This window comes from Lonchura striata, chromosome 14 (genome assembly GCF_050655825.1).
Source record: "Lonchura striata isolate lonStrDom1 chromosome 14, ASM5065582v1, whole genome shotgun sequence".
Lineage (NCBI taxonomy): Eukaryota > Metazoa > Chordata > Aves > Passeriformes > Estrildidae > Lonchura > Lonchura striata.
In genome coordinates, this window is record NC_140716.1 from 16,605,469 (window position 1) to 16,746,739 (window position 141,271).

A 141,271-nucleotide genomic window follows, 5' to 3' on the forward strand; every position below is an offset into this window, starting at 1 on the left:
CATATTTGGCCCTCTGGCTTTTTCTTCATCCCTGACTGAACAGATCCTTGTCTGCTTTCTCTGTAGTAACTACGGCTGCTTCATCTCGGAAATACGACTACCGCGGCTGTGACGGGTCTCTAACGCGGCTCCCGGAGCCAGCGCGTGTCCGGGATGCGGCGCGACCCGGGCCCGCGCTGGCCCCCGCTCGGTGTCTGCGCGTGACGCCGCAGCGCGGGGCCTCGTGCGCCCCCATCGCGCCTCGCGGGGCCCCGGTGCGCAGCGCTTTGTCTGCGCGGGGCTCGCGACGGGCCGCGAGCTGCGCCGCCCGCGGCTCCGGCGCAAGAAGCACTGCGGCGCCCCGCCTCCTCCCAGCACGGGCAGCTTGCGTCCCCGATCTAGCGGCTCTGGGCGGTGCCGCCGCGCTCCGCCCCGGCCGGTGCCCGCGGACCTTGACGCGGCGTGCGGGGCGGGGCAGCGCCCGGTGGCGGTGTCAGCAGGGCCCGAAGCGGAGGCGAGCGGAGCGGGGTTGAGGGCTGTCGGCCGGCAGGATGCTGGAGATCCAGCTAGACGATGGCGGCGTGGGGGGGTATCCGGGCGATGATTACTGCTCGGGGTCGGTGATGTCGGAGCGGGTCTCGGGCCTCGCCAACAGCATCTACCGCGAGTTCGAGCGACTGATCCACTGCTACGACGAGGAGGTGGTGAAGGAGCTGATGCCGCTGGTGGTGACGGTGCTGGAGAACCTAGACTCGGTGCTCACCGACAACCAGGAGCACGAGGTGGAGCTGGAGCTGCTGCGGGAGGACAACGAGCAGCTGCTCACGCAGTACGAGCGGGAGAAGGCGCTGCGCAAGCAGGCCGAGGAGGTGAGCGCCGCCGCCTCGCGACTGTTTTGGCCACGGGCGGGGGCCCCAGTGCAGGGCAGTGGGAGGGCCGAGGCGGTGGCGGGGGCGGCTCAGGGCTGCGGCCTCGGCCGCCTCTCGCAGACCTTCGACCGACTGCCCGCTCCCCCGCGGTGGACCTGGTTCAAAAGGAGGCGGGGGGGGCGGCGGGCGCCCCGGGGCATCGGTCGCCGGTTCCTTCTAGAAGCGGAGGGCGGGGGCGGGACCGGGCGAGGCGCATCCCCTCCCGCGGGACGCGGTGCTCCTGTCCCCGGGACGGCCCCGGCAGGCCCGGCCCAGCCCGGCTCCTCCGCCGCCCCGCGGGGCCGGGGCCACTGCGGCTGAGCTGCCCCTGACAGCGGGAGGGAAAAAAGCCGAACCACAAACCGCAATAGCTGCAATCCTGTGGAATTCTTGAAGAATTAGGATTTTAGTTTGAAATGCCAACAGCATCCGGAGGGGTCAGCATAATTTGTGGTGTAAAATATAGTTTTTAAAATGGGTAATTTGTGTAGTCATCCAGCATTCTCAATGTCGGCTGTAAGCTGTTTCGTTGCAGCAAGGAATTGCCTTTAGAGTATAATATCTTACTTTTGAAGCTTATTTGTATCAAAACTGTGCCTTGAGTTTTAATAAAATCGTTCCCAACTCGGTATCTGCCGTTTCCTGGAGCGTGGATGCGCTCTCGGGAGAGCGGGGGCAACGTTGCTCAGCTGGTGGCGTTGTTTGGAAGTGGCTCATGAGAAATCCAATCCCTCTGATGGAGAGGAAGAAGAATCCTCCGGTTACAAGGACTCGGATGTAGACAAGACAGAGGGGAGGTGATCTGCACGCTGTCATCTTGCTGCGTCTGCGCCTGTCCCTGGTGAAATAGAACATCCTTTCAGCCTTGAAGGATGGGGGCCATAGGGATTGCTGTTCAGCTTCTTGGAGTGACAGTCTGTGAGCTAGGATAGAGCTTTGTTGCTGAAAACAGTCCATCCTAACCACATCATCCCCACCACATCATCTCCTTTAAACTTCTTTAGAAGTGGGGTTTTTCTGTCTTTAAGACTAAGGAAGAGCAGAAGATTTAAGATTCACTTGATTTCCTAGGAGTCAAGTTCTGGTTTGATATGGGGTAATTAATAAAATAAAATAAGTGGTAATAATGAAATAGTTGTTGAACTGGAGAATGGTGTAAAGCAGATGTGAGATTTTCATAGACATGTTTGTGTTGCTTAATAATCATGGGCAAGAAAGTTGGTAACTCAGTGGGGAGGACACTTGTCGTCCATTACTAATACTGAAAGCAAGAGCCAGTCAGTTAAAAGTTTCAGTCCCAAGTTTTAATTATGTATTAATAGATTAGTAAATGATCCTAAAATTCTTTTGAATGCTTGTAGGGGTCAAAAATTATTCTAAGTACATGATGCTTATTTGTGTTGTGTAGAGACAGCATTTTGCAGCTTCTGAGAAATAATTTTTAAAATTTACTCTTTATGGGAAAAGAATGGGACTGCCAATGGGGGTTGGAACAGTCCAGTTGGAATCATCTTGCGTCTTTTGACTGGGGTGCATTTCTGTTCTGGTCTTAATAGATACAGGATGTGTTTTCTGGAAGCAAATGTACTGATGGCAGTTAAATTCCCCGCAAGGAAACTTTGGAACCATGGCAGAATACCATTTACCAATGGTGTTTTTAGAGAGTGAGATTTAAAAAATGCCAGTGATGATGATGATGATGAAGATACTCTGTCATTGTTACACATAGCTCAGTGTAAGTGGGAGAAGTGTCTGCAAGGAGGCTTGTTATCAAAAGGAATAGATAATGTGTTTCTTATGAGAATAAATGAGAATTCTGCCTCTACAAGCCCTTATTACAAGGTCGTACATGGAATACATGGCTGCTGTTTTCCTCCATATATAACAAAGTACATTATTTCTCTGTACCTGTTTATCCCATGCACTGTTTACTCTGCAGTAAATTGTGTGTTATGGGGGTGAAAGTCTATGTATGACAGGGAATTCTGCTGGCTACCAGGTTATTGTACACAATCAAAACCCAGAAAACTTTTCTTCTCAGAACTTGCATTGCTGCTCTGAAACACTGCCACAGTGACCAGGGACTGTCCATGCCACCTCTCCACCAGCATCAGTTTCCTAGGCTGTGACTCAAGTCTTGGGTGGGATCTTCACTTCTAACTGGGAAGATCCTCCCCTGGAAACAGGATTTGACCTTAGTTTTGATTCCTCTCTGTGTATGCGTGCCAATTACTACAATTAAATTGACACTGAGAGGCTGGAGATGAAAAATGGATCTGTTCTCTTGCAATATCCTGTCAAAGGACCCTGAGTTATAGTTACTTTATATTAATTTATTAAATTCAAAGTAACTGGAACCACAGGTGGGCATTGTTCTGGCATTAAAATGTGCATTGTATTGGCTGATTACCACTGTGAAGAGCCATCACACCTTGCTGTTCATCTTTATGCAGCAGTTGTGCACAAACAGACTGTACAGGTATGGTTTGTTAAATTAGGGCTAATACTACAATCATAGAAACACAGAATAGTTTGAGATGGAAGGGTCCTAAAGATCATGTAGTTCCCACACCCCTGCCACAGGCAGAGGAACAACCTCCTTTTCATTAAGGCCATAAAGGAATGTTTCCTTTTGAAAATTACTGTCTTAAGACAATTCTGTATGTTGTCTTTTAAATCAATCTTTGCCAAAAACAAATGAATGCATTACTTTCTAAATGCTTAGGTTGTAGGGATTCCATGTTTTTCACTTGTCCTAAAATAGGGCAACAGAAACATCTGGGCAAGTGGATTTAGAATCGAAGTTCCTTAGCATGAGGCAGTGCTGTCAGTTGCTGTCGTTACGGAGCTCAGTACAGATTATTGCAATTTTCCATGACCTCCCAGCTACTGAAGATCTGGGATTGCACCAGATTTTTTGTGATTTTGTTTTCTTCCATCTGTTTCATACGAACATAGAATACATATGTGTGAATGTAGGGCCATTATTGCTTTTGCGGTGTGGTGGTGTGTGGAATCACAGACTCCTCTTGTGTGTCTTTGATCTCCTGAGATTGAATCCCCCACCCTTGCTCAGTCAGGGGCAGCTGGAGCAGGTTGTCCAGGACCTGCTTAGACTCTGTGCCTTTGTTTAGAGAGTTCCTACAATTGACAGTGGCTCACTGCATTGGCCTACTATCAGCACAATGCCCCATGTGAAAGGTTGGCAGTGTTAGGATGCTGAGCACTCCTTGCCTTACAAAACCTGTAGCAATAAAACTGAATGGGATTGTAAGCTAAAAATCAATTTAGGCAAACATCTGGGGAGAGCAATTTGAAAGGATACTCCAAGTTTGGGATGGAAGATTTCTTGCATCATTTCACTACTGTTTCAGCGAAACAAATTTACAGAAGACATTTGAAGACTGTTGAAGAGGACCAGAAGAAAGAATCTCAATCACTTGCTCCTTTGTTGTGTGACAAAAAAAGAGGGGGAGATGTGGGAATCCAGGGCATCCCTCTGGCTGCCCTGGAAGGCCTGGGACCCTGGCAGGGGGTCAGGAACCCCCCTGGACAGTGCCCCGAGAGACACTGTCTGTGATCTCTGTCCATGGAAAAGAGTTTTCAATCTTACAGGATGAATTACAAGCTCTGAGTGTTTTATATAAGTAATAATTAGTGTGACGGGGTGCAAAAGTAGAATTTTAGGATTCTAGATAAGGGGTTAAAAGGAGGCAAGATGGAGGAAATTTGGCGTGCCTTGTCCTTTTTCTTCTTCTTCATGTCTTGCCATGTTTCACTGTAGTGCTGGCATTTTTCTATTGGTTTAGACTGGGGACACACTCTTCAACGTAAGTGATAGATATTGGCACGTTATTGTAAATATAGCACACATAGTTTCTGGTACATAATGTTTGTAACATCCCACTGAGGGACAGAGCCCTGCATGCTGTCCTGCTGCAGGGCAGACTGAATATGTTATAGATAAGCAAGAATAAACTACCTTGAAAACCAGCACAGATGAATTATGACTTCTCTGGCAGCGGGGCTGAAAGATAGACACTTTCTACAATCTCGGAATAATTTAAATACCACAGAGTCTGTCACCATCCCATCACGTATCTTCTAATGCAGGACTAGGGTTGATGTTAATACAAATAACTGTAAGGAGATGATAATTCCTTCCTTCCCCTGAAGGTGGACTGGGAGCCATTTGTTGGGGGATAACTCAGTGATGCCTTTTCTCTGTCCAAAGTGAGGGTGGTGATCTACCTCTGCCAGCAGCAGGAGTGTTGCCTGCCATTCTGGATCAGGTGCTGCCTCCCTCGCTCCTGCCCACAGGATACCAGGGCAGGGACTGCTCTCTTCCCTTTCCTGGTATCTTGACAGTGTTGTGGCAGTCTGCTCTTTTCTCTTTGTCTCATCCTTTGTGCATGGCTCTACAGGTGAAGGGCAATGCAGGCTTGGTTGGCTGTGGAGTGGGGTGACAGCACGGGTGGAACTCAGGCTGGCAGCCAGGAGGCATCCTGAAGGATTTAGAATGTCCTGCACTGTTCTGGGGACCTTAGCTTATCAGCCAGTGCTGACTTTGAGCTGTGGAGGTGTGTCCTGCTGCTGGTTTCTCCCCAGCTGGTCTGATGAAGGTTACCCAATGCACACTGAGAGCTGAAGTACAAATGCTTCGGGGTTGTGCTCCGAGAGATGCAGAAGGAGCTTGTCCCTCCCTTGCCTTTTTTTATCTTTTCCCCATCAGAAGATTGTGTGCAGAATAAAATTTTTTGGTGAAAACTATACATGTGTCTAGCTTACTAGAGGTGATGTTATAGGACATTGGCTGTTGGAAAGCCACTTGCTATAAACATATGATCAGTTATTACAATTTTTCTTAACAAATTGTATGAATTCCTCACTGATGGGATGAAATGCATTTAGAGACTCTTCTGTTTACAAGTTCTGTTAATTTAAAGGAATGTAACAGACAGTTTGTGATTCTGTTTTGCAATAGAGACTGGCCATATGATGCATATTGCTAAATCACTTCTCTGTGAGGAATCAGGCTTTCCACATATAATGTCAATTAGTCCTTGCTATTTGGTAACCTTTACTCTCACTAATCTTGGAGGGGAAAAAATCTGTGTCCAAACACAGATCCTTCATACAAATCCTCACTCAAGCTCATGGCAATTACTAATATTCATAAATACCAGCATGTTATTAAAAATTGCCTTGAAAGTAGAACAGTAAAAAGCACTGTGAGTTGCAATTTATTTAAAAAGCAGTTCAGGGTAATCTGAATATCAGTTGATAATGATGATTAGAGGTGGTGGCTAGGTTTCTCCTCAACAGGGTTAACTGCATAAGTCAAATTGTGATCCATGGGTAAGCTTTGATGAGAAACTTTTTTCTCTGGTGCAGTGGAGCAGCTACTGCCTGGTCCCTTTCTGTTCACAGCTCTGCAGGTTGATTTGTCAATGATACTTTCGGGATTTCCTCAGGTATATGTAGGCAGAAGTTACTACTGGAGTTTCAGGAAGCAGTTGTAAGAGAAAAGCCAAGAAGACTGTGAGGATTTGGCTTTACTACCATTGCAGATGGATGGACCTTCAAGCTCATCTTGTTCCAGCCCCTGCCATGGGCAGGGACACCTCCCCCTGGACCAGGTTGATCCAAGCCCCATCCAAACCCTGGCTTTGGACACTTTCAGGGATGGGGCAGCCACAGCTTCTCTGGGCAACCTGTGCCAGGGCTTCCTCACCCTCACAGGGAATTATTTCTTTGTTATATCTAACCTCCTTCAGTTTAAAGCCATTCCCCCTTATCCCAGCAAGACTGGAGAGGGATTGCAATAACTGAAGTTTCAAGAAAAACCCCCAGTCAGTCTTCATTTATCTGAAAATGATACAATCTTCCATCTAGCGCAGGCACCTTGGCCGCTTTCATTCTTTTTCTTGTCCACTGGGAAGGATGCAGATGACCCACATCCCCATCATCATTGGTTGTCTTGGTGCCTCTGATGAGCTGTAGCAGGCTGGATCCTTTCATGCCATTGAGGAGGAAGCAAGGGCTGTCCCAAGTGAGAGAAGCTCTATCTTGCCTTGCAGGACAGGATTCAGTGGGAAGCACTGAACCTTTTGCTTCTGAGTTGGATTGTGACATGGCCTCCTTTGTTCATGAACACCTGCTGGTTTCTACCTTCTGTCCCAGTGCCCTGCTTGGAAGGGACTTGCTCAAAGCAGGACATGATGTTCAACTGAGTCTGATAAAAACAGTTTCAGGCTCTTATTTATCTTTCTTCTTCTGCCTGGGTCTTGGCCATCCCACTTGGTGGTACGAATGTGAGTTGCTATTCCATTCCAGAGCAGACCTGCTTGTCCCCCTCAAGACAGGAAGCACCAACAGAGGGCGCAAGGCTTTGTGGAAAGGTATTCCCATTGAAACTACGTGCCAAGTTTCTCCCAAAACATAATTGTACATAATAATTGTAAATACTAATTGAAAACAGGAAAATTTACTGATCTGTTAATGACTGGGTATTTTCAAGGCATATGGCCCAAAAGCTTGTTAGCGTTTTGCCCTCTTTGGGTTTGGGATTCTGTGCTTGTAAAAGGACTGAAAGACCTCACTGGCGATACATTCACAAACAGCATGTATGGGAGAAGTGTACAGTGTGACGTACCATACATTTTGAAGAACTTGAGCATGGAGAAGTACCTTCCCTTCCCCACAATAAAGAGAGGTGTCATTTCAGTGTATTTTACTATTTTCTTTCACCAGTCAATGGTAGCTTTGGAAGAGAGCTCAAATACATGTTTTGGTTGATCTAAATCAGTTATCTCTTTATTAGCAAAACTGGAGAATTGTACTTTGCAGGGGAGAACAATGTCTTGGCAAGGACATAATAAAACCATTCAAGAACATCAAGTCCAGTCCAGCCTTTGAACTCATTGCCACCTTGTCAACCAGACCAAAGCACTGAATGCCACGTCCAGTCATTTCTTGGACACCTCCAGGGACAGTGACTCCACCATCTGCATGGGCTGCCCTGCTGCTCCCGGAATGGAATTGGGTTGTGTGTCAGGTGATGTCAGCTTCCTTCCTTCTTTCCTAGGTGATTATGGTTGCAGTGGTAGGTTGTTCCCCCATTCTGGGGCCCTGCCCTCCCACCATCGTGCTCTCCTTGAGCTCAAGTACCCATGGCTGCTTTGCTTCTCACTTGCACGTGGTCTTTGATCTTCTGTCCCTTTGTTGCAGACTTTTAAACTTGTAAACTAAAGATGTAACACCTCTGGGGATAGTTTTGTGGTTTAACACAGGTTTTCATCACAGCCACTTTTGTATCAGTGCTAAATGCAACTGCAGCATCTTTGTAAGTTCCACTTATTTGAACCACTGCCCACGCTTCAGTAGCCCCACCTTTGCCTCGCTGGTTGTGTACCTTGCCATCCCTTCAGCTGAGTGGTTTTTGTGGTGGTCTTGAGTTCAATAAAAAGCACCACATAATTTGCACCATAATTCCAGGTAACAAAAATACCTACAAATGTATTTTTGCCCTCACAAAGGAAGATAAGTTAACACTACCAGCTTGTGTAATTTTAATTTTCCTTTTCATATTGTTAATTCCATTAATATTCTTCTCACTGTCTATTGTTATCCATGCTCCCTCTCTGCTCAGCATTTAAAACCAGTGCATCAGTGTCTTTTATCTCCCTGAGTGGAGGCATATGCTAAGCTATGCAGGAGGCAACTGTGACTTCAATAATGCAATGTCATACATGAAAAAAAAAACCCTATAAAATATTTCAGAAGAAATTAAAAACAGGCAGGCCAAAATCTGGACAGTGATTGTTGGATGCTTTACGCTTGCTGCACTTGGGGTATGATGAGCTCTGTGATTTGCAAGAAGATTCACATCTATGCTTGAAATAAGAAGCTTATCTTAAATTAGTACTTACCAGGGAATTTTACTGGGAATGCCTCTGTCCAAGTGACCTTTCATAGAGCAATCCTCTGTATGAAGAAGCAGTGTGTGTGTGAATCAGGAGGTCTTGCATATTACAAGGTGGTGGATGTCTGAGAGCCACTCAGCCTGTTAATAACTGAATAGTATAAACAATGTGTTTATACACACACATTAAGGTGATATTAGCGTTAAAAATGTGTGTAGCTGTACTAGGTATAGCCACATCACTGGACACTGTCTTGGTTTAAGTTGAATTACTTCAGACTTGAGCCCTAGGGACTTCTTACTGCATAGTAGTTTTTGCCCCAGTTCTGTAGCTGTTTTGCCACCAGCATTCTCAGAAACACCCGTTCTTCCTTAAAAACCCAGGGCAGCAGCACTGGAAGGGACTTCCTGAGTCAGCATGTCCAGTTACTGAGTATGGCAGGAGCTCGAGTCACATAATCAGTTTCATCAATATATCAAGCTTGGTTAAAACTCCTGCCTCTATTCCTCCCTTCCTCAAAATTGCAGTGGAATTATTTTTTGGGTTTTAATTCATGGCCTGGTTTCCTGGTTTGTTATTGTGCTACCATTGTCTTTTACTATTAGTAAGTTTTTGCTCTGTCAAGTATTTCTTACTTTATTTTTTTAGGGGAAACTGGTCCTGTCCTGTCTGGTCTCTGCAGGGTCCTGAAACCAAACTCTGTTCCCTTGCCAAAGAAGGCAGGTTTGCAGGCCTGTGCCATGTGTCACCTGGCCAGCCTAGTCTTTTTTTATAGATTCCCTCATATGTTCATTGAGTGACACATAGCCACATCTGGTGCTTGTGCTGATCCTCTCTGAGAGGCAGAAGGAATAACATGTGATTTTCCAGGGAAAACTTACCTGTGCCTTATAGCATGTGAATGCTCTCTGTGAGTGTCCCATGGCATTTTTCAAAGTGTTAGTAATAAGGTTTATGTGAGGGCTTTGACCTTCATTACTAAGTCTGGTGTGGCCTATATGACATGGAGTGGCTGAGACGGCAGCATGTCCATCTCCTCTCTGTCCCCCTTGGCTGCAGTTGCACCTGGCCCACTGCGAGGGCATGTCACTGTGTGGCCAATTAGCTGATGGTTCCATCATCAGCTCCTTCCTCTCCACCCTTCTCACAGCACAACTGGTGGTTCTCATGTGCATGCCCACGCACTCAAGTGCTGTTCAGCCTTGCATAGCTCTGGTCTCCAGCATAATTCAGTTTTTCTCTCTGATAGCTGGTTCTCTTTAGTGCTGGTGATACCTCCTGGTCTACTGTCATCTTCAGGACTTCACAGTCACACCTTCTTTCTTTTTGGCCATCTTGGTGGAAATAAGGTCAAGGCTGTTCTCAAGGCCAGCTGTTCTGCCAGAAGCCCATCTCTTCTGTGTGCACCCCTTTCTTCTCCTGCATCTTCTGTCCCAATTAACCTTGTCATTAGTCCCACCAGGAGATGAGAGCACCTGGGTGGGTGAACATTGAGGCAGAGCCTGGAGCCAGGGTCCAAGATGTGGGAGGGTCCCTCTGTATCTTCTGTTTGTGCTGGAAGACCAGGCCTACTTCATGGAGAGCATCATAAGGGAAAAGTAATTCTCTGTTGGAAAAGGGCTCAGGTCCCTTAGAGCAGGAATATGGGAGATGGTAATCTTTGCATACATCAACAAAAAAGATACTTATTTCATGGGAGACACTCAAAGTCCCATATATAGTTAGTAAATACCTAGTAGATAAAAGATGTCATTTTGACTTTTTGAAGTTAGCAACAGGAACAGAAATCTTTTATCTCTAAGCTCTGCAGATATAAAGGAAATGTTATTTCACTATGCTTCCATGGAGATTGGAGTGTTCTTTCAGGAGTGCATTTGTCTTTGAGGATAGCAAAGATTCTAACACAAGACACAGCTCAGAGAATCTTTCCATTGATGCCAAATTGATTTTTGCCTTTTTTGCTTTCATATATTCTCATTGTTCTTTACACATATATTTGTAGCTCTGTAGCCTATTATTGAAGCTATGTACTTACTGTGTGTGTCCTTCTGGGCTAGTAAATTCTAAAAACTAGGTTAGAAATGCGGTTAAAATGGCATTATATTCTGTTCTCTTTTATGATATTTTGGCCATTTTGCTAATAATTGGCCATGTTTACAGTCAGCTTTATTTGCTGGCAGGGACCTTACCTGAGGAAGGCTGGTAATTATTTTTCCATATGAAATTCTTGTGTGTATGTCTTCATGTGATTCAGGGTTATATACATCTTAACTACTTAATATAAAAAGGTGATTGTAATAATGCACTTCAAATATAAAATTCCTCCAGGGCTGATATGTAATGTATGCTATACTGGGAATATGGTTTGAAATTCAGGCCAAGCTCTGCAATGAAAACGTAAGAGTTTTCACACTTGCCACAGCTGTGATGGCACAAATACACTTAAAATGAGGAAACCACACTAAGCAGAACAGGGGACAGAACAGTGTTCTTTGCTGGAGAACACACAGAGCAGAGCAAGGAACTTTAGAGAACACAGCTGGAATTTGCTGAGTTTTTTGACAAGTACAGGGTAAGATGTTGAACAAGTATGAAATTTGAGTTGGTCAATCAGTTGTGAATTTTAGCAAGTGTTCTCTAGTTGCAGGTTTAAATTGTTGGTTCTTCATGCCGGAGCTGCAGCTCTGTTCAGCTTGTGGCCTCTTTGCAGTGCAGTGTGAGAGTGTGAGAGTTTGGCCTTTTGGGCTGTGTCCTGTAACACTTACAGTGGAGACAGTTTCTTCTGTTTGCTGTAACTGAGATCCTTTGGAGATGCAAAAGATACCATCTGTTTACCGATGCTGTGTTTTCTCATGGAATTGGCATCAGGTGTTCACTCTACAGGTACCATGACTGCGATCACTTGGAACAGAGTCTGCTGAAGGCAAACGCTTCCCAGGAGAAAGGGTGGCATTGCTTGGAGCACCCCCAGACCCATGGTTCTGTCACGTCGAGGCACTAAGGAGCAAGATGAATGATAATCAGGTGAAATGCAAGGACCTCTTTTTTACCTGTAAATGACACTGCTCTCAAGGAGCCAAAACATTTCTAAAATTCATGTTAGGTACAGCATGATGGAAATGCAGGTATGTTTTTATCACAGGGGGGACGACTAATGACAATTTTTCTATTTTCTGAGGATCCATTTCAGCTCTTGAGACCAGCAAAGGAGAGCAGCTTTAAATATTTTTAAACTCTTTATTTTCCCAAGAGAAACACTAAATATTTCTGTACTGCCTTTCTTCTGGGAATGTTTTCATGCAATAAAGTCAAGGTAATGTTGGTGTAAAGTAGACAACTCAATTTCTTAATCTTCTACTTCCATCTTTGCTAAATAAATGCCTATAGGGATAAAAGCTGAACATAGAATCACAGAGTGGTTTGGATTGGCACCTTCTGCTGTTCCAGGTTGCTTTGAGTCCCACCCAGCCTGGCCTTGGACACTTCCAGGGATGGGTCAACTGCAGCTTCTCTGGGCAACCTCTGCCTGGACCTGCCCACCCTCACAGGGAAGAATTTCTTCCTAATATTACATTTAACCCTGCCCTCTGACAATGGGAAGCCAACTGAGCGTGTCTGTGGCCTCCTCAAGACTCACTCCAGCAGCTCTACATCCTTGTGGTGAGGACCCCTGAACTGGAGGCAGCACTACAGGTGGGGTCTCACCTGAGCGAAGTCAGAGGAAGAATAACCTCTCTCACCCTGCTTCCCACGCTGAAAGGAAACCACAGCTGTCTCAAGTGAGGGGTTTTCTCCCAACACAGCTTTCACCCACAGCCCTGCTCCCTCACTCAGGTCTGGACTGAACCACAGCACTCCCTTTGCTCCCACTGCGCTCCCACTGCGCACGCAGCCACCACAAATTAAGGCCACATAATGAGATTCCTGGATCTCTGTGCATCTCTGTCTCTGTTTGGTTTCTCACTGATGTGATGTGATGATTTCTGATATATTACTATTTTTAGTCATTTTCTTCCTTTGCAAGAGACAGGAAAGCAGGAAGCCAAGCAATCTGCAATATACCACTGCTCTTCAGAGGCACAGTCATTCTTTGGCCTTGGGATGATTTTGTGCTAGTTATTTTCCCTCTAAAAAGTAGTGTGTGAGCCATTGTTGTTTGCCATAATCCTGGATTATTACAGATCAGTGATCCTACTTGAAATCTAGGGATAGAGCCTAGCAGAAAAAAAATCCATGTGACATTTATATATATATATATATGTGTATGTGTGTGTGTGTGTGTGTATCAGTTTCATATTTGAGTTCTCTTAGATGACTGAGGCGATAAACTGTTTAATTTTTCATATTCAGAAATTATTCTTTGCCATTAGGGGTAGAGACACTGAAAAAAAAAAAAAAAGGAGAAAAAGTAATAAAATAGTAATGCTTTGGTCAGCCTTGCTGTTGAGAGCTCCTGGGGTTGGGGGCTGTTTCTGCTTCCAGTGCACCCACTTCTTTGTCATGGTGGGAGACCAAAAAAAAAAGGTACTTTTTCTTTACCATCAGTGGAATTCTCGTATCCTTTTTTATTTCTTTTTTCTGAAGGTCTTTATTGCATCTCCATAAAGCTGGAGTTGGAAGCTGTGAATTCTTGAGGTGAGGGTGTCAGCTGAATTCTGTTCAGTGAAGCCATCAGGGAAACCAATGATAGCACTTGGCCCTGGGAACTAGAAACCTTTGAAATCAAGGGCAGCTGCAGAAGCAGGCTCAACCTGGTATGCTTCACCACGACCAGATATTTCTCTTGCCTCTTGGCAGCACTAAACTAGAAGAATACAGTCAACAAATTTGCGATGCAGTGTTAAAACTCAGCTTGGGCATTGGGATTGTGGCAGAATGTTTTGAAAAGAGTGTATTGGCTTATTTTAAAATGTGTTTAAAAAGTCTTTGAGACTATGCTTTTTGGTTGTTTCTTTGGAGTTTTTTTGGTCCCCTACTTGAATTCAAACTGACAGAGAGCAGGGTTAGATTGGCTGTTGGGAAGAAATTGTTCCCTATGAGGGTGGAGAGGCCCTGGCACAGGTTGCCCAGAGAAGCTGTGGCTGCCTCATCCCCAAAAGTGTTCAAGGGTGGTTTAGATGGGGCTTGAAGCAGCCTGGTCTAGTGGGAGGTGTCCCTGCCCATGGCAGGGTGCTGGGACACAATGGTCTTTTAGGTCCCTTCCAACCCAAACCAGCTGTGTGATTGTGTGCTCCTATTAAACATTTATAACAAAAGAGAAGTATTTGTAGTGTCTGCTTTCAGAAGTCATTGGGATTGTACTGTTCTGAGGTCAGAATTGCGGAGTTGATTTCTCTGAATATTCCCTGTCCTTAGGAAGGTTTGCTATTAGCATCCACAGAACTTCGGAATTTCATATTTGGACATCAAACATCTGTGCAGCATTTAGGGAGGATTGGCTGGGCATACACTGAGATAAAAAACAGAAAAAGCAGGAGAGTATATCATAAGGATTCTTTTTCTGCTATAACTGGATTTGATGCTTTTTGTAAATATTATAGACAGAAAATATTCTGATGGGAAGAGACTTATAAGTTAGCATTCCCTCTGCCTGGTTATTTTTAGAAGGTTTGAAGAGTTGGGGTGATATACTGGATCCTCTTCAAGTTACTGAGAAATTCCCACAGCTTCAACAGGGCCAGGATTATATAGCCCCTCTGAAAGAAATAGGAAAAGTGAAATGCCAATGGATATTTGTTTACTCAATAACACGTACTTGCAGAATGACTGCCTCTGGGAGCCTGGTTAAACAAAAAAACATAAAAAAAATAAAAAACACATTATGCAGTTTGTGTTCTCTGTTTTTCCTGCCCTGTTGCAAGTTTCCAGAGCCATGGGAAGGCAGAGTTTGGTGTAGAGAGCACTATGTGACTGGGGATTTCTTGTGAGCTGGGGATACACTTGGTAGATTGAGTTAGGGCAGGAGAGATCCTGAAGCCAGTCTAGCTGCTCATCTGGGCCACCTGCAGCCACATGCCTTGGGTGGTGAGCCACAACTTGGGGCCTGTGGTCTGGCATCATGCTAGAGATGAAGTGCTGTCTCTGCTGGCTGTCTCTGGAGACTCTCATTCACAAGAGTAACTTATGTGAACATTATGAACCTGTTTTCTCCAAACTTCTGGTGCAGCTTAGTTGTATTTGTGGGTGTGTTCACATCTCTGACTAAAGTTAGTTACATCTCTGCTGTTTCTAGTGGCTAGAGAGGTGTTTCCCTGGATGATGTATAGAATGTCTGTTGTGGCTTACTGGGAAAAAATAAAGCCTGCCTGGATACCCTGGTAAGAACTCATTGGTGCCATAAAGGATGAGCAGTAGTGACTGCTTATCTGGACATTAGGAGCATCTTCCTTGGGCAAAGCCTGGCAGGAATTATTGTGGATAAACCAGGACTCCTGAACAACTGATCAATGTGATCAAGCAGAAGCTGTTTATTGTTTACATTACACAGACTTTTATAGATTCTACAAACTACTCAGATCACACTTCTTGAGTGATGCCTTTGTCTTGTTCCCTCATTCTCTGCCTCCATTTCTCAGTGTCTCTGATTGGTTACTGTGCAGGTGTTCTACAGTCCTCTGTTATCTAGTTCTTGTGATCCTGGTATGTTGTTTCTCAGCTTCTTCATTCTTATTTTAGCACAGTTTATGTCTTAGTAACCTTGATGAATTCCAGGGTGCCCTGAGAAAATTCTGATAAGAACAGTTAAAGACAGTATGGCTGGTGCACACTGAGCCTACGTTGTTCAGATACATTGCTACAAGGAATTGAATCCTCGTTCTGTTGTGTTGGCTGCTCATTTTACTCTGGATTTGGGGCTTTTCTTGCTGTCAGAGCTTGTGATGAGCATGGAGAAGCTTAGGTGAAATGAATTCTGATGTCAGAGCAGGTATAAGGTGCTGCACAGCCAGAAACTGGGTCAAGCCATTGGGCCCCTGCATATAAATGCCATTGTTTGTTCTCCTCAGCACCAGGATGGGCCATCTTGCAGTGCTTTATTCCAAAATGCTGTTCTGCCCTACAAAAAGTTAGGGAAATATTAATTTTTAATATTGTTGTCTCCATGTCTCTTTTCCAGGTGCTTAATTGATTTCTAGTTTTATGTTTATTTCATTACTTTTGGGTTGCAAAATAGACAGGTATGAGGGAAAAGACTGAGCCATAATTGTAGAAGAAATAAAGTTAAGAGCGGGGAGGAGGGGGTGTTTCAAAGTTAACGGGGGGAGGAGGGGGTATTTCATGTTCCTCAGTGGAGAAATGGGAGCAGGACAGTGGTAAAAGCTGAGCCACTGCAATGTGATGGGGATTTAGCTCTTGGCTGTAATTAAAAGGGTTTATGAGTAAAGCTTTAGCACAGAGTGCTTCCAGCAAAATGCTATGAGATAGAGTTTATACCAGGAAAACACTCTCTTGCAATAACTTCCATCAACCTCCAGATGGAGCAAGTGAAACTGCTGCTTCTCAGCTCTGTTGCTCATTGTCAGTGTCTGTTAGGACTTCTTTTCTTTTTTTACTCATTTTGAAATCAGATTGTTGTTCTGAAAAAGTATTCAAAAACAAATCCCAAATTTGCAAAGCAGGTTGTTTTATAAAGTTCTCAGAATCTATAAAACAGGTTGCTGGGTGAATGACTAAGGGATGTCAATGTTTAATTGACATCTCAGGAGGAAACACATACTTAAAAATTTAAACCCTTGAACAAGCTTAAAGTATAATTAATAAGTAGATGTTTAGCCTCTGAGATGACTTCTTTATAATGGAAGAAAGGTGTTGGCATTGCTGCTGTTTCTAGAAAATTCTGTGCAAAACAGCCATAAGTGGAAAAAAACCCCCAAACCCTTATTAAGGTAAATTAGGACAGGAAGAGCAATAAAGTTAAAAGCCCAGTTAGAGGTTGAAGGCACTGCAGAACACTATGTGCAGGGAAGCAAGAAGTGGCTAAAATGTTTTTGATTGTTTCTGTAAGTACAGATATGTGGGAATGTAAATTGAGTCACTGCTCCCAGGAATTTACTGAGCAGTTTTAAAAGTTTGCAAGAATCATAAATAATGTGGCTTTCAGTCATCTGCAGAGAGGATCCAGTTTACAATGATGGCTCCAGTGTCCCTGCTAATAATTCCAGTAAAAGCAGTAGGGAACATGCACGTGGTTTACCCTGAGAGTGCAGCAGTGTAGACTGGTTCATGTGCAGAATTTAACAAAATAATCTTACTGAGCATTTAAATGTGTTAGTTTCCCTGAGAGTCTTTGCCAAAAAAGGATTCTTACCAGTGTCTGTCTCTTTTGTAAGTAAAACAAAGCTTTAATTTGTTAAATCTAAATTCTCATGCCCCTGAGCAGTGATGTTTGTGGAGAGAACACTTCCCCATGAAGAGGGCAGAAGGGGAGGGATTTTTCTCCCCATTATCCATGCTTTTAGACAGAGGAGGTTTCTCCAGCCAGTCTCCATGTGCTGGTGAATCGGTAAATCTAATGGGCCTGGACCTAAGGAGGATTTGGCAAACAGACGGAGAGAGAGAGAGAGGCAGAGTCAGGAGCATAGCCTTGTGAGCTCCTCACATATCTTTGTTACTTCCTGTGGGCTCCTCTTGGCCTATAAACATTTTTAAGGGTGGATTAAAGCCTGCTTAGCTTAATTTCCTTCTCAATGTCATCCTCAGCTGCTCCAGATCCAGGGCTTCTCCCAACCCTAGCCATGCTCATGCAGCTCAGCTGTTGGGTTAGTGTTCTAGTTACTGGACTGGTTGGTGCAAATAATGCTGTACTTTTGGCTTTATTGGGAGGAACTATTCAGGAGTAATGTAATCAGACTTTAATTTTTGGGTTTATAAGCCAGGCCAGGATGTGTACTGCAGCTGGTGGGATAACTTTACAGTGCTGTGTCCTTGTGAGCCTAGTGGCTTGGTTTGCTGGAGAGAGGTGTGTATTATCTGAGTCTTAGAGACTTTCCCACCAGTTTGTGTCTGGAATGATTCTAGAAGCAGCTGTTTCTATATCTAGATGTGTGGGCTATGGGTCATTATTGCATTAGTGTATTCTGCAGAAAACCTCTGATAGCCATGTATCACACAAGAACCAGTCTCATCCTGAAGAGAGGTGGAGCTGCATTCACTTCCCAGGGATCCTGCTTAGTTTGAATATTTCATGACACTTTATGATATGATATGATATTTTAATGGTATTATGTGATACTAGATGATATTTCATAATATGGAGTCCCTCTGGCTCCAGTTCATACCATGAGTTGTGTAATATACCACAGTGGAGCTGAACAGAATGTTCCACATGGTTTACTCTGCTCTTGTGTGCTGGTGTCCACTTCAGGGAGTGACAAAAGTTCACAGGCAAAAAGTGACAGTTTACTGAAAGAGCACCCTGAAATCAGGTCTTTTCCTGTTGTGTTTTCATAGTGAAATGAGTGTATCTCTAAAACCTTTCTTTTGGTCCAGTGTCCTGTGCAGGAGTCACACTGCTGTGTGCAGCTGCCTCTATGTTGGTGATAATGAGAGTGAGCAGCACCAGAGTTGGAGCTTAGTTTTCCAAAAGACTTGCACATTTCTGCAAGACTTGTTCCCACTCAGGAATTTTGGGTGGAGCTATCTATATCTGCATCATTAGCAGAGTTAGTCTGAAGGTTTCTGACATAGGTATTTTTAAATACATGATTGTAAGTAAATTTTTCTTCTGTGACATCAAATTAACAGGAATCAAAATTCAGCCTGGTATAAAGAAGACCAGCATTGCTGTCCTGGCTTGTAAAATAAGCATGTATTCTATTTGCCATCTGTTGGAGGTTGGGCAGTTTTCTTATCTCTTCCAAGAACAATGTCTCCCTCCGGGGAGATATCTTCTGTTAATAGAATATTGAATGACTTCACTGCATGACGGTAAGTTACATCATCCCATTGTGAGATGCTCCACCCAGAGGGAGGAGCCAAGCATTCTTACCTGCATATAATCAGCACTTTTTGGGACACTGGCAGCCACTTCGCTGGATTCCAAGAGGAGCAGCTTCTTCTCTGCTGAATTCCTAGAGGAAGAGCAGGCCCAACTACCATCAGACCTTCAGAGAAAGCTACACCCTTCTAGGGATCACCACTTCAGCAGCATTTCATCTGCCACTGCAGGTGGAGCAGCCACCATTTTAACTGGACTACTGCCAACACCCTGACTCTTCAGGGTGTCAGGTTTCTGACTCCATCACTAGTTTAGTTTGTACTAATTACATTTTTTAGTTATTATTTTTATTTAGTTTTTCTCCTAGTAAAGAACTGTTATTCCTATTCCCATATCTTTGCCTGAGAGTCTTTTTTTAAAAATTGTGGTAATTCGGAGGGAGGGGGTTTACCTTTTCCATTTCACAGGAGGCTTTTGCCTTCCTTCACAGACTCCTGTCTTTTCAAAGCAAGACACATTTTGGCACCCAATGTGGGGCTTGAGGGCACTGAAAGGGGACAAAAAAGGATTAACAGTTCTTAAGTAATTTAAGGGTTTTTTTTGTTGTGTGTGCTGATATAGAAACATCTCTAAGTATCACCATGTGGTCTAGTTTACCCTGGTTTGGGTGGCATGTGGTTGCAGCTGTATTTCTCCCATTTGCAGGCCCTTATCTAAAAATGGGTCCTATAACTAAGGCTACTGTGTCTGTTATATAGTTTGGCTTATGGGTTAATAAGGTGAGGAATATATGGATCTTTAAATTCCTCTGGAAGGCAGGTACATGGATTCAGAGCTATCACACACTAACTATGTTTTTGGGGTTACTTTAATAATGGTACCTACTGTGAGGAAATGACACCGGGAGAAACTTTCTCCCAACCTTTTAAACATCTTTTTGGTTCCGCTCCACCAGTTCTCAAAGGGTTAAGATCCTCTCTAAGTGCTAATGATATCATACAGTGGGTAGTGTTGCTAATATGCCTGTTATATTTAGCACTCGGAGATAATGGAAGATTAACCTGGATAACTACCCTCACACCTACACCAGAGACTGGAGATGCTGCTGCTCCAGAGCCTGACCCTGCTCCACAACCCACCTCAGAAATGAACCACCCAGATTGGGTGAGGGTTCTGGTTAAGGAGATACGAGAGATGCTGAAGGAGTGCATTTCCCCAGCTGGTGAGAAACCGGCCCTTTGCCTTGAGGAGGGACAGTCTAATAGTACAGCTGTGGAACCCACAGATGTTACAACTGTCCAGGTTCCAGCTGAACCACAAAGGCAGTCACAGCCAGCAGCAGTCACCCCTGTAGAAACAAGGAGGTCTAAAATGAAAGCAGAGCACCCAGATAGGGATAGGAATGGAGGAACCTCACAACCCACAGGGGAGCCAGAGGTTGCGATCATCACCGAGTCCCTGACGTATCAAAGTCTGCGTAATATGCACAAAGACATTGTGCAACGACGATGTGAGGCTTGTACTACCTGGTTACTCCGGGTCTGGGACCTTATGGGTACAGGCGTGCAGCTGGACGGTGGTGAGGCAAGGAACTTGGGACCCTTGACCCAGGACTCAGGTATGAATCAGATTTTTGTAAGGGAGCCAGGATCCCTTTCTCTCTGGGAGAGGCTTTTAATGAGTGTCAGAGAGAGGTTTGTCCACAGGGAGAGAATGCAGGAGCACCAGCACAGAACGTGCTGGAAAACCCTTGAGGAAGGGATCCAACAGCTGAGGGAAGTGGCAGCATTGAAGGTACTCTTTTGGAGGGATGGACAGCATGATAATGACCACGGCAAGATCAGGTGCACAGGGCAAATGCTGTGGAGTCTGGCAAATCTTGGGCCATCTCAGTACACCGCTTTAATTGCAACAATTGATGCTGGCACTAACCGAGAGACAGTGGGCTCTGTTGCCAGTAAACTTAGGAATTATGAGAGTATGATTAATGGCCGAATGCAGGCTCATATCTCAGCTGTGATTAAGGAGTTCAAAGAGGAGATGAGGGAGAAGATGAGGAAGGTTAATGCAGCACCCGTGAGAGTCACAGGCCCCAGAATCAGCGCCCAACAATCCCCAGCTAGAGAGAGAGGGTACACCCCAAGGGCTAATCTGTGGTTCTTCCTGCGTGACCATGGGGAAGACATGGGGAGGTGGGATGGGAAACCCACTTCTGTCCTGGCAGCACGGGTTCGTCAACTCAAGGAGGGAAACTCTAACCGGGGGAGTTCCACCAAAGTGAAGGTAGCCTCAACCTTCCATGACCAAGCTTTTGGGTACGATCTGTCAGACCCCCTTGAAGGGACCTCTAGTATGTATGCCCAGGAAAGGAATAATAACCAGTGTTAGAGGGGCCCTGTCTCTAGCCAGGGAGAGGCATGGGAAAACCAGATCTTTTGGACAGTGTGGATCCAATGGCCTGGCACATCAGAGCCACAAAAATATGATGCTTTAGTTGATACTGGTGCACAGTGTACTCTGGTACCATCGGGACATGTGGGGGCAGAGCCTGTTTCCATTGCTGGTGTGACAGGGGGATCACAACAATTGACTCTGGTGGAAGCCGAGGTGAGCCTGACTGGGAAGGAGTGGCAGAAATATCCTGTAGTGACTGGCTCAGATGCTCTGTGTATCCTAGGCATAGACTTCCTCTGGAACGGATGTTACAAAGACCCAAAGGGACTCAGGTGGGCTTTTGGAATAGCCGCTGTAGAGGCAGAAGACATTAAGCAATTGAACACCTTGCCTGGACTGTCAGAAAACCCCTCTGCAGTAGGACTCCTAAGGGTGGAAGAACAACACGTGCCAATTGCGACCTCGACAGTGCACCGCCAGCAGTATCGGACGGATCGAGATGCCGTGATCCCCATCCACAAAATGATTCGGGAGCTGGAGAGCCAAGGGGTGGTCAGCAAAACCCACTCACCCTTCAACAGCCCCATCTGGCCTGTGCGCAAATCTGACAAAGAATGGAGATTGACTGTGGACTATCGTGGCTTAAATGAAGTGACTCCGCCACTGAGCGCTGCTGTACCGGATATGCTGGGACTCCAGTATGAGCTGGAGTCCAAGGCAGGAAAGTGGTATGCCACTATTGATTTTGCTAATGCGTTTTTCTCCATTCCTCTGGCAGCAGAATGCAGGCCTCAGTTTGCTTTCACCTGGAGGGGCGTGCAGTACACCTGGAACTGACTGCCCCAGGGGTGGAAACACAGCCCCACCATCTGCCGTGGACTGATCCAGGCTGCACTAGAAAAGGGTGAGGCTCCAGAACACCTGCAATACATTGATGACATCATTGTGTGGGGGAGCACAGAGGCAGAAGTGTTTGAGAAAGGTGAGAGGATCATCCAGATACTGCTAGAAGCTGGCTTCGCCATAAAGAAGAGCAAAGTCAAGGGACCTGCCTGAGAGATCCAGTTCCTGGGAGTGAAATGGCAAGACGGACGGCATCAGATTCCCACTGAGGTCACCAACAAGATCACAGCGATGTCTCTACCCACCACCAAGAAGGAAACACAAGCTTTCCTAGGTGCCATCAGTTTTTGGAGAATGCACATTCCTGCGTACAGTCAGACTGTGAGCCCTCTCTACCTGGTCACCCAAAAAAAGACTGATTTCCACTGGGGCCCTGAGCAGCAACAAGCCTTCACCCAGATCAAGCAGGAAATTGCTCATGCAGTAGCCCTTGGCCCAGTCAGGACGGAACCAGATGTGAAGAATGTGCTCTACTCTGCAGCTGGGAACCATAATTTGTCCTGGAGTCTTTGGCAGAAGGCGCCTGGTGAGACTCGAGGCCGACCACTGGGATTCTGGAGCCGAAGTTACAGAGGGTCCGAAGCCAACTACACTCCAACAGAGAAGGAAATCTTGGCTGCCTTTGAAGGAGTTCAAGCTGCCTCGGAGGTAATTGGCACAGAAGCACAACTCCTCCTGGCACCTCGACTACCGGTGCTGGGGTGGATGTTTAAAGAAAGGTTCCTACTACCCACCATGCCACTGACGCCACATGGAGCAAATGGATTGCCCTCATCACTCAGCATGCCTGTATTTGAAACCTGAATCGCTCTGGGATTTTGGAGATAATTATGAACTGGCCAGAAGGTGAAAACTTTGGCGTCACTGACAACGAGGAGCAGGTACAAGCGACAAGGGCTGAAGAAGCTCCACCATAAAACCAACTACCAGCAGAGGAAACCCGCTACGCTTTTTTCACTGACGGTTCCTGTTGCATTGTAGGGATGAACTGGAAGTGGAAAGCAGCCGTATGGAGCCCCACACGCCAAGTTGCACAAGCTACCAAAGGAGAAGGTGGATCGAGCCAACTCACTGAACTCAAGGCCGTTCAGCTGGCTCTGGACATTGCTGAAAGGGAGAAGTGGCCAAAGCTCTACCTTTATACTGATTCGTGGATGGTAGCCAATGATCTGTGGGGCTGGCTGGGAAGGTGGAGGAAGGCCAACTGGCAACGTAGAGGAAAGCCAATCTGGGCTGCTGATATATGGAAAGACATTGCCTCTCGGGTGGAAAAGCTGACGGTGAAAGTCCGTCATGTAGATGCCCATGTCCCCAAAAGTTGGGCTAATGAGGAGCACCGAAACAACAAGCAGGTAGATCAGGCAGCAAGAATAGAGATGTCAAAGATAGACTTAGATTGGCACCATAAGGGGGAGTTGTTCCTGGCTCGATGGGCTCATGATGCCTCAGGTCATCAGGGCAGAGATGCCACCTACAAGTGGGCACAAGACTGAGGGGTAGATCTAACCATGGACAGTATTTCTCAGGTTATCCATGACTGTGAGACCTGTGTGGCCATCAAACAGTCCACGCGGGTGAATCCTCTGTGCTATTGTGGGTGGGGGTCCAAGTACAAGTATGGGGAGGCCTGGCAGATTGACTATATCACACTGCCCCAGACACGCCAAGGCAAGCGCTACGTGCTGACCATGGTGGAAGCCACCACTGGATGGCTGGAGACTTTCCCTGTACCTCATGCCACTGCCCAGAACACCATCTTAGGCTTGGAAAAGCAAGTCCTGTGGAGACATGGCACCCCTGAGAGAATTGAGTCTGACAACGGCACCCATTTCAAGAACAGCCTTATCAACATCTGGGCCAGAGAACATGGTATCGAATGGATATATCATATTCCCTATCATGCTCCAGCTGCCGGCAAAGTTGAACGGTGCAACGGACTCCTTAAGACTACCCTAAAGGCACTTGGTGGGGGAACTGGGAAATTAACCTGGCAAAAGCAACCTGGATGGTCAACACCCGGGGGGTCTGTCAATCGAGCTGGCCCTGCCCAGTCAGAACCCTTACACGCAGTAGATGGAGATAAGGTCCCTGTAGTACATATGAAAGGTATTTTAGGGAAAACTGTTTGGATTAATCCCATCTCAGGCAAAGACAAACCCATCTGTGGTATTGTTTTTGCTCAAGGACCTGGTTACACTTGGTGGGTAATACAGAAAGATGGGGAAACCCGTTGTGTACCACAGGGAAACCTGGTCTTAAGTGAGAACTGTGTGTAAGATTTCATTGCGATGCAGATGGAAATAGAATAAGGGGTGGATAATGTCCTGGCTTGTAAGATAAGCATGTATTCTATTTGCCATCTGTTGGAGGTTGGGCAGTTTCCTTATCTCTTCCAAGAACAATGTCTCCCTCCGGGGAGATATCTTCTGTTAATAGAATATTGAATGACTTCACTGCATGATGGTAAAGTTACATCATCCCATTGTGAGATGCTCCACCCAGAGGGAGGAGCCAAGCATTCTTACCTGCATATAATCAGCACTTTTTGGGACACTGGCAGCCACTTCGCTGGATTCCAAGAGGAGCAGCTTCTTCTCTGCTGAATTCCTAGAGGAAGAGCAGGCCCAACTACTACCAGACCTTCAGAGAAAACTACACCCTTCTAGAGATCACCACTTCAGCAGCATTTCATCTGCCACTGCAGGTGGAGCAGCCACCATTTTAACTGGACTACTGCCAACACCCTGACTCTTCAGGGTGTCAGGTTTCTGACTCCATCACTAGTTTAGTTTGTACTAATTACATTTTTTAGTTATTATTTTTATTTAGTTTTTCTCCTAGTAAAGAACTGTTATTCCTATTCCCATATCTTTGCCTGAGAATCTTTTTTTAAAAATTGTGGTAATTCGGAGGGAGGGGGTTTACCTTTTCCATTTCACAGGAGGCTTTTGCCTTCCTTCACAGACTCCTGTCTTTTCAAAGCAAGACAATTGCTGAAGATGATAAAGTTGTGCTGGTTTATAGAATTCATGTTGGACCGTAGTTTATATATTTATTATGCATTAAAGATAACAATAAGTTTCTAATTTAAAATAGATCTTTCAGCTTGATAAAATACTGTTGTGCTACTTACAGTACTTAAAAATTATTATTTCTGATTTCCTAATTTATATTCCCTCACTTTATATTCTCTCAAATTTCTATTTTTGTGAGGAGAGGAAGGGTCATGGTAGGGCAAACTGATTTTGCATGTAATCCTCATCTGTGTCTCCTTCTCCACTTCTTCCCTATGCAGAAGTTCATAGAGTTTGAAGATGCACTGGAACAGGAAAAGAAAGAACTACAAATTCAAGTGGAACACCTTGAATTTCAGACTAGACAGCTGGAGCTGAAGACCAAAAACTATGCAGACCAGAGTAAGCAAAGCTGTTAACCAGACATGATTATACACATGCTTTCTACACACATACAGTGCTACTTTAAAAAGAATCTGCATAGGTTTTTTTGTTTTAATGTAATTTGTGCAAAGCCCAAAATATCTGGTTGTCCCTTACTTTGATGTAAAATTCTGAGCTTTCCCAAGGCTGGGATGTACCCACACTAATTCAGTAGAGGCTTCATTTCTTCTCTTTTGTGGTCAGTCTCTCCAGATGCAAGGTATAAGATTTGGGCCTTTGGAACCTGGTTTCCAGTTTCTCCTTGCAGAATATTCCGTTCTTTTAAAAATCATCACATTAGTTAGTTACTCAGTTACTTAGTTTGTGTATTTGTTTTTACAAATACTTCCTTAATATGTGCAGTCATTGAAGCTCCCCTCAGAATTTTTTGGTGTTTCAACCAGTACACTTGCTCCTTAAGTAGCCAGAAGAGCCAGTCCCAGAAGACAATAAATTGTTGCCAAACTAAGATGCTTACAGGGCACCAGGCTACTGCTGAAAAACTAATGTGGTTTTATTGCATTTGTGGTGCAAAATTGCTGGTATTGCGAACATGCAGGTACCCATGAAACTAATGAGTGTAAAAAAGACCAAATCCCACAGTTTTCTTTGTTTTATTCAGTAGGTATAAATTAATTTCTAAAAAAAAAGGCTTTGTTTCTCAAATAGTTTATTTTGAGAGCCAGGTTTCAGTTAGCTGATAGTTGGGATCTTCTCTTGGCAGTTTCTCGACTGGAAGAACGTGAATCAGAAATGAAGAAGGAGTATAATGCTCTGCATCAGCGTCACACAGAGGTAGGAGATCATCTTTCTAAATAAATAAACTCTTTGTCTATATCTACATGACTATATCATGTCAAAGAACTCAGCTTTACAATCCTAGTGATGACTAGAGCTTCTAAACTTCGGCACCATCAGAAATACCTAACTGGAGGTTGTAAAGAGGATGGAGACAGGCTGTGTTCACTGGTACCCAGTTGTTGCTGAGCAGGGCACGTTGGGCGGCTGCGGCGGGGCCGCGACCGTTCCCTGCGAGCTGCAGTCCCAGTTATCGGCAGGGACAGAGCAGGGACACACAGCCATGGCACGGGGCTTGGGCTGCAACAACACGGATTTATTCCTGGGCTCCCAGACAGGACTGAGGGGGTGAACAGAAGTTTTTATACAGCAGCTCAGGAGTAGGGGTGTAGGAAAGTGAACCGAGGAGGATATGGTAGGAGAGGAGTATAAGGTGGGGTAAACAACTTATGAGCCTATCAGGGAAAACGGGGGGAATAATACGAAGTAACAAATGGGGTGTCGAGGGCAACAAGACAGACACAGAACTCTCTGGAGAAAGGGGTAGGGATAGGGAGGATTGACAGCTTGGAAGGGAGGAGGTTAGGGAAGGGCTTGGGAAAATTGGCAACTGGTAAAGGGAGGGGATTAGGGAGGAGGACAGGGAACAAACATGGATTCAGAGCAAAACACACCACAACACCCAGTGGAGACAGCTGGCACAAATGAGGACACAGAAAGCTCATTCTGAACAAAGTAGTAAAAACTACTTTACTGCAGGGCCAATTAGCCCTGGCACAGGTTGCTCAGAGGCGTGTTGGAGTCTCCTTCCTTGGAGATATTCATCATCTACCTGGATGCGGTCCTGTGGCAGCTTGCTCTGTGTGGCCCTATTTCAGCAGGGGGTGGACTAATGCACCGTAGGACCATTAATCCTTCCAATCTCACCTCTTCTGTGATGCTATGCACAGTGCTCCCTCATCTCCCATTGCCAATGGGCATTCGGGCTTATGTTGTTTTTTTTTCAAGGATATTTGGTTATGAGATTCAGCTGAAGTAATTTCTGACACAATTTGCTGATAAATTTTCTATTAGATTAGACCATTCACGTACATCATCAGCTTAGAAGGCAGCAGTAAAGACAAGGAAGTCTGCAAAAAAACCCAGGGGATTCGAAATGGATGCCACAGAAAATTAAACAAAAGCAGAAAATGAGCCTTTCCTTCTACTGTGTTTGCCTCATGGATTTTTCTCTCCTCACAGATGATCCAGACATACGTGGAACACATTGAGCGATCTAAGATGCAGCAAGTTGGGGGAAATAACCAAACTGAGGGCAGTGTACCCGGGAGAAGGTAGGGCCATGACCTTTCCATATAACACGTGTCACCTGGGAACTTAAACACTGATTGTGTATGTTTGAGAGAGAAAACAGAGCAGGACCTTTCCCTGGGGACAAGGATTGTAGCTGAAGCTCTGTTTTAATCGGTTCTGGGTGAGTTGTGAGTACTTGATGGTGAGGAGCTTTCTAAGTTGTTCTACAGAGGTGAGGCTTTATCATGCTGCTATTGATGGGGTCTCTAGAAAACACGTTCCTATTCTTAGGTAGTATGTAAAAGTTTAGAATAGATGAAGGTGTCAGATAAAGTGTTTGTGTGTTTATATGTCTTTGTATGTGGGATAGGCAGCAAAACTTAGCAGTTAAATCCATTAGCTATTACAGGATTTTTTCACCTGTTGTTCTTTCAGAGCAAGCTTTCTGTCAGTCACCACAAATCCTACTTATGTCCAAGAAAGGGATTTTCCTCCCTTCCTGCAGTGTGTGGGTTCTGACTAGAAATAAATTGTCTAAAATATAGAAATCAATTGAGAAGAACAAAAAAAAGCTAGATGTCAGCTTTCCTGGTCAGATGAGCTGTAGAAAGCTTGAGAAGACATGGTCTAAAAGGAACCAATAGTTGTAAGTGCTCATCTGTTCATAAAATCTCCCTTATCAGACTATTTTTCTTCCTTCTTCTCTATCCCTCACAGTCTGGAAATCCAGAGTGAGCTCCCAGAACATGATCTGAGCCTATTGTTAGAGATGGAATGGGATAGGTGTGTTAGGCTTGTTTCTCTCCCAACTTAGACTTCTGGAAGTAAGACTATATCTGTGGAAGTGCTTACACAGTAAAATCCGAAAGTACTGTAGGCAAAAGCAAACTTAGAATGTCTCTCTTTTAAAGGGTGAGGCCTGTGTGCACCTGCCAATTTTGAATCATAGAATCATAGAATACCCTGAGTTGAAAGCAAGCCACAAGCATCATTGAAGTCCAACTCCTGAGTTGGACTGCATAATAGAAATAATTTTTCATTTCTTCCTTTCTTAAAAGCTTAAAAGCTTTTCCTTCCCTGACTCTTAAATAAGTTAATATTAATGATGGCTTTATGTTAACATTCCTTGAAAGGGTTGCCCAGTGAAAAGTGTTGCTGGTTGTATCTACAAGACTGCCACTCTCATTTGGTGAAGGGCAAAATTTCCATCAAGAATTACCTTTTCATGTCAGAGAATTTTAGTCTTTTACCCTTTAAGTGTGGCATATTGCTAGTATCCTTGGAGAGAAACACTGTATATCTGTGAAAAGCCCATGATGGGACTGTGGTCCAAGTCTGTAGGAGCTACCAGTGGGAAATGGGAGTTTTTTCTTGATCTCCAGCTTTGCGTGTGTTTGTGTGTGTGCATGTGTAGCACAGATTCTCCAGAAGGCTAGTTTGTGTAAAGCATATGCCTTTACTTCAGATCCTCTTTTTGTACATTGTTCCGATAGAGATAGACCTGGTTAGGTCAATTAATCAATACATATCACCTGATTGGCTAATTAACAAGATGCCTTTCTTATAAACAATGCTTGAGAAAAACAAGAAAACAGAGACTAGGAAAACGCCACCTGCAGGTTGTTTATAATAATAAGCTATCATTATCTTCAACTCCCTAAAGTCTCTCAGACTGATTCTGGGAAAACTTATCTAGTTTTCTTGCTCTCTGACAAGGCTGTCACATCTACAGTACCACTTCCACATGGCCTGGGGTTTGCAGTGCATGTCTACCTTGTGTCTGTGGTAGGTTGCATGTTTGCATGACATTTGCTCTCTAATGGTTGTTCTTTTTGTCTTGCTTTTTGTGGGATTGCTGCTGTTTGGCTGTTATGTTTGTTACTGCAGTCATCGCCAGTCCTGGAGGAAAAGGTAAATCCTATTGCTGCATCTGAACTTCATTAAATCAAGTGTTGGAGGTTGCTGTGAAATGGTGACAGTGTGATGCTGGGACTGTATTGTACTGGCATATTTACTCTCTGTGTCTACTGGCACCCATGCTGGACTTGCTGGTTCAGGAGTGCAAAGGGAGCCATGGAGCTGGGATAACACAGTAGGGAGAAGCTTGTGTATGCAAATGCAGAAGACACACAAGTTTGGTCCCAAAACAGGATCAGATGTCTGGGATGGGATGTTTACACGTCACATCCCCTAATGTTATAAAAAGTCATAGAATCATAGACCCATAGACTCATTGAATATCCTGAGTTGGAAGAGGCCCATAAGGATTATCAAATCCAGCTCCTGTCCTTCCACAGACAGACACCCCAACAATCACATTCTGTGCCTCAGAGCATTGTCCAAACGCTCCTGGAGCTCTGGCAGCCTTGGTGCCATGACAGTTCCCTGGGGAGCCAGTTCAGTGCCCACCACCATCTGGAGGAAATTCTTGAAATTCAGCCTAAAACTCCCCTGACACAGCTTCATGCAGTTCCCTCAGATTCTAAGAAATTTCTTCTCTCTTATTTTACTCTAGAGTTCAAGCCATGCTGGGTTTCTGAGTGGAAGCAGAACAAGTGTCAGTGTCAGTGGGTTTCCAAAGGCACTTTTGGCTGATGGTTAAGCAGGAAGTGCTGTGCCCAGAGCCTTCAAAGAGACTAGTTCTCCTCTTTAAATGCTGGCAAACAAACTGTAGTTTTGTTATGCTTTGTAAATTTTAGGATGTTGCTTGTAGAACATCCTAATCCCAGGTTTCGGCTACTGCAAGTCTTTATTGGAGAGTGTGTTGTTCACCTTGTAACTCAAGGTAGAACTATCAAGTGTTAAGACTCACCCTGGCTGATCCTGGAAAGATTTGCGTATATGAGAGCAGCTGCAGCACTCAAAATTTAGACCAGGATGAGTCTAAATAAGGATACTTTAAATTTATTTGCATTTAAATTTGGTAGCCAACTCCAGGACTGCAAAAGTAGAGTTAGCTCTGCCTTCCTCTTTCCTGGGAGGTTTTGAAGAGGCTTGAAAGTGTTTCCAAAGAAACTCAGCAAGGAAATTTCCTAACAGTCTGTGCTAAAATTCTTTCCTGAAGATTCTACAGCTTCTGATGCTACAGAGACCCTGTACCTCTTTAACAGGGACTGTGAAATTCACACATTTCCGCTCCATTTCGTGGATCCTGTATTTCCTTGTGTGTTAAGTATATATGTGTTTGCATATCAACAAAAAAGTATAATTGAATGTCTCTCAGCATACTTTTGGGACAGCTTTTATGTTTCAGTGCTGTCAGTGAGTTATGTCAAGTCATTCCAGCATAGTCCCTAGGCTATTCTGGCTGTACCACTGGTTTGACAAGGACTGTTCTGCAGTTATAGGAAACTTTCTCCTGCTCCATACACCTGTGAAAGCAACACTCTCTTAAAACTGTAATTCGGTCCTGAAAAAATGAAAGATATGAAACTAATGGTTAAACCATCTCAAAAAATGGCCCAATTTTATTTTATCCATAAAAAGAGATATTTTTTTTTTTTAAGTAGACTCTTAGGGACCCTTGGATTATTTCTTAAACTGTATAACTAAAAATTTTCTGATACTGTAGTATAAAGTGGCTCTGATTTCTAGTTTTGAATCCCTTCATAATCTCTTACACGTAATTAACTCTACTTTCTGTGGTGCTTGTATCAGTGCCAGGGTGAAGATTTCCTAGGAGAGGAAACATTTGCCTAGTATGTTATTTAGAAGCTTTTGTAGAAACTTTCAACCTAGCTGTTAGAAACTTTTAGGGCCTTGGAATGATAGCAGTGGGATAAAGAGAGGTACCTACTGCAGACAGGCAGAGGTAATTGTCCTTTGGCCTAGTAGGAGCAGGTGTAAGTGGCAGGTTACATTCATAAACTGGGATTTAGACAAACAGCAGTAGAAAGTTTTCACTGAACCTTCAGTGATTATTTAAGTCACAAAACAGCAAGATGCCTCAGATAGTGGAAAAGAAAAGTTACAAGGAAACTGACAGTTCTGATCACATAGAAGTCTGGGTTTGAATCTGTGGAGAATGATAGGATCGTTACAGTTGGAAATTACCTCCAAGGTCATCAAGTCTGACCTTCAACTGGGTACCCTCATGCTCACTAAATTATATTGCAGAGTGCCACATCCACACACCTTTTGAGTACTTCCAGAGATTGTGACTCCACTACTGCCCTGGTCAACATGTTTCCGTGCATAACCACTCTTGGAGTGAAAAAATTTTCTGCAATATCCAACCTGAACCTACCCCTGGTGCAACTTGAGGACATTTCCTCTTGTCCTATTGCTTGTTACCTGTGAGAAGGTTAATGATGTGTTATCAGTGATCTGTGTTCCTCTAAAATCCAGTTACATGCCTCCTTTCTAGGAGTGTGTATGAAACTTCCATGTACGAGTCTAGTATCTTCAGGAGAGGATTTTTAATACAGATTCCTAGGAAAAGTGTGTCCCAAGCAGGCCATGCTGGAAATACCTTTCTGTCCCATCTTGCCTATCCAGGACAGGCCACAGGAGGCCTTTTTGCCTATTTGAGGTAGGCACTGATGCAGCAATGCAGCCTACTGTGGTGGCTGGGCAGTGCTTGGAGTGAGAAGGTTGGGCATTGTGGTTTTTCTCAGCACCCATTGTCTCCTCTGCTGGACACTCCATGTCTGTCCTTCCTAAAAGAGCTGGCTTGGTGTACCACCTCCTGTGTTAGTGTGTTTGCTCTGTTCCAGGGGCCCTGTAGCAGTTGTTTGCCATGGTCACAGGTGAAGTGGCTGCACTTGTTTCCCAGCCTGGGCATGACATCCAGTGCTAATGATCATTACAGAAAGGAACATGGAGGTCTGCCGTTACTAACAGCGTGCTGCAGGAAGGGCAGGTTTTATCACACTCCCAATATGAAGAAGAAACTTTGTGCAGGAGTAAGTGAAGAAGGATTGAGTCCAAGTATGGGTGCACATGAGACAGAGAATCAATTTAGTTCAGCTCTGCAGTAACTGGAGTAAATTATAGATACCCTGAACCATTTGCTGGGTTCAGCAAGTTACTGCCACATCTTTTCCATCTCCACTGCTCGCTCTAGATTTTCTCTTGCTGAAGCTTGGTCTCAAAATCTGTGCCAGCTTTTATGTTCAGAATCAAACCTGCAGCTAGCGAGTCACCCGCAGTTGCCAGAAAGGAGGGGATGAACAGAACACACTTAGAGACACCTAGCAATATGCATGATGTATTCATTTATTTCTTTATTTAGTTTCTGAATTGTGAGTGCATTGTAATACGGGTATCGAGGGAGATCAAAGAATACAACTACACTCTTCCTTGCTTAAAATTGGAAATGATCCAACACCTCTGGTTCCTGTTGTTGAAGCTCACCAGATTTGTAGTGGAATGTCATAAATTTCATGTAGATGACATTTAAAGCTTTATTCCTCACCCTGTGGTGTCATCTCTACTAGCTACGGAGCTTTTAATTTTTTGTTGTGAGGGTTGTTTACCGTGGCTTATTTTCCTCCAGTACCTTTGTTTCTAAGAAGCACTGACTTAAATTGTCTTGTGGTTCCCTGCACTTTCATGTTCCTCCAAATTTCTCATACTGATTGAGCAGTCAGTTGTACTTGTTATGGCCACTGACCCCCTCCATCATAGAGCTTCCTCAGGAGAAGGTATTACTCTAGCAGTAACACCATGGGACTGAGCAGCCAGAACCGAAAAAGTGTGGGAGTTCAGAGTTCAGACAGCTACCATGTGAAGATAACAGTTGCAGTTCGATTTCTAGTAACTAGTATTTCATATACACTAGTGTGCTGTTTGTTTTCTATCAGAACCTTGTACACAGCTAACACACTTTCCTCTCTCTCCCTGTTTGTCTCTTTAGCAGGAAGGAACGACCCAACTCCCTGAATGTCTTCCCCCTCGCTGATGGCATGGTACGTGGGCAGATAGGGGCCAAGATCGTCCCAACACTGGACCACTGGCACCTGAGTGACCTCGGCCAGCTGCAGTCCAACTCCAGCTACAAGGTTTTCTAGACCATCACAGAGCAAGGGTTTCCCACTCTTTCACTCTTGGTAACATCTCACATTTTCATTAAGCTAGAGACAATCTGTGTCCGTAACCCTTTGCAGCCTCTCCCTGTGTGTTTGCTCCCATAGTAGCTATGCTGGAGGTGGGAGGATATTCTTCTGCACATCTGGCATATGGTGCAGGAAGGTTTTGACACAGCTTCTCATGCTGCTTTGTCTCAGAGATAATCTCCTTTACTTGGCTGGCCCCAAGTTGAGAGGGATGTGTGAGGAGGCAGTTAGGGAATGAGTGAAGAGAAATCCTTCACTTCTTTATAGCTTATCTGGGGGAGGACATGGTAGAACCGGTCCCTTCTCTCCACTTTGATAAGAGCAATGGTTCTGCAACTCAGGTGGGGCCAGGCCTTGGGTTGCACTTGCCCTTAACTGTTTGTCATTTTTGACTGATCTTCTAGCGTTCCTGTATTCACTGAAAAGGGCTCCTTCTTATCCTGTCTGAATGCCCATGTCTTGCACTGCGCTTAAAGGTCTTACATTCCTCCTATGCCTGGTCACTTCTCTAGACTTGTACTGTCTACGTGCAGTACATGTGTAACAGTTAACTGCTCTGCCTTCTGTGAGGTCTTCCTCACAGCACTGCAGCTGCACTGGAGCAGCTTAGAGGCTGCCTAACGCATTCTGTGCTCTGCTTGGCCATTCAGAGGTCCCCTATCTGCTATTCAGAGATTGGTATGACAGATTAGGCTATGCATAGTGACCTGCATTTCCCATGAGCTGTATGTGTGAACTTTGCAAAGTCTTTGTGCTCGGGATCCCACCAAATCCTTCTCTTTAAATGATTTTTCACAAATGCCTGGTGACAGGTCTGAGAGCCACTGGTTTCTCTGCTGAGCTCAGCTCAGTGTGTCCACTGGTATCTCACAGAGTTTCTGCTCTACTTCAAAAGTGTCTGATTAAATTTGCCTTCACTTTGCTTGGAATTTGTAGCACATTGGCTGTTTTATGTGTCAACAAGTAAGGACTGGCCTCCTTTTGAGAAGTTTTGAATCACTGATTCTGTAAACTATGTTTGCAGTAAAGGCAAAGAGGATATAAAAAAGAAATCCCCAGCTTGTTGTACCCATTCTACATGTTTCCAGATTCCATGAACAGGCTTTCATATGAGGGACTCTACAGCAGTGGCCTTCCTGATGCATAGACAAATTATCAATTTAGTTGGAAAACAAAGTGGCAAGTTAATTTTTTTAACACTATGTCTGTAAAGCAGCCAGGCCTAGCACAGCACAAATGTCAGCACTTTGGAAATCCAAAATAACTTTGCCTAGGATGGATGGTTGGAATTAAGTCCTTATTGTAATGTAATGTTAGAGGCACAGAATTTTGGGAAATATAGCAACTTCCAGCATGCCATTCAGATCCTACAGTCATTTCTGGAAAGCTCTGCATGGAATTCGGGAATAGCAGTACCACAGTACAATAACATAATAATGGATGGTGGAAATGAGGACAGAGCATGAATGTGTTTCTTCATAATAGTGCTGTACCAGCACAACCAAAATGCATGGAGCCCAGCCCACCTCTGGAATCAGTTATTCCTCAGGCTCTCCAGGCAGTGCTGCACACCTTAGAGTGAACAGACCTTCCAGTGACCAGGCTGGGCAGTGGGGGTTAGTTTTTAGAGAAGAGTTGGGTGGACACTGTGGTTAGATCCATCTTCCACAGCCTTGCTATGGTCCAGTTCTTTCAGTGGTCCCACTGAGAACTTGCAAAAGAAGTAACCCAGCATCTGCATTGCAGGAGAATGCAGCAGCAACCCAGATAAGTGGGAAGCTTTGGTGTCCAAGTTCAGGTAATAGAGGTTGTTCTGCTTTGGTCACAGAAGACACCCTGCACAGGGGTTGCTACTAGGTGATGCTTAAGATCCTTTCCAACCCAAACCATTCAGTGATTACTGACTGGATCTCTTAGTTATGTGGTGGTGATGGTGGTACCAGGCCAAGAAAATCTGGTTCCAAGAAAGCTTTGTGCAGAACTAGCAGTGTGCTGTGCCAAAATGTATCATACTGGTATTCATGTTAGTGCTCGTTAGGGAGACTCAGAGTGGAATGCTGGGATGAAGGAGGCTAGATGGTACAGTGGACCTAAGAAGACTTGGATGAGTAGTCTGTTAGGGAGAATTTCCTGAGTATGGAGCAAATTAATGAATAATTAAAAGATGTGATGAACTGACTTGCTAGTTTGGAATGGAGATTTTTCCTCCCACAAGCTTCTTGCACACTCTGTGACTGAAATTCTATTTCCTAAATTCTCTGCATGACTGACTTCTCAGAGGGCGTGGCTCATGCCTCTCTTGCCTCTTCTTCAAAGCTCTGATATTTTGCTGATATCACTCACACATGACTCACCTCCCAGTATGTACCTGAATATTCTCACTAGTTTTACTTCTTCATAGGGCCATGCTGTACTTATATTTTAAGTGTCCTTGTTTACTATTTGTTACTATTTCCTGTTTCAGTTGCTGGTTTTATTTTATTTTTGTGTTATTTTATTTTTGCATTCAGTTTTACATTTATTTTATACAGTGTTTTGGAGATGAAAGTCCTTAACATTTTTGTTTTTATGTACTATACTTTCAGTGTTATAACCATACAATTGTGGCTTCTCATGGTGACATATGACTGCTATGAATGTTGGGCCTTTACAATTCATTTTGGAGGTCACTACTACACAGTTGATGTTTAGGAGGTTTACAGGTATGGCCATAGGTAAGTGGTGGCTGTGGAGATTATTCTTTGGGTGAGCTATGGGTTTTGGAGAATGTCTCCTGTGCTGGAGAGAGCTGTACTCTTAGCACAATATTTAGCATTAACAGAGCACTCAGACAATAGAAGGAAGATACCAGCTGCTGGGCTGTGAAGAGGAACACATTGGTAGTATATACATTTGGGAGGAATTTCTCCAATGCAGGCTGGAAGGCTGATAAAATATGTTTTCTAAGTAAATACAAAACACACATCTGTAACTGAAGAGTACTGAAAGACTGGGGTAATTACTTACTCATGTGTTCAGGGTAAGGGGCAGGTTATGTCAGTGAACAAGAAGATACAGGATATTGCCCTATATTCACTGATGATACAGGGCTTTTGAATGACATCTGGTTCATAAGAACAAGGAGTGACAAATGGAATGGACCCACCTGGGTGTTTAAGATGCTCCTGAACTTTGCTTATTCTCATAGATTTAGAGTGGGTACAACAACATCCCTGAATTCTTTCATCCAACAGCAGTTTTGTTCGAGGAAAGAGGTTTTATGGTTGCACTTTGCACCTGATAATAGTTTTCCCTTTGTACATATGAAAGCACAGAAGACAAACTGCAGTTGAGGTAGTCTAAAGATTACTGGAGCCTATTTATTATCAAAAATCCTATTTGACTGTTTTTTTTTTCTTTACATACTGGGAAAGTATCTCCTAAACCAGGAATATAAAGTAGAGGTGGGAAGTGTGGTTTTCACATGTAGCAGCCTAAGTGCCAAGTTCTCATCGCAGTCTTGGTGTTAAAACCAGTGTATTTGAATGAAGATGGTTTGGATATTCATGTGGGAATGCGGATACTGTTTGGACTGACAATGCGGAAAATACACAAAATATAGATTGCATTTAATGGTAGTGTCATTGTAAAAAAACGGAGTTTCCAATATAAGTGCACAGATGCGGTATAAACCCTTTGATTTCCCTAGTGTGCAGCAAAGCATTCTAAGATAAGCATACAGAGGCCAGTCTAATTAAAGGAAGATCTTAATAAAATTCCAGATTTAACAAAAATAAGGCTGCAAAGGGTTAAGTCACCATTTTTTCCAGTTTTCTCACTCATCCCATATTGGATTTTTTTGTCAAGTTATGAAGCTGTTATTAGAACAAGAGAATGAGACTTCCAGATGAGCAAAATGAAACCCTGTTGCAGCTCCAAGATTCAGGGGCTCAGAGCAGCCTCTGAGCAGAACCAGGATCTCTGTAGTACTTGCACTGGAGGTGAGAGGCCAGTGGTGAAGATGAAAGCTGGGTCTGGATGTGCAGATGAATGCCACTGTACCCAATTGCAATTTACTGTCACATATAACTCTCAGCATTAATTTTGTCACCTCCCTGCAGGCAGTAATTAGAGCAGGCTGCCCTTAAGACTGGGGAAATCTCATTTGAGTCTGAGGGGGGTCATGGCAGTAGTCAGGGCATTCCTTGTCTTACTGAAGCAGTGCTTCTTTAATTGACAAGCACAGTTTACAGTGTAAAACCTTGACAAAGCCTTGAAGCCTTCCTGTTCCTCAAGAGGTGATGGTAATGTCTGTTAGAACCAAGGGCCATTTTGCACATTCCATACTGAGAATCCATCTCCTGTGTTCATGTCTCACCTTTCTGAATTCTTGGGTATTGTCATCCTCCCATTTGGAAGTGGGAGACCACACCTGTTTACGCTGTGTTCCCAAGCTGGACCCATGCCTGCCTAGCTCTGCATAAGGTGGTTTGGAGACATAGGTCTCTTCCGTCAGACAAGCCAGAGCATCCCAGATCAGTGTCCACTCTGCTTCTGCAGTTTAGTGGCAAAACCAGTCTGCTGTTTTCTCATCCAGATGTGTTGGTGGCTTACAGTAATGACATCAGCAAAGACTTCGAAGAGGCCACTTCAGATCCTTCTCAAGTGATATCCATGTTGCCTTCCAGCCTTGGAAAAACTGGCCTAGTTTGCTGCAAGTGCCAAAGCCCTTCAGCTTTCACTGTAGTCACTGTGAGCTACAGGTGCTTTTCACCTGTGATAAGGCCACCTTTCCTGAGATCACATACCAATGTCATTTGTGAAGACCAGTATTCAGTAGTGAAGAGGTAGGTTAGCAGCCCTTTCTACAGGTGGGATTTGCTTGTTGCGTTCAGCACAAGAACTCTGCTTCACTGTGGTGGTCGTGCCTGGTGTCACCAGCAAACAATGGGACGTGTAACATGTAACTGGTACAATGAGCAAGAACTATGCTCATAATGCTTTAAGGCAGCCATACACCAGCAAATGGGACTTACTGAAATGTATAATTGTGCTTTTCCCTTTCTGTTCTGCTGCCCTGGAATTGCCACAGTGCCCCCAAGACGAAATGTCTGAATCTGGGCAGTCCTCAGCAGCTGCCACGCCAAGCACCACGGGAACCAAGTCCAACACTCCCACGTCATCTGTTCCCTCTGCTGCTGTCACCCCTCTGAACGAGAGCATCCAGCCCATCAGCGAGTACACCAATGGCACCACCAAGAGTAATAAGAGGGCACGAGAAAAGCGTAACAGCCGGAACATGGAAGTCCAGGTCACACAGGAGATGCGGAATGTCGGCATAGGTATGGCAGCTGGAGCTCAGGTATTTGGTCACTGACATAATTGACTTCCTAGTGTTTGTGTCTCTCCATTAAGGCTGGGATACTGCACTGTAAGTACAGAATTTGAGGAAGCCTGACTTGGAAAGGTACATGAATGAGACAGAGTTAATTGGATGTTAGCAGTTTTCTGTATAGTAAATTTTTGAAAACGTTAGTTATATGAGTAATTTCACAAATTAACAGAATGGGAACAGGTTACTGAGTTCAGTTCCCTGCAGTGACATGCATGCATGTCTTGGAACCTCTTTCATGAGCACTCAAGTCACATCTTAGGCTGAGCTTTTGGAAAGCTGTTCCTGGATCTTATCAATATGAAAATTAAAGCTTATATTTAGTTCTTTCTGTATTTTATATCCAGTTGTTCAAATGCCAAATTTGTCAGTGAGATTAAATAATTATTTTCCCTCTGTGCTCTTATCCCACACTCTGATTTGCTTAAAATATTTGTATCCAGCTGTTTTTCTCAGCTAAATGAGCTGTTTTCTTTTAGCCTCTTTCTCATATAAGAACACAGCCAAATCTGTGGAAGTTACAGTTGTTTTCTCTACATTTTCCAAAGTCCTTTAGTAATTTGAATGATTTCTTGTCAGGAAAGCCATTCTCTAAGCTGTACCACCAGGCTGTGAAATAAATAAATGATGTAATAACATGATAAAAGCCCTTCAGCTGTGCCCATGTAGTGTCTGAGCAGTCTCACCCTCGATTGTGAGACTTGAAGTGGCCATCAGAAATGACAATTGTATCTGTTTTACAGGTCATGAACTTAAAATACAAAAGGACCATAAGATTTATCAAAGGTCATTAGGATAATCTGCAGGAGTACAGGGGTAAACATAGGTCTCTGAGGTTGGTATCTGAACCAACTAATTATCTTTTTACCCAAGTTGTTCGTTGGGAGGCAGAAGTTATAACTAAGTTATTACTGAAGCAGAAATTCCTCTGCTAACATTCACAAGCTGGTTCCTAACGAAGTAAGACCATAAACCAACATATAACATCTTTTGCTGTAGCACTGAAGGAGAACTGCCATGACTGAGTCCCAGTCTGTATTTTCCTGAGGAGGCCCTCAGGGTCACAGATGTCCATCGGCCAGATACTAGGATACTTGTTCATGGAAGCATATGGGTTCTGAATAGCCTGCTGATAGATTGTGGTCTGGCTGTGATCCTGGCCAAGGCAAGACCATGAAACACTTGTATCAGGAAAGCTAAGCATGGATGTCAGTAGTTTGAATGCCTTATAAATACCCTGATTTTTATAGTTGCTGCTTTACAAGGTCACTTACTATCAACAGTTTTCTTGGGTCAAAGTAATTGCCTTTTTATGTGTGTGCAAGTGTGAAGTAGAAGCTGCTTTTTTTTTTCACTTTCTTGGTAGAAGTGTGATATTGTGGAATTTGCTCAAAGCAGCTAGGTATGGCTTCCTTATGTGTTCTGCGTATTCAACATTTCAGCTATTTCTCACCCTTAATGCAAAATCAATTCTCCATGCTTAGATGTAATGCACATACTTGAATTTTAATAATGTATTTTATGTATCTGTAATTAAAATGTCTGTCAGTGATGTCTGTGCCGTAGAGCTGTACTACCAAAAATGGTACTTGGAGGTATTTGCAGAAAAGCTTCCCAGCTTGGTAAAATAAAGCTGAGGAGGGCTGTGTTTGTGTTAGACCTGCTTGGTGTGGATGCCTGCTTTGGCAACAGATCCACATGACACTTTGTTTTCCAGTCTGGGTTTGCTGCCAGCTGGCGCAATGGCAGCCTGAAAGAAATTAACACTTCAGTCGTCATGGACTTTGTATATTTGGCTACTGAGATATCTGGAAAGGTCAAAAATGTCACATCTAAGTTCATTGAGGGATTAATGTAATTCACACATTAGGTTCTTAATCTTTCAGAATTCCTTGTGTGAACAGACACTATGTCCATGTTGCTTGTTCAGGATAAGTGCAGGTCTGAGCTTTTGAAGAGTTTGATATCCAATAAACAAGACTTGACAAGAGGAAGAAATTCCTTATTCTTTAAATATTGGCTTCAGGTTGTGGATTACACACAAACCAGATTTCATTTATCAGTTTTGAAGTCAAGTTTCACTGTAATGCGTATCTAAACCAGTGTAGACTTGAGAATTTGTATTGAAAACCTATTTCTGTTAAAACTAAATAGTGCCAGTTCCTAACAATAGTAATTTCTGTGAAGTTGTACAGAAAATCACTGTGTTGCCTTCAATCTCAGCTAATGCTATATGGGGATGGAGGAGTTTTTTATTGGCGGATAAAAAAAGGAGTTTTGAAATTTATTTCAGTGGGTAAAATACTTCTGCTTATCCAATTTTAGTGAGTATTCAGGGCAATGACTTAAGTGGTGCTTTGGAATGGGAGTGGGAAGGGGAATGCTTATGGTGTTCCTGCTCTGGAATTGAGAGACCACCTTCAACCACTTTCTGTTCTGATTTTAAGACTTTGAACATGGCATAATGAAATTTTCAAATCTCAATATTCAAAGCTGCAAAAGTCCCTTCAAGAAATAATATTCTCTGAAAGTCCTGATCCTTTATGTGATATGTCTGTCTTACCTAGGGATGGGCAGCAGCGACGAGTGGTCCGATGTCCAGGACATCATTGATTCTACCCCAGAGCTGGATATGTGTCAGGACCCCCGCCTGGAACGCACGGGTAGCAGGTACTGATTGTGACCTTTCCCTGTGTGCTCTGTAACTTGGCTTCATGAGGAGTGACAAATGGGTATTGTGGCTCATAGTGAGCTCACAATGCAGCTATTTGAGACAGTCCATATATTCTGCCTAATATAAGAAGTCCTGACCTGCTTAGAGTTCTCCAAAATGCAGATGCCTGCTGGTGATCTGCAGGAGGATGTGTACAGCTGACCCAGGACTGGACTCATTTGCCTTACTGGTCAGGGATTTTGGAGAAATGATGGAGCAGCAGAAGGTTTAAGACAAGCAAAAGGAACATGGGCTTAAGCTGTCAGGAAGAGGGAAAAGGTGCATTTGTCCAGTAAGAGCTCAGTTCTGAATTCCATTTTAAAACTTCAAGTTTCTTTCAGTTCTGATTTTTTTCAAGTATTTGAGGAGTAGAGGTAGGGCTGCCCCACACGGGAGGACAAACAGAGGTAACCTCAGCAATCCCAATCCCACAGGCTCTGAGTAGGGAGGCTCAGATCACTGGAAGTGAGCCCTGTCACCAGCCTCAGACAAGGCAAGGGTGTGAATTCAGTCCCAGTGCTACCCATGAGCAGCAGGAGACAGGACTGAAGACAGGTGCATCTTAGGAAAGAAACTGAAGGCATAGGCCTGAGGTCAAAGGGAGCCCTGGGACCAGTGGGGGGGTGTGGTTGCCAGGTGAGGCTGGTAAGGGCAATTTTGACCCACCAGTGCACTGAAGAGTGGTTACAAATCCTCAATGCACTTTTCAGAAGAATCATCAGACTTCTACTAAACTATTCTGCTGCTCTGGTCTCTACCCATCACCCATTTTGTTCTAAATAGGAGGCTTCCTAAAGGCTATTAATTTTGGCACCACATTACTGTGAGGCATAGGTACCTTGGTTTGTTTTTACTGAAGTTTACCTTTTACCCTTCTCTAGTGGGTAATTTGGCACTGTATCAAAAAACCTCTCCAGAATATTACAGATATGCAGAAAATACAGTACCCTGGCAGAGTGAAGGCAAGATTTTCTAATGGTTCCAGTCTGGACTGGATTTGCCCACCCTGTTGAGCACCCCCACTGAGAAGGATATGAGCAGCAATAACATCTGCATTTCTCAGCCGGGAAGGCACACACAGTTAAGCTTCCATTGGGACATATAGGATGCCTGGATTATTTTTAGGCTCAGGAGGAATCTAGGGAGTTGAAATTGCTCTGTGTGGGGAAGACAAAAGTGACTGATAAGATCAGATAAAAAATGGACAAATCCAGGAGAAAGAAAGAAACAGAGCACTGGAAGTCTTCAGGCAGGAATCTCTGCTCCAGGTGGTGAGACTGAGAGCTACCGGGGACACAGCCTGACTTGGACTGCTGACAGTATGTGTGCTGCTCTGAAAGCAGAGTGCTTTCGTGATACATATAGCTCTGAAAGCTGAATGTTGAACAGGAAAGTTCAGTCTGAATTAGGTCTCCAGGTCAGACTGAGTGCTGGTTTCTCTTGTCATTTGTGCTGACCACTGGATTGTGTGAACTGATTAATTGTAGTGCCATCATGGCACTATTTGTACTTCTTCAGTGCTCTCAAATGTCTGGGTAGCTGGAATTTTTCTGTAAGTGAAAAACCCACTTTTTTTTTCTTCTTCTTTGCAGTGTGCTGTGGCTGCAATATCTGAGGCAGCTACTACACTCCATTTATAATCACTAGGATTATTTATGTGATAATGAAGCCATAGAACTTGAGATCATCTCAGCTGGTGCTGACCTTTTTGATAGATTGCTGGAGAAATTGCACAGCTGCTGTTCATGCTGGTTGATGTTACTCATACAAAGCAGGGCATTGAAAAGTGTTTTTAACCCACATTAAGACCATTTTTTAGAATAGACAGGCCCAATCCCAGAGGTTGCTTCCCCTGCACATCTTGTAACAACTCTTTGCTGCTTTGAGCTATGAGGCTGTCAAGAAATACAAGAAGATTCTTGATGGTATCAAGGACACTGAGAGGTTGAAATGTGCCATCATCTGATATGACTAAGAACTATTATCTTTGATTTACCTTTAATTAAAAACATTTGGGGACATGTGAAGAAGTGCTTTTCAATACAGTCTTACCCAAAGGGAAAATGGACCCTTCAGACTGATTGCAGTTATTGGTTGGCTAAGTAAAAAGGCTGTTGCTGTTTTCAGCACTAAATTTCTTTCTTGGTCTTACTGCTGCCTGAGGTTTCTAGCTAGACTGATCAGAACATGGAAATCGTTTTAGAACCTGACAGGTCAAAGCTGAGCTCTTCAGCGAGTTGAAATTTTTCTATGAAATACTGAATAGTCCTTAACTGGTGTGACTTCAGAGTAAATAATCTGGGTGAGCTTTGAGGTTGTGGATGATAGATGGGTCCTCAGTTACAAGAAGGACATGAAGCTGATGGAGCAAGTCCAGAGGAGCCCATGGACATGCTCCAAGGACTGGAGCCTCTCTGCTCTGAAGCCAGGCTGGGAGAGCTGGCAGTTTTCACTTGGAGAAGAGAAGGCTCCAGAGAGACCTCAGAGTCCTTTCCAGGGCCTAAGGGGGCTCCAGGAGGGCTGGACTTTGGACAAAGGCCTGGAGGGACAGGACAAGGGGGGATGGTTTCCCACTGTGAGAGGGTAGGGTTAAATGAGATATTGGGAAAAAGTTCTTGTCCATGAGGGTGGGGAGGCCTTGGCACCGGTTGCCGAGAGCAGCTTTGGCTGGAAGTATCCAAGGCCAGGTTGGATGGGGCTTAGAGGAACTTGGGATAGTGGAAGGTGTCCCTACCCACAGCAGGGGGTTGAAACAACATGGTCTTTAAGGTCCCTTCCAACCCGAATAATTGAATAATTCCATAATTCTATGATATGGGGAATAACACATGCTGTTTTCTCTACTCAGTGTGTTCCCTGATTTCAGCCAATGGTGAACAGATGGGTTTTGATTGCAATAGTCTGAGATGCTCAATATTTCAAAGATAAATGTTTGAGTTTAAATGTTGCCAAGTAACAAGATTCCTTCTGGTTTTTTGCTTCCAACAACAGCCCAACACAGGGGATTGTGAACAAAGCATTTGGCATCAACACAGACTCCCTATACCATGAACTTTCCACAGCAGGGTCTGAGGTCATTGGAGATGTTGATGAAGGAGCAGATCTGCTAGGTAAAACCTTGTTAGAACCATTCTATTTTCTCTGGTACAATGACTCTATATTAAACTTCTAGAAACATTTAAATTATCTTTTTCTTTCAGAACTTGGATGTTTAGCTTTTTTAAGAATGCATGGAAATTGAGATACATGTGATAGAAGCATGTACCTGCAGTACAGTAATTATTATTTAGAAAATAATCTCAGCTGTTGGATAACTTTTATTTGGATTGTCTTTAGTGCATAAGTTATTTTGCTACAGGATTCTCCCACAAAAATAATTTGGAGACAAAATTTTCTTCTTCATCTTCTGGCTGAAAATTCTGCCCCCTCCCCCCCCCCCCCAATAATTTTATACCGAGAGAAAAAAATAGTTTGAAATTTGTAAGAAAGTGACTTATTTGGTTAAGTTTTTGATGTTTAAATTATGTGGAAATATTATAGTCTGTACTGCAGTATTTACTGTTTTGCAGTCAGCCTAAGAGATGTAATAATTCACTTTTTAAGCTGATTTTGAAGGTGTTAGTAATACCTGTAGCCAGGCTATGTTCTGTGTTCCTGACTGGGACCCTGCAGCAGTCAGAGAAGCAGCTTTGCCTCAGGGAGCACTCTGAGCCCTCTTGATACTTTTTCTATTGGATTCCGAAGTATCTAGATCTTGTTTTTTGACAGAAGTTAGAAATGTTCTTAATACCTGCTGCTTTCCTGCATGAGGGCAGTACAAGTGGTCTTTGAATACTCAGGTGACATGGGCAGCTGATAGAGTTTGTAACAGTGTAGCTCATTATCTATGTTACTGCTTGCTTTAAGGAGCCTTAGGACACATGAGGACTCCAGAAACAAGGTGTTATGTGTACTTAGTGGTGAGATCTGATCTTAAAGCGAACATTCTGTTGATTACTGATATAGATCTGCTTATGGATAATCTTGTAAGTTTGGTTCTGTGTATGTGTCTAGAAAAGAATGAGCTAAAATGTGTCGTACGGACTTTCAACAGCTCACCTTTGCCCAAATTATGAAGGTACTTGTATTAGCCTGGATATTTATTGTATCAGGAGCCTTAAAAAGTATATGTTTCTGCAGGGGGGATAGATTTTCCCCTATTAAACAAAAACTTAACCTTGAGGATGTGGACTGAAAACTGGAGAAGAGTTAATAAATTCTTGTTTGATGAAAGACAGGTATCTGTGAAATTGTACTACTATTGCTAATATGTGAGGGGAATTAAGAATATGAACCAGACCATCATGAAAATGCTCGCAATAGCTTTTTGATATGAGTAGGTTTGGGTTGTTTTTTTTTTAAATCGCGCAGCATATATGAGAGCCCTCGTGCCATTGCCTAAAGCATAAAATCATATATTGTTTCACTTTCAACTCAAGATTGCCAGAATAAAAAAAAAACTGCAGAAGACTCTGTATGATCACACAGCCTTTCTCTGCCTGCACTGGGAGCCAGTCTGTGCAGATATTTACAAAATCAAGAATTTTGAAGGAAAAGCAAGATTTCCAGGTTTGAGAATCCCCTGGATACTAGTAGCCATTTGCAGAAGGGCTGGGGCTCATGCTTAAAGGGAAGCTTGACAGTAAGAACTACATGTGATGGTTAAAGCTGTGGAATGAATTTTACTTAGCCAGCTTCATACATTATCAGGAGCTCTCTTCCTGGCAGAATCAAAACACTAAAACCATGGATAATCTTGCCATTGACTATCTGTTTTGTCTTGGTCCTCATGTCCACTCCTTCTTCATCAAGGAGTATTCAGTTGATTGTGTGGCTCTATCTACTAATCACTGTGCCAACTGCTGCTTTTCCTCTCCCCCCAAAATGGTGGGATATCAGATATTATTGGCTTGGAAGAATTACTATTCTTGAAAATTAATTATTTGGTGTATAAACAGCTTCAGACAACATGCTTCCCACTTTGGAAGCCTGCCTTCTGAAAATCCACTTTGGCTTGGGATTACCCTGTATCCTGACCCAGTGATCAGCAAGAAATACAGACCGTTGTTTTCAAAGGGCCAAAGCTTTTTGTTGCCCAAGTCTTGCATGGTTGTTCACTACAGTCTTGGATGAAGTCAAAGATGCTTCACCTCCTCCTGCCATAAGGCTGCCCAAAGATTTCAGTGCTTCAGTGTGGTGAGATGTCTGTTGTCTGGGAGGTACCACTTGCAATGAAATGTACAAAGGCTTTGTTGAACAGTGCCCATGTAAGCGTGGGCCCTGAAGATCACAGTGTAGTTTCTGAAGACAGCAGCATGGCTTATGAGGAGGACATTTCTGTGCTCGGACCATTTTCTGGCCTGAGCAGAGCTACAGAGCCCTTTCAGGTGATCCCGTGGTGAGCCGGCAAAATAGGAAGACTGGTTCCTTTTCAAATCTGGGAGATGGAATGTGATGAAATCAGGTATTTCTGTGCCTTTTTTGTGATCAACATTGATCTAATTAATCCTTTTGCTGAGTTCTAGCCACTGCCTTTGGCACATAAGAGTGTTTTTAAAATGAACACAACCATTGCTGGTTGTACAAAGGGAGGAAGCACAGAGAGATCTCAGGGGTCATGTCTCAACAATAAATAAAAGTGGTACTTTTTTGTATTTGCTCTATAGAAAGCACAAAAGAAAGTCTGGTAAAGATAGACACAAAGGGCTAGATCTTAGGGCTGACAAAATCTGTCAACATAATCCAAAATTTTGCCTTTTTTTGTTAGTTAGAATGTTCTCTCTTTGTGCTGTACCTTTAAATCTGAAGAGACACAGAGGAAATAGTGCTTTATGACCATGATGTAAGGAACAAGATCCACAAGCTGAAAGAGTTCTCTCGAGGTCATATTTGGAGCTTGCTTCTTTCTGTAAATCAAATTCATGAATGACTTTAAGCTCACTTAAGTGAAGAGTTATTACTTCCTCCAGTCTCTCAAAACTTGGCAGTCAATCTGTAAATAATCTCCTTTTTTTTGGTCTCAATTCCTTAAAGAAAGGGAAATTTCATTAAAGAGTACCTTAAGAACAGGGCTTGTAGAAATTACCCTTGAGCACTGGCTGGCAGGCAAGTCTGATTCTGGAATGAAAAATCACATTTATTCCTGGTACATAATTGGCACTCTTCATGTTTTATTATTTTGAATAAAATCCATAAGACACATGGCTTTCCTCCCACCTCTAATACTGCTTTACATCCATGGAATTATATAGGAACTATTCTGGAGAAAAATGGGGAGTGAGAACAATTATTTACTAATGAGCATTGAGGACCAAATTCCCTTACTTCTCCTACAAACTTGGGAGCACTAGTTGGCAGTTTTCCTGCATATTCACTTGTTAATCACAAGTGATCCTGGGTAGGTTCCTGTTCTCCCATCTCCCCTTTTCTCAGTTCCCCCTTCTATCAGATCCCTCTTCTTGCTCTTCCCCATCCCAGGTGTTTCCAGACACAAACAGTCACAGCAGCTCAGGTGTGCTCAGTGGATAGGTCCTTTTACTGAGGGTGGTGATGGTGGTGAGCTGATTGCTAAGAGAAGCTGTGGCTGCTTCATCCCTAGAGGTGTCCATGGTCAAGTTAGAGGGGACTTGGAGCACCCTGGGATAGTGGAAAGTGTCCCTGCCCATGGCAGGGGGTGGAACTGGATGATCATTCTGACCCAAACCGTTCTGTGATTCAGGTTTAGGAAAACCAACTATATTTGTTTTGGAAATTAAAGAGCAAGGGGGCCTGTGGTAAAGACAGAAATGCAGTGTTATTAGAGGTAAGTTTATATACAGTGTTGTGTACAGAAGTGGAAATGAGATTATCAAACTAAGTCCCAGTGCTACACTGTACAAAAAAAAAAAGGTTGAAATGCAAATCCTTGTCTTTTGCAAGCTGAAATGTCACTGGAGAGCACAGTTACGGTCAGAGGATACAGCTATTAAAATTGCAAGGTGAGGGGAAGTGAGAGGTAGTGGGAATGAGCTGTTACGCATTTCGTGGTAGATGACTAAATAAAGATGTTGCATAAAAAGGTTTTCCCAGTACAGGAAAATCCGATTGCTTCAGCTCCAGATCTGGAGATAGCTGAGGTGTGTGGTTGCAATTTTGCCATGGGTAACCTTTCCTTGGGTTTTTTTTCTGTCCTATATGTAGAGTCATGCCATCAACAGCTATGGCAGGTCCTGTCCTTACTATTTCATGCATTTTGACATTGAAATGGCTGAATCATTGTTAATTTTTTTAAACAAAATTTTGATTTTGTTGGTTTTAGTCACTGATGGATCCTTTTTCACTTCCTTTTTCCCTTGTCTCTCCGTGCTTCGCTGGACATGGCGCATAGGGGAGTTCTCAGGTGTGTATCTCCTGCTCAGTTCTCCTTGTTTCTTTTTTTCTGGTTGAGGTCGGATGATGTGGCATACACATGGGATACTCCCCTGCTCTTGTCCAAACACAGTTGGCTTTGCAGACTTCTCCCACCTTGCCTTGCTTGGTTGCCTCACACTGATGGGTCCCTGCAGCAGGAGGTCCCTTCTCTGCTCACATTCCTGCTACCCTTCAACCCACTTTCTCTTCTTTGGCTTTGGGCAGGTTTGCTCCACAGTGTTGCACTAACCTGTCACTCAAAGGTCTTGGAGCACAAAGGGCTTTTTATCTGCCAGGAAGGGTACTTGTAGCAGAGGTCGGGTGGGCACCGACTGAGTGAGGGTCCCACTGTCCTCTCCATGGCCTGTTCTGTGGGGAGTTCCTCCATGTGCCGATGGCTGTGGGGGGTTACCTGGTGCAAAGCAACCCTCTTCGGTTATTGTGGTAGTGACATTAAAGACACTTCTGTGATGGGTTAGAGTGGCAAAGCCTCTGTCTTGGGTGGAAACTTTGCCTTTCTGTCTCAGGAGCTGAGTGATGGCTCTATCCATTGCTGGGGGAGGTTGCTCGCTGCCCTAGGGCCATGCTCTGCCATCAGGTTTGCACCTGCTTGTAAAACACACTTGGGCCCTGATGCAATGTCAGTTGAAGTCAAGGGAATCTCTCTTGATTACAGTGAAAACTGGGTAAAATTTGCCTTGTAGTTAAGGTGATGACCTGGCAGCTGCATTAGCGTCATGTACCAACCAGCTCTGCCATTTCTCTGTGCCTGGTACTGCTCAGTGACAATAGGGACATCCAAGAAGGGACAGCATCATCACTTCTTTTCGTTCAAACTGGTTTTACTGTAAGCCACATTTTGTGTGAACATTTCTCAGAAAACCTCCCACTGAAGTTGGGTTGGAGTTTGTTGCAGTGTGGAGGTGGATTTGGGCCTTTTTAGGCCAGATGAAAGCTTTGATACTCAGCCCCACTTTTGTGTTTTTCCCCCTGCTACTGTCCTTTCTTCACCCTCTTCATAATATCTGTTGACCTGCCTTTGTTGTGGTGATGGGAAACTCAAGGATGTATCATACAGGGAAAATGATGAGGATGAGGGAAGCAGATGAGGTCATCTCAAGCTTATCCTGACATCTGTTGTGATAGGACAAGGGGTGATGGTTTAAACAAAAGAGGGGAGATTTAGATTAGATATAAGAAAATTTTTTTTTGCAGTTGGACTCATAAGGCCCTGGCACAGGCTGCCCAGAGAAACTGGGACTGCTTCATCCCTTGGTGTGTTCAAGGCCAGGTTGAATGGGGCTGAGAGAAGTGTGATCTAGTGGGAGGTGTCCTTGCCCATGGCAGGAGACTGGAAATGGATGAATTTTAAAGGTCTCTTTCAACCCAAACTGTTCTGTGACACTCCAAAGTAAAGTACCTGTTAGGTCAGGCTGCAACAGAATGAGATAACTTTGAACCAAGAATCGTGTACTGGCACCACACACTATACATGTGCTGACAGGCTGCTCTGTTTGCTGTTTACAGGCTGGTACTTAATGGCTGCTGTTTTTCTCTTCCTTTCTTCCCCTTTGTCCCCATTTCTTTCTGTTCCCTTTCTCGTATGGGATGGCTCTCATAGTACGGGATGATTTCTTTGGTAAGGCAAAGGCCTTTTTACTTTTCATTTCTTTTCTCTTTTCTCTTTTCTCTCTTTTTTCTCTTTTTTCTCTTTTTTCTCTTTTTTCTCTTTTTTCTCTTTTTTCTCCTTTTCCTCCTTTTCCTTTTCCTTTTCCTTTTCCTTTTCCTTTCCCTTTTCCCTTTTCCCTTTTCCCTTTTCCCTTTTCCCTTTTCCCTTTTCCCTTTTCCCTTTTCTCTCTTCTCTCTTCTCTTTTCTTTTTTTCTGCATCACTTTTTATCCACTCATCATCCATCCATATGTCTTGCATCACCTTGGTTTGGTTTTTTATGGTGATGGCAGCACCTCTCCAAGAAGCAGGATGCAGCTGCTCTGTAGAGGTGGTTTGGGGATTCTGGTCTGTTTCATTGTAGTTGATTATCCGCTTTGATGCTTCACTCTTTGCCTGGCTGTGGGAGGAATATGGTGTAGGTGCTCTGCTGGACAGGGCTTTGCCCAGACCTCACCTCCCTTTGTTCCACACCCCAAAGGATTGAAAACGGAAAGTTTTCTTCCCATGAGCAGAGCTGTCCCATTACAATCTGTGCAAGATGATCTTGTGGTGCCATTCCATGGCTCTGGGAGGCTTCCTCTTGTTCTTTTTTCCCAGAGGAGCCTTTCTGACCTCTAGATAGTTAAAGCATTGGGCTGTCACTGCATCACACACAAGTAGAAGCTGTGGTGAAGGATACTGATGCTGTGTGGCCTTTAGTTCTGGCATGATGGCTCACCCTTTTCTCCAGAATTTTCTCTCACAAAAACAGCTACAGAGAAGGATGTATGACTCAAGAATATGAAGGAAAAAGATTTAATCCAAAAAAGATGATAATGAGCTCTTCCCTCGATGTTCTTCAGCTCCTTTAATGGTCTTGTGTCAATGTACTGCCTTATAGGCTAAATATTTAATTGATTATTTGTAGAATCACTAAAAATAAATAAGAAAAAAATTCAGTAAAGAGAAGACTTCTGGGTCTTCTGAGCAATATGTGGCATGTCACAAAAAAAGAAAAAAAAATAAAACCAAACCAAAAAACAAGGGCTGTAGATCCTGCACCTTACCAACCCAAAATACACTGTAGTTTGCATTGAAATTAGTGTTTCCCACTTTTATGCTGTTGGAATATTCTTGGACACACATTGGCCTGAAACATCAAAGTGATTAATTATCTGCCACTAATTTTTCAAAAGTTCCATGAAAATGCTGCTTCTTACTCATTCTTGCTGGCAATTTCCTTTTGTCATCATAAATTCATCCCATTTAACTGTGGGAAGAGGATCTGTGTGTTGGAGTGTTTTGCTGTATTCTCACTTCTCATGCGCTGCCATGTTCCTCTAACTTCCATTTAATTCAAGTTTGTGTTGTTTTTGTTTTCTGCAAATACAAATTATTCAGCAAATGATGTATCATGAAGACTGTTGATGTCTTTGCTGTGAAGGAAGAGAGAGTTCAGAGGGCAGAACAAATACTGATTGTGGGGAGACTTCTTCATGCTCTGGGACCTGTGGTGAGATATGAGCTGCACCCCTCAGCACTGTCCTCCAACAGGGAGAGGCCTCTCTGCCTTCAGCTCTCAGTTGTCCTCTGTTCCTCACTGTAAGACAAAGACCCTGGGACTCAGCAAGTCCCTGGCAACAGGAAACAATCCAGATGTGCTTTTGGTCCCTAAATTTCATTGGTTTATGAAAATACTGAATTCTACCTTCACTCTTAGCACCAGATGTGTCAGTGTTCTTGTAAACCAGTCTGCAGACTGCAGCTCTACATGAATGCTCAAGTGCAGAGTGTCTGCTGTAATGTTGAATGTGGGTAGAACCGAGACTTCACATTTTAAACATCTGTGAGAAAGCTGTTAGAGCTAGATATTGCAAGGGACAATCTGCAGTCCTATTAAAATTGCTCAAGCAGAAGGTCAGTAATGGGGAAGTCTTTCATGTGTATAAAATTCTTGACAACCATGATCCCAAATCATGCAAACATAAAATTTGGCTTATACTAAGAAAGGAAGGAAATCACTAGTCTGCAGGACAGCAACTTGGACAGTGTTCTGCTATCCTCTGTGAAAAACCCATAAACTCTACCTTCATTCTGTATGAAGAATGATAAAAATTGTTTGTAATAGCTCATGGCTGAACCAGGAGTTACTGCCTTGACTTCCCCGACTGATATTAGTGAAGCTCTGTTGGGATGAGAAACTAGATCTGAGTCTGGACTCCCTAGAGGACACATTGGTGTCTTTGCTGCTTGGTCATTCAGGTCACTCCACTTTCCACACAGGACACAGAAATCTAGGGAAGCTTAACAAACGTGATTTCTTTTCCTCAAACGTAAGTTAGGCAGTGCCACAAAAGCTGCATGTTTCTAGGAGAGCAGGTGAAAACTGCCTGGCCTTTCTTTTCAGGAATGGGCAAAGAAGTGGGCAATCTACTGTTGGAGAACTCTCAGCTGCTGGAGACCAAGTAAGGAACTGTTGCATGCTCTGACCTACCTGCCTGGTTATTTACAAGATGTCACCTTGGAGTAGGTCTTGGCCAAAACTCCTGCCTCACTTTTTTAATCTAACTGGTTGTCCTGAATACTTGTTCCTTCACTTGTAGAAGAATTGCTCTCCTGAGCTGTTTCCTAGCTGTTTCCTTTCTGCAGACACTTGGATAAAGTCTCTAGGCATGTGCTGGTAGGGCCTGATGCCATCTGAGATCAGTTGCAAGTTTTAAATTAATGGGAATTGATGTGTTGGTCTGAACCTCTGTGAGGATGTTGCTGATAATAAGGTTTTATTTGCAAGGTTTATTATTAGGGAAAAAAGAATTGTCACTGTTGAATTCTTAAATATTTTGTAGTTGTTGGAGGAGAAGCAGACAGTGTAATGGAGCTGGTTTTTGAGAAGAGCTGACAAACCAGCTATTAAAGTTGAGGAGCTGGGAAGAGGAAGGCCAAGTACTCGCAGGGGAGAGCTGGAGAACCTACTGTGGTGCGAAGTTGCCGATTTTATAAATTTAAGATGTTTCGGAGCTGATTGGAAATGCATATTTCTATTGCCATCATCTGCAGTTATCCTCAATTGCAGATGACAGCAATTCTGAAAGGTGTATTTCAGACTTCCATTCTGTCAAAAATAGATAGGTTGCTCTACACATGCCTTTTTCAGTGTTCTGCCATCTTCTGAAGGAGAGGTTGGTTTCTTAGTCAGGATACAGGAATGGACAAACCTCATCCTGAACAATTATGGCAACTTCTCTGTTCTTCTGCAGCTCCATCTTCCCAAAGTTTAATTTCCCTTGCATCATAGCTGGACTGAATTGTTAAACACACTTGTTTCAACTCTGCTACAAGTGTCTGTGACTTTAGTTAAAGGTCTCTTTTATAGACAACTGCTAGTTCTGGGCATTTTTGCTTATTGTCCCTTTCACACCTTTAAGAAATGCTTTGAACATTGTGAAGAATGATTTGATTGCCAAGGTGGACCAGCTGTCTGGGGAGCAGGAGGTGCTGAAGGGAGAACTAGAAGCAACAAAGCAGGCCAAAGCCAAAATAGAAACCAGAGTCAAGGAGCTGGAGGAGGAGCTAAAGAGGTGAGTGATTACACCCCTGGCCCAAGGAACTGGGAGTGAAGAGTGGTAAACCCACCTCTTATGTTTTACTCTGTTTCACTTGTACGATTAGCATTAGCATTCAAAGGCACTTTAGAGAGCACAAGAAGGCAGGATTAGGATTCTGAAGAAGCAACTTCAAACCCAGGCTCCCTGGAGTGGAAAATTAAGGGTGTAAATTTGCAATTAAAAGCCAACCAACCAACAATAACAACCAAAACCACCCAAAGAAGGGGAGTTTCAAGACCAGTAGTTTTGAACGAAACTTCCAAGAACTTGATCCTTCTAGTAGCCAGGATAGCTCTGAGGGAAGTGAATGCCCATTCATTTACTGAAAGAGTTCAGACAGAGTTGCACAAGAAATATTTAAATGCTTAAATCAGTAATTGTTTCATTGCTCATGTGAAGAGTAAGAAGAGGCAGAAGAGATTCTGAAGTCTGATACAGGAACATGCCGCTTTTTATCTTCCTTTCAAACCAGAGAAACAAGCCCAATTGCTCAGCAAAGCCTGGGATGGTTTCACATCCATACACACAAAGCTGCCTCCTGAAGCTCAGAGTAGAACAGTTCCATTGTGGGTGGCTGTGCATGACTGCAGGTGCTCAGGGCAGAGGACAGGATTTGTTCTCCATCTGGAATCTAGAAGGTTCTGTAATCTGAGCTCAGAATCACCAAGAATAACACAGACTGGTCTCTTTATTGTTCAGAATGTCTGAAATGAAAGTAGTTTTGCAATCAGGGAGATTTTTTAAAGTGCCTTTTGTAATGCCTCACTTAAATATTTCCAGTATTTTTTTTTTTCAGAGTTTGTTCTTTACCATTTTGGCAAACTGTTCACGTTAGGGGCTTTTTTCACTGTATTGAATCACAAAGAATCAGAGAATCTACTGAAACCAGAAGCAGTCCAGCAGAAGCATTTAAGCCAGCATTTTACCTGTTGAAAATGCCTCAGTTCTCATCAAATATTTGAATGCAGATGCTGGTTCAGAAACAGAAACTGGCTGGATTCTTCCAGTGGTCAGTATTTTGGTGCTCACAACAAATGTTTGAAAAAAAAGGGGGGAGGTCAGTGAAGCTGTTCAGAGTAATGTGCTGGAAGAGGGAGGGAAAATGCCAGAGAAGTATCTCAGCATTTGTACACTTTGTACACATGGTGATGGATGCAGCTAGACTTCCCATAGCTGGTTCTCTTCCCAAAGCCAGCCATGGTGTCACTTGCTGTTTTGATCCCTTTCTTCCTGTTTCCTAGAGTGAAATCTGAAGCAATTGTTGCCCGACGAGAGCCCAAAGAGGAGGTGGAGGATGTAAGCAGCTATCTCTGTACAGAATTGGTATATGACATTACTAAAATGCCTGTGGGGAAAGGGGGTTGATTTACTTACCTGTATTGCTTCATGTATATGAATCCTAAGATGCAGATTGATGTGCCTTTGTTAGCAATGAGGGCAAGGGTGGTGAGTGGGTTGTGGGTGATGAGCATGAAAACCCTTTATACAACTTTCAAACCAGAATCTGGCACAGAAGAGCAGCTAACCCAGTGGCAGTACCACTGTACAGGATGAAGTTTCTGCAGCCGGATGCTAGAGCACTGCCCTGCTCAATACCATCCTAATTTAGAATTAAAATCTAGTGTGCAGTGGGGATTCTCTCATGGTGTTACGACTGTCAGGCTTCTCCAGAAGAGCCTGTCCCCCTGTAGGCAGTGAAGATGTAGCTGTGAGGACATCATGCAGTGAAATCCATTTTACACAGCCAGCTTTGCAACAGTGATTACCACCATGTCTTAGTTCTGGGTTTTTCTTGTTAATACTTTTCTATAAGCCAGTATTGCCTGTTACACCATACGGGCATAAAAGGCTCTTGGGCTGTTCTTATAGGACTGCTCTTGAAACTGTTTTGGCTGGGATAGAGGCTGTTCAACAAAGACCAACTGTAGCTGAAAAAAAAAAAAAGGCATATCAAGCAGTAACAAGATTTTCCATGTAAATGTACCTGCTAGGACAGGGAATTCAATACATTTGTTTATGTCATGTTACTGTTTTCTTTGTTACACAAGGTAACAGAGCAGGTTTGGTTTTAGCCTAGATCTCTTGACTTACTTGGAGTGATCTTGATCTGCTGAGAATTTAGATAGATGGGAACATTTTCAAGTTGTGCTCATGAGCTGCTGAAGAGAGTTGATTTGTTTTCAGCTGGATGGACAGGAGAGGTCTGGTTTCTTTTATAATTTAAAAAATACGTGATAAATTTCTTTTTGTTTATATAGTTCTTATTTTGACTAGTCATACAGATTTGATTCAAAGTCCAGGGAGGCTCTAGAAGGACTTGGTTAATTTGTGTTATTCCAGCTCTCAGCAGCACTTAGCAGCCAGGCTGAGCTTGGGAATTGCCACAGTCTAGCACAACCCTGTGCCACCTCCTAGTAATGAGTTCCCAATACCCTTGCAGTCTTTATTTTGGGCAGATATTTTTTTAGTCATGTTGTTCTCATTTTCCACTCTTCAAAGAGACAAAACAGACTTTCACTCATTTTGTTTCCAACCCAAAGCTGCTTATGCCCTCAATTGGAAGGTCAGTTTATGTCACCAAAGAGGAAAAGGCATTTCCTTAGTTCTCTGTATCCTACCTTTGCTATCTGTACTAACAGAACACCTCCTTGCAGTCCTTGTGAGGGGGCAGGTGGCATTATGTGGTGCTACCTGCTGCTTGTGACTGGCTTTGCTACTGAATTCAATCTTTGGTTTCCAAATTTCTGGACCGACAGACCACTGTCAATTCTTACCATTCCTTGCAGACTATCAAAGCACCTTGCTGACAACAGTCCCACACTGGGGTCTGTGTATGTGAGGGCTACATGTGCAAGTTGGTGGTGATTCTCATTCTTGTTTCTGTGGGTTTGCTGAACACCCAGAGGTCTATGGCCATAGTTTGGAGCTCACTATCTGAATTAGTTCCTCATATGGGGAAATAGGGGTGAAATCAAACAGGGTAGGAGAAGAACTAACAAATATGTGTCTGTCCCCTGACTTGCCCGGTACTAACCTCAATCCCATTCCATCTTTTGTTGGCTGAAGCAGTGCTCCTCCCCTCTGCAGGACAACATTCCCATTGCCCAGCGCCGACGTTTCACCCGTGTGGAGATGGCCCGGGTCCTGATGGAGCGCAACCAGTACAAGGAGAGGCTGATGGAGCTCCAAGAGGCTGTCAGGTGGACAGAGATGATCAGGTGAGGCTTTTCATGTTTTACCTTGTGGTCAATGCAACCCTTACCAACACAGGTTTGAGAAGTACTGGGAGTTTTCCAGACTCTAGATGCGTCGCTCCTAATACCAATTCTTTTTCTCTTGTTCCTGAACCTCCGCTGCAAATATCATGTTGCTGCCATTATTTGGAGACACTGGACAGTTGTTTGTCTTGCTTGTTTCTTGTGTGCTTATTAATCTGGGAGAAGTTCTAGGGAGGAGTATTCCGTCTGATTGATAAGCTCTAAAGGCTACAGCTTGAAGTGACTCTAATGCTAGGTTCTGTAGTTCCCACACTGTCTGTGGCAGACAGTGTTACAGAGAGTTGGTAATCACATTAAACACACTTACTTGCCTTTTACATCAGCCTTGATACTTAAAGTGATTGAGTATGCTTGCATTGTCCCTTTCTCTGGTGTCTTTTGAAACATGTTAGAATGAATTCTGACTTTCAGCATGGCCTCCTTGATGGAAATGACCTGATGCTTGGCAGAGAAGCAGAAATTAACTTGGTTCTGCTGTGTTTGTCCATAGAGCTTCCCGTGAGCACCCATCCGTGCAGGAGAAGAAGAAATCCACCATTTGGCAGTTGTAAGTTGTTTGGTGGTTCATGCAAGATTAAGAAAATGAGGAACGTTGCCATTTCTACTTCAGATAACAACTTAGTAGACTGACATTAATGTCATATAGAAGTGTTGTTGGCTTAACCCTTTTGCCTTCAAGGGCTTCCTTTGTCCTTAGTGAAGTTAAAATCAGATCTGACCATGCACATTGATTTTGTTTCACAAGCTGAAAAAATTAATGAGTATCCTGGAATGGAAACTTGCATACTCTCTGTCCTGTTTTAGAAGGGCATACTCACAGTCAGTTGTAATAAAGGGCTGTTTTCAGGAGGTGCCTATTTCTGGAAGCTAAAAGCATCTTAAGCCAATCAGACCAAGGATGTAGGTCTGGGTTTGAAGTAGAGCAGTTTTTGTTAAAGGCTTACAGCCTTTGATCCCAACCTCTTGCTTCCCCTTTCGTGTATCTATGGGGCCTGTCTCTCCAGGCACCTTTTCTCTTACTTGTTACCCTTTTTCTGTCCCTAGCTTCAGTCGTCTGTTCAGCTCTTCCTCCAGTCCTCCCCCAGCAAAGAGGACCTACCCCTCTGTGAATATCCACTACAAGTCTCCCACCACGGCGGGGTTCAGCCAGCGGCGCAGCCACACCATGTGTCAGATCTCCTCCGGCAGCCGCACCCTCGAGTTCTTCCCTGACGAGTGAGTTGCAGGGTTGTGTGCCAAGCCAGCCTCCCTGGCAGCTCTCCTGAATAACATCAGTGCTTGAAATAAGCTGTTTTCCACTTTGGAAATGTTAGTATGTCTCTGTTCTCTGTGGTTTATCCTCCTGAGCTTTTCACTCATCAGTTATTATATGGATGGGTTCAGCAAACCTTGTCCTTCCAAATATACAGTATCCATGGCTTTTCAGGCCATGATGGATCATCTCAGCAGGGACCACAGGAGCTCAAGGTGGCCTCACTCTAGTTCTGCACTTACATTTGCAGACCGGGATGGAATGAAGGAGAGTTTTTGTGGTGGAGTGTGATGGCAGCATCAGGACAAAGGGATGAAATGTCTGCACAACCCTTTTAACAAGAGGTTTAAGTGAAGATAAAAGTTCTCTCCACAGCACATTTAAGTTCCAGTACTTTGTTTTAATCTTAACCATGCTAAAAATGAGCCTCTGGGTATTGCTACTACAGTCTTACCCAAATTCATTGTGTTGCTGACATGAAGGGAGAAAACTCTTCAGTGATTTACATGACTTCATAATGTGTTCTGCCATTACGAAGGTCGTTTGGTTTCACATGGGGTGGGTTTTTGTGGAAGGACTTTGGAGGTTGTGGTGGTAAAGTAGAATAACTTCTACAATAGAAAGGATTTGTTGAAAAGACACTGGATCTTGTAGAAGGGTAAATTTAAACTTTTTAGATACCCATTGCCCTTATTCCAACTTTTTCTCTGATGACATCTCACAGTCATGCTATGGTGTCTGAGTTGTTCTCAGCAGTGTTTTACATAATGGGGGTGCCCACAGGATTAAATTTTTCTGCTGATGTTGCTTGTACCCCAGAATGATACCTTAAAAACCTTTGGAGAGCTAGAGCTGACAAACAACATTTGTTTATATTAAAACATGTCTAAAAGCTCATGCATCAATTTTTGGTTTAACCATTCCCAGTGCAGAGCTGGAGTTGTTATGTTGGACCCAGAAGTTACTGCACATTTTCCTTGTCAGCAGACAAAGCTTAAAAACGGACAGAAAAATCCATAGTTGACTATAATGAGGAGAGAAAGAACTGAAAGTGCCTTCCTGATGGAGACATTAGATTAGTAAATTGTAACAGTTTAGCCAAAATTGGTGCGATCTCCTAGTTAGGTTTTAGAGAAGGATTATTCCCTGTTTCTGAAGGGCTCTTGGAACATTACTAGAGGTGATGACAATGACTTGCTCAGGTGACAGGTCAGAACTGCCTGTGTCTGCTTCTCAATGGAGTTTTTCTGTCTCTGGCTCCCTACATCTCTTTTCACAGCTGGATTTGGTTTGCTGTGTGTGCCCTCCCCGATACTGGCCACACTCCCTTCACCCTCAGCTCCTCTCTTTAACCATCAGGTGGGTGACACTGTGCTTCTCTCCTCAGTGACTGCACGTCCTCGGCACGCCGTGAGCAGAAGCGAGAGCAGTACCGGCAGGTCCGGGAGCACGTGCGGAACGATGATGGGCGGTTGCAGGCCTGTGGCTGGAGCCTCCCAGCCAAGTACAAGCAGGTAAGGACCATACTATGGACAGTCTGAGTGGAAGGTGACTTTAGTCATTAAGTACCTTAGTCATTAACTATTTCATTTAGAGGTACCATGTGCATGTTTTGTTTGTATGATAATTGTATGCACAGACCAAATTAATGTTCTGTATATCTTCACCAAAGTCAATGGAGGGACATTGCTCTGCATGAAAGTACTGAAATTGAAAAGTACCCTAAACCAGAGTCCAGTTATTGTTAAAAATAAAAATTCCCTTGTTATAATTGGGCTGGAACGTTAGTTATTTCATTTATACTTTGAGAACTTTAACAGTCATTTAGTATGAAAAAGAAATGCAGTTTATGCCCACTTCTTCCCATAAGTAACACAAAATCAAAAAACATCAGCCTCATTTGTTGGCTTGTGACAGACACATTTAACTGGTCGGAGACCTCCTGAAAGGGAGGAGCCTGGCAGCATGGCATGGAGGTTTGGAGTCATTAAGTTTGGAAAAGACCTTTAAGATCATCAAATCCAACTGTCATGATGGAAGGGAATGCTAGTGTCCTGACTCTTTGCAGGGAGCATCCTTTCTCTGCCAGCAGGGCAATGTATAGCCTTTGTTGGCCATCACTGGGGCACTAACGATTGTGAGATGGTCTGTCAGGTGCGCTGCTCCTCTCCCCTTAAGGACTCTGTTTCACACAAGATGTGATAGGAAGCCTCAGCAGCAGCCACCTCTGGTTGGTTCTGTCATACTAATTCCGTCTCTCTTGCTATATCCCGGTGTTTGCAGCTTTATACTGTCTTTTTGTCTTCTCTCCCCCTAGCTGAGTCCCAATGGTGGTCAGGAAGACACTCGTATGAAAAATGTCCCTGTGCCTGTATATTGTCGCCCACTAGTAGAGAAGGACCCAACTATGAAGGTACGTTGTTTCTGCTTACTATGCAGTCCAGAAAAGGGACATGAAATAAGCAAAGGATTTGGGTCAATAAGCCTGCCGTTTTTACAACAATCTCTATTCTTTTGACATTATATATTCCAAATTCTATCTTCCACTTCATTTTTTTGTATGGTGGTTTGTAGTGAATGTAGGAAAAAGTATTTTAGGACAAAATTCTCAGCTGCTTCTGGTTGCTAGGTCCCCTGCTGCTCCCTGACATCTGCTTTTTTGAGACAATTCATCAACAAGAGCAACAACTTATGCTTCTAATGCTTTTGATAAGACCTCTCAGGGTGTAATGAAAATTGATATAAAATTAATGAAAATGATCAAGTGAAAGTAAAAACGCATTTCATCACTCCTTAGATTCTACTGTTGACCAGAATTCACTGGTTACAGGCCAGTATTATCTGGAGTAGATTTTTGTGAAGCCATAAATACTAGAATGTTTTGAGTGGAATTGCAGTTGGGCATAAGTGGTTATCTGTGTAGGTGGCAGACTTACCTGCTGGAATTGCTTGTTTTGAAATAGGCTGTTTGTCATTACTTCATTCAGAAATTATTTTCAGAAGTCATCCTGATGGTTAAATTGTAAGAAAATGTTTATGCTGCTGTTTCTACAAGGTTCTGGGTGTGATCTTTAGATAATGTTCTGTGCAGCATCTCTCCTTTAAGGTTTTGAATAAATCTAGTATTTCTGTAGTCCCCTTCCAGGCATTCTCTTAAAAAACTCCCTGGAAATAATTCATAGGAGGTTAGCTGGGTTTGATTTCAGAAAACTACTTACTTGGGAGCTAAACCAGCAGACTGTTTTTCCACACTTCCAGAGATGGGGCAGCCACAGGCTTCTCTGGACAACCTCACCCTCACACCCTCACAGGGAAGAATCTCCTTCTAATATCTCATTTAATCTGTCTTCTGTCAGTTTGAACACATTAAACATCTGCCATATCCTGGCTGGCTTTGCTGCAGTGACTAAAAAGCAGTGATGTTGCTGTGTAGAGCCTTACCTCCATCAATCCAGATATCTTCTAGTAGAAATCATCAAGATCTGGTGTTTCCAGCTAAATGTTTTAGATGTTTGACATTTGACAGTTCTCCACAAAGGCGCTTAAATTCAAAGCGATCATGGAGCCTGCAGAATTCTTGGTTCAGATTCCTGCTTCTGTTTCTTAGCTGTGGTGTGCAGCTGGAGTAAATCTCTCAGGATGGAGACCTTTGGAACAGGAGCCTGGGAATGGGCAGAAACTAGATCCTGGGCACGATCCCCTCACCTGTGACAGGGAAGTGGAAGGCGAGAACAACAAAAGTAACCATACATCTCCTGAGAAAAAAAAGGTCAGAAAATAAAGTGGATTTCTTTCCTTCCAGTGTTTTTTGTCATTTTATCCCTACTACACGCCTTCTTTCAATATCTTTGTACTGTGCCATAAAATGCTCTTGTACTTGTGGGACAGTGCTGTGGTGTGCTAGCTCTTCTGTAACTTTGGTGTGATTTGGGATAAATCATCCAGTAGAAAGTTTTCCAACATTTGCTTTTGAAATGTTTGGAATTTTGAATAAAATCCTAATAATAAGGACAATTAAATGCCTGATTGAGGTTGCTAGGAAGATTATATAGCCCTCATCATTGTAAATTAATAAATACATTCAGGCAAAGCTTTGTTAAAAGAACACAGTCTGTGAGTCCATTTGGGCCTCTTGAGATTTAATGCATTTCTGGTTTTTAGTAGTCTTAAGTGATTTTTTGTTTTTTTCTTGTTCAAAGAAGCAAACTGTAATTTGCAGATAATCATAGATATTGTATGCGTCTTGTATGTAGAGTTTTTTTCCACACCTTATACTGCTGCCTTATACTTTCCCGAGACCAGCTTGCTTAAGCTGATTAGTTGGGTGTGTCCCAGACTCACAGCATTCTGGATAATTGAATATTCAGTGATACATTTGTCAGATACCTCAACAGAAAAATTAATGGCCAGATTGCTCTTGCCCTAAGGAGTCAGACAGGCTCTTTGGCCAGTGCTCTGGAAACTAGTGCAGCAACATGAATGGAATCAAATTAATAAAAATAAAAATATAACTGATTAGACAGCAATATAAAAAAGAAAAGTTTCTTCTATAGTTCTACTGTAGGATAGAATATGTAATTTAAAATAAATTACACCATGTGTAAATGTTGCCAAGCACTCTTAAGCTCAGGTTGATCCAAGAGAAGTGCTGATCATGCCCATGCGTGTCTGCTGTCCCAAAGGCAAAGGAGCTCCATGAGGTGGATGCCACATCTAGCCGTGTTTGGATCCTCACTAGCACGCTGTCAACCAGTAAAGTCGTGATAATTGATGCCAACCAGCCTGGCACAGTGGTGGACCAGTTCACTGTCTGCAACGCTCACGTGCTCTGCATCTCCAGCATCCCTGGTGAGTGCAGCCCAGGCTGGGGTCTGCACAGGGTCACCTGCCCCACTGAGGAGTAATAGACATCCTCACTTGGGAGCTAACCCCTGGGCTTTGTTGTGTTCTGTGATTGTTCCCCAAAATCATAATCCAGATCTTGCCTTTCTGTGGAGATCTCTCCCTGTTCAGTGTTCAGTAAGTCATTCCTTTGGTACACAAAGGGTTTTTTTTGGAAGCAGGAGTGAGCCTTGTTGGGCATGGAAGTGCTCTGTACCTGCCTTAGATACTGGTACTAGGGATGAGGGGATCTGCTGTGGATCAGGCTGCTGATGGATGGTGTGGTGCTTCCCCAGGGTGGTGAGCCCTGAAGGATCAGAATCTCCCATCATTAGGGTGACTTCAGGAGTACATTAAATTAGCAGTGATTGTTTGATTTACATGAGAACCTGTTCTTTGCCTTCAGCGGCCAGTGAGAGTGACTATCCCCCAGGTGAGATCTTCCTGGAGGGGGATGTGAATCCCGAAGAGTCAGCCGGGGCAGATGGTGTCTTGGCAGGGATCACACTGGTGGGCTGTGCAACCCGCTGCAATGTGCCACGAAGCAACTGTTCCTCACGTGGGGATACACCTGTTCTGGACAAGGGACAGAGTAAGTTTTGGGATGTAAAACTTAGTGACGTGTATCAATTACAGCTAACCCTGTACAAGCTCATGGTGTTACAGCCACATCTTCATGTCCCCAACTTAAGCACTTCAGAGGCCTCCAGAATTGTGTTACTACAATATAGGAGTACCAAAGGCCCTTTTGGTACATTTCTTCTTAGAGCTCTCCTTTCTTCTCTGAGTCACATGCTGCAGCCTGGTTGCAGGAGTCATACAGCTGAGTATTTTGGGCATGTTTGCCCTGCTACAGGTGCTGCTTTTCTGATTGTTTTGTTCCCTGAGTGTTGGGAAGCCAGTTAACCTCACATGCAAATCATAGTGCTGCCCTTGCTGGCTCCATACTGTAGCGACAGCCTTGAAGCCCTTCCAGTGCTGTGCTGTGCTAGTCACAGATTATGCTTCACTTTAAACTAGTGTCTGTTTTCCTTCCAGGCAGAAGATACCTGATGAGCTGCTGTCTCTGTGGCGCAAGCTCAGGGCTTGATTGAATTTGGCAAGGAAAGATAAATTAAAGAACTGACAGCCTGATACCTATATAGTTAACTCACCAACTGATTCTTCAGCATGTCTCACATTGTTCATTGTCCTCCAGGTGAGGTGGCTCCTGTCTGCAATGGGAAAATCAACCAGCCTCAGTCTACTGAGGAGGCAACAGAGGCTACAGAAGTACCGGAAAGCAGTGCCAGCGAGGCAGAGCTGACACAGGCCCGGCCTGGGCCCCTCACCGAGCACGTGTTCACAGACCCTGTCCCAGCCCAGGCACCCAGGCACAATGGGTAGGTGAGCTGGGATCAGAGTAATGGTTCTGTTCTATTACTGATCAGTTCTGTTTTCATAAGCTTTGTGATAAGAGAAGCAGCCTGGTCTTCTGATAAAGTGTCAGACTTCTATCAGTTTTGTGCCCAAGCAATTTTACAGATGGGATAACAGGGAATGAAAAAAATGTAATGAAAACAGACACGGCTCAGCCTGCAACTGACTGGATCAGCTGTTAAAATGCAAATATTTGACCTCTCATTATGAACTTAGACCTGTGGTTAAGGCAGATCTTGCAAAGTACATGTACACTTCATGTTCTTATGGAAGGAGCTTACCGATATGTGTGTAGAAATTATGATTGATTTATTCTACTAGTACCTCTGATGTGTTAAAAGTAACCAAGAAAGCGTATTCACCACTCAAAAAGTTCTTAAGACAAACAAAGCTGATGTGATGGCCTGAAGAATAGGGTGGAAGGAGAAGATATTGTTTGTGTAATAGTCTTGCTAAACTCAGGCTCTGTAGATTTGAAATACTTGTTGTTGATAAGGGGAGGAGAAAGGAAATACTGTAAATTGCAGATTTGCAGTTGAAAACTACCAAAGAGGAGGAAGCGATTGGTGTCTTCAAGGGCCCGTACTGTCTGTGAGTGCCAGGCTGTGGGCCTAGGTGGGCATTCTGTGCACTGCTGCTGCTAAATCTCTAACACTGCTCTTTTGCCTCTTCAGGGAGAATGGGCAGCTGAAGATGGAACCCAGCACAGCACTGCCAGATCAGGAGTCAACCAGGGATGCTGGAACCTGCACCAGTGCTGCCCCCACCATGTGGCTGGGAGCTCAGAATGGCTGGTGTGTTCCCCTTGGGCTGGCAAATCTCTGTGTCACCTCCCTCCTCCCTGCTCTGGGCTCTGTTTTTCAAGTCCAAACACCTTTTGTTCACTGCTTGTTTCTGGAAATGGTTTCCATTCCTGATTTCATTGCTCAGCTCACCATAGTCTCAGGGATTTAGTATCAGTTTCTTACCCCACCTCCACCTTTCCTGCCAGAAGGAAAGACTCAAACCTGGGCAAGCTGAAAGTGTGGGGCCTTGCTGCTAACCATCCCCAATTTGTCCTCTCTCACAGGCTCTATGTGCACTCGGCTGTGTCCAGCTGGAAGAAATGTCTGCACTCAATAAAGCTGAAGGACTCTGTGCTGAGCCTGGTGTAAGTGTGTGTTCCAAGAGACCTGAAGGAGAAGGTTCAGGGCCTGAGTGATGCTTTAGAGGGGGCTAGCAGCTCTTGGTCGTAGACTTACAGAATGGTTTGGGTTGGAACAGACCTTAAAGATCCTCTTGTTTCAACTCCCTGCCATGAGCAAGGATACCTTCCACTAGACCAGGTTGCTCCAAGCCTGATCCACATTCCCAGCCTTGAACACTTCCAAGGATATGACAGCCTCAACTTTTTCTTTGCTTTCCTAAGTGTTTGTGAGAGAAGTTTCCCACAGTTTTTGTAATGGGAACACCTTATACCAACCCATTTTCCTGCTCAGTTGTGGTCCTGACCTGATTCAGTGAATACATGTTTAGCAATATCAGGAGGAAGTAAATGGGGAGGAGAAAGGCAAAATTTCATTGAGGGATAAATTAGGGGAATTTGTTGAAATGGATGGTGTTTATATTGTGAAGAAGAATTCCCTCAACAGAAAACTTACAGATGTGATCTTACTGCAGTGAAGGTAAGAGGTGTGACCTCTTGCAGGATGTTCCTGCAATTCTAAACTGACTAAGAATTCTGGAGATATGTAAAGATGATGCGTGTGGATGGCAGAAAGAGTTTTTGAGTCCCTCATTTCTATTGCATTTTTGATGTATTTACTATCCTTATTTCAGGCATGTGAAAGGGAGGGTCCTGGTTGCTCTGGCAGATGGAACACTAGCCATATTCCATCGAGGAGAAGGTAAGAATCAGTGTAATAGAGAAAACAAAATTTGGCTGGAAATGTAGCAGTGGATTAAATGCTCTTCCAAGGTGAGAAAGTTGCTGGCTGCTATAGTACAAACTCCAAGTTTAAACACATGGCTGTTAAAATTGCTATCCGAAACCAGCTCAGGTGTACTCTAACACCACTTCCTGAACTTTCCTGAACAAAAATGTGTGTATGTACTGTGTAGTACATGTGGAGTAAACATGACACTTTTAGGAATACATATGCTGTGCAGTTGTTTGCGGTACACTTAGTAAATTCAATTTCTGGTCCTCTTCACTGCTGTGGGTTTTGTTTCCCTATGGCTTGAGTAGTCTTAGCTGTGTTCACATCTGACAGAACATGGGGATTTGCTAACTATAACTAATGTTGGCATCTAAAGAACTTAGTTATTCACTGAGTAGCAGTTGATTCAGCAAGCAGAAAAATAGACATGTCTGAGTTTCTGCAATTCAAATTTTGATTCAGCCTTTGTCATGAGCTCAGGCCTGACCATTGACACATCAAAATTGTTCCTATCAGAAATATGATAAAGCTTCATCACATAGAGGCTTCCTGTCTGTGAAGAACACAATATCTGCCTGGCTAGTTAAAAATAAGAGTGAGAGAAGGGAGATCTCATTCCTTTTCCTGGATTTAACACTTTGGGCAAATTATGTTGTAGGTCTGTCATGTGAGGAAGCCTTCTCACAAGGACTGTATGGCCCATTTCATTTTAAGTTTCTGCCTAATCTTGATCGGATGTCTTCTCTCTTCTCTCACTGCTTTTGTTGTACTTGTTAGAGAAGCCTGTTCACTTCATTGCAATAAAGGATGTTTAAATTGGCCTGATTTGAGAGCTGTCAGACATCAAACTAAACTTTATCGTTACATGTTTCATAAGTGTAAGGCTGTGCCCAAAGCAGGAGTTATAGGAAGGTCACAGACATAAGCAAACTAAGCATTTGGTCATCAGCTAAGCCTGTACACCAAGATATATATATATATATAAAGATAGAGGATTCTGTTGTATGCTCTCATGTCATGGAGGAGATGCATCTTTCCACACTTGTTTTTCTCCTCAGATGGTCAGTGGGATCTCAGCAATTACCACCTGATGGATCTTGGCCACACTCACCACTCCATCCGTTGCATGGCTGTGGTCTATGATAGAGTCTGGTGTGGCTACAAGAACAAAATCCATGTTATCCAGCCGAAGACAATGCAGATTGAGGTAAGAGAGCACATACATGTCTATGTGTGCACACACTTGTGTTGTATTTATTCTTAATCTGCCAGGGGTTATTTGTTCCTTCCTCCCTTTGCAGAGCATAATTCTATCAGTAAATCTAAACTGACAATTTTCTTTGTCTTTACTAGGGAGTCTATGGGGCTGTGTACTGTCCAAACATAGGTATTTGTTTTGCAGTGACTCTTCACATATAATCTGAGGCTTCTCCATCTTTAGGCATTATGGCACAAAGTAACAGTACAGTTAGCAAGCCCCCAGGATCCCATTAAAGGGAAAACAATGTTTTGGGTGAAACTCAGTACAGTGGTGTTGGTACAAATCTGAGAATGCTTGAAATAATTCTTATTGAGGAGAGAAGTGCTGGATCTGAAGTTCACATTAGTGAGCCAGAGCAGTTTGATCCTTGAAATTTATCCTGGAGTTGAGTTTTTTTCCTTTTCTGTCAAGTACATTGAAAGCTCTTGCTGTCTAAAGGCCCTTGCTCCTGAAGTGGTCGGAAAAGACCATCAATTCTGCAAAGCTGCCAGACAGCTGCTCAAGCAAAGGATTTTTTGTGTACAGTAATGAACTGCTGGGATCAGCTGGTATTAACACAGCTTCTCCAAGATCTTTGGAATCCAAAGAAGTTATCTCAGTTGAAAATTGAGTATATGTATATGTGGAGTAAAGATAATGGCAAAATTTCTGTGAACTCACATTGGTATTTTAGAAGTCCTTTGATGCCCATCCTCGTCGGGAGAGCCAGGTGCGACAACTGGCATGGATTGGAGATGGTGTGTGGGTTTCCATCCGCCTGGACTCCACACTGAGGCTCTACCATGCCCACAGCCATCAACATCTGCAGGATGTCGACATTGAACCTTACGTCAGCAAGATGCTAGGTGAGGGTCTGTTGCTTACTGAGCTCAAGGCAGAATTTGCCCAAAGCGGACCTTACCCAAAGTCATCCCTGACTGCTCAACTCTCATTCATGCTTCCTAGGCACTGGAAAGCTGGGTTTCTCCTTTGTGCGGATCACAGCCTTACTCATTGCTGGCAACCGCCTTTGGGTGGGAACTGGGAATGGTGTTGTCATCTCCATTCCCCTGACTGAGAGTAAGTGACATTTATTGAAAGTACTCTTGCATACCCCCTAAAAAAATAAGCTTTTAGGTATTATTTGTGCAGCATGGCAGGTGGTTCAGGCAGGTGATGCTTTCCTGACATTTGACACCCTTTAATCATAGCCATTTCAGGGAGAAGAGCCCAGAGTATGAGCAGTCCTGCACCTTGACAGAGCAGAGTGATGTGAACTGATTCTGTAGCTACTGTGAAACAAGAGAAACAAAGCTTTGGGAATTGTAGTAAGTCTCCAAAAGGAGGTCATGGGATGAGAAGTCACCAGGAAGATCTGCTTAGAAATTCCACTTTGGCCTAGTCATTTAAATGTCTCCGTAGCAGTATTTTCCAAAAACTGAGCTTAGAAAAGCTCCATTTACTCAGTTTAGGGCTCAGTTTTATCAGTCAAGTAAAAATAGGTCTCCTACACCAAATCCAGCCTGGTGAGGGGACCCAGCAGTAAGAGTAAATAGGTGACTCTGTGGAGCTGGAAGTTTAGTTGAAGCTCCTACTAGTCCTGTTCTGAGCCTGTCAGTATCTTATTTTGAAGGTCTTATCCAGATCACCATGGGGAAGTAGGATTTGAGACTGATTGCAATTGCTTTCAACAGAAAGCAGCCAAATGTATGTTTCCTCACCAATGCTCACAGGAAAGCTGAGAAACAAATACCTGTTGTTCAAAAAGAACAAACATCTTGTAATCCTCCTGGAAGTCAGGCTTGGGATGGTCTCCTCTGAGGGCAATGAAGTTGAGTATGTCTGGGGTTAACACCAGGAGGGCAGTGACATGGTCCTGTTCATGCATTGCAATTTTGTTTGTTTGTGAGTTCCTTTTCTGAAGCCCATTCTGTCTTAAGGCTGCTATGCTTGTTCTGAGTTAAACTTTTTCCCTGCTGTAAAACCAATTGCTTTATCTTTGTGTGTTCCTGTAAAAAATGTGGTAAACAAGAAAATATCACTAAATATGTAGCAGTGGATCCTTGTGACACGGTCCCTCTCCCACCTCAAATGCCACCTCTGTCCCTGTATGGTAAGAGCAAAGTGAGCAAGAACAGTGTTAGGATGAACTAATAGGAGCTTCTGTGGTGGTTTCTTTAGGCTTTATACTATTTTTGTTGCCCTCAAATGATCTCCCAGTAATCACCTTTTTCTTCTCTCCCATCCTACCTGTCACTTCCCGTGCCCCTCTGTGTTCTCACTCCCTGCTTGTACCTAGCTGTAGTCCTCCACCGTGGCCAACTCCTTGGGCTCCGGGGTAAGTCCATTGCCTCCCCTCCACAGCTGTCATTCCTTTTGCACCCATCTCCTTAAGCAGTCATTCTCCTACCTTCCATTCTGCCATTCAACTTCTCCCCATCCATTTTTCCTCATTACTCTTGTTTTAAGTTGTGTTAGAGAACAGCAGTCAGAGACAGTCATGTAAATAGCCTCCTTTTCCACAGCTATAAACAATGTTTTTCGTCTCATTGTTGATCTTTCTGGTTTTTTGTGTTAAGGATAATTATTCTTCAGCAGTGGTTCCCTTTCTGTGGTAGACCAGTTTGAGATGGGGACAGGAAAGGTTCATTCAGTCAGAAGCAGGAAGCAGGAGTAGAGTGTTTTTCCAAGGTCTCCCTTGGTCATCCTTTGTTTTCCACGGATGCTTCTTTCGTCAGTTTCAGGCCAATGGCAGGTGATGCTATGGCACCTGTCAGCTGTAAGTTATCAAAGAAGATGTTGAACCCAGGGGGACTTGATAAGCATGAAGAATTGTTTAGGTTTGTGCCAGTTAAGGCAGGATCTCAGTTCAAATTCATGCCTTTCCACAGTTAGAAATTAGAGGGGCTTTTTCTCACTTAAAGACATTCATGTGGCTGTCCAGATGCATTATCAACGTCTCCTCCTTTTAAAGCATCTGATATTAGCTGCAGTAAAAAGTCAGATATTGTACACACATTGACTCTCATTCTTCCATCGAAGTATTTGTGCTTGTCCCACTGTCCTGGCTTGAGCCTGATAGGGAAAAGTCTCTTTTGTCCAAGTCACGTAACTGAAATTCACCCACAGATAAAAAACAGAACTAGAGATAATTAATGAAGCAATCAACCTCTCTCACAGAAAAGTGAAAGCTGCCTGGTTTAATATTGTTCCTGTTGTACTGATGTGGGTGCATGCAGAAGGAAAGCATCTCCCACCCTGAGCTCAGAGCACTCTTGCTTGGTGAGTGGAAACTGTCACATTCTTGGAGCCTGGTCATGAAGGATACTGGGCCCTGAGCCTTCCTTGGAAGCTGTGGATGGTGAGAATCTGAAAGATACTCATTGCTGGAGTAGCTGACAATGTGGTGTTGTGGTTAAATCAAGAAATTAGGAAGGACAGCCACTTCTATGATGGCTCTGAGTGGGCTTCACTAGGTCCAGAGACTGCTTTCAGCAGCATGTGTGCTCATTGCTGGGCATGAGCAAAGGACTTGACTTGAAAGTTGAGCAACACCACTAATCCAGAGTAGGAATTCTCCTCCAGGTGCCTTCTGGGGACAGTAGACACTTTGTGTACCCTGCCAGCTACAAAAGACCAAGGTTGATCCTAGGAGAGCAGGTTATTTCTGGAGGCTGGACAGGATCACTGCTGGTGACACCAGTCTACCTTGCCCCAGGCAAAAGAGAGGGACTGTGTAATCTGCTGTGGTCTCCTCCATCACATCATTCATAAAAGACCTTTAAAGAGACCCGCACTTTTAAAGGTTTACCTTCACGGCTCATGAGTTTTCTCTCTGACTGAGTCCCTTCTGTAAAGGGGACTCAAAGCTATCACTGATGGTGTTCTTGCTCTGTCTCCAGCCAACAAGACTTCACCAACCTCTGCAGAGGGCAGTCGCTCTGGTGGAGTCATCCACGTGTATGGTGATGACAACAGTGACAAATCTGCCAGCAGCTTCATTCCCTACTGCTCTATGGCTCAGGCACAACTCTGCTTCCATGGCCACCGTGATGCTGTCAAGTTCTTTGTCTCTGTGCCAGGTAAGCACAGTTCTCCTTCAGCAGGAACTTGTCCCTCCATCCTTTTTGTAGCAGTGGCTTGAGCTGGTCTGCAGCAGACTAGGGTCCAGGCCATGGCTGGCACTTCCTGTGGTTCACACATCTGTATTTATACTGGAGTGATAGAAAGAATTGGTCTGCACAATGTGTTTGTATGCATGTGAACTGTGTGGGGGCTGAGCAGAGGCACCAACAGCACCTCTGGCCTCTTCTAGGCAATGTCCTTGCAACTTTAAATGGGAGCGTGTTGGACAGCCCTTCGGAGAACCCCAGCACAGCAGCCACTGAGACTGAGGGTCAGAAGCTAAAGAACGTCCTGGTGCTGAGTGGAGGAGAAGGGTATATTGATTTCCGGATTGGTAAGTCCCCTTGGTGGGAGGCATCTGGGAAGTGGGTGCATAGCTGTCGTCATGTAGAGAGGCATCACTGTTGTGGAGAACCAAAGCAAAAAAGCCGCACACTGTTTCTCCTGCATCTGGCTGTGAGAGTAAATAAGGATGTTCCTTGCACAGCACAAGGCTGTCAACCTGTACCTTGTGGCTGCTGCCTACAAAATTGAGAACAGCACAGTTTTGAGACAATATTAATATAGGAAGTAATATAAAAGCAGGTCTTTAACTGGAGGCCTCCAGGTACAATATACACACATGATACAGGACTTCTACACTTCTGTAAGTTAAACAAATTAGTATAGTTAACAAATATCATCCAATTAGAAGAACAGTTGGTTAGGCAATTTTCCCCAGGTTCTGCCCCGCTGGAGTTGGTCCAAGAGCTTTGCCCCACATTTATCACATCTGTGATGCATAGTAAAAAGCAAGATGTTGTTGGTTGACTAAAGAGGCTAGACTAAATAGTATTTCAGGAATATATTAGAAGGTTAGCTTACTGTTCTAAAATGTAGGGGGAAAGGGTAGGAAAAGTACTGGGAGCTACAGCCATGCATGAGCAATCTGAAAAGCAGAAAATATATTAAAACTATCATAAAATAACATCAGTATGAATTGCTTTGGAAAGAAAAAATGCATCTCTGCCACTGGCTTCAAACATTGCTGGATGGAGCAATGTAGTCCCACTACGATTACACATGCTGCTGAGGGTGCTCTGTGTGTAAAAACTGGCTTCCCTGAAAGGAAGAGTGTTTTTTTCTGCTGCTGCAGCTAGTTTTTCCCATCTATGCAGTCCGGCTTCAGACAAGAACGGGGTTGCTGTAAATGTTCTCCAAGCATGAGAAAGATCTCAGTTCATAGTTTCTGTTATTGGACTGCTGGGACTCTAAAAGGGGTATTGGCCTCCTTAGAATATTCCAGAGCATTTCTTTTCCTGCCGTTTTTATACTCTCTGTGTTCTGTCTTCAGGGGATGGGGAAGATGATGAGACAGAAGAGAATATGGGAGATGCCACCCAAGTGAAGCCAGTACTTTCCAAGGCTGAACGGAGCCACATTATTGTGTGGCAGGTATCATACATCCCTGAGTGAGAATTCCTCTTTTCCCACAATGTAAGTGTCCCTTCTCCTACCTGAATGCCACGATGTACATACAGAATGCCTGCATTATAACTCCTGCTGGAAACTGACCCTGGACAACTGCAACGGTTCCTGTCTTGAACTGTGACCCCTTGAACCTCTGAACTCGTAGCTTTCAACTCGGGCCCGTATGCTTTTGGCGTGGTTAGGTTCTTGTTCTGCTCTGGAGCTGGCATCTAAAAGGAGAGAAATGGCAGTACAACATGGAGGGAGCTTGGAGCCAGTCCTGTGGGAAACTTTTGCCCAGTTTTAGAAGGGGCAGTTGGAGGGGGGTGCCTCAGGTTTTTGGGCAGGTTGCCTCACTCCCACCTGCATGAGAAAGAAGTGCGTCCCTAGGCATTCCCTGCCAAAGCAGTGATGGTGAATCACTTCTGCAGCACCCCAGCAGAAATCCTTCTAGTTCACCAGTAGACTCTTCATCTTATCCTTATTCACCCTTAAGCACGGAATAACATCCTCTGGACTTAGAGCAGCAGAGAGTCCAAGGAAGCTTCCAAAGAGCATCATGGTTTCAGCAGCACTTCAGCTGTGGTGCTGAAGAAGGCAGCAGCACCCATACTGTGGGGATCACATCTTCCATCTTTGCAGGGGGAAAGTCCCTTCCTCTGCTGCTGCTGTTGCCTCAGCAGTCATGTGCTGGGTGCCTGCCTGTGTGTGTCCCAAGATAATTGTTTTGTGGGCTCAGATGGTAGATAGGTGTTTGACTGTCAAGGCCAAACAGCAGTAGTAGCAAAAGGGTACCAGAATGTTGCTTTTTTAAGATAAGTCAAGTCTTTTAACTTTCCTTTCCAAAAAAGTCATACAGAAAAGAATTCCTGAGTGCATTCTGAAAGGTTCATGTGGTTATCTCTGCATTGCATTTGGTGGCTTTTAAAAGGCAGGTGAGGTCAGATGGTGTTGATCTGCTGTGAGTTCTGCATTAACACATTGAGATTGCCTCATCTCAAGGCTGTGTCTACTTTTTAGTATGTGCTGGAAGGAGATATCTTTTCAGAGAGTCTTGGAAAATGGAGACTTGGCAGTTGGTTAGGACAAGTGGAGTCAAGGCTATATCTCACCTGATGTCACACAGCAAAAGAATTGAGGCTAGATTCCTGACATCTTTTACCTAATCTGACATCTTTTACCTAAGCACTGACTATGCTAGTAAGAAGTTGGAAAAGCTGGAAATTTCTGACTCCTGAATTGACAGCCCCCAAGAAAAGTGGTGATAGCCCTTTCTGTTTAAGCAATGCTGATTGCACATGTACATCCTGCTTACAAAAGTGGCAAAAATTGGGGCCAGGGAGGGTGGTTTTGAGCTTACAATGCAGAATATGAAAGTTACAGGTGTAGAGACAATGGTGTGTTCTCCCTTTTCTGACATTGTCTCACAAGGACAAATTCTGTGCTCCTTGAACGTTCTTTCTTGGGTGTGCAGGAGTAGGACAAGTTGCATTTGTTAGTGATAAATTTGGAAGCTCCTGGTGGTCCTCTTGTTTTTTGCCTGACCTGTTACAGCACTCCAGGGTTCACAGAGATGTCCTTGTGACAATATGGGGACAACTGGGCAAGCCTCCATCTCCTGGTAAGCTCCCTGCTGTGTCCTGTGCTTGCTGCCATGGACCAGGCTTGCAGATCCTGGTGTGCTGCAGGGATGCCATATTCCCAGGGGATGCTCTAACATGTGGCATCTCTCCTGATACAGCAGCACCTAAACAATTTTTGTACCCACAGTTCAGGAAAGGTTGTGGCATACATCTTTCCTGCCAGAAGGCAAGAGACATCTCTGGTGACCTTTCACCAGGGATATTTTGTTGAGGCACTGCTGACCCTGCCAGGCTTCTCATTCACTTTTGCCGTATGCTTTCTGCTAGGAAGACCTCTTTGGATCCCAATAGAGAGTGCATTGAAGTAAACAATATAACATTTAGAGCACAGATTCCACTGTCATGTAATAGTTCATCAGTTAGGGCCAGGCAAATTTCAGAATTTGGGCTAGTTAAAAAGAAGGCCTGGTAGGGTTCTGTTTCTTAACTCCGTAAGTTCTTTCATAAAAAAGTCAGATTTGCAACATTTCTACCACTGACTGTTCTGTATCTGGTATGAGCAGTTGAAGGGACAACACTTGATCTCCTGTCACCCACTGGGCCCTAACAACACACGGGAATCTCCCATCAGATTCCTTTCCAGCTCAATGCCATGGTTTCCTCCAAGAGAAGCACATGGCCCAGAGGGGCAGCTGCAGGGGGGAGACCCAGCCTCTGCTGATAGCTCCTGTAGCCTTGGGTTGCTGCTGGGTATTAAGGTGAGGACTAACTGGCTTCAGTACGCTTCTCTGTCATATCTCCACTGTGATGTATGTAAAGTATCTTGTATGTTACAAAAGGATTTTTAAAAGTGTCTTAAGGCCTGTAAACTCCGCTGTTTGATCTGAAGATGGCATTCTGTAAAGAGCCTGCTGTACGAATATATTCCCGTGCTTTGTCCCCTATGCTGTCAGCAACAAACCATACCTGTTCTGTATGTAATAAACATGTTAACATCAGCTTGGGCAGCATGTTGTGTTCCTATGAAGGCACTATGAAGGCTGCTTAGTCTTTAATAGGTCACTTTCAAAGGTGGGAACGCAGCTCAAGTGTTCCCTGTTGAGCATTTCAGTGGCAAGAAATGAAATGTTGATGGCTCACAAGGTCAGAGCAGAAGGGGCTGGTCCAGCAAGCAACAGTGCAAATTGTAACTTGTACCAGCAGCAGAAATAAAAGGTGGAAATATAAGGTGGCACAGCTTCAGAAATAGAAACTGGAGCAGAGAAGCATTCACCTGCTGGTTTGCTGGAACTTTAGTCAGGGTGGCCCTTCAGGAACTGCCAGGGATAACATATCAGGTCAGTATTCAACACTGTACAGGGTGGCACTGCACAGTCCGATAGGCATTGGTGATATCAGCATCATTCAACTGCAGAGAGCTCCTCAGTCCCAGCAGCATTTGGACACCTTCATAGTTATTTTGTAGAACTGCATCAATTCAAGGGCTAGACATGGCAATGAACCATGTGCTTAATACTGGAGAGGAGCGTCTTCTGCCCTGAGCAGGGAGCCCTAAAGTGAGTTACCTCTGTGACCAACACATGCACTGTGGTGTGGCACAGGCCAGGGTATAGTACAACTGGCAATGCCTCTGCAGTTAATGGACGCACCTCAACAGTGAGGTTTGGAAATGTGTGCTGCAATCAATCCTAAATCACTGGGGCTGCACCCTTCAAAACAGCCAGGAGCAGTTTCAGCAGGACCCTGGGTGAAGTACAGCTATGTCTGGTGGCTAAGGAAGCAGGTCACTGCCAACACCCTTTGAACAATCGCACCATGTTGGCAAACAATCTGTGAGGAAATGTACAAGTTTGGGAAGCTCATCAGAACTCACAGCTTGTTCTGGGCATGGAATCCAACACGTGGCAAACAGGCTGTGCAGCATCCCATAAGGGACCTTCACTATCAGGGAAAGGCTCACAGGCTGCCCAGGGCTCTGTGAGAAGACGGCTATTTCTCCATTTCATGACCCTGAGTTTACCAGCAGGTCCTAACTGTCACGGTTAGTGCCACCTAGACCCCTACCTGTACAGGGGCCCTTCCTCCTATGGCCCAGGAGCCTCACTGAAGCACAACCTGAGGTCTTCAACATGTAACTGTGTCAGTCTCTGGCCACTCCTGGATGAACTCCTTCAACCCATGGGGCTGGATTTTGATTACATCATTTTCAGAGATCCCACCTCACCCAAACTGCTGCTGGGTGACTGTGCCTTATTAGCTCCATCTGCTTTTGTTGTTGGCTTGGCTCCCTTTACATATATTGATAATGGGTCATTTCTTGCCTTTCTGGGGCTGCTGTGACCAGCACTTAGGTCTGCTCACTGTGGTCAGATTCGGAGACACTTCCTCTCCTAGTGCTATTTTTAGATCCCAGTTGTGCAGAACAGAGGACTAGACTGTTCTGCTCATCCCATCTGACTCACACCTCCCTCCCATCTCCCTTGTTCTTGCCTTGTGTTCAATAGTACCTCAATCATGGTACGGACAGGAACGCAACAGCTCAGCTCAGTGCCCAGCAGTGGAGACTAGGAATCAGACAAACTACCTTCCAGCCACTGCCATGGGAAGGCTCACAGCCTCAAACTGTGTCTTTACTACTGATTCTCCCTCTCCTGGATTCTTCCATTCCTTCTGAAGCCAGAGAACTAGATCTGACACATGGTCTGCAGTGCTCCTGCCACAACAAGGCAGGCTCAGGTCCTTGTCACAGGGCCAGCTTGTAACTCACAAGAAAAGCCTTCCTTCATATCCCATAGCATCTTAACCCTTCAGGAGCCTCTGGTGAGGAACCCTATCGAAACACAGTTAGCCAATGTCAATCTGTGTGGTCCTGCTTGATGACAGCCATTTCCTGATGGCTGGGGCCGCATGTTCCCAGCTTCATCCAGGCCACACACTCTGGGTGGAGCAGAGTCCAGTTTGTGCTCTCCCTCAGAAATCCCTTCAGGCTATTTGTGATTTCAGGATGGTGCAGTAAATAGAACACCACCTCCTGACTACCTGCAGACACAGGAACTAAACAGTTATTTCTGCAGAAAATTGATGCATAGAGCTGAACAGCTCTTGTGCTCCTTCCCTCCATGCCCAGACCAGACCCTACAACAGCCTTTGACACAGCGGCAGCATCCGCAGCTACTGCAAGAGAAGATGAGCTACCATGAACTGTGCTCAGGAGCTGCATGTTTTAATGTTCACAACATGCTGCCCTGGAACAGGGGTAATTTACAATTGGCTTCAAATGGTGAGAGCCAATCCCACCTCCTTTGCATCAACAGAACTAAAATAATTTCCCCATCTTTGGGAGTAAGAGACAGATAATTTTGGATTATCTTAGTATTGAAGTCATGTTCCTCGCTTCTTCTTCACTGCCTTCTGCAGTGTTCAGAGAACCAGATGCTGTGACTGAGCTAATGGCTCTCCATTTGGCTGTCATGATGTCCAGACATTGAAAAAAAAAAAAAGGGTTTTCTTAGAACTGTGCTGCAGAATTAAGAAAACATTTATTTCCATTTGCAGATACATTTTTTTCAGAGCTCCGTGAAATACTGTGATATTCAATCATTTTTCTGTGATTCATTCAGGACCCAAGTTATATTAAAAATGTTATGCTCCAAAGAACTGCAGCTGGCTGACTGAAGCTGTGTATTTAAAGACTATCCAAGAACCAAGAAGACCCCTCTGCTTACTGAAACCAAAGTTATGGAAGAAGAGTGTGACTACATCTGCATCTTCCCTTTCAGATGAGGTGACTATACACGGTTGAGGAGAAATCTGGAGACATCCTAGCACAATGAGCACAGAGGGGCTCTGTAAGACCCTTTGTGCACTGAGCTGTTAAGAGGCAGTGAGAGTACATGGGCTGCTTAGGACACTAAGAAGTCTCTATACCAGTGTCAGTAGCTTTTTTCTTTTTCCACTCTTGGGGAGAGGCCAGGACTTTCTCCACATCAATAATTGGCTCTTCCATGACTGGTCTTCCCTCCTTCTGCCACTGTGCAAGGATTATGGCTCGGAGTAGTGGTGGGTATGGCAGGAACCGAACAGTCACCTCAGGCACTGGGGTGAATTTCTTGAAGGCTTCCTCCTCGTGTTTGGGCACCATACGCCAGTCATGGTACATGGCTTTGTCAATCTCCCTTACTTCCTGTTCAGTTTTGCCTGGGAAAAGACGATGAACACCAGTGGGTAACACCATCACTATAAACTGCCTTCAGACACAGCAAGTGTTGACTCTTTGGCACCAAAAATGCTACAAAAGGCAAGAGTTTTCAAACAGAGTTTTCAAACGGCTGAACACATTATTCCCTGCTATAACTACAGGATCTCACTATAGTCGTTGAGAATCGAAATAGAAATAGAAACAGGTTTCAGTTACGTGGGTGACTCCCTCTCTTAAAGTTTTGCTTTGTCTCTCTCAAATTCCATTTCCATGGGTAAGGAAAAAGAATAATTTCTCCCTACACCGATGAAAGCTTCCTGGGAAACTAAGTGTTAAAAGTGCTCAACAACTTAAAAACCTTTGAATGAGTATATTTCAGTAATTCCAGTAAGGGAAAATTGTATACATAATATAAAGTAACTCTAAAAAGGAAAATTTACTCATACAACTCCAATCATCAATTTATAATTCCAGTAACACAACTTACTTGCCATTGCACTTTTTCCTTTTTAGAAACGATTTAAATTGGAATATCCTCATGCTCATACTGTGTATTGCTTTGAAAGTCTCAGAACAGTCTATTAGCTCATCTAATATGCTTTTAGTGCTGCTGTTCATCAAGGTCATACTGCACTGGCTCTCCCACAGCATTCCTTGGAAAGACATTCTGAAGGGGCTAGATTTCTAGCCTTTAAAACGCAAGGAATTTCTTCTCCCATTAGAAGATCTGAGAAAAACAAATTTCCCAGTCAGGGAGCCAGCCCTGTTTCCCTGCCACTCTCACACGCACCCGTGCTCTCTAGCTCTGCCCCTATGTGTGGGACAACGAGCTGGTTTTACCTTTGAAGGTCAGGTAGCCCCAGGCTCTTCCATGGTCCATGTTCTGCAAAGAAAAGAAAAGAGAAACCTGTTGAGGGTGGGTCGCGGCGGGGTGGAAGGCGGGATCTCCGCAGGGCGCGGCGGGGCGACGGGCGGGACGGGGCAGGTACCTCGGCCATGTAGTCCACCTTCACCTTGGTGATGACCCAGTAGCAAGGTTCGTGGTGCGCCCACAGCCAGGACTTACGGGTGACGGTGCGGCCCACGCCGAAGCGCGGCAGGCGGCAGAGCAGCGCCAACAGTCGGTTCTCGTTCCGCACGTCCTCCCAGGCCCGCACGGGCAGCCGTTTCTGCGTTAGCGGCCGGTGCATGGTCTCGTAGTCCACGGCGAAGCGCTGAGAGTCCCGCGGCCGATCCTTCAGCTCCCGGTACTCGCGGATCTTCTTGGCTATGGCGGCGATGGGCCGATGCAGCTTCTTGCGGGCCATGGCGATGGCCGAGGGCGCAGAGGGAGCAGAACCGAGCGCCGCACTTGGATCCACTGCTCCCGCCTCTCCCGGAAGCCGTGCCGGCCCCCGCGGAAGTCTCCCCGCCCGTCGCCAGGGACAACCGCGGCGTTCCGTGTGGCCCAGCCGCCTGAGGTGGGTGCTGTCAGGCTGCTGCCCGCAGAGCGCGTGGCGTGCCGCGGCCCCTGGCCGTGTACAGACCCGCCGGTGCCAGCAGGCCCGGCGCGGCCTGACGGTACGGTGTGCTAGGCGGCTCTCGGGAGAGCCAGGCTCGGTGGCTGAGAAGCATCTGAACAGTGTCTAGTTTAGAAAAATCGGAGCAGATTCAGCTATGTCAGGGAACGTTCAAAACCTGAGTGAACCAAGTTTCAGGAAGATTAAAGCAACAGATCTGGCCCAGGTCTTCAGTCAGTGGCTGGGCCACGAGCAGCAGCCGGGTCATGGAACTTCGTACCAGGATGAGACAAATTCCTCTGAGTTGCTCCAGCCATGGAATGCAAGAAGGTCTATGTCTAATAAGTAGACTTATAAATGAAAATTTGTCCAGCCAAATTAATATGAAAAATAAAATATTTATTTTAAAATCAAATTCTATCTAGCCAGCCTGGGGTCGGCCCTGCATGTACAACAAAGGAGGTCAGCCTCAGCAGAGGTTTCCCTCTATGCCCACACACCTCCATCCTGGCACAAGCGGTTTTTATAGGGAAAATTCCGCCTGAGGCCAAGATTTCGGCAGTCAGTCTTTTCTTCTATTCAGAGTCCATATGTTAATAAGATTTTCTTTTTTGGTATGAGGGAGAATAATTCAGTGTCCGGAGTTGTTGAATCCCTTGATGAAATTTATGGGAATTCGGGAAATGTATCTGCCCGAGGATTTCCATGATATCCATCTCGGGTCGTTCACGCGACGATCAGCACCTGGTGTCCCGTACCTTCTTACTTGTAAATCAGTTTCCAATATACACCCAGTCTTGCCTGCGAGGGTGGGGGGAATCCTAATACAAACGTGTATACTCTAACAAATATTCAATATCACATATATCATATTAGAAATGGTGCAAATTATATATACTACATATAACATAGACCTTAAGTAAAAACTGCATAGGTGAGCATGCATGGATTTTGGCTCTAGACTGGTAAATTAAATCTGACAGAAGACTTCTATTTTTTCATTGAAATCCATATGTTAAATTAAAGGAAGCACAGCAATTCCAGCGCTACTGCTGAGTCCTGCATTGAAGGCATTCAGGCTACTGAGTGGATTTTCCCAGCAACCAAGATCAAAGGAGAAAGGGGTGTGTTCACATGTGTTCATGTGTGCTGCACACGAAAAAAGTAAACCACGCATTAAAAAGGCTTTCAATGCTCTTAAGACTAATATGGTGTATGTCTTGAAAAAAGATGGGCACAGGAGTAAGCAGGAGGTACCTGATTAATTTGAGAGACACTGGTTTAAAATAAAATACTTGATCTCAATCCACCCAAATTTGGGGGAAATATCAGAGCAGTTAAGCCACTTATTACAGGGTACAGAGTTGAGAGCTTGTACCCAGTTGGTTGTGCAGCACAAGGATCAAGCTCGTTTCCGTTTAAGGCCTTTACCCATCAGTTTCTGTGAATCCACAGAGCAGAAGAGGTGACAAGAATGCTTGAAAAAATGTGGAATTGGCTTTGTTTGATGGACAGAAATGAAAGACACCACCACACACATCAAGTCATCAGGGAAACGATGCAGCTCCACAACAGACGACAATTCTCCCCTGCCCGGGAGAACGAACGCAAATCATGTTCCAAACCCTCCACTTCCTAGTGTGGCTCCGCGGGGCTAGCGGGGAATACATATGCAGTCCGAGGGAAGCGAGCAGCGGCAGGAACGGAGCCTTTCGGTTTCTGCTTCTTAAGGGGAATTCTATCAAAGGAACCGCTGTTCATTCGGGAGTGCTGCAGCGCCCTTCGCTGCCCCAGCACAAACAAGGGCTCCGCCAGGGGCGGGGTCGGCAGCCACCACCACAGAGGCCCAGCAGAGTAACGGCCTCCACTTCCAACGCTGCGCTTGGCACACGGCGCTCCTTCCACCGATATCTCCGACGATACGCTTCGAACCGAGCTCCTGCAAAACAGCCCCTCCAAACCCACGCCGGGTACCTCCAGCTGAAGGAGCTGCTGAGCTGAACGGAGCGCCGCTCCCGCCTCGGCCCCGCCCCTGCCTCGCGCGCAAATGGGAGCCGCCGCCGTCACAACGCCGCGAGGCAGGGGCGCTGCTGACAGCTCTCCCGCACACGTGACTGACGGCCTGCCACGTGATGTGCCCGCCCAATGGGCGCGGCCACCGCCCCCACCCCCCCGCTCGCGCTCCCGGCAGGCCCCGCGCGGCGCGGCCGGTCTGTGTCGGTAAGATGGCGGCCGTGAGTCTGAGGCTCGGAGATCTGGTGTGGTGAGTGGTGGCGCGGGCTGGGCGGCGGCCGCGGAGTATGGCGGACCGGGCGCCTTTAGCGGAATCAGTCTGCGGCTGCGGAGACGCAGGCGGGACTGTAGCCGGCCCTGGGAGCGACGCAGCGGGAGCCGAGCCGAGTCGGGCTGGGCCGCGCTGGGCGCTGTCAGCCCGCGGTGACTTCGGAGAGCGGCTGTGGGCAGGGTGGGGCTTGGCAGAGCAGTACAGTGGTGCGACCGCTACCGGCTTGCGGGTATCGCCGCCGCCGTCCCTGGGGCGGTGTGGGAGGAGTGGCGGGAGGCAGCCCGGCGCCAGGGCACCGGGCCGGCGGGAGGCGGGCTGGGCTGTGAGCCGGGCCGGCGCTGGGGAGGCTGCCGAGGGCGGCGCATGACGGAAGCCGTGTTAGATGGAAGGATGAGGGAAGCGGGGCGGAAGGACGAGCAATGTGGGGTTCCCTTATAAGTACGGGCTCACCTCCCAAGGGATGCGAGAAGCGTTAGAGATAAGAAAGTATTTATGGAGAGCCACGCAACCGTTTCTTGGCAATGCTTTAATGAAGCAACACAACAATTCAGCGTTTCGTTGCAGATTGGGGTGTCCCTGTGGAAACCCCCAGAAGCTGTTTTCCCTTGTCACTGCGATCTTACCCTCAGATAGTCAGAGCTGTGATTTTGTGTTTCCTGGTCGGGAGAAGTGCGAGAATTCCACCGCGCCCTGTGAGCACCGATTAAGTGCATCGGTTTTGCTGTGCTGGATGGGCTAGGCTCTCCTGCCAGAGCTCAGAGAAGTAGCTAATTTCCAACACATGAATAAACGCATGCATTTATACTGATAACCCAGATGAAAAGAAGCCTGTGCTTCAGGCTGTGACAGCTGCAGCTCTCATCTGAAAAATTTACAGTGCTGGGAAGTTGTCTAATTTATATAGCAAAATAAGTAAAGATTAGCTACTTTTAACGTATTTCTTTCAGATGGGAATTTGGGGAGTGTTCTGCTCTCAGTGCTGGAATGAAGATTATCCTGCTTTAGTTTTGTATGTGACAGCCAGATGCTGTCCCTAGAGCTGTCGCAGAGAACTTTACCAATCAGACAGAAAGGTTTTGCTGAAGTTTTTCCTTAGTACAGGAATGGGAGCACTGAATATGAGACATGGTCATGGTCACAGCTCTTGGCAGTGTTCCTGCCTGCCCCTGGCTTCTGAACCTTCTGTACAGCATTGCCAACTCAGCAGGCTGCAGTGCCACTTGCTGAGAAGTTTTGTTGTTGTGCCCCACAGGTTCTTTGCCTGTCTCTTGCAAGACAGTTACTAATGGGGTTTTGTGACTACTGCAGCACAAGTCAGTGACAAGGGTGAAATAAGGATAAAGCTCACCGGGAAAGCTGGTAAGCTGAGGGCTAAGACTAATGTCTCTTCCTTCTCTGTGATTATTTCTAGTATTGCATAGTTTTCGTAATGGAAACATTTGCAAGTGTAGAAAGTAAGCTTTACTGCCTTTTATGGCTGTTCATATCTTCAGTTAGTGTGGTGGTGAGCACCTGAAGAAAGCAATAATGGAACACCAGTTGAGGGGATCTTGCCATTAATGCCTTCCTGCGAAAATCAGAACCTCGTCTTTCTGTGCTGGGAGTTGGTGGTTGCTCTGCTCTAGAAAGGTAGATAGAAGTTCTCAATCTGAACTTTGGTCTGATTGTCTGCACCAGTGCTTTTTTCAGTTCTGTGTGAAGAAATTTCCACACTTATGGCGCTGCAGTGCCTGTTACTCTTGTATCTTGCAGGCAGTGTTGCTGTTGCTCTTATCTTCAGTTCTGACAGTCTAGCAAGGTCAAACAGACTGTCCAGAGACCTGAGTTAGGTGCAGATGTCAGCCTTCTGTCCTGCCTGGAACAGAAGGTTTTGACTGCAAATTGTAATTCTCTCATTATGGAAAGTGTTTCATAATATGAAAAAGCCGACATTGGGATACTTAGTTTTTTCTCTAATTCTAGTGCCTAATAATTTATTTTTTTTTTTCTGTAGGGGGAAGCTGGGCCGTTACCCTCCATGGCCAGGGAAGGTGAGGTTTGTTTGTATTTATTGTTACTTTCTTAGTTTTTCATGGTTTGTGTTTTTTTTCTTTTTTGTTTGGGTGTTGGTTTTTTTGTGTTTTCCTTCTGTGTAGGGAAAGCTTTGCTTTAAAGCATTTCAGTTGTGGATTAATACTAGTTTTCTTGTTTGCTTATTTTTTTACACATCTACCCCACAAATCTAAAGTGTGAACTAGTTTAGGGCTTTATTTGATATATTATCTCAGTCTGTCAGTAACAGCTGGTAGTTCATGTGGAATGAAAAGCCAACAGAGAGCCAGCTCTGGAACTGATTGTGTTTCCCAAATTTAGTTGTTTAATCCCTGTCACTTTCTGCAAGACATATTTCTTTTCTTCCATAGTAAGTTGGCTAACAGTACTGTGTTAAATAATGGATATAAGGAGTCTGGCTTCCTAAGATACTGCTTTAGAGCTGTCGTTTTTGAGAATTATCTGGTGTAGTTTGATCCTACTTCTGGTTTGGTTGGGTTTTTTTCAGATGAAAGGTTTTTAAAAAGGAATTTTATATGCCATTTCTATTTATTCTACTTCTTGGAAAGACCTTTCTTTTATCTTATATGTCGTATGAGGGCTAAGCATGCTGAGGTAACAGCATGAGTCAGATAAAAGAATAGTCAATGTGGCTGACAACTATAAACATTTGGTTATTGGTTATTATTAAATTAACACCAGGCTCATCTACAGGTGTCACCTGTGTACTGAATGATAGCTTTTCTCCTTGCTAACATTTTAAAGTTGATGAGCAATTTATTCTGGGAGCAAAGACAAAATTTAAATTCTTAAGGTTACCTAAGTGGAAAAAAAATTATTAATGCAAGTTATCCTCCTAATCAGATTTTTTAAAAAATCTATAACAGCTGAAGACTGGGTGGCAAAATCACAACATTTGTCACTATGTGCTTTTTAATTATGATTTCTAATCACCTTTAGATTGTTAACCCACCTAAAGATCTGAAGAAACCTCGAGGAAAAAAGTGCTTCTTTGTGAAGTTTTTTGGAACAGAAGATCAGTATGTACCTCCTTGTTTACATCTGAGAAATACTGTACCACATAATGTGGATCTTTTGTGGAAGAAATATTTCCTAATATTGCAGTGCAATGTAGCACTGTAAAGGATTCTCTTTGAACCACACAATAAAAGCAATTCAATTATTATTGCATGCTATAGCTGCTCTCTGGGGTATATGAAGAGTGTAAAAACTTTAGGATTTGAGTTGTTGTGATGATAGCTCACCACTTTTAGGTGTGACATGACTGTGTCAGATTTTAGCATGTAATGAGAAAGGTACGGCTCAGAGTTGTTTTACTTTTCTGCTGCCAGAGGAATAAAAGTAACTATATAATTGCCATTTGTGAAAAAATATACTGTCCTACATGCTGACTGAAAACATCCTTGCTGTGCTTTTGGAAGACTTCACAGTATAAGAGAACCAAAACTGTTTTAGACTTCTTTTTTGCAAGGCAGAATTTAATGATTTCAAATGCGAACAAAATGTTAAGATTTAAATTATTACAAACTAGGTAAAAAAGCCACTGAGAACTTGGATATTTCATGAAACTGAAAATTATTTTGATAATTTTTCAGTTTTCCTCTTTATTTTCTGCTATTAAATCATGGAATAGAGAAGAAAATTGCAAATATCTGTGGAAGATTAAAAAACCCTTTACTTTCTGGAAGAAAGGTGAAGAAAGAACTAAGGCCATGTGATGAATGTCTCTTAAGGAAATTATTTTTCACTGCTAAATTTATTTTTGCTTAATACTTAAAAATGTTTTTCTATTAAGAAATGAGATCTAAACTTGATGGAGTAGTGTGAATGCTGCATAGTAAAGGGAATGTTTGGATCTCTAGTAACTTGAGGCAGGTGAAGGTTGATTTGAGGCTGGAGAATGCTTTTTGGTGGTGTTATTAAATATGGTTATTTGTGCTAATAAATTCTGAGTTGAAGTGGATTATTTCTGTCTTGATTATTGGTTCTCAATTCTTGTATTTCATGTTATTGAGTCAAATACAGATTTTTTGGTATTAAGACAAGTGGTCAAATGTCTTGGATACTGTAGCTGAGATTAATAACATGATTGCAAATGAAGAGTTCAGAGCTGCACAGTAATTGTGATTTATTACAAGATTCTAGAGCTCTGGCTGGGGCAAATTCAGTCATCTGGCACAGTGAGGTAGTATGGATGTTGCAGTGTAGCCCCTTCCCCACATCTCCAGCTTGTGAAATTTAATTATATCATGCTATATAATCAAGAATTAGAAATTTGCTTGCTTTGATTGGCATACCCTACCTGAAAATTGAATAGAAATAAATGCTATCAACTTTCTTTCAAATAATGTTGATAGAGAGAAGAGAGTGAAGCTTGTGTGCCTTTTCTGTCCTGACTTGGAATGTCAAAAGGATGTGCTGGTTAGAACTGTGCTGTTCTAACCAGTGTGTTGCTTGAGAAAGTTCTCATGTTTGAGCATAATTACCCAAATCAGGTAAAATATTAATGATTTCACTTCAAATGTGAAGATGAAGAGGAAATCACTTTACTTCTTTTGTAGAAGTAAACTAGTGGGTTTTGCAAATACTTTTTTCAGGTGTGTGTATAAACGGGACTTGGAAATCAGTAACTGAGAGAATGTCACCACGTTTTGAGCAGCCTGAGGAACAGTAGAGTGCAGAGCTGTCACTGTTCAAGGGGTGATGAGGAGCACACTTACCCATACCAATGGTCTAGTGCATGTAGCTTCTCTTTTTAGCACCTCACTTTTTCACTATGTTCACATTGTACAATGGCATTTCTGTACCATAGATCCACTGCTGCAGCTCTTACATTACTGCCTTACTCTTTGAGGTTGAACAGGAGAGGATCTGGTCATCAGCTCTTGTCCAGTGTGGTTTTTTTAAGCTTATTTTTAACTGAGGCAGCATTTAAGATTGTTTTTCACTTACTAGTTTGTCTCTGAGATCTCTAGTTCTTTGTCCTGGTGGATCACAAGTACCAAGATGCACTTTTGAAGCCAGGAACCAGAAAGCTTTATACTTTGGGCTTTCTCCATAGCAAAGGAAAAGGAATGAGAAAGAAAGCTAATGAACACGTGCAGTGAGGAGTTGACAGGATGTTCAGAAACCTAAGAGAATGCCTCGAAGGAAGATAACTTATTTTTATTTAGAAATTCAGTACTGCAACAACATACTTTTTTGTATTGTGGGCCAAAATTTTGTTTCCTTTATACATGTAATGAAAAGCTTCTCATGAGCTGGTGCTCTGTGGGTACACAGGGATGTTTGTCACTGTTTGTCATACAGGCAGGCTTTACAGTGTAAGATAATTTTAAGGTGTGTTTCACAGTAATGTCTGGGCAGCTGTGAGAGATTCCCTGAATAGCTGCTGGACTCAGACTCTAGTCTGAATGCAATGATTTGACTTGTTAATAAAAGTAAGTTCTTACAAAAATGATGTAAACAAAGTGAAAGGATTCAGCTTTGCATGCAGGGGCGCTGGGTTCTTTGGAAAGGATGCTGGCATTTTCCAGTCAGTTCTAGCATGTCTTGTGTCTGCAAATGAGACCCAGAATGTTTCATTCTACTTTCTGAAAGTTGATTCCTGATTACAGTTTACAAACAATTGCTATTGTCAATGAGGAGAAAGGTCTTACTATAGAGTTTATTTTGTGAAGAGAGGAGGAACAATCAACATTCAGCAAAACATTACTATTATTTTTTTGTTGTTTTAATCTTCATGTTCAGTTTAACTATATGAGATGGTGCTTACAGTGTCTGAAAATTCAGCCTTTAAATCACTTGCAGAAACAAGACTGCACTGGGAAATATTAAAAATGTATAATCATGGCTAGCCTATGTAACATAAGGATACCTGGGGACAAGAGAAAGTCTGATTGTCCCCTTTTTGCTGTGTGCTAAGAAGTATCATCAGCCATAATAACTGAGGGAAGGGTTTTCAAAACTTACACAGTTCTGTTTTCAGTAGGCTGGAAGTAGCTTTGTAACAGTGTGGTTGATGAACCTAGGCTTGAATCTGGGGAGGGAGAAAGGTGGTTTAATCTCTTGATAGCCACAAGGAATTCAGGCATCAAGGGAACAAAAGGCATTCCCTTAAACCTCACTGAAGAAGTGGTAGAAGAGCTTGTTTGCGTAAAGAAATTGTCACCCACATCTGATGACTTTACCATTTGGTAAATGCCAAGAAGTTTTATTTAGCAGGAGTAGAAACAGGCAAGTAATTTGATTTTCCTTAAAGGACTGCAGTCTTAATAGGACTTCAGGTTAATACTCTGCTACTGTGTAAGTCAGATTATTTAAAACAGCAACCGTGAAGGAAATATTTTTTTTTTCCCTAAAACAAAATTATTGTCTTCATGCCGAATACCTGGGTACATCAGAAATAAGTACAGCAGTGAGCTGTTGCTTTTGTATTAACTCTGTGTTATCTCTATAGTGAGAATACGTAATTTTGGGTTTTTTTCCTACAGTTTTTTTAGACACCTGTGTGCTCAATATATTTGAACTAGGGATTGATAGCTGAGAATTGTTAGGTGAACTTTATTTTCAGCAACCTCTCAAGTAGATCAGTGGTATTGGCTACTTTACCTGGAGGCACGGGACTGTGGGTGTTCCTCATGGTGAAACAAGTGCAGTCACTGGGCTGCCATTGTTTTAAATGCGTCCTGTGATCACATCCAAAAGCTGTTTTGCCAATAGAGAATAGTTCTTAGAGGGGGACAGTGCTAGGATGAGAGGACATAAAATGGAAGAAATAACAAAGTGCCAGAATAAAATTATTAGTGAATTCAATAATGGCAGCCCTTCAGTTTCTAGATGGGAAGTAAGTTTGGACTGTTGTCATCAGTAGAGCTGGGAAGAAAGTGTAGCTGTGTGTTTCTCAAAGCAGGAGGATTATCCCATTGAGAAGGCTGCAGTTTGGAGAATATAACTATAACTGGCTTCTTTTTTTGTTTCAAGTGCTTGGATCAAAGTGGAGCAGCTGAAGCCTTATCACCCACACAAAGAGGAAATGATAAAGATTAACAAGGGTAAGCGCTTCCAGCAAGCTGTGGATGCTGTAGAGGAGTTTCTTAGAAAAACCAAAGGCAAGGACCAGGTGAGTGAGTTCTTTTTCACTGTGTGCTTTAAAACAGGTTTTGGCATGAATGATGATTAGATGCCTTGTTATGTGAAAGAAGTTTGTTGCCTCTGGCAGATTGGGAAGAATTGTGTTTTCCTTCCTTTGGTTTTTGGGGTTTATTTTCTATCCTCTCTTCTTCCCCATTAAATTGTGTTTGGTGGGTAAAGGTGATTATTGGTTTATTAAATGATGAAGAAACTGAAGAGGCTAATTGATCTGCTTGTGATGATTTTATAAATCAATCTTTAGAATTTGGTATCTACTAATCTTGTCTTTAGTATGTTGGAAGTGCACACAGTCCTGGCAAGTCTTCAGGTGGCCTGTTCTGTTACATGCTTACTTAAACTTGTGTGTTTTTGCAGGAGAACTAACTAGGAGCTTCATTCACCAGCTCTAAAAGTCTAACAGATGTAGTTTTCAAGTTACTGAGCTGTTGTTTTACTTGATAGTAATCAGCACAGGGTCCTTCACATCCTTGGTTTTGCATGAAAATCATTCCATCTCTTCTCTTCTTTCCTTACCATCTTCTATTCTATAATCTCTCAGGCGTCTTCCCATAACTCCACTGAAGAGAAGAATCGGCGTAATTCCAGCGAAGAAAGAGGCAAGCAATCTGCTGGTGAAGAGAAACGCAAAGCCAGTTTGTCTGAAGGAAAGGTGAAGAAGGGCACAGGGGAAGGAAAAAAGAGGGTTTCTTCTGTCTCGTCAGAGAGAGGATCAATGTCACCCTTGAAAAGAACCCAGGATCAGAGCCCCCGAAAGCGGGGGCGTCCACCCAAGGATGAGAAGGTTTGTGTTGTGCATGTCCACCAGTGCCCGTGGACTTGGCAGCTGGACTTGAGGGCTGACTGGCACCTTGACTAACAGTCGAGGAGGAAGAATCAGTTCAGTATCCCTTTTTTTTAAGCTTTTCCGTGTTGCTACTTCTAGACCATTTGGCTGCCTGATACCATTGGCAAGTATATTGTTGATTCTTCCTGTGATTTTTATCAGTTAGTTGCTGTGACTGGCTCTGTTTGTATCTTTGAGAGGGCTTTGAAAGCTGTATTAAGGAGATTCCATTCTTCGTCTTGTCATCCCTCAAGTTCAGTTTGTGTGGGAAGGATTAGCAAAGAGGTACAGGTACAGAGGTACATCTGGCTCCTGACTTTTCCCATCTCATCTACTTCATACGATCAAGTGATAAGTAGCTGCTTAAATTCGACCTCAGTACTCGCAAAGAGTGAAATACCTTTAAGGGCTAGGGCTTAAAGAAGAAATTCATAGCCTGGGGAATCCACCAGAAGAATTGTCTTCATTTCAGCTTCTGCGCTTTAGGATATGTTCCCATCATCCATTATAAAGGAGCCTTAATATTTTATTCCTACTACTTCCCTGATATTTCTTTATGTTGTGGCAGCACTTAGTCTACCCCAATTTAGAGTTCTAGCCTTTCTATTATGGAACTCACTGTTGTGGTCTAGCTCTTCCTATTCCAAATTTTGGTGGATTATTACAAATCATATCCTTGATCGACGATTACACCTGAAGACAACTGGGAGACCTCAACTCAAACACCATATGGCAACGTGCTTGCTCACTTGTGCTTCAAGGGGATCACGATGTGCTTCAAGTCTTTTCTTTCAGTCAGGATGCAAGTCAAGATGGTGGTCCTTGCTCTCTGGAATTGTGAATGGATTTGCCTTCGCTGGTTGAACAGCAGACTCTCTCTTGATGTAGTAAAATGAAACTGATCATCTTAGATATTAGCTGTGAAGGCATCATAGAATAGACTCATAGAATATCCTGATTTGGAAGGGACACACAAGGATCATCAAGTTCAGCTGCTAAGGAGTTAAAGAAAATACTGGCTCTTTTTTAGCACCAATGCTTTTGAAATTAGGCTGTGTAACAGATCCCATCAATTTCTTTTGAGGGAAGTTGGAGGAGAGGAGAAATACGTGAATATTTATGAATTAAAACTAATAATTACAGAACTTGTCTTGACTGATGCAGGAAAATGCTTCATTGGCAACATAATTTTCACTTTTCTAAGTGTCTTCCTATAAGCATGTTGTGTCTCTACATATTTCTGTTTAAATAACCCACAAGACCTTTTTTTTTTTTCACTTGCAAAGTGAGACTGTGTCTTTGAGCTAGATTAGTTCCAAAATTAATCAAAACTAATGGCTGGAAGAATTCTGATTGTGCTAACACGTTGCACACATAGGTTTTACTATGTTATCTACCTCAAGACATCAGAGTGCTTTGAGTAAGCTAATTGTGGTAGTTGACATTATTTTACTGGCACATGACAAGCAGACTGGTTTTAAAGTTGCCACACAGTGGTGGCCAGCTGTGTGATAGCTGCCTGGCCACAACCAGGAAATTTAGCAGGATAATGTAGGAAAGTAAGCCTTATTGTTTCTTGAAAGTGACAAAATAATTGCTATGAAAATATAACAATACTGCCTTAATACTGGTTTTCAGCCTATGAAATAATTTTAAAATCCTGTCTTCTTGCCTGGTTCTCATAAATTCCTCAAGTTCTTAGCCCTAGAGTAGAAAACATTTATGTTGTTGGTCTGAATTAACATGTTGATGGGATTAGTGGTTTTTTTCCTCTGTTCCAGTCCAAATTCTGGCTTCCAAGTAATAAAATGCATAAAAATCAAGAATCCAGTTTTTGCTGAGGTGTGCTCTGTCTAGAAAGGCTGTGTGGCCATACATGATCATTCATATACTCTTATTTTTAAGCTTATATTAATATATTTGAAGGAGCAGCAGAACTTCTTAGATATCAAAGCAGGTTTTATCCACACTTTACCAGCTGAAGTATGCAGGACACTCCCTAGACATTACGAGGTTGGAGACTGATGTCTGCATTGTTGTGCTAAAACTTGGACAATTGCATCATTCTTGGGTTACCTCCAAGAGTCTTACTCTGGCTGTTTTTGCAAACAGTGTTCTCTTGTGCTTCTGTGTGGACACTAAGGTATAGTGTGCATTTTCAGGAAGTAATTTTGGAAGGAAGATAATATGACTCCATTTCTGAACCCTCATTTCAGAGGAAGACAGCACGTATTATGTAGAAGTCCTGTGCATTCTCTTCATGTAGCATAAAAACCTAGATGTCTATAGCATATGTCTATGACCTAGAGCATAAAGGCCTATTTTAACCTATATGCTTTGGGGAAATAAAGTTTAATCTGTTCAACAGTAAAAGCCCCAGGATGTTGAGTACTCTCATGATACTACAAACCAGGGCCTGTGGAGCAGATGGGGCAGCCCACATACCAGTTTGTCTCATGGATTCTGCAAACTTGAGATGTGGCTGTCAACCTTACACTTTAAAGGTTCTGATAACAGGTAGGCTATTCTATTGTGACAGGGTAGGATTAAAACAGTTCAGACCTCTGCTTGTAATTATATTCTTCACTCATTTGTTAAGCATTTTGCATCCACCAGAGGAGAATACATGAGCAAGCATGATTGTTTTTTGCTCATTGCATAGGTGCAGTGATTCCTCTTAGATATGAATAGGTGACTCTCCAGAAGCCATAAATCTGGTTGAAATCCTTTGCTGGCAGGTGATGCTTTCCTCACCTCACCTGTGTTGTGAATACTCTGTTTAAATATGAATACTCATGGAAAGGCGTGTTATTGAAATGGAAGGCTTTTGTAGTGCTTTCAGAGCTCTCTATGTGTGCTCAAATGATCATTGTGCTGTGACCAGCTGCTGAGACAGGTTTTAAGCTCTTTCTGGTCCTCCTTCTGTCTCCTTAGGACCTCACAATTCCAGAGTCAAGTACAGTGAAGAGAGTGATGACCGGAACAGTGGCTGGATTTAAATGGCCACCGAGTGTGAGCGAGGTGAGAAGCTTTACAACAACTAGGTTTTGAGTTTCTGGCAGCAAATCTAGAGCCTTTTGTCTCGCTGTAAAGCAGCGAGATCTTAACTTCTTGTGTCATAACATGCTGCAGGATAACAAAGCTGAACAATATCCCAGGTAGTTCAGAAATATGCTGGGAAATGAGATTTCTGTGTCTGCAGAACTACCTGCAAATTCACATTAAACTTGCTGTACTAATGTTTATACTTGCTTCAAAAGCATTTCTGGTACTGACTTCCCAGAAGTGTAGCTGATGTGGATAGTCTCTCCCTGTCTGAATACTATCACATGGGGTGCTTACATTTTATTTCCTTCACAAAGCAGCTTTTGAAAGCCCTTTGATTTTGTTGAATAAATGAGAGATCAGTAAAGCAGAGTAAGAGCAATGTGATTCTTGGCTAGTATGTAGGATGCTCGCTGGGGAGATGAGGGATCTGGGCCTGCAGTCCTTGTTGCTGTTAGGATGGGTTTGCTTATCTCCAGTCAATCCCCAGAATGTTGTTTTATGGAATTACTTAGAAGCTGGAAAATAATTGTTTTCATTTGCCTGGGAGAGGAAGAAGTGGAAGTTGAATTTTCTTCCTCTTATGTTAATGTTGCTTGTATACTTCTTTGGTTTTCCTACATATGTCCAAAAATGAACGATTGAGTTTGAATGACTTTGGTTTTGAGACTGAAACAAAATGTAAACTACTTAATTGAAACAGGTTCCTTGTGACAGCTGATACATTTTATATTTTCTGCCTTATGCTGTTGCTCTCATGCAGCTTAGGAGAGCAAGGAAATTGTGCTATCGTAACTTAGTAACTCCGTGGATTTATTTCTGAGGCTGTACTTTCTCTCTTTGTAGCCTGTGAAGGACAGTGATCCACACTTTCATCACTTCCTGCTGAGCCAGACAGAGAAGGTAAGGATTTGGAAGACGGGATGATGCTGCTGGGTAGGTTGGAGTTCTACCCTTTGCTGGAACTGAATACAAGGAGTATACATAAAGAGCTCCAGAATTCTGTTCTTTAGGGAGTGGCAGTTAGATTAGTTGAAGCACTTCCAAGCCTTAAGATTTAGAGTGATTTAGCAATAAGTACAGTAAATAAGTTTTTAGTAATTCAAGATAATCTAGCACTAGATTTTGACAGATCTGATGTAATAAATTGTGTAGAATGAACAGGAAAAGTTTTTTTGTGTTCAAAAATGCTGTTGTTTGATTGTTTTTGATGGTTATCCAGTCAATTTCTTCATTTGGATAGGCTTGCCAATTCACTGAATGTTGCAAAAGAACTTCCAGGACCAGAAAAGCTCCGTGTAAAATACAGCCTGTTTATCTCCTGAGAGTCAGAAGCCTTGCAGGATTTTATATTCAGCAGTGAACATCAGGAGGAAAAGGAAAGATCGAATTAAGCATAAAAGGATTTATATCTCGCTGAGGATCTGGGCAGAGCCAGAAGGATTAAGAGCTGCTCACAGTGTTATCTAGACAATCTCACAGTAAGCAGCATGGGGAGGAGCAGCCTTTGCCTTAGCATTTGTAGAAAGCCTTCTTTATGCCTTCTCATATTAACCAGAAGGTTTTGGTTCCACAGCTGCAGAGACATAGTGAGCATAGATGTGAGGCTTCATGGCAGGCTTCAGAGAGCCAAGTGTAGGAGTGTAGGGATGGTCCAGGTTCTGGTGCCTCCAGAAGAGCCTGTTATAGGAACTACAGAAGGGAGTTTGCGGTGCCTCTGTTAGAAGACAGGCTGAATTGCTGGGGCAGGTTGGGAAAGAATGATCTTAATATCTTACAGTATATTTTAGGTTTTATTTCCTTTCCTTAAGGGAAGCCCCAGAGTTGTCCTGGTTTGAAGGTGGTGGTGGGTGGGTGAGCTGCCTGTTTGTGGGGAATAAGGATATAGTCGGTTTGCTCAGCAGAGTAAATCAGCACTGTCCTTCCCCTGAGTGCTTTGTCTTTTCCATACAGCCAGCTGTCTGCTATCAAGCAATCACAAAGAAACTGAAGGTTTGTGAAGAGGTAAAGCAAATCTTCGTTTTGATGGATGTTTATTGTTATGAGGCCTTGCAGTTCTTCCAGAGCTGTGCGTTAAATTGCTTTTATTATTATTTTTCCCTCCTCTCTTCCCCCACCACCTCCCCACACCCCACCCCACTCCCTCAGGAGACAGGATCCACCTCCATCCAGGCAGCAGACAGCACAGCAGTCAATGGCAGCATCACACCTACAGACAAAAAGTAAGATCTCCAATACAGTTCAGCCATTTCCTTCCCAGCTCACACATGCAGCCACTCTCCAGCCTGTCACTGAGAATGAATAAACGGAACATTTCCCTTTAACTGCACAATCCTTCTGTCCTTGTGTGAAATTGTTTGGGGGGCAAGGTGGGAGAGAGACAGCTAAAAACAAAGGTGGATATGCAATACAAAATTCAGAGTAAGTTCTGTCCTGGATACATCTGCAATTTGGAGTGTTTCTGCAGTTGCCCTTTTCAGTAGGTCCCACTGCAGGATGTTAGCAGCAGTATTCCTCAGTGTCACATGAGGTAGGAAGATAAAAGGGGATCTGTCTCCAGTAGTGCCTGGCTGGAGTAGACTGGGGTCGTTTAATCGCTCTCTTGAGCATGCAGAAGACAAGAGGAAGAGGGAGGTGTGTTCTTCCATCATGAGAACATGAGCTTTCTAGTTTCTCCTAACACCCCCATTCTCCTTTATAGAGTGAGAGAAGGCTAACTTGAACTTCGTCTGTAACTTCTGCTTTGTTCAAATTGAGTTCATGCCACTCTTGCTGTTTGCTGTTGGGGCAGTTCATATGGGATGTCAGTTCTCACTTGCACTGCAGGTGAACAAAAATAACAATGAAGCTGTTCAGGTAAAGCAGTCTCTCAGGAAAGTGTATCTCAGAGGTGGTTGTGAAGGAGGGAATATCTCTGCTGGTTTCGAGACTTGAAAATAGGTATATCTTACTTGGGCCATGTAAGGAGCCTGTAGTGATTTACTCTGCCCTAAGGACAGAAAGAGAAAAGGCAGCATGGCTAACTGGGAGAGGATAGGTGGCTTGTGAATGCCACAGTGCTGCTGTAGTGTGGCTAATTCTGCAGAATTGACTACTGGGTTTGCCAGGTAGATTTGTTGTGGTCTTACCTTGGATGTAACTGAATGCTTCAGAATCTCTTTGAAAACTGGGAAGCTGCATGATGGGTAGAAGGGTTTTTGCAGTAATATCTGCAAAAGGAATTCCTGTTGCAGGTGATTGTAGGGACTTGGTGGCAGATTCTCTTTTTTGAATGGAGGGGAGCAAAATTCTTTCCAGCTTGCAGGAAGAGGGGAAGGATATTTTCTGGGGCTGATGATGACCTGTACTAGCCTAATACTTCCTTTCTTCCTATGTCTGAAATGGCAGCTGTAGAACAGGAAGTAGGTCTTTGGTCTGGCATGATGCTTAGCACAGTAGTCTTTGCTAAGCTTTATTAAAACTAGGATACTAGTGTATCATTCAATTATACAAGCAAACATTGTATGTGTGACTTAGTTTTAAAGTCAGCAGATTAATAATTAGAAAAGCACCTGCTCATTTCTAAATGTTCCCTTTAACTTCAGTAAGGCAATGACTGTCAACAGAAAGCACGTGAGCAGCAATTTTAGTAAGCCAAAAACCACACACAAACAGTTCTCCCAAAACAAACAAAAAGAACCCAGACCATCCAAATCTTTAATATTTAGGTGATCTTCTGAAATAGGCTAAAGACTTTCTTCAGGAAATTGTTAGGGATGCTTGGTAAGGAAAATAAATTTCAGCTTGCTTTTAAAGCTCAGTATTTGCCCATTGACCTGTGGTTGCTGTAGAACATGTTTGTTTGGGTATTTTTTTTTTGTGCTGGTGATACTCTTCATCATTTCCAGCACCATGAGAAACTTAATACTGATTGCTTTCTCTTGCATTAATGTTTATCTATACCCTCAGGATAGGATTTCTGGGCCTTGGTCTGATGGGAAGTGGCATTGTCTCTAACTTACTAAAGATGGGTCACACTGTCACTGTCTGGAACCGGACTGCTGAGAAGGTAGGCATGTGGTTAAACCTCTCCTAAACATTCAGTTACACCCTGTATCTCATGGAATCATCTGTCAGTAGTGTCTGGGATGGGATGCCAAAGAAACACAAGGATATACTTGACACCTTGTTTTGTCCTATATCCTATGTGCTTGTTGATGGGCATGTGTGACTAGGTGCAGCTGTGGCCTGTTCTAGTGTGGTCACTCTTATGTCAGCAGTCTCACCCCACTGCCATTTTGTATGAGAGGAGAGCTGTCAGAAAAATCACACCTGTGTATATTACAGCCTTATATGTGTTGAAGAATGTGATGTAACATGCCTCTGAAAATACTGCTGATGTGAATTGCCATGCAATGTATTGTGCCAAAAAGGACAGGTGCAGGGAGTTATCGCAGGAGATTGAGGTATGGTAAGATGCGCTGCTCAGCTGCAGGTTAGTCTACATCTGTTGTGCTAGTCATGTGATAACAAGTGTTCTGTCAAAGATCTGCTGTGTCATGAGACCAGGATGGAGAAGGGCTTTACAGGAGTATTCAAAATGGAAATGGAGCTTATATTGCATGGCACTTATATACTAGACAGTGTTACTCTTTGTAGTGGAGGAGGAAAAGTAGGTAGCTGGTGGAGTGTGGTACTTGTAAGATGCTGTGGAATAGCAAAGCAGGAAGTGCACTGTGGTTACTTTGTTAAAAGGGAATTAAAAGATTTATTTTTTCAAGTGCAAAACATGGCTATTATGAGGGGATAGGGTAAGAAGGAGCTAAGATTTGGAAGGAGCAGCCCTCTGAAACACACTCATCTCAGATGTGTATATTCTTGTTACTATCCAGTAACACATGTTGCTATGTCCTTTAACCAATTATTTTTCCTGAAGTCTTCCTTGTTTTCCTAATAATTTCTTGTCAAACCCACAACATTCTTACCATTTCACCTTAGAATTTTGTTTCCTTGTGTCTTTTTTTTGGAGTTCTTCACCTGTTCTTCAGAAAAGCTGCAAAAGAGCCCTGCACACACACACACACGTGTGTGTGTGTATGTAGACAAAGCAACAGAAGAAGATGAAGTTGTTGTGTAATTAACATGCCTGTCTCCTTTGGAGTTGTGTCCAGCAGTGGAGTTTTAACAGCAAAATGCCAAGAATCCATTTGGTCTGCATTTAATTTGTCTTACCTTTGGACTTGTGCCTTTTGCAGTGTGATTTGTTCATCCAGGAGGGTGCACGGCTGGGAAGAACCCCTGCTGAAGTAGTCTCCACCTGTGACATCACATTTGCCTGTGTATCAGATCCAAAAGCAGCAAAGGATGTAAGGATTAGCTCTTATTTTACCTCCACTGGTTGGACTATGAGATGGCAGTCACTGAATATCAGTTCTGATTCCTGCTAACTACAGTAGCCTGGGTCATTGTACATCCTGAGCAGTGCAGCTGTGTAAAAATAAATGTCCCAACAAAAATTAAGCATTTTAAAAATTAAATCTTTGAGGGCAGGTTCTGATAGCCCTCTGGGGGTCTTCCGCTGTAGTGCCAGCCTCAGCTGGACTCCTGCAGAAGTGGGGTTTCTCTGCAGACACCCTATTGCTTTACCACTCTTCTGTTCTCCACAGCTGGTGCTTGGTCCAAGTGGAGTGTTGCAGGGGATTCGCCCAGGGAAGTGTTATGTGGATATGTCCACTGTGGATGCAGATACAGTCACAGAGCTGGCCCAGGTAATTACTGAACTGAGCCTCTTAACAGCAGCAGGTGTTCATTCAGCAGCAGTTCTTCAGGTCCTGTTGGTAATAAAACTGCTTCTAGAGGTCTTTGGGAGAGTCTCAAGTTCCAGGCAAACAAGACAACATGTCAAGTCTTAACCAGCAAACAATGTTGTATGAGATGCTCCCTGGTGATACCAGCAAAGTTGTAGATTTGGCAGAGCTGTTACCTGACACCAGTACAACCAGATAGCCAAATTTTGATCCCCATAGAAATATTTGTAGACAGGTTGGTATTCTGTGGCAAACAGGAGGGTAAAACTCTGTCTGGATTAATGACTGATGAAAGGTATAATCTGCCTAATTTAAGTGCTCTTGTTGGGGAAAATGAATGCCTTCACATTTCATTCTATAGAAATATTACAGGGTTTCTGTTGAAGTGTTCTGATTACTTCTGCTGTGGTATCTGTGATTTCTTTTTGGCATCTTGATTATTCCCCACTGCCCTAAGGCAGCATGTTTGGTTTTACAAGGAAGGGGAACTGGTTTCGGTGAAGTTTTAAGTAGACCTGTTGTTGATGCACTAGTGTGTAACATTAATTCGGAGAATGCAAATCACCCATATTAGTAAACATCTGGTTGAAGAGATCTGTCAGAGGCCTTTACTCTGTGGGAAAGAGGGGAAAATACAATGATCAATCTTCTGGAATTCTTATGCCACATATGCACCTTCAGCATTGATCCCTTGGCCAGTATAGGGTGCCATGACTAAAGCATGCAGTTCAGCTGCTTAAAACATCCACATTAGTGATGGGTGGAGGAGGGTCTTGCCTGGAGTGTGAGGTCAACTTTTGGTCTTAAACACACTTTGCAGGGTATATCACGATAATGCTTTCTTCTCCTGTTGGAGCTATTTTTTCTGCTTTGAAATTCTGTCCTTAGTGGCAGAAATGCCCTAAATTATGTTCCTGCTGCTGTTCATGCACAGCTAACGAGAGATGCTCTTCTCCCAGGTGATAGTGTCCCGAGGTGGTCGCTTTCTGGAAGCACCAGTCTCAGGAAACCAGCAGCTCTCTAATGATGGAATGCTTGTGATCCTGGCAGCTGGCGACAGGGGTTTATATGAGGACTGCAGCAGCTGTTTCCAAGCCATGGGGAAGACCTCTTTTTACCTAGGTAATTGAAACATGGAGAGGCTGATAACAGTTTCTTAGTACAAGGACTGAGAATTTCAGCAAGGAGTCTGAGATGTATATGTCATCTTTATCTTTTCTCTGTGGGCAGTGTGGGAAATTGGCTTGCTGCTCTGGAACTTGGCCAGTTTCAGAGCCTGCGGGCTAAGGTTTCCTTTTTAAATGCTGGCTCATTTTGGAGGATCTGTGACACTTTTGGTTTAAATAATATTTTCTTATTATTTCTTCATTCCTTTGAGTAATTGAAAAATGAGAATATTTTCTGAAGTCTTTCAGGGCAAGGGAGAGCTGCCAAGTGCTTGATGACAGAAGTCTAGCAGTGTTACTGCTGTGTGGGCTGGGGAAGCAGGGCTGCTACTTCTCTTCTGGAGGAATCTAAATGATGTGTCTTGCTCCCAGGTGAAGTAGGCAATGCTGCCAAGATGATGCTAATTGTGAACATGGTCCAAGGCAGCTTCATGGCAACAATAGCAGAAGGACTGACTTTGGCTCAAGTGACTGGCCAGTCCCAGCAGACCCTTCTGGATATCCTCAATCAGGGACAACTTGCCAGCATCTTCCTGGACCAGAAGTGCCAAAGTAAAGTTCTCTTACATTATTTTCTTGCAAGTCATTTTTACAATCTAGCAGCTTTTCAGGTAGTGGCAGAAGGTAGAAAATAACAATCTCATCTTTGTCAGCCTGGGATAATGGTTATTTTAAGCATTCTTGAAATGAAGAGCTGAGTTCCTATTCCTTCCCTTCATAGCTAGGACTTCTGAGAATCTGAGTTAGGACTGCTTAGGGCTTAAGTCAGGATTTCATTGGGGTAGGGTAACAAGTGAAATGGAGGGCAAGCTGCTTAGAAATCTGAGCTCACTTTGTCGGTGGGCACTAGTGACATCAATCTGCTGTGGCCAAATGAAGATAGAGAGTTGAAAAACAGGACAGCTAAAAGCAGTGATCAGCAATGAAAAACGAGATTGGTGTTGAATTGCAGCCCCCTGCAAAGTGGGTTTGGCTTACTTTTGTCATGCTTAATTTTGCATGGGTTCCTCTCCACAGATATCTTGCAAGGAAACTTTAAACCTGATTTCTACCTGAAATACATCCAGAAGGATCTTAGATTAGCTATTGCACTGGGCGATTCTGTCAACCACCCAACTCCCATGGCAGCTGCTGCCAACGAGGTAAGAGTTGTTCAGTGTTCAGATGCGTTCTTCAATATTTATTGAACAGAGCCATTTGTCAACCAGAGATACAGATCAAAGAATTATGTTATCTCTAAGACAAGGGAACAGTGATTGAAATATTTTTTTACTAGGGTGGCATTAGATTTTTTTTTTATTGTAGAGACCCTTAGAATGTTATATCAGGAAACACAAAGACCTGGCATTTTCTGATCTGCACTTGGATTATTTGACATACTGTGCAGTTCACTGGTGCAGTGGTCAGCAAAGGAGATTTTATGCTGGGAAAAGGCTTCACATAAGAGCAGGCTCTGATCATCTTCTGATTTCTCTTTAGGTCTATAAACGAGCAAAAGCATTGGACCAATCTGACAACGACATGTCCGCAGTGTACAGGGCCTACATCCATTAGGCTGCACCCTTCTTACTGTTCATACAATGATAATTGATTAATATTATTATGATACTGGGTTTTAACTCTGGACCAGTCCATCTCTGTCTTTCCATTTCCTTTTATACACAAACGTTGAGACCTGCTGTGATGAGCCTTCCACTGTGGCAGGAGGAGGGAGGAGGGGGCTCAGATTGTTGCAGTCTAATTAGAAAAATCCATGCCATGCACTGACAGTCATGAGACGAAACAGCGGCAATTGTTCAGAAGCTCTGAGGCAACTCTGCCAGAAATCTGCTGCTTGGCTGCTTTAATTTTCCTCTTTGTTTGCTAGTCCAAGATGCTGTTTCTAGCGATCCCTTTTCTTATTTGCTGTGAAATAATGCAAGTGTTGGACTTTCTGCATCAAGGGGACAGGGTGACATGCATCCATCTACCTGTGAATATCACTCAAGTCCTTGGTCCCAAGTAAGGTGAGGAGCATTCCTGCTAATTAGCCACTGTTGTAGAGAACAAAGCACCTCCCATGGAGGAGAAGGGCAGTTCCAGAGGGTAAGGGGAGTTGAGTTAGTCACTGTCTTGATTCAGTTTCTTTTTAGACTTCCACTTCCCCACCTTGATGGAGAAATTCCTGCACTGTTAAAGACAGCACATTGCATCCATGTCTTCCCCTGTACAGACAACTACTGCTTAGGGAGCACAAACTGTACTGAAAATAGGAGAATGCCTATGTCAATGAGGCTCCTGAAAGGCTTATCATAGCCCATCCAAAACATCATTGGAAAGTAACACGTTTTCATAGAAAACTGCAAGAGAAACACAGTGCCTATAAAACTGGGCTAGAGATTTTAACTGTTCCTGGCCTTAGCTTATGTTATGTTACTACTGTTTGGTTTTTTTAACCCTTGTAGTCAATAATTACAAAGGTGTTTTGGATTGCAGCAGTGTCACAAGCAGAGTGGTGAGTCTGAAAGGGGAGAGAAGAATGATCCAAGAAATTGAGATTCCTGAGCTCCTTTCCACGCTCTCTGGCCTTTGCATGGTTGTCACATCTCTCAGCCTGTTTGCCCATCTATGAAGGTGGGTGATGGTTACCTACCTCACAGAGATAATTTGTGTACGGACTAGTGACCTTTATACATGTCAGATTTTCCATACATGTTCTTAATGTTACTATTTTGGGTACAAGATAGCAGAGCATAAGCCTTCTCCCTGTATCTGTGAACTCTGCTTATGGCCAGATACCAACTTCTAGGAAGACCAGTAACTGAGATTGGGGAGGCTAAGTCCACTGCTGAGCTTTAGAGATGGGCAACATGAACTGCAGATGCCAAGGCTGGAGATCAGAGATCCTCTCAGTGTAGATAGCAGAGCAACCCAGAGTCCAAAGGATGCCTGTCACAAAAAAAAAAAAATGCACAGAATGTGGTGGTTTATTTGTTTTTTGGTTTTTTTCCAATTCTCAGTATTAGCCTTTTGGGAGTGTTTTTGCATTTTAAATTCAAGAATTAAATGCCAGTGAGAAACCTTGGCCAAAATCATTTCTCAAGTGTTACAATCTCCTTCCTCCCTTGGGCTGGGATTCTGAAAGGAGAGAAGACAGATTCAAGTTAGGTTGTGTTCCTGACATCTGCTCCTGCCACCTTATTTTTTTTTCCAGGAACTTAATGGTTGTGTAAGGAAATTTCCCCTGGGTTAGGATTTCTTACCAGTCCTGCTTTGTGCAGCATGTGTGTATGGTTCAGGGACACCTTGTTAAGAAAGTGTCACATACTCATTTTGAATCACAACATCTAATGCCTTATGCTGTAAATATTATTTTGATTATTTTATGTCCTACGATGACTGTTCTTTGCGGGCTAATGCTGCATTACTTTTATCCTGTAGTGAACATCTGGCAACTGAGCTGTCAGACCACACTGCCTGTTGGCCAGTGTGTGGGCGATGGTAGTTCTACACCTGTGTTCCTTTGGCAATGCCACTGCAATTCTGTATGTAGGTATTTGCATTAAAGGCACATAAAATTGCCAGGATAGTTAGCCATTGACCTGCTTTGGCACACTGTTTTTCTCCACCCAGAATTACACAGTTAGCATCTGAAGTCTTTTGTTAAACGTTTCAGTAAAAAAATATCTCATACGAATTGTGCATTGCAGGCATCTGGGGGAAGTTATGGATTTGGAGGCAGGAAATGAGACTAAAGGAAAAAATCTTTGAGGTCCTGTCCCACGTGCAGTTGAGCGTGAACTTTGCTGAGCCAGTTCAGTGACATCCCCCACTTGTCCCTGCTGTCTTGGGCCAGAGTGACGGTGAACGGGTGTGAGCAAAGGTAACGGAGGATCTTTGTTAGTTTGTGGTGCCTCTGCATTCAGAGAGAATGCCAAAGGGGCTCTCAAGTCCTGTGACAGGTATTTCATAATTAATTCAAAGGACCAGTCCCAAGGCAGCTCATAGCTGCAGGGTTTGTTTCTAGAAATACAGTAGTTCCCAAAATGGAGATGGTTTGTCTGTGCGAGTGGCAGATGTGGAGTAGGAGGGGTCTGACTGCAGCTTTCGGTCTGTGGGTGGCTGTAGAGTGGCTGCAGTGCTGCTTGGACAGCTGTACAGTCACAGGTGTGCCCAGGAGGAGCAGGAGGAGACCAAAGAGCTCTGATGTGGCTGTGAAGAGAAGGGATGGAAATGAGGGAATCCAGACTGTTCCAGATGCCACTTGAGATTGCTGTCATTCTCACTCAGATTCTTGTATTTATGTCTATAGCCTCTGAACATGGATTTGAGTCTGTTCCTAGGCCTGAGATTTTGGGGGAGGGAAGTGGGGGAAGCAGTGGATTGAGACATGCTCTAATAAAACTCGCTAGTTAAATGTTGTCCTAATATTGTTGACAATTCTGTAAAGTTTCTTTTTATGAAGATTTGTTTTAGAAGTTTGCTTTTTTTTTGACTCCCTCCTTTTTAAAGAGAAAATGTGACACTTGTGAAAAGCTTGTAAGAAAAGCAGTTTCCTTTTTCCTCGATGATAGATCCCATAGTTCATTAAGGTTGTGAATTTTTATTTTCCTGCCTTGTTTTTAATTAACATTTGTCATTCAGAATAGGATGTGTGGAAATGTTTAAATGGCAAAGACTTTTTTTTTTTTGTGCAATTAACAAAGCTACTGGCAAAAAGAATAAAACCTTTCTTGGTAACAGAATGTTCTTGTGGCATTTTCTAAAGCGTGTCAGAGCTATCTTGGGGCATTAAGGAAGTATGTGTTCCTCAGAACATTAGGAACTCAGAGCTGCTGAAAACCAAGTAATCCTGAGAGCACTTCAGTCATTGCTCAAGCTTGGAACTGTCAGTGAGGCATTACAGAGGATGAGTTTGGATAAATTCCATGCTGTGTGCAGAGGGTCACATGCATCTGGGATGAGAGGAGAATCCTTGGTTTTAATGTTCCAGTGTTGATGATAACTTCTATTAAGTTTTGGGCTGGGATATTCATCCTTCTGGCATTTGTGGTTTTTTTGAGTGTGGTGGAAGATTCATGTCCATCACAGGAGAATGGAATGAGATGAGCATTAAGGATCTTCTCAACCCCACCCATCTCATGATTCTGTGAACACTAACTCAGCAGTCAATTGGGTATTCCAGGATAAGATCTGTAACTGAAATGTTTACAAGCTCTGAATACTGCTCGTGGATAATCAGACAGTTGGACAGTAGTAGCTGTTCCTGCCCTGAGGCACGAGGATGAAATGTAGATAATAGTGGGTTTCGAGTGCAGTGAGTTATAGCTGCCCGAGGAAGCACTCTTTCTGAAGCACGGGCATTAAAAGCAACAGATAGGAAGTCGAGAGCTGTGCTTGCAGCAGGAACTGGGGCTGTTGGAAGCTTTCCCTACCCTGAAGGATCATTCCCATCTTCCACCCGCCCAGGGGCTGGTGTGGTGAAGGTACTATGCCGTCACCTCTCGTCTCGCTCGCAGTACAACCGTTGTGAAAGGGAACTCGTCGACTTCTATACAAAGACCTCACTTCCAGCAAAAATGTATTTATTTTAAGAAGTGATGAAACTTCCACGTCTTCCCTCTTTTGAGCATTCTTACACGCAGCTCGCTTTGATCCTCGCCGATGCGCGCTCGGCTGCGGGCAGGCAGCTCAGAGCCATCTTGCGACCGGACACGCTCGGGGCTGTGCGGGCGCTGGTCCCGCCCTGCCTGGCGTGGCGCGCGGGGCCCCGCCCCCGCCGGGGGAGGTGAGCGGCGCTGCCCAATCAAGCGGTGTTGGGCCGTGCACGTGAGGGGCCGGGGGCGGGGCCGGGATGGCGGCGGCGATGGCGACCCAGGGGGAGCGCGCGGTGCTGGTGAGTCGGGCGGGCGCTCGGCGGGGCCAGGGCGAGCGGCAGCGGCTTCTCCCTGGGCATGACAGCACTGCCGGGCCCCGCAGGTTTGTTCTCTCTGCTCGCGCTCGAAGCCGCGGGATGGCGGCAAGGCCTCTGCGCCTGGATCCGGGCCGAGCGCTGTGCGGAGGCTCCTCGGGCCCATCCCTAGAGTAGCTGCCCTGACGGCAGACGCTGCCGAAGTTTTGACATGCTTTCGGGCCGGTGCCCGAGCCCCGTCGCCGAGTGGTTCGGAGGCCGCGGTCTCCTCCCACCTCGCCCAGCAGCGGCGCCCCGGTCTCTGCCACCGGCGCCGCTCCTCCGATGGGCCGGGTTGGGTGGGGTGGCAAGGCCGGGTCGCCCTGCTCCCGGCACACCGTCATTGTGTCCTTTGACCTTGATGTCCCGCTGAAGCGCCCCCCACATGGCGGGTGCCCGAGCCGCTCTAGTGAACTGGTAGCAGCGGGGATGGCTCAGAGAGACGTCACTGCGGCCTCCCTGGGCCAGGATCTCCGAGGAGGAATGAAATCACCGGTATGGAGAAGGAGTTCAGAGATCCGTCGGTCTGGGTGGAAAGCCACATAGGAAAACAGGTTTTTCTAATTTCATAGAGTGTAGAAGAGTATGACCAGCATTCCCCAAAAATACAGCTGTGCAGTGCACAGATGTGCACAGACTTGACTTAATCCAAAATTAATGGGCAGGGGAAAGGAGATTTCTTGCTCTGACTAAAGGGAAGAAAGACACCGATGGACATTTTGAGTAGAAACACCTACGTGATGCTGGTGCATGTTGGAGGTACTAAATGTATCTGCTGCACCCACAGGATCACTGTTCCTTTGGGAACCTGGAGGAGGGCAAATATTACAGACTGAAAGAGTTTCAGATCCATCTTCTCTCTGGTGTCAGTGACAGGATCTGAGGGAACAGCATGGAGCTCTGTCAGGGGAGGTTTAGGCTGGATATTTGGAAAAGTTTCTTTATCCAGATGGTGGTCAGGCACTAGAATACTCTCCCCAGGGCAGAAGTCACAGCACTCTGCATGATAGATTTCAGGGAGGGTTTTGACAACACTCTCAGGTGCATGGTAGAATTCTTGGGGCTGTCCTATGTAGAGCCCACACTTGGACTTCATGATCCATGTGGGTCCCTACCAGTTAAGAATATTTTATGATCAGTATAATTCTCATAAACCCAAAAGAGGATTAAAGGGTTGAAGTCAGTGGTCCTGCACCCAAACTGGTTTGAATAACAGGGAATCCTGCCTGGCTTTGTTGTGTGTGCCTGCCTTGGATAAATGTTTACTGCAATAAACCTGACTTTCTCCTACTGGTTGTTGGGGTAACTCTTGCATAAGGTGATGACACATCAGTGGGGGGTTGTGTTCCTCATGGTGAACAGGAACTATCTAGCAGAGAAACCCCAAAGTTTCTCTGAGTTTAAGTTAAAGTTCTGAGTTGACCATAGCTTGCCTGTTTTTCTGTGGACAACCAGCTCAGAACTCTCCCCATGGAAAATTTATCTTTTCTTACAGGATGACAAGTGGCAGTCTTTTCTTTGTCCCATGTTTGCTTCTGTTCCCTGCTTCTTTGATGACTTGCATGGGGACTTATGGTTTAACAGGAACACTGGATGTGCTTTGAGGTTCTGCTTTATAGAGGCATCTCCATGGCAGCAGCCAATGGAGGCTCAAGGCAGTGAGTCACCAGAACTGAACTCATTCATTACTGAATTTTCCCCAATGATTGCCCCAGCCTGTGTCCCCCTACCCCCCCACCCACTTTTCAGTTTAATTTGTTTTGGTTTTAGACTGCTATTGCTTGGCAAAATGCTGGGGACGGAGGTGGAGATGCTCATTTTAGTTCTTATCTTTGTTTCTCAGCACTTCATTAGCAACAAATTTGTCTGCAAATTGATTCAGTTTTGTCTGTGCCAGGAGTTGGTAATGGATCTCCCTAGCTTTATCTTGGCCCATGATCTTACTTCCTTCCCTGACCCATTGAGGAAGGGGCAGGAAGGGAGGCTGGGTACGTGTCTGGCAGCCAGGTGAGTCTATTTTAACAGCTTATAAAAGATGCCCCAGTTTTTGACGCAGTAGTATTTTTACTTTGCTCTGAAAGTTCCATTCAATTCTTGGTTTTTGGTACAGTGATTTGTGTACCAATTGCTTTCTTAAACAAAGTCAGGGCAAGAATGAGATCAGTTCATTGGACTGGGGTAGAGATGTGGAGACTGAAGTGTTTCAACAAATCAGGGAGAAATCTTTTGTTCTCCTTTATTTAAACAGCACAGAAACAGCAGTACACATAGAACTTAAATAATTTTGGCATGTATCTGAGAGTTTTGCTTCCGGTGTTTGATATCTAATGATTCCACTGCTATTTTTCCATGACATAGGAAGAAGAATTTAAATGGCTTTTACAAGAAGAGGTCCATGCTGTTTTGAGACAGCTGCAGGATATTTTGAAGGTGAGATTAATTTTGTCTGAGTTTTGTTTGACCTTCTGTGTAAAGAATGGTGATAGGCTTCCCCTGCAGGAAAAAAATTTTGGTAGAGGTTGCACAGAAAGGTCATCCATACATGTCCATTTCTGTCCCTGGTGTTTGCTTGCCCTCTGCTCTTGATGATTCACAGTAAAGCTGATTTTGCCAAGATTGCTCTGTTCTTTGCCTTCTGCTGAGAGCTGTTTTGAAAAGGCACATGGAGCCAGCCAGACCTATCTGCCAGGCATTTGCCTGAGATATGAATATTTTCTGGAACAGAGAATCTTAATCTGCCTGTAACTGATGTGTGCTGGTGGAAGCAAGCAACATGGCCTTTAGGTGACAGCTGCTACTTGTGTAGTAGTTACTACTATGTGCTCTCCTTGTTCAAAATCATCCTTTCCTCAACATGCCCACCCCACTGCCCCTTTCACAGGCCTGATGTGTTCAGCTGAAGCAGATGGGCAGCACTTTTCTCACCTTCCTCCAGCCTGAGCATGCGCTGCAGGACTGACTCTTTCCAGTGGGGAACTGGCCAAAGGCACTTCTATGCACTGAGAATGCACTGTGTGTCTGCTGGATCAGTGTTCAACAGGCCCAGCCCGTTAATACTCTCTGGCTTTTGGAGGTTATGGAGTGATGGAAGAACAGGGCTAAAAATGTGGAGGTGAGAGGCAAGTGCCAGAGATGGTGTGAGTGCCATAGTGCTGACTCAGAACTGGAGTCAGTAGCAGATGACAATAGACTGCAATACCTTTATATATTGTACCCATTTTGAAGAATTTATTATAGTTTTGAGGGTGAAGTGTGTAAAGGGCAGTCACCAGCCAGTATAACCAGATGGAGGGCTGCGAAGGGCTGGTGTTCTCTCCACACTTCCTTCATGTGTAAAGACCAGCTGTGATAAGGGGCAGCACCAGGGTGCCTGAGAGTATGCAGAGCTGAGCTGTTGGATGCTGCTCTTTCTGTAGGCAGCTTGGGGAGCTGGCACTGCCCAGCTCCAGGATGTGGGATTTGAAGATGCCTTTCACTATGGACTGCATGCGCTGAGCCTCCTGGGCTTTGCCAGTCCTGCAATAGGATGAAATCCAAGTGCTCTGCTTGGTAGGCTTCAAGAGGCTGGCAGAGGGGACTGCTACATATTCAGCCACTTGATGGTGTCCACATTATCTTTGTTCCTGTCTCATGGTGTGCTTGGCCTAGGCAGATGCTCCAGCACTCACTGTGTCCTCTCTTGGGCAGGAGGCCTCCCACCGCTTTGCCTTGCCCACCAGTGGCTCAGGAGGAGCTGTCAAGCAAGAGAGTTTTGTACTAAGCACATCAGGGTAAGTGGTGGTGGTCAGTGGGTCACTTTCCTCTGCAGCAAAGGGTGCATATCCTGGAGGATCTGTGGTGAAGGGCTTTGCAGAAGCCCTGGAGTAATGGGTTTTCTTCAATAGGAGATTTTGCCTTAAAGAAAACAAACTAGCTCTCATGGCAGGTGAGAATAACAGTTGGTAGCTGTGCTTCAGGGCTACCTGAACCAGCCTTGTGCCATTTCATGCTGACATCTATAATGTAGTCACTGATTCCTGAACGCATGCTTGTGTGTTGCCTCCGTGATGCAGGCAGTTTGCCAAAGGGCATTTTTCTGATTATGACACAGTAAGTTGCAGTTACAAGACCTAAATTCTGCTCTTGACTCAGTTTCTGAGCCTGACTATGGAGAAATCTTAACCTTTGTCCTAATCTCCCTAAAATAGCAATAGTAAATCACCTTCACACAAAGCAAACTGAGGCTTGTGCAGAAGGTGCTATAAGTATGTAGTTCTTCTGAAATTGATACCCATTTTTTGATCCTCAGTGTGGCCCCTTTGTCTCAATACTAGCAGAGTTCACAAACTTGTCACAAGCTAGTTAACCATAGTCATTAGAATGTCACATCATTGCAAGGAATCATGCAGTAATTCTGTACTAAATTTGAACATTGTCTTCTTCAGATCTTAGTTAAACTTAATTTAGTTTTCATTTGTTGTTGTAAGGTGGATCTTGCAGTGTTGATCAAAGAGTCTAATACAGTAAAATGTAAGGTATGGCCCGACCAGATGCTTCAGTCTTCTCCTCACACTGTTCATTGTACATGTGAGTCATCTTGCAGGACCTTTCAGAAAGTTTGGGGTGTGGAATTTTTACTTTTTTGAGGTTGTGGGGTTTTACTTATTTTGGGTCTTTTTTCTTGGAATGGGGTGTGGGTTGTAGCTTTCGACTCCTGTAGGAATCATCTAACTCTTCAATGTCAGTAATTAATTTTATTGTCTTGTGCTTGTGCCTGCTAGAGCTCTTTGTAACAGCAGCCAAATTGTTGACAGATGATACATGAAATAAGAATGGGATCAGAAATTAAGGTAATGTTTTAGGCAGAGCAGTTTGGGTGAGGTGGCCCATAAAAAATATGACTGGAGTTTACTGCATGCCAAGAACTGGGGACTTGAAAATGTGTGTGATGTCCAACTACTGGGCAGGAGTGTTCAGACCCTGGGCAGGAGGAGCCATGGAGGAGGTGAGGTGGTAGGCTGGCAGTTGATAGGTGCCTCTTGTGACATGTGTTGCCAAGATGTTTCCTCTCATTCCAGCACAGACCAGGTGAAAGGTGTGATGACGCTGCAGGGAGATGCACTGTGTCAAGCTGTGAGTACTTACAACACTTCTTGCTTTGTATGACAAGGGGTGGGTGTCAGCTGTATCACCCTTTGATCACCTCAGGGAGGGAAGCTCATCCTCATTATGTGTTACCAGTGATCAGTGTTCTTTGTCAGTTCTCCCTAATTGGCCTAGATGTTTCAGCAACCATTGAAATATATCAAGATCCAGCATCAGACATCCCCTTCTACCACCACCATGTGGTGATGAGTTCTGTAGTCAACTTCCATGGGATTCCTTGCCTTTACCACCTTTGTTGTGTAATAACAAATTGCTTTGGGACCTTCTGGGCTGAGGTTGTGTGTCCTCACACAACAACATTGAAATTCACTCAATGCATTTCAACCTGTTCTTTTTATTAATACCATCCTGTGGAAGCACTGAGGTTCTGCCAGGTCTGGAAGAAGGGAATGCAACTGCCTACCCCTGTCTTCTGCGTACAGGCAATTTTTCCTCTCATGTGTTTGTTTCTTTTTCAAGGATGTTAATCTGAAAATGCCCAGAAACAATCAGCTCCTGCATTTTGCATTCCGGGAAGACAAACAGTGGAAATTGCAGCAGGTACCTGTTGGCTCTAGATGCCCACCCATCCACAACCTCAATGCTCTCTGAGCACTAACTTTAGTCTTTCGAGAGAGATTGTTATGTCCATTCCACATGAGCTACAGTGGTAAAAGCTAAGGGAGGAAACAGGTACAATTAAATAAGTTAAATTCAGTTGGGGTGCCTGGGTGGGCTCATTCCAGACACAACAGTTGATCTGAAGGCTGTGTAGCAGTCATGATCCTGTAAAGGAGTGCCTGAGGTGCCTGTGCAGGGCTGTCCCATGTCACCACAAGCTAGCAGGGCAAAGAGCAGCTTCAGGAGCTTTGAGCAGCTTGTTCTCATTCTCTTACAGATGCATTTGTTTACACTGAGAACAAATTATTGTGTTCCAGTAGCATGTGTGAGTTCCCTCAGGTAAGGAGTTAAAAGAATGCAGCTATCCAGAACCAGAATCTGTTTCCCATCATTTTGCTGGGACATACCTGATTTTCAGGACCTGGCCTAGTGTCTTAAGACATAGTTTGCCTCAATTACTTTGTCATAGCTGAGTAGGTTGGAGGAAAATGGATTCAGTGTATTTCCTTGTGCCATAGCTCAGGTTTTTCTGAGTGATGAGAACATTTGGCATTGAGTGCAGTTCCCAGCATCTGCTTTAGCAGTGAAACCTCTACCTAGTAACTTTGTAGAAATCTAGAAAATCATGTACTTGGGATGTTAATACCAAACTTGACTGTGTTTCTTCATGCCTTGCAACAATGCAAGGAAGTTTTTGTGACAACACTCAGCAGTGCCTTTTCTTTTGTGGCTGTTTTGTACTGCTGGCTAGTTGATAGGCTTCTACCAGCTTTTATGGAAAACAACTGCCTTTATTTACTTGCATTTTGTGTTCTAATGTTGTTCAGATACAGAGTGTGAGTGCCTAAAGGACTGAGTTCAAAAGGATTTAAAGTGGTTATGTGGTGATCTTTGGCTTGTCTGAAATAAAAACTAGCATCTCACCTTAATAAGTGATGACAGTTGGAGTTTTGTTTCTCTGTACAAAGTGAAGTCATGGGTAAGAAGTTGTAGTGTAGGCACATTTTTGAGGAACACAAGTGCAGGCACATATCTTTTGAAGAAGTTGATTAGAAAACAAATCAAAGTCAAGGGGAAATATGAATGGAGCAAATCATAACAGCAGGGTTAGCATTGCTTGGTTGGGTAGTGCTGCCAGGAGCAGTTTAGCTTGCTCAGAAGCCTCTAGGAGATGTAAAGGCTGGAGGTGGTGATATTTGGAGATGCCCAAGTACCTGCAGTCTGACAGTGGACTTAGCATTCTCACTCTTCTCTCTGTGGCCTCCAGTGCAAGAGCTTTCTGAGAGCAGGGCTGTTGTGTGTTCCCTGAGCTCTGCATTAGAAGGAACCAGAGCCAGGTCTATGCCAGGGAGGCTTCTACAAGGATGTAGAGCTGGGAGCTGTGACTGCTGGATGGCATTGTAAATATATCAAACTACAAATAACGCCAAGCTGTGTAGTCTGTCTCCCAGCAGACATGTCTTGTACAATCTTCTCTGCTTAGCTGTTGCATTTGTACCCTCTAATTTACTCCTTGGGTTTGTTTTTCCATTTTCATGCTGCTGCCTGAAATTGAATGCAAGTCAGCTTCTATCAGGGCCATTGTCTTCCTCTGGTTTGTCCTTGCTCCCATGAAAGCAAGGATGCCCCTATCAACCTTGCTTTTATGACTGTGTTCCTCTTGCTTGAGAGGAACTCAAGACATCTGTGTTCTGAGTCTGGTTTGGTCCCACACAATGGCACAGCTTCTTGGTGCTGGAGATGACTCTGAATCCCAACAATTTCACTTTAGAAGGACTCTTGGATACCGACAGAGACACTGTATTAGAAATCAGTGCTTGCTGCTCATTGATGTAATTTGTTTGAGCTCTGATAGGTTGAAATCATTGTTCATGGTGCTAGAGCTGACTGCTGTATGCCATTAGCAGTGAGAATTCCTACCAAGTGGTTGTGGTCAGGGCACTCGCAGGTTGAGAGTGCCTGATGTCACTTCAGGACAGGAACAATATCTGTACTGACAATCCAGGTTGTAGCTGTCAGACTGTTCTGTATCTCCAGTCTGTGAGTGGAGAACCCAGTAAATGCTTCTGGGCAGCATTGGTAGGCTTGTGTTAGAGAGTGTCTAATGTTTAGACGTAGCATTAAATTTGAGAAGACGCCATTCTTAAGGTCAGTGAGATAATTGAGGAAACCTTTACTTCTGAGTACATGTTATTACTGAGTGCTTCTTTCATAGGGCTCTATTTGTACCATTGCAGATCCAGGATGCTAGAAACCATGTGAACCAAGCCATTTACCTGCTTATGAACAGAGATGTGAACTACCAATTCAAAACAGGCTTGGAAGTGCTCAAGGTGAGGAGAAAGCTCCTGATGCTTGGGTAGGAACATGCATTTTTCTTTCCTCCATTTGTTGTTTTAAACACAGTTAGTGCAGATTGCTGCCTGAGTCTCTTAGTGGAAACAGACTTAATAGTTGTACCCATACGTACCCATGTCAAGAAATGTCCATGAAACCTCATATTGTATATGAATCTGTACTAGTTTAGCATTAGTAACAGGGCTGTACATCCTGGTGAGCAGTAATCTGAGCAGTCATTGCACTATAACACATCAGTGACAATGTGAGAGGATATTCCTTGATGTTCTGTGGATGATGTTACATAAGTTACTCTCTGTTGATCAGTGCTGCAAGCGAGAGCAGCAGTGAGGCAACCATCAGTAAAAAGAAGATGATAGTACTTGTGATTTACTGAAAATCTGAAAGTGACTTCTGTCTTGCCAGTAGTGTTTTCTGGGGTCTAATACAGAGCATCTGCTGTATGGCAATGAAGCCCAACCTTCTGCTTGAAAATGTTCTCTGAAGGCAACAGAATTTTGGCTTGCTCATTAGAATTCATCACAACATCAAATATGAGAAAATTCAAGTGGAAGTAAGGGGAGATATTAGTCATTTTACAAAGTGCATTCATCTTAGCAGCCATGAGCTCTGTAACAGACATGTTGCTTCCCCATTTTTTTCTGGAAGAGGAAGTCTGCCTGAAGGCCCTTTGAACTGTGGTTTCTGGCAGGATTGTCCTCACAATGAGCTGGTTCTTTTTATCTACTTTTTATCATAGCTGGTTATGAACAGGGGGAGCCCATGCAGCAGCAGTTGTACTTGTGATGTGGGAGTGGGGAGACCAAGAATGTAGCTTGTTTTTTCCTTAATGCCTGTTCTGAAGAGCTGATGATGAGTTTGTTGATGCCTTTTTAGCGTCAGTAATTGGTCTTTCGTTGGCTTGGTATTCTTGTCATGAATAGCTGTTCTCTCATTAGTCGATGGTATTGAACACTCCTGACCTGTCTCATAAGTCTCTGATGGTGGTAGAAGTTAAACTTCATTTATGTGGGAGCCAACCCTTCCCAAAAAGTTCCTGAATTCCTGGAAAGATGAGGGGTAGTGGCAGTTGTTATTTTAACACTTGCAGAAGGCTGTAGGATTCTGCATCACTCTGTCCAGAGCCGTCCAGGAATCACACTCAGCAGTGGTTCTGTACATTAACTTGTAGCTTATGGATGCTGTGATGTTGCAGCTCTCCAGAGCCCGAAATCGGCTGACCACTCCTGCCACTCTGACACTACCAGAAATTGCCTCCAGTGGTCTCACAGTAAGTATGTGGTGGTCTAGATCTCTATACAGGTTGGCAGCATTGCAATAGTTTGGATACTGTGCTGCATCCTGTTGGAAGTGGGTTTCTGAAGTGTCTCCTGAGGCAGAACTGAAGTGCAAGTGCAAATCCTGATTGGTTTTGGCTGCTCTGTATCTTCCTGTGGGAATGCAGATGACTTGGGCATGAGGACTCTGGTTCTCTTGAGAGTAAGTTCTGTTCTCTGCCCAAGAGTCTTGTCCAGGGATGATTTGCCCGTGTGAACACTGCTCCATACTCTCTTGTCACTTTCAAGCACATATCATTTGATTAAGGGCAATGAGAACAGCAGTTGTTGCCTGCAGCTGCTCAGTCTTTGTTTCTCTCCTAATATTTTTCTTTTGTCATGGGGTAATTGTAGTGTGGCTTGGGAAAAGGGAATGATTTCCCAACATTAACAATTAGGATCTTTTTACTGACAAAGAAACTAATTTTCTTGCTAGAAAATGTTCACCCCTGCGCTGCCTCCAGACATCCTTGTGAATTTCTATATTAACCTGAACAAGCTGTGCCTCACTGTCTACCAGCTCCACGTGATGCAGCCTAGCACAACCAAGGTGATGCCCACTGTCTCCTGAGCCTTGTTTAGTTTCCTCTCCTTACATCCCACTGTGAGGAGGAGATCACACTGGTACCTGGTGCAATGTTATATTCATAAGATAATGCAGAAATAAGTGCAGCTGGTACTAAGTGTCTGTGTTTAGGTCTGCTGCACACAGAACACTGGCTCTAAATCTAGTTTAGGGCATGGCTGTTTAGCCCAGAAGAACATACCAGTGCTCTGGAGTAAGCCATTTTTTACTAAATACTTTAAATACAGTTTGATAATTTTGTGTCATTTTGGAAGGGCATAGTTATATTAATCCAGTTTACATCTGAGTAGCATCTTGGGTTTTCTCTTGGAGTTTTGATTGATACTTTTCTGCTTCACTTGTCGCATGGGTCAACTTGATGTCCTGTAAAAACAGCATTAAACTCTTAAGCTTTATGAATTGCAGTCCTTCCATAAGGAAGATTTTCCTAAAAAATCTATATTTTGTTTTTCTGCTGGATCTTCTCATCTTATTTCTGTAGTGATAAAATTTGTAGCTACATTGAACTCAGCCAATGGAAGAACTAACTCCTTTCATGAGGGAGCAGGAAGGGTTCTAACAAAAGGGATTCCATATTGATGGAGTGTCCAGGAAATAGAGTATGGGTGTTTCTTGATGCCAGGCTACTGAAAGTGTAAGCCTTAAATGTCTTTCTTCTAAGTGGTTTGTTTACCACATCAAAATCCTAATGACCTTTTCCTTCTCTAGAACTTCAAGCCTGCTGGAGGGTCTGTTTTGCACAACCCTGGGGCCATGTTGTAAGTACAGTCACTACAAAGGGTAGTGTACCTGGATAATAGGTGCTGGTATGTCTTGAGGGTGAAATACAAACAGCTGCATACAGTTTCCATTGTAGCACCTCTGAAGAGGAGAAGCTGGATTGAGTCACTTGCTGTGCCTGTGAATGCTCTGTTGCGTCTCTTTAATGACTTAGTCCTAAAGGCCGAAATACGTCAATTTCGAGGATTCAGCCCATCTAGACAGTACTCTCATCTCTCTAGATATGAGAGTTTGCAACAAAAATGAGTGTTTGGTTATTGGCATTGCCATTTGCATTCCCTGCCTTATGCCTGTCTGGAATGAAGGGAAGTTCCTAACTTCACCCTTTAGCTTTGCTATAAATGTGGTCAGAGGTGGACTTGAGTGTTTGCATTCTGTAACTTTGCCAGGTGCTGATTTAATTGTGATAGAAATCATCATAATCTCTCTGATGGGAATATAAGACAGTTGAGTTTTATGCTGTTGTGTGTGAAGCTGTGCTCTTTCCCCCCCTTCCAGTGAGTTTGGCAGCCAGCGCTATGAAGTCAGCCATGTCCATAAAGTGGAATGTGTTGTCCCGTGGTTAAATGATGCCCTTGTCTTCTTCACAGTTTCACTGCAGCTTTGCCAGCAACTGAAGGACAAGGTAATGGCCTTGAAAAAGGGGCTTTGTTTTTAACTCTGGATTTTGAGAGGACCTCAGATCTGATGTGATGCTCAGCTTGCCGAATATAAGGGATGAATCAGTGTTCTGGAGCCAGGGATCTGGCTGGCACTGCCTAGCAAACAGCCATAGGATAAGTATAGTGGTATGGCAGATGTATGCTAAGCTGGTGACTAGATGGAGAGGAGCAAGCACACACTTTTGTGTTCTCAGTCATGAGGTGGATGAGACAAAACAAGCAACCTAGATTCTAGTAGATCAATGCTCAGTTCCAGCTCTGCAAGTTACCTTGAGCAAGTAACTTCATGCTCCTTGAGTGACAGCAGCAGCAAACCTGCCCTTCAGTAGTGTGGTGCTGAAGTGTATAATGCTGTGAAGCTAAGTCCTCCCTCACACATTTTGTGCTCCTTTTTTTGTGGTCCAAGGGGTATAGGAACTTACCTGTTTTTGTTCTTGCTTTCCAGATCTCCGTTTTCTCCAGTTACTGGAACTACAGGCCATATTAATTCTCTGTGGAACGTTCTATGCCTTCACAGTACTTCGAGTGTCTGTCTCTGTTCTCTCATGCCAGCTGAGTCCAGGTCAGCCTGAGTGCTGTGGTTCACTGCCAGATGCCCTGCACAGGGCAGGGTCAGTGTACCCAGAGACACAGCTTTTGTAGCCTTGTCTGGGATTGCTGCATATGCAGGGCACCAAGTAGTGCTGTGTGGTTGACAGGAGCTTCCATTGGTCCCTCTTGTGCATTGTGTGGCTGACACTTCCCAAGCCCCTGATGAGTTACACAGGTCTGTTAAAAGGGATAGGTGCTCTGGACCACCCTCACTAACTAGAACTGTGTATTGTGCTGTAACTAACTCCTTGACTGTGAAGTGGTTGGGAAGGGGGGAAAACAGACTGACATAACACACCTCTTAAAAGATGGGGTATGTTGCTCCCTGTAGTGAAATATGTTTCTCTTATCTAGTCCAGCTGTCCTTATAACTAACCCTGAGTGACTCCCTGTTCTGCCCATCTCCATGTTACTGATTCCCCTTTGGGGATGCTCTTACTTGCTGCTGTTTGAATTCTTTTCCCTCCTCATCCAGCATCAATGTGATAAGTATTTTTTTCTAAGACCTAGTTGGGCCAATTGGTCTTTTCCAGGTTTAGTATCTTGTTTTCACTGCCAGCCTTTGAAGTTGCTCTGGTGTACCTTGTGCAGTCTTTCATCTTGTCATTAAACACAAAGTGAGTACCATGTTGCTACTATGATTTGCTGCCTGTGGGTGCTACAATGTGTAACTCATACCTTTAGCCACTGCTAACTCTGAAATAAAGACCCTCATAGCTGCAGTGCTCATGTGTACTGTGAAGAAATGAGTATCTTGAGATTCTGTGCTCTCTCACAAGTGACTGACTGTTCTTGGTTATGCATGCTGGGTTGTCTTTGGATTTACTGGGGAGGACAGTAGTGGAGGCACTACTAGCTGGGCAGCTCTTCAAAGGCTGAGCCTGTTTGCATAGCCTCAGTCCAGTGCTGTCTGATACTTGAAATACTACCTGAAGTAGTTTTCCAAACATGCCTTGACAGTTATGTTTGGAAGAGGCTGTAGGCACTCAGACTGGGGTGAGTTGGCTCATAGAGTTATTCAGAACAACTCTGGCAGAGTGGGAAGTCTCCAGGTCCCTGTTCAGGATTTTCTCAGGAAGCTGCCACCTACCCACATGGCTCTGTTGCCCTTGGAAGTCTTTTGCAACCTTCTTATACACCTTTTTGTGAACAGGTGCGTGTAAATGCTCCCAAATTTCACTTGGTTCTGAAGACCCTCAAGGAACAGTGAAAGGGACAGCTGCTCTGACAGGAAGGATGATGGAGAGCATGGGCAGCTGGGTTCCTCTCCTACATCTGCTACTCAAGAGCTAGCAGGGGCAGAGACAATGTGATGAAAGAAGTAAAAATTCCCAGGGATGAGATCCCAATCAGTGGCAAAGCTGAGGTTCAAGAGACCTGGTTTTGCTATGAGGGTTCAGTAAGAGAATGGCCAGGAGAGCTGTTCAAAATACATAGCTGGTGGGGTTAACAAAAAGCCCCAGACAAAACCTTAGTAGTAGCAGGCAGTATATCATGCATGCCAGGCATGCTGCATGCCAGTGCAGCCAAGCTCCTGTGGCCAGGGAAAGTCAAGAAAGCTGGTGTAAGGGGATAGACAGCAGTGCTAGGTGGGGACAACAGAGGGTCTGGCTGATCTAACTGGAGAGGAGCAGGGAGAAGAGGGGGCAACAAGAAACAGGCAGCCTGTATTCACTGCTGTTCTCAGGGCTGGTTCTGGGGCTCGTGTGGTGAAGGGTGCCTCTGTTTCATGCAGTAAAACTACCTCAGCTGTTCTGCAGGGACACAGGGCAGAGTCCCCAAGCTTCCATGGGACCCAGCTCCTGCCACGAAGACCTGCATTGTGCCCAGCCTGGGCAGACCGAACACTGCTTTGTCTTGTGTTGGGCACGGATGTTGGGTGTTGGACCCTTCCCTTCCCTTCCCTTCCCTTCCCTTCCCTTCCCTTCCCTTCCCTTCCCTTCCCTTCCCTTCCCTTCCCTTCCCTTCCCTTCCCTTCCCTTCCCTTCCCTTCCCTTCCCTTCCCTTCCCTTCCCTTCCCTTCCCTTCCCTTCCCAGTCCTTCCTTCCTTCCTGGAGTCTGTCCTTCCGGGAGTCCTTCCTTCTGCCGAATTGTACTGTGTCTCACAAACAGGATGGGACCCTGACTGGTTGCGAACTTAGGATTTATTATCTGTCTGTATCATACAAGCAAAAATGAAGAGACACAGAGAAAATAACATCCATGCAAATCCAGATCAGAGACAAGATGGTAGCTTATGCAAAGCCTTTTCCTACATATTCTTTGAACCAATAGCATAAAAGAAAAGGTGCAAAGTCATTATCTCTAACCAATAAAAAAAGGACCCACGTGGGTTTAACATTAACAGAAGGACTTCTGTGAACCTTAAACAATACACAATAATTAATTATATAAGATTGCAACTTTTTCTATCTTTGCAAAGCATATATCTAGGACTTTTCACATCTCAAGCTATCAATAAGTTCTTATTCTTTCTTGTTCCTTAGGATAAATATAAATATACTCACTTGGTTTTTATTTTCCTAGCTTCCCATGAGAAGGTTTTGAAATTGCCCAGCCTTTCTCAGCTTTATGTCTACTTTCTGGTGTCTTTTTGCACTTTCTAAAGTTTTTTACCTTTTTATATTCCTACTCTTCCTTCCTTCCTGGAGACCTTCCTGGAGTCCATCCCTCCTTCCTGGAGTCTGTCCTTCCTTCCTGGAGTCCTTCCTGGAGTCCTTCCTTCCTCTCCCCCTCCCCGAGGTGCCCTTGCCCTCCCAAAATCTCTGCCACTTCACCGCAGTTGTCCACACCTTGGCACCTTTATCTCATCCTTCCCAATTCCCCTGCAACCTCCCACAGGACATTTCCTGGCTCCAAAATTGCTACAAGTAGTACAAGCCTCCCCAAAAGTGACTCCTGCTGTCCCTCCGTCTAGTTCTCCACTCCAAGAGCCCTAACCATTCTATCTCCCTCTAATCCAATCCCCACCCCTCCTAAACTTCATACCACCCCCACAGTGCCATCCCCAACCACTCCACTCCATCCCATCCCATCCCATCCCATCCCACCAGGCCTTGGACACTTCCAGGGATTCAGGGGCAGCCACAGCTTCTGGGGGCCAACCTGTGCCAGGGCCCGATCTCCCTCCCAGAAAACAATTCCAATGCCATGTCCCATCTCACCCTGTCCTTGGGCAGCGCCAAGCTGTTCCCTGTGTTCTGTCCCTGCAGGCTCTTGGCACCACTCTCTCTTTGCCAGCAATTGCTGCTCCTCCTTGCTGTGGGGCAGAAGCTGCAAGTTGATTTTCTCCTTGTGGCACTGGCCCAGCTCTGAGCCAGGGGCAGCACCTGTCCCCACAGCTTTGCGGCTGCTGCCTCGCTTCCACTGCAGCCCAGCGGATGGAGCATAGCTCCCTGAGCCTTCAGCTCCTCCCGAGGGGCAGCGCTGGGGGCAGCTTCCATCTCTGCCCTGAGGGAGCATGTACAGCACCCGAGGGAACACCTGGGGCTGGGCCAGGGCATCTCCGGGCTGTAGATCAGCAAAGGTGACCACCCTCCCCAGAGTATGCTCACAGCTCCAAGGCTTCTGAGCTGCAGGAGCCTTTGGACACAGCTCCCAGGGATGCCCAGACTGCCATTGTTGGGCTGTCTGTGCAGAGCCAGGGGCTGCACTCCATGATTCTTCTGGGTCTCCCTCCCAGCTCAGCCCCTTCTGCAATTCTCACCCTTGGCCTCAGCCTTTGTGTCCCCACGAGGCACTGCTAAAGCTCATGGGGCCGGGCCAGGAGCAAGGCAGCTCTGTAATGTGACACCAAAGCAGTATCAGTCCCAGCATTTCCCTCTGTGACACCACAGCTGTGGCAGCCCCAACCTTCTGTCACTGGAGAAGCTCCAAGGGAAGTGTCCAGAGCCTCAGTCAGTCAAGGGACCTGACTGGCCACTGGCTACCCCAGCCTGGGCTGATGTGGATTCCTCTGCAGAGAGCTCAGGGAAGGTCCTCCTGGCCACCTCTATGCTGTCACAGGTGTCACATACAGTTACAGAGCTCTGCCCAGAGCTGACAGGGAAAGTTCATTAAAAAAACAAAACATCCAAACAAACAAAACTTTGTATGCCTTCCTTCCTGGAGGCTTGCTGCCAGCAGACACGATTGGATGGTACCAGTGCTGGCAACAGGAAATTGCCAAGTTTTAGCTTGCTTTGCCAGGAAATTGCTGGACTTGTGTTGTGCCAGCACCTGGAAGTTGCCAGATCTGGGCACTGGTGGTGCCACCAAGCACCATACCTTATCACTGACAGTCCTGGTACCAGGCTGGGTCTTGGCTTTCTTTGCCAGAATATCGCTGCATCTGGTCTGTGCTGGAACCAGGATATTTCTTGATAAGGGCACTTTGCCAGTGAACACCACATCTGGGTGCTGACAGAGTTGATAACCAGGAAATTGCTGGGTGTTTGCTTTCTGTGACACCAAGTTGTTGGTTTTGGTCTCTGCAGGCAACTAAAGATTTCCAGATCTGGGCACAGGTGGTGCCAGTAAACAAGAGCTGTGCAGTACTGGTGGTGACACAGGCACCAGGAAATTGCTAAACTTTCTTGTGCCAGCAAATTTCTAGCCTTATGCTGTGCAGGCACCCAAAATTTTCCAGATCTGGGCACTGCAGTGCCAGCAAACACCAGATCAGAGTTGTGCTTGTACCTGTTAGCCAGGTTTTGGCTTTCTTTGCCAGTGAATCGCTGGACTTGGGCAGTGCCAGATTAAGGGAATTTCCCTATCTGTGAACTGGTGGTGCCAGAAAACACCTGATTTCAAGCTCCAAGTGCCAGTAAGGACTGGATCTGGACCCCTTCTTCTTTTCCTTTCTTCCTTTCTTCCTTCCTTCCTTCCTGGGGTCCCACTCCCAGATAACACCAGATTGGGTGGTGGCGGTAGCAGAAAATTGCCAGATTTTGGCATTCTTTGCCAGAAAAGTGATGGACTTTGGCTATGCTTTCTTGGTTTGAAAAGACAGGTGTCCTCTATGGAAGGAAGGAGCCTCCCTTGAATCGGAAAAATGCAAACCCCCTCCCTCCAAATTATCTTAATTTTGAACTTAAGGGGCTCTCAGGCAAAGATATGTAAGAATTACAGTTCTTTATTAGGAAAAAATAAAAATAAAAATAAAAAATAAAAATAAAAATGCAGTAATAGAAAACAACATTGACACAGTCAGAATATGACCTGACACCCTGTGGGTCAGGGTGTTGGCAGCAGTCTGATTGAATGGTGGCTGCAAGCCCTCCTGCAGTGACAGGTGTGGTTCTGTTGAAGCAGTGATCCAGTAGAAGGGTGGAGTTTTCCTCTGAAGGTCCAGTGGTTGTGTAGATAGGCCTGGTCTTCCTCTGGGAATCCAGTGGGAAAAAGCTGTTCAGGTGTTCCAAATATCAGATTTTAGCCAGGCAGGAATGCTTGGCTCCTCCCTGTGGGCAGAACATCTCACAATTGGATGATGTAATTTTATCAGTCATGCAGTGAGACTCACTGGCCTGTTAATAGAATATATTTTCCAGAGAGAGGAGGAGATAAAGAAAACTGCCCCACCTGGTTTTAATAGGTGGCCCAATTAATAGAAGATAACTACCCCACCTCTGACAGATGGCAATAAAATATACACCCCCAGCCACATCTTGCATTTGTAACTTAAGACATGCAGGCAACAGGAAATGTCCAGATTTGGACACTGGTGGTGCAACCAAACACCAGATCTGGGCAGTGCTGGTGCTAGGTCTGGTACTGGGAAGTTGCTGGGTTTATCTTTCTTTGCCAGCAGATTGCTGGACTAGGGCTGTGCCGGCACCAGAAAATTTCCGGATGTGGGAAATGGCAGTGCCACAAACAGATCTGGGCAGTGACAGTGCTGGCACCAGGAAATTGCCAGATGGTGGCTTTCTTTGCCAGCAAATTGCTGCACTTGGACTGTGACAGCATTGGGAAATTTCTGGATCTGGGCACTAGCAGTTGCACTGTACCAGATCTGGGCGGGGAATGTGCTGGCACTGGGAAATTGCCAAATTTTAACTTTCTGTGCCAGTAAATTGCTGCACTTAGGCTATGCAGGTATCTGAAAATCTGTATCCAGACACAGGCTGCGCCAGCAAACACCAGATAAGAGTGCTGCCAGCACCTGGTATTTCCCAGGTTTTAGCTTTCTGTGCCATCAAAGTGCTGGACTTGGGCTTTCTAGCACCTGGAAATTGCCAGATCTGGGCCCTGAGAGAGCCGGCAAACACTAGATATGGAAAGTGCTAGCACAAGGAAATTGCAGGGTTTTGGCCTTTTTTGTCAGCAAATTTCTGGACTTTGGTGGTGCAGACACCCAAAAACTTCCAGATCTGGGTACAGGAGGTGGCAGCAAACACCAGATCTGGGCACTGCCAATATTGGTATCAGGAGATTGCCGGATTTTGACTTGCTTAGCCAGCAAATTGCTGGACTTAGGCTGTGCAGGCATCCAAAAAATTCTGGATCTGGGCTCTGGTGGTGCCAGAAACAAGACATTTGGGTGGTGGTGGCACCATCTATTTGCCAGGTTTTGGCTTTGTGTCAGCAAATTGCTGCACTTGCGTTGTACCCGAAGAGGGAAATTTCTGAATCTGAGCATGGGCAGTGCTAGCAAACACCAGTTCTGGGCGGTGCCAGTGCCTGTACTGAGAATTTGCCAGGTTTTAGCTTTCTTTGTCAGCAAATTGCTGCACTTGGACTGTGCTAGCACCGGGAAATTTCTGGATCTGGGCACTGATGGTGCTGGCAAATGTCAGATCTGGGCGGGGACAGTGCTGGCACCAGGACATCAGCAATTTTTAACTTCCTGTGCCAGCAATTTGCTGCACTTGGGCTATGTTGGCACAAGGAAATTGCCAGATCTGGGCACTGAAGGTGCCAGAAAACACAACATTTTGGTGGTGCTGGCACCAGGTACTTGCCAGGTTTTGGCAGTCTTTGCCAGAAAATTGCTGGGCTTGGGTTCTGATGGCATTGGGAAATTTCTGGACCTTGGCAACAATAGTGCCTGCAAACACTAGAACTGGGCAAAGCCATTGCTGGCACCAGGAAATTGCAGGGTTTTGGCTTTCTGTGCAAACAAATTGCTGGACTGGGGCTGTGCAGACACCAGTAAATAACTAATGAACAAAGTTCCCAGTGTCCCAGACAGGGGCCGGTGGACGAGGCCTTCCTGGTTCCCATGGCAACACTGGAACAGTTGCCAGTTCTAGTTAAGTACCGATATTGAATTGTTAATTAGCTAATTGCTCTGTTTGTTTTCTCTAAACTACTTGGAAGATCACCTACCCCCCTGTCATGGTTTGACACTGGCACAAGGCCAGCGCCCCCATGAAAATGCAACCTCTCAATTGAATGCTGTGAAATGTGATCGGGAACAGAGCAAAGCAGGCCCAAGCTTAATAACAAGGGGGAAAAAACTTTATTAAGCTACTACTACTATACTACTACTATAAATGAAAAAAGAAAGAAAAACACACACAAAATCCAAAATGGAAACCTTTCAAAACATTCCTCCTCCCCCCGCCCCCCCCTCCCCCCCCCCCCCCCCATTTTCAACAAACCACAGTGAGACACAACCTCTACCCCAGTCAGGTTCCCACCCTCCAGATAATCAATACTAAGTCCATCAGGGGAGAGATGAGTCTCCCTTGCACCATAGACCCCCAGGAAACAGCTGCCACTTCTTGTGTTTCCATGTCACACATGACACTGCCCAGAGAAAGTCTGCCAGTGTGACCCTCTCCTTTCCATGCACAGTGCTCTCACCACCAATGCATGGATGGACAGACTGCTTTTAGGATTTTCCCTTTCAAGGATGCTTTGCCAAGAGGGGAAAAATCAACAGTTCAGTTTTTCACTTTTTGGGACCACAGTCCCCCCATTTTCTTCCTCCCCTACGGCCGACGGTCCAAGAACAGAGATCTTCTTCTCTGAAGACAGGGGGCACCACCACAAACCCCCCTAACTTCTCTGTTTGCTCCACTCCTGTTTTTTCTCAGCTGCTGAAGCAGGTCTCTTGGCTCACCGGCATCCTCCGTAAATACAGTCTCTCTTGGAGGAGAAAATTGGTTCAGTCTACAGCTAACAAGAAAAAGTCCAGCCAAAAGCCACTCCATTATGTTCCCCCCCCCGCAATCTTCTTAATCTTCTTTCCCTAACATCCCAGGGTCCAGGCTGTCTCTCTTCCTCTTTTTCAAGCTGAGGAGGAGTAAAATTTCACAAAGCTTTCATTTCTCAAGGAAGGGTTAAAAGTTCCAACTCCCTGGATGGTTCTCTGCCCGGATTTCTGGCTCCCACGGCTAGGCACCTTATGGCCTTGCGCCCCACCCCCCCACACTCTTCTCCTTCCCTGCGGTGTACTGCTGACAAACCACCACTGTCTCTCTCTCTCGCTCTCTCTCGAGAGAAAGAGAGAGAGAGAGATAGACTCTGGAGGGGGAATGCAGACATCCCAGATTTCTCCACCCTTCCATCTGCAGGGGGCCAGTCTGATTCCAGCCTGTCCACCCTTTGGCCCACCTCAAGCTGGGCCACATGGGTCCCCTCCCCCACCCAGCCACAGGCCAGGCAGGGGAGAGTCCTGTACTGCTCCCTGACCGGAACCAAAGAGAGAGAGTTCTCCTGGGAATTCTGCTTTTAACCCCTCTGTGTTCTCAGAGGCATGTCCAGCCTCAATTGGTCACTCCAGGTGTCAATATCCAAATTGACCTTTTCCTTCCGAGAAGATTCTTTTTCCGTGTCAAACCACGACACCCCCCACCCATGCTGCTATTCTAGGACTGAGATGCAAATAGGGAAACTCATGGAACCATGGGAGCATGTTTCAGAGGATATGGACACCCCTAAGAACTAAACACAGTTGAGGGGCCTGGACAGGTACAATACGCTGGCTGAGGAAGAGGAAAACACATCCCCCAATTGATGTTTGACATGTCACCATAACCTATGGAGGACAAAACTAGAGTGGGCTGTGGAAAGCAGGAACAAAGTGGCAAGAATTTCCTGGTGTTACCACGAGTAAAAGAGAGGGGACAGCTGTTGTTGGGACTTCAGGCACAGACTTTGCACCTTCCTCACCCTTCAGCTACCTGGAAACAGCTACAACAGCGGGGGCGAGCTCCGAGTTGGGTCCCCTGCCCAGCTGATCTTTTTAATAAAGAGCTGAACATTAATAAAGCCATAAGCCCTGTTCATTTCAATAACTACATATGGGCACTGCCAGTGGCAGCAAACATGATATCTAGGCTGTGCCAGTGCTTGTACCAAGAATTTCCAGGTTTTGGCTTCAGTGCCAGTAAATTGCTGGATGTAGGCTGTCCTGGAGCAGGGAAATTTCTGTGTAGGGAGCGCTGTGCTCCAGGATGGTTTAGGTGAATGAAGACGAGAGATCTCTGCAGGCTGCTTTTGGGATATAAGGTTTATTAGGGATGGAGAAAGGTCCTGCTTCGAGCTGCCAGACACAGCACGTGGTGAGGCTTGAGAAGATTGGGGAGGGGAGAGACAAGAGGATGCTCTAGGAAGGGGTGGAGGTCCTATGAGGGCAAAGATCCAAGAGAAGGGAAGTTCCAGGAGGAGGGGAAGTTCCAAGACAGCGTCTGGCCCCTTGGAGACCCCTTATGAGGAGGCTTCAAGGTGGGCTGGAACAAGACTTGGGCCAATGGGGTTACAGACACTTGATGTTTTAGGGGAGGGTTACAGGTGCGGGGTGAACCGTACATTTTGGGGGGTGAGATGGAACAGTCCACTTGACCCCTTGACCCATCTGTAGGCAAGGGCATTGTCCGGCTAGCAGGGAGGACCGTTCTCATCCTGGCTGTATTATTTATGAATAATTATATTTATCCATCCTTCCCAACATTTCTGAATCTGGGTCCTGGCATCAGGAAATTGCTAGATTTTAGCTTGCTTTGCCAGCAAATTGCTGGACTTAGGTTGTCCCAGAACAGGGAAATTGCCAGATGTGGGCACTGGCAATGCCAGCCCACACCAGATCTGGGCAGGGAAGGTGCTGGTAGCAGGAAATTCCCAGATTTTGTCTTTCTTTGTCAGCAACTTGATGCACTCAGGCTCTGCTGGCACAGGGAAGTTTCTGCATCTGGGCCCTGGCATTGCCAGCAAACACCAGATCTGGGCAGTGCTGGTTCTAGCACCAGAAAATTGCAGGCACTGGCTTTCATTGCCAGCAAATTGCTGGACCTGGGCTGTGCTGGCACCAGAAAATTGCCAGATCTGGGCACTGGCAGTGACAGCAAACACCAGAGCTCAGGTTCCAGGTGCAGGTAAGAACCAGATCTCGACCCCTTCCCCTTTTCTTCCTCCCTTCCTTCTTTCCTGTTGTCCTGCAGGCAGATAACACCAGATTGGGTTGTGCTGGAACAGGGAAATTTCCAGGTATCATCATTGGTGGTTCTACAAACACCAGATCTGGGCAGGGACAATGCTGGCACAGGGAAATTTTAACTTTCTGTGCCAGCAAATTGCTGCACTTAGGCTGTGCCCACACAGAGAAATTGCCAGATCTAGGTACTGGCAGTGCTGGCAAACACCAGATCTGGGTGGTGCTGACACCTGGTATTTGACAGGTTTTGGCTTTCTTTGCTGGAGAACTGCTGGACTTGGGCTGTACCAGTATTGTGAAGTTTCTGAATCTGGGCCCTGGAATTGCCAGCAAATGCCAGATCTGGGTGGTGCTAGTGCTGGTGGTGGTGCCAGGCACTGACTTTCTTTGCCAGCAAATTGCTGGACTTCCACTGTGCTGGCATTGGGAAATATCTGGATCTGGGCACTGGTTGTGCCAGCAAACACCTGATCTCGGTGCTACTGGCACCAGGTATTTGCTGGGTTTTGGTTTTCTGTGTAGACAAATTGCTGCACTTAGGCTGGCCCGGAAAAGGGAAATTTCTTGATTGTGGCACTGGCAGTGCCAGCGCACACCATATGTGGGTGAGAAGGTGCTGGAACCAGGAAATTGCCAAATTTCAACTTTCTGTGCCAACAAATTGCTGGACTTGGGCTGTTCCAGCACCTGGAAATTTCTGAATCTGGGCTTTGGCGGTGCCAGCAAACACCGGATCTGGGTGGTGCCGGTGCTGGCACCAGGAAATTGCCAGATTTGGGGTTTCTGAACCCACAAATTGCTGGATTTGGGCTGCGCCGGCACTGGGAAATTGCCAGATTTGGGCACCGGCAGTGACAGCAAACACCAGATCTGGGCAGTGTTGGTGCCTGAACCAAGAAATTACTGGGTTTTGGCTTTCTTTCCTGTTGGAACTCAAAATGTCTCTCAGACATTTTTAGAGGTTCCAGGCCTTGGTCAGAAGCATTTTAGACCCTGGCAGGCAGCTGGAAACAGCTGTGATTTTGAGTTTGAGCTATGGAATGAGTTACCAACTTTGGAGGTGGAACAAGCAGTCACAAAGGGTTAGATAGTATAGTAGAAGTAGTTACAAAGTAGAGGGGAATTTTTTTTAGTATTGTACAGGGGGGTTTAACACTTGTACAGGGGGGTTTTCACTTTGTACATGGGGGTCAGAAGTTCTAAGATGGAGGAAAGTGGGCTGATCCTGTTCTTCCTCCTTCTTTTTCCTTGCCTCCATGTTCTTGGTGATGTTGGCACTCACAGATTGGTTTAGAGTAGAAAAGCACTTTGTAATATAGGTAGTAAATATTGGGGGAAAACTATAAACATGTAATACGTAATATATCATATAAAAGATAGCAGCAGTCCTGGGCGGGGAGAGAGAAGAAGGCAGCAGACAGAGAGGATGTCAGGGTGTGTGTGTGCCTCTGCCTGGGCTGCTGACCAAACTGCCACAGCCTAAGAAGAAAATCATTTAGATAACTCGCAATAAACTGCCTTGAGACCGAACAACAGGAGGCTGCGGAGTTTTTCTTTGGAAGCACAGGCTGGAGGAGAGACTTTACCACCACACGAGACCCTAGACCAAGCCCGGGGTTCTCACACTTTGCCAGTAAATTGCTGGAATTGGGCTGTACCAGCACCGGGGAATTTCCAGATCTGGGCACAGGGGATGCCAGCAAACACCAGATCTGGGCAGTGCTGGTGCCAGCAGTGGAAAATTGCTAGATATTTGCTTTCTTTGCCAGCAATTTCTAATTTTCCATGTGACATCCCTTACCCAGGTAATTCTAAGCCTAGTGGGAAATGGAGATAAGTGATGTATTTTTAAAACAATATGTTTCCAGGATACTGTCTTTTGTGAACTCTCCTTCAACAGGCAACTCAGCTGGCACAGCCCCTGCCTTTGGACTTTGCTGTTCATAACATCCAACCAGGGGATTTAGTCCTGGTTAAGAATTGAAAAGAAGCACCACTGGTGGTGAAGTGGTGTGTTAGGTTGTATGTGGTGGAGGAGTGAGGGGCAAGGAGACTAAGACACCTCACTTCCAGATGTTCATGTAGCAACAGAGAGATTTATTTTCCATGACACTCTCCTTATAAAGGGTATTTTGAAAGACGCGGTCTGGATATTCTTATTGGTCTGGACTCCATGCCCCCTTGGGATCTGGCCAGTGAAATGCTTGCTGCTTCATAAGAGATCTGATTGAGCCCCTGTCAGTCAATCCCAGGGCTTGAAATGTGATATCCGGTAACATATCACCCTTCTTTGTTTAATAAAATTTGTAATTTGTTTTCTCTTACCCATCTGCAAGGGCCCTTTACAAATGGGACAACAAAAGACAGCATGGCCAAATTTGCACCAAAGCTGCAGCATTTCTGTTCAGGGGGAGGACTCGGAACACAGGTGCAATGCTTATATGTTATAATTTTAAAAAAGCAAAAACCATTCAACCTTTAACCCATTTAACCTTATAGAAAAGCCCAATTATTTAAAACAACCTGTAACCCATTTATCCCTCGAAGAACTGAGCACCAAGAAAACAATCTGTAAACAGAAAAAGTTTGTAAACAGGGAAGTACTTTGTAAACAATTCAAGTCCTTATATTGATTGTAGGTGGTCATTTGTGATCCATTGTTCTGTTAAAGAAACTTCAGAATGCTGCCCTGTGTCCTTTACCTTGGATTTCTTAGGAATATTGTACTGTTATATGACTCATTATAAAACATAAGAACATGACACCACTCAAAACTCAAAAAAGGGGGGTGTGCCTTCACCCCAACCCTTTTTCTTCTTTTTTTTTTTTTTTTGTATAATAAATAGAAATATAAATAGAAAAAAAGCATGCATTTTTTAACAGTATTAATAAGGCAGAGGGTTTGCTGAAAGGTCTCTTTTTCATTATGAGCAAACTGGGAGGGCTACTCTGGACAAAGCCTCTATGCCTGTCTCAAAAAAAAAAAAAAAAAAGGTTAGCTTTTTTGCACAGAATCTTTAGCAGCCAGGTTCATAGGTTGATCAGGCCAGTGACTTGGTTGAGAGATTTCCTGCATAAAAACAAGTTTGTATTAATATCCAGTGCTAAACAAAGCTAAATTCATTAACATGCATAACAGTGTAGGCAATACTCCCTTGTTAGAAGCTAGGAATTTTGTTAGTGATTTAATAATTGGCTTTCAAATTTTTTTTAAATGATAACAAGTGGCAAAACTTCAGTTGAAGAACTTTGCAACTGAAATATACTTTCGATTAATTAATTTTGCTATGGGTATTTCAGTGGACACTTCCTGGGTCTTAGCCATCCTTCTTGAGATACTGCGACAATAATTAGTAGGAGTATGAAAAAAGTACATAATACACACACTAATGCTTCCCTGATACACATCATTAATAGTCTGAGGCAGAAATGTAACACCTTACTGATCATTAACAAGCCTTACTGGGCTTGTTAATTTTGGTTCTAACAAATGTAATCGTCCATAATGAATATTGTACCTTGAGTTCTAATGCATATTTTACAAACAGTTGTACTTTATTATAAGTTTTGTATGGAAACCTTTCAGTGTCTTTATTAGAATTTTTGTACCACAAAAACCTTGATTTATCAGGAGGTAACATGATTGTAATGCTTTGCAAGGGAGGAAAGTTAATGTCTCTTTGCTTTTTACCTTCCATTTACATTGCTGGGTTCTCGCTTGTCTGGGTGATTGTGTGTCTCGACCTTAGCTGCTGTGAGACATTTAACCCATCTGTCTGATTACATCTCTTTGGGCAGACTCGACCATCTCTGCCCCTGTGATACCGCACACCCTACATTGCCTTTTCCCTAGCAGGACCTCGGCAAAGGCTCCTCCCACGCATTGCTTCTGAGTGCTGCAGCCTTCTTTCGACGCAGGCTTGGTGGTGGGGTAGCTCCCTCCGGAGGCGTGGCTGTGCCCCACCGAGGCTGGACCGGGGCTGCGGCTCCTCCCCGTGATGTCAGCTGGATGAGGGGTGCTGCCGGGCCGGCCCAGAAGGGTGTGGGGCGGATCCCACGGATCACGTAGGACGGAGCAGTGGCTGCAGGGCTCCTCCCAGTCCCGGGAGAGGTTGGAGCGGCCGGGTGGCACGGCAGCCCTTATGGGGCAGAAGCACCCACTACTTGGTCTGTTCCCCCAAGCAGGGCGGCATGATGTGCCCGCCTGGGTAAGCAATATGATAGCCCGAGGTGGCTGCATAGTGATTACTGCAGCCTGGGGAGGGCATAGGACATCTCGGAGAAATCGGGGCTGTGGTGCCCTCCATCTCTCCACAGGGAGATAGATTTTGCAATCCATTCTGCTGGCTCCCTGGGTAATGCCGGCATCTGCTGGGGTTCCCTTTCTCCCTGGGTAAACAATCTTTCTTTTTTGAAAGAAAAAAATCAGTACCTTTATTATGTTATTTTCTTGTAGGAAAGATGTTTCTGTGCCGCTCTTGTGAGCCAGCCAGGAGGCTTCCTCAGGATAAGGAAAGCCTTATATCTCTCTCGAGGAAGTCACCAAGGTTATCACCATGACAAAGTGAAGAAAGAGAGAAAGTAAAAAGATCTGAACTTTGGTTGTCTCACACAGTGACATGGCTCCATTTACTTATCAAAAGTTTTGTTTTTTTATAACCAATGGGCAGTGTATGTTTTCATTAATTAAATGTAAGCATCTTGTAAGATTATAAAAGCAACATGTTGCTTTAATAAAAAGGTCTGTACAGCCTTCTGATTGAGTCCTGGTGCTTTGTGCCGAGTGGGGCTCTATAGCAACATTTTCTGGTCCTGAGATCCAAGCTCTCATGGTCTCCTAGGCGATCCCAGTACGTAAAACAGGTTCTTAAACTTTTGCAGTATTTTCTGCTGTCTGCTGAGGGGATTTTTTATCACTGTCTAGCCAGTGAGACCCAGTTATTCACTGAAAGTTTGGTTTTTACACTGTTCCAGCTTTTATGCTGTTCCCAGCTCTCAGGCTATCTCGGGTTCCATGCACTGATCCAGGCCCTGATGTCCTGTACCCTGGATCTTACCCCATTTCCCAGCTCTCAGGCTGTTTATTAATCCAGTTCTAGACCAAAAACCAGCTGGTAAGCTGTCTGTCTCTTTTGCTCTGTGCCAGGCTATGGCTGAGTCCTGATCACTTCGGAGGTCACCACGTGTAAGCTTGCATGTGGAAAGGGGGGGGGAGGGGGGGGGGAAGGGGGGGGGAGGGGCAAGGAGACTAAGACACCTCACCTCCAGATGTTCATGTGGCAACAGAGAGATTTGTTTTCCACTCCCTCCCACTTATAAAGGGCATTTTGAAAGACCTGGTCTGGATATTCTCATTGGTCTGAACTCCATGCCTCCTTGGGATCTAAATGCTTGCAGCTTCATAAGAGGTCTGATTGGTAGAAGACCCTGTCAGTCAATCCCAGGGCTTGGTATGTAATATCTAGTAACAATGGTGTGGACTTTTTCAAGTGTTGCTGACCACAGAAACAGCTGTCAAGCAGCTGAACACAGGTGGACCCATCATGCTCTGGTCAAGGTCTCTAAGGCCCTGGAGATTTGGACATCTCGGCTGGAAAAGAAGGACAGCAGGCTCTGACTGACACTCCACAGGAGTGGTCTGGAGCAGCAGCCAGTGTGTTGACACCAGGGCAAGCTGCATGTACCTAGCCGCAGACTGTCTGCTGAAATAGTCTATATGGGCATCCCTCCCTTAGAATCTCCACTCACTGGGGGGCTACTAATTGCTATAATTATTTTCTTTATCTTAAATGGTTTCTGTGCCTTCCCTCACCACAGGTGGTGCAGTGTTGGGAAGGATGAAAGATTGACAAGAAAGTTTAACAGATATGTATGCTTGACAGAAAGATCTCTGAATGTAGAATCTGAAGAAAAAATAGAAATGAAAGCAAATTTTGATATAGAAGAAAAGAAGTGCTGAGCCAGCCTTACTGGATAACTAAAAGGGCAAAGGATATGTTAGTTAGAAGGGGGTTTTATGGCTTAGAGCAAAGGATAAACCCACCTCAAATAGAAGATGTTTTCACCAAGAAAAAAGATTCCACAGAAAAACAAGACTGCTGATATTGCAAGTAGAAAAAAGGCTTCAGAATTTTCCACTGCAAGAATACTGAAAAACAACTTCTAGCTTAAACTGTAACATACTAACTTTTTGTGATTGGAGAATAGTAACATCAATATGGTAATTGTAGTAGTTATGATAGACTATAAGTAAAAATAAAGGTATAGATTAGTTCTTCTGTATTAAGATGCTCAGCAAAGTATATAATGCATTGTAACTGGAATTAAAGGGTCTTCAGGCTTGTCTACAGCTGGAGCTGAGAGCTGTAGGTGCAGGCTCTGTCACCCATGACCCTGGACTGTTGTAACATCTTGGATATAATAAACTGCATTTTGAAGAGCCACCTGAAGTCCCGAATCTCTCATTCAGGCTCTTACTATGCAGAAGAAAGGGTGGAAATTAGACTAGGTCATTATAATACTATAAATACAGTAGAATATTTTCCTTACTAGTTCTACATTTAGATTGTCAGATAAATTTAGGCCAGGAGTGGTAGACTCAATTTGTAGGTTTATGAGAAGAAATCACAAGAATTTTTAACCTTAGAAATTGTTGGGTCTTGGAAGGGCCAGGAGGTTCTGAAGTGTGGCCATGGGTGCTTAGCCCAGTTGAACCTAAATGGTGGGTCAACACCCTGAGGTCCATAATGGAATGGGATTTGGGGACAAAGAAGGTTCACTGCCCTGTCTTGGTTCGACAAGACAGGAGTCTGTGAAAGAGGGCAAAGCCTCCTGTGCAATGGAGAATGGCAAACCCCCTCCCTCTGAATTACCAGGATCTTTAAATTAAAAGGCTCTCAGGCAAAGATATGGGAATGGGAGTAACAATTCTTTACTAGGAGAAAACTAGACAACAATTTAAAAAGGCAAATGCAATCGGTACAAACAAAACCAGTGAAAAAAGTCCAGAACCTGAGGATTCGGGGTGCCAGTAGCAGTCCTGCTGGGACAATTGCTCCCCTTGCAGTGGTTGATGAATTGCAGCTGCAGTGGTGATCTTTAAAAGGGTATAGTTTTCCTCTGAAGATCTGGCGGCAGTGGGGCCAGTCTTCCTCTGCGCCAGGGTTGCCTCCGAGCTCCGCCGCCGTCGCCTCACCGCGCTCCGGCTGCTTCGCTGCGAGTGCCGCCGAAGAGAGCTGCTTCTCTGGGAATCCCGCGAAGAGAGAGAGCCAGCTGCCTCTCTCCCCAAAAAGCTACCCCTTTATACAATAATAGAGTGCTTGGCTTCCCCCTCTGGGTGGGACCCCTCACAATAGGATGGTGTTACATTTACCAGCCTGGCAGTGAGTCAGTCAATACTGTATAAACAAACCATTGCCTCTACGGGGCAAAACATTGTCTTTGAGAGAGATAACAAAACCTGCCCAACAGGTTTGCCTTCAACAGATGGCAAATAGAATACAAGCTTATCTTACAACCCAGGACACAGGGCAGAAGAGATAAGAGGAGGGGACAACTTCAGTCTGGGGTCCATCCTTCCATATAAGGATTCTTTGCAGTCAGGTCTCAGCCCAGTGCCAGGGGCCCCTGGGCACATCCTCTGGCAATTTTCCCTGGAAAAGAAAACTCACCAGTCCAGGTTGCTGATGTCAGTTTGTAGGGCTCCCTTGGGTCTATCAGGGCAGCACAAGTATGAGATGGGCACAACTTCGGTCTGGGGTCCATCCTTCGATAAAAGGATTTTTAGCAGTCAGGTCGAAGGCCAGGGCCAGGGGCCCCTAGGCACATCCTTTGGCCATTTTTCCTGGGAAGGAAAACTCACCAGTCCAGGTTCCTGATGTCAGTTTGTAGGGCTCCCTTGGGTCTATCAGGGCAGCACATGTATGAGATGGGGACAACTTCAGTCTGGGGTCCATCCTTCGATAGAAGGATTCTTTGCAGTCAGGCCCCAGCCCACGGCCAGGGGCCCCTGGGCACATCCTTTGGCCATTTTCCCTGGGAAAGAAAACTCACCAGTCCAGGTTGCTGATGTCAGTTTGTAGGGCTCCCTTGGGTCTCTCAGGGCAGCACAACTTTCAGGAGGGGACAACTTTGGTCTGTGATCCATCCTTGGATATAGGGATTCTTTGCAGTCAGGTTCCAGCTCAGGGGCAGGGGCCCCAGGGCACATCCTTTGGCCATTTTCCCTGGAAAAGAAAATTCAGCAGTCCAGGTTCCTGTTGTCAGTTTGTAGGGCTCCCTTGGGTCTATCAGGGCAGCACAACTTTGAGGGGGGGACAACTTCAGTCTGTGGTCCATCCTTCGATATAAGGATTCTTTGCAGTCAGGTGCCAGCCTAGGGCCAGGGGCCCCTGGGCACATCCTTTGGCCATTTTCCCTGGGAAAGAAAACTCACCAGTCCAGGTTGCTGATGTCAGTTTGTAGGGCTCCCTTGGGTCTATCAGGGCAGCACAAGTATGAGATGGGGACAACTTCAGTCTGGGGTCCATCCTTCGATATAAGGATTCTTTGCTGTCAGGTACCAGCCCTGTGCATGGGGCCCCTGGGCACATCCTTTGGCCATTTTCCCTGGGAAAGAAAACTCACCAGTCCAGGTTGCTGATGTCAGTTTGTAGGGTTCCCTTGGGTCTATCTGGGCAGCAGAAATTTGAGGAGGGGACAACTTTGGTCTGCGATCCATCCTTCGATATAGGGATTCTTTGCAGTCAGGGCCCAGCCCAGGATCAGGGGCCCCTGGGCACATCCTTTGGCTATTTTCCCTGGGAAAGAAAACTCACCAGTCCAGGTTGCTGATGTCACTTTGTAGGCCTCCCTTGGCTCTATCAGGGCAGCACAATTTTGAAGGGGGTAGAATTCGGTTTGGGGTCCAAACTTCGATATAAGAATTCTTTGCAGTCAGGCCCCAGCCCAGGGCCAGGTGCCCCTGGGCACATCCATTGGCCATTTTCCCTGGAAAAGAAAACTCACCAGTCCAGGTACCTTATGTCACTTTGTAGGGCTCCCTTGGGTCTATCAGGGCAGCACAAGTATGAGATGGGGACAACTTCAGTCTGGGGTCCATCCTTCGATATCAAGATTTTTTGCATTCAGGCCCCAGCCAGGGGCTAGGGGCCCCTGGGCACATCCTTTGGCCATTTTCCCTGGGAAAGAATATTCACCAGTCCAGGTTCCTGTTGTCAGTTTGTAGGGCTCCCTTGGGTCGATTAGGGCAGCACAAGTTTGAGGAGCGGACAACTTTTCTTGGCGATCCATCCTTCAATAGAAGGATACTTTGCATTCAGGTCTGAGCCCAGTGCCGGGGGCCCCTGGGCACATCCTTTGGCTATTTTCCCTGGGAAAGAAAACTCACCAGTCCAGGTTGCTGATGTCAGTTTGTAGGGCTCCCTTGGGTCTATCATGGCAGCACAACTTTGAGGGGGGGACAATTTCGGTCTGGGGTCCAAACTTTGATATAAGGATTCTTTGCATTCAGGTCCGAGCCCAGTGCCTGGGGCCCCTGGGCACATGCTTTGGCCATTTTCCCTGGGAAAGAAAACTCACCAGTCCAGGTTGCTGATGTCAGTTTGTAGGGCTCCCTTGGCTCTATCTGGGCAGAAGAAATTTGAGGGGGGGACAACTTCGGTCTGGGGTCCATCCTTCGATATAAGGAGTTTTTGCAGTCAGAATCCACCCCAGGGCCAGGGGCTCCTGGGCACATCCTTTGGCCATTTTCCCTGGAAAAGAAAATTCACCAGTCCAGGTTGCTGATGTCACTTTGTAGGGCTCCCTTGGTTCTATCAGGGCAGCACAAGTATGAGATGGGGACAACTTCAGTCTGGGGTCCATCCTTCGATATAAGGATTTTTTGCAGTCTGGCCCAGCCCAGGGCCAGGCGCCCCTGGGCACATCCTTTGGCCATTTTCCCTGGGAAAGAAAACTCACCAGTCCAGGTTGCTGATGTCAGTTTGTAGGGCTCCCTTGGGTCGATCAGGGCAGCACAAGTATGAGATGGGGACAACTTCAGTCTGGGGTCCATCCTTCGATATAGGGATTCTTTGCAGTCAGGTCCCAGCAAGGGGCCAGGGGCCCCTGGGCACATCCTTTGGCCATTTTCCCTGGGAAAGAAAATTCACCAGTCCAGGTTGCTGATGTCAGTTTGTAGGGCTCCCTTGGTTCTATCAGGGCAGCACAAGTATGAGATGGGGACAACTTCAGTCTGGGGTCCATCCTTCGATATAAGGATTTTTTGCATTCAGGCCCCAGCCCAGTGCCAGGGGCCCCTGGGCACATCCTTTGGCTATTTTCCCTGGGAAAGAAAACTCACCAGTCCAGGTTGCTGATGTCAGTTTGTAGGGCTCCCTTGGGTCTATCAGGGCAGCACAAGTATGAGATGCGGAGAACTTTGTTCTGGGGTCCATCCTTCGATATAAGGATTTTTTGCAGACAGGGCCCATCCCAGTGCCAGGGGCCCCAGGGCACATCCTTTGGCCAATTTCTCTGTTAAAGAAATCTCACCAGTCCAGGTTGCTGATGTCAGTTTGTAGGGCTCCCTTGGGTCTATCTGGTAAGCACAAGTTTGAGGAGGGGCCAACTTCGGTCTGCGATCCATCCTTCGATATAGGGATTCTTTGCAGTCAAGACCCATCCCAGTGCCAGGCGCCCCTGGGCACATCCTTTGGCCATTTTCCCTGGAAATGAAAATTCACCAGTCCAGGTTCCTGTTGTCAGTTTGTAGGGCTCCCTTGGGTCTATCAGGGCAGCACAACTTTGAGGGGGGGACAACTTCAGTCTGTGGTCCATCCTTCGATATAAGGATTCTTTGCAGTCAGGTGCCAGCCTAGTGCCAGGGGCCCCTGGGCACATCCTTTGGCCATTTTCCCTGGGAAAGAAAACTCACCAGTCCAGGTTGCTGATGTCAGTTTGTAGGGCTCCCTTGGGTCTATCTGGGCAGCAGAAATTTGAGGAGGGGACAACTTTGGTCTGCGATCCATCCTTCGATATAGGGATTCTTTGCAGTCAGGGCCCAGCCCAGGGTCAGGGGCCCCTGGGCACATCCTTTGGCTATTTTCCCTGGGAAAGAAAACTCACCAGTCCAGGTTGCTGATGTCACTTTGTAGGCCTCCCTTGGCTCTATCAGGGCAGCACAATTTTGAAGGGGGTAGAATTCGGTTTGGGGTCCAAACTTCGATATAAGAATTCTTTGCAGTCAGGCCCCAGCCCAGGGCCAGGTGCCCCTGGGCACATCCATTGGCCATTTTCCCTGGAAAAGAAAACTCACCAGTCCAGGTACCTTATGTCACTTTGTAGGGCTCCCTTGGGTCTATCAGGGCAGCACAAGTATGAGATGGGGACAACTTCAGTCTGGGGTCCATCCTTCGAT

General features: G+C 44.6%; 4 protein-coding genes across 54 annotated transcripts; 3 read left to right on the forward strand and 1 right to left on the reverse strand.

Annotated features, from left to right (window-relative positions):
- The first annotated feature begins 385 nt into the window (after positions 1 to 385).
- Positions 386 to 76,537, forward strand: MAPK8IP3 (mitogen-activated protein kinase 8 interacting protein 3). Of its 36 annotated transcripts, XM_085591833.1 has the most exons (34): positions 709 to 848; positions 11,696 to 11,836; positions 25,339 to 25,459; positions 26,205 to 26,275; positions 27,521 to 27,612; positions 29,459 to 29,482; positions 33,429 to 33,573; positions 38,699 to 38,948; positions 41,566 to 41,668; positions 44,703 to 44,821; positions 49,048 to 49,128; positions 50,761 to 50,778; positions 53,196 to 53,253; positions 54,214 to 54,366; positions 55,635 to 55,716; positions 57,460 to 57,611; positions 58,162 to 58,218; positions 58,716 to 58,886; positions 60,311 to 60,437; positions 61,241 to 61,336; positions 62,531 to 62,692; positions 63,606 to 63,771; positions 64,211 to 64,396; positions 65,003 to 65,186; positions 65,898 to 66,017; positions 66,293 to 66,373; positions 67,042 to 67,109; positions 68,201 to 68,349; positions 69,077 to 69,248; positions 69,349 to 69,462; positions 70,682 to 70,720; positions 72,285 to 72,464; positions 72,698 to 72,841; positions 73,841 to 76,537. In XM_085591833.1, exons 2-34 carry the CDS (start codon positions 11,822 to 11,824, stop codon positions 73,960 to 73,962), a joined length of 3,822 nt encoding a protein of 1,273 aa, XP_085447959.1. In that variant the 5' UTR covers positions 709 to 848; positions 11,696 to 11,821; the 3' UTR covers positions 73,963 to 76,537. The 36 variants fall into 36 exon arrangements, 35 of the variants coding, with proteins under 35 accessions (XP_085447947.1, XP_085447937.1, XP_085447938.1 ...); XM_085591811.1 differs by lacking the exon at positions 11,696 to 11,836 and having other exon boundaries at positions 390 to 848; XM_085591812.1 differs by lacking the exon at positions 11,696 to 11,836 and having other exon boundaries at positions 390 to 848; positions 57,463 to 57,611.
- A 2,522-nt stretch (positions 76,538 to 79,059) lies between these two features.
- Positions 79,060 to 81,112, reverse strand: MRPS34 (mitochondrial ribosomal protein S34). Its single transcript, XM_021529598.3, has 3 exons — positions 80,727 to 81,112; positions 80,578 to 80,620; positions 79,060 to 79,736 (listed from the first exon to the last, which is right to left on the reverse strand). Exons 1-3 carry the CDS (start codon positions 81,042 to 81,044, stop codon positions 79,450 to 79,452), a joined length of 648 nt encoding a protein of 215 aa, XP_021385273.1. The 5' UTR covers positions 81,045 to 81,112; the 3' UTR covers positions 79,060 to 79,449.
- Positions 81,113 to 81,162: 50 nt separating this feature from the next.
- GLYR1 (glyoxylate reductase 1 homolog) lies at positions 81,163 to 106,270 on the forward strand. Of its 9 annotated transcripts, none has more exons than XM_021529597.3 (17): positions 83,433 to 83,499; positions 84,773 to 84,879; positions 85,514 to 85,550; positions 86,512 to 86,591; positions 90,556 to 90,694; positions 91,265 to 91,507; positions 94,484 to 94,570; positions 95,441 to 95,497; positions 96,548 to 96,598; positions 96,743 to 96,816; positions 98,543 to 98,642; positions 99,829 to 99,939; positions 100,240 to 100,341; positions 101,340 to 101,502; positions 101,919 to 102,098; positions 102,564 to 102,688; positions 103,026 to 106,270. In XM_021529597.3, the coding sequence occupies exons 5-17, from the start codon at positions 90,608 to 90,610 to the stop codon at positions 103,098 to 103,100; spliced, it is 1,455 nt and encodes a 484-aa protein (XP_021385272.1). In that variant the 5' UTR covers positions 83,433 to 83,499; positions 84,773 to 84,879; positions 85,514 to 85,550; positions 86,512 to 86,591; positions 90,556 to 90,607; the 3' UTR covers positions 103,101 to 106,270. The 9 variants fall into 9 exon arrangements, with proteins under 9 accessions (XP_085447965.1, XP_085447966.1, XP_085447964.1 ...); XM_085591842.1 differs by having other exon boundaries at positions 83,438 to 83,456; XM_085591839.1 differs by lacking the exon at positions 84,773 to 84,879 and having other exon boundaries at positions 81,163 to 83,456; positions 100,243 to 100,341.
- Positions 106,271 to 107,364: 1,094 nt separating this feature from the next.
- ROGDI (rogdi atypical leucine zipper) lies at positions 107,365 to 120,235 on the forward strand. 8 transcript variants are annotated; one of them, XM_085591853.1, is made up of 13 exons: positions 107,365 to 107,504; positions 109,834 to 109,905; positions 110,357 to 110,587; positions 111,163 to 111,245; positions 111,942 to 112,041; positions 112,533 to 112,587; positions 113,080 to 113,160; positions 115,458 to 115,553; positions 116,750 to 116,848; positions 117,331 to 117,444; positions 118,189 to 118,238; positions 118,759 to 118,885; positions 119,368 to 120,235. In XM_085591853.1, the coding sequence occupies exons 5-13, from the start codon at positions 111,992 to 111,994 to the stop codon at positions 119,407 to 119,409; spliced, it is 714 nt and encodes a 237-aa protein (XP_085447979.1). In that variant the 5' UTR covers positions 107,365 to 107,504; positions 109,834 to 109,905; positions 110,357 to 110,587; positions 111,163 to 111,245; positions 111,942 to 111,991; the 3' UTR covers positions 119,410 to 120,235. The 8 variants fall into 8 exon arrangements, with proteins under 8 accessions (XP_085447979.1, XP_085447978.1, XP_085447976.1 ...); XM_085591852.1 differs by having other exon boundaries at positions 107,365 to 107,421; XM_085591850.1 differs by lacking the exon at positions 110,357 to 110,587.
- Positions 120,236 to 141,271: the final 21,036 nt, after the last annotated feature.

Coding starts and splice junctions, on each gene's coding strand:
- ROGDI (XM_085591848.1), top strand. CDS start 107,761: ATGGGCCGGGTTGGGTGGGGTGGCAAGGCCGGGTCGCCCTGCTCCCGG. Junction 109,906..111,162: donor AGCTGCAGGATATTTTGAAG/GTGAGATTAATT, acceptor TCTCTTGGGCAG/GAGGCCTCCCACCGCTTTGC. Junction 111,246..112,532: donor TTTGTACTAAGCACATCAGG/GTAAGTGGTGGT, acceptor CTCTCATTCCAG/CACAGACCAGGTGAAAGGTG.
- GLYR1 (XM_085591839.1), top strand. CDS start 83,284: ATGGGAGCCGCCGCCGTCACAACGCCGCGAGGCAGGGGCGCTGCTGAC. Junction 86,592..90,555: donor TTTTTTGGAACAGAAGATCA/GTATGTACCTCC, acceptor TTTTGTTTCAAG/TGCTTGGATCAAAGTGGAGC. Junction 98,643..99,828: donor GGAACCGGACTGCTGAGAAG/GTAGGCATGTGG, acceptor TGCCTTTTGCAG/TGTGATTTGTTCATCCAGGA.
- MAPK8IP3 (XM_085591811.1), top strand. CDS start 531: ATGCTGGAGATCCAGCTAGACGATGGCGGCGTGGGGGGGTATCCGGGC. Junction 44,822..49,047: donor TGAAGGAGCAGATCTGCTAG/GTAAAACCTTGT, acceptor TGTTGGTTTTAG/TCACTGATGGATCCTTTTTC. Junction 70,721..72,284: donor CCAACTCCTTGGGCTCCGGG/GTAAGTCCATTG, acceptor CTCTGTCTCCAG/CCAACAAGACTTCACCAACC.
- MRPS34 (XM_021529598.3), bottom strand. CDS start 81,044: ATGGCCCGCAAGAAGCTGCATCGGCCCATCGCCGCCATAGCCAAGAAG. Junction 80,621..80,726: donor AGGTGGACTACATGGCCGAG/GTACCTGCCCCG, acceptor TTTTCTTTGCAG/AACATGGACCATGGAAGAGC. Junction 79,737..80,577: donor GGGCTACCTGACCTTCAAAG/GTAAAACCAGCT, acceptor GTCTTTTCCCAG/GCAAAACTGAACAGGAAGTA.